Raw genomic sequence first — 118,801 nt, forward strand, 5'->3', positions numbered from 1 at the left:
CACAAAAATGCCTTTAAAAACTGTAAAAAGTAGCGTTATGCTGTTTCACTTCAAAATGTACTTAATTTCAAAATATTTTTTGAAACAAAGTTTTAAAATTGTGGAATTTTTAGCTTACATATGTTATTGCAGAATACCTAACCTTTCTTTCACAAGTTATTCATGTGATTATGTGCATCGGAACAGAAACTGTGGTATTTTTACCAAAACTGTAACATCGTTATGTTTTTTTATGTTTTATGACCAAAAGTACATATACCTTTAGTTTATATGTAGAAAAATGGATAAAATATTGTAATATTGAATTTAATTCCAACCTCAACATCCATGGCAAGCATTTTATACATCAAAATTTAAATAAAATTGCATATTGTATTGTTTTGTGAATAAATGAAAATGGAGATCGTTGTGGTCGGAATTTCTTGTAGCGTCCGTGACACACTCATATCTTAAGGACAACAGGAGTTATAAAAGATCTGATGTCACAGGCCTGAGTGTCAATAGGTGCCTACCTTAAATAAACAAATTATATAATTACTGTCCCTTGCGTTCACTATTAATATTCCTAAAATATGGAAATGTAGCATCCGTGACGGTGTAGCGTCCGTGACGGTGTTTACTACAAAGTCATAATTAATAACTATTTAAAACATTTTAAAGCAGTTAATCCACTGAAACATATAAATACTAGTGTGTATTGTGTGTACATACATGGAGTTGGGTTACAAAATGTCTCCAAGGCATAAAATTGTAAATTTGTACAAAATTGATTTTTTAAAAAGTAACAAAACACTCAAAAGTTATGTTGAGCCTCACTGTAACACTTAGATTGGTGTTTTTTAAGAATGCAGTAATTATATTGAATATGTTATTAGAATTATAGTAGTGAAAAGTACAATGAATTCTGTGCTGTATATGCATTTATTATTGTGTATTCCATTTCAATTCATTATGTCACGGATGCTACAATAAAATGCAAACATTGTTTTTCAGATAATAAGCCAATCTAAATGTGAAATAACCACCACATTTTATATAAAGGAAAATGAGGGCAACTTCACACATTGGCTCTACCAAGATTGTTTAATATTTCGATATGGTGAATAAAAGGATCATTCCATTTATTTTGTGTGGAATACATGGCGAGACACTGGTGAATCAATAGTGCTTTGACCCTAGTCATGTGATCTGGGTCTCTGGTAAACCGGTGTCTTGGAACCAAAAATGGGGTTCCTTCATCAGTCGCTCTCTTGTTTTGTATCCCCTCCGCTTAGTTGTGTGATGAAGTCATCTTCGTCCTCAAGGAGGAGAAGCCAGATTCGTTATTGAGAGAGTTAGCCACTATTGACTGACTCTATAGTGAGCGATCCGGTGTGTGGTGTCATATTATAATTAACATGACCCAGCATCGACCAGAGTTTCTGGGCGCTTATAAGGATTTTTGTTTTAGGGCATATTTTGAGCGTTGCTAGTGCTCGTTATGTTAACAGTAAATGTTGTACTAATCTGACAACGATTGCTTGTTTTAGGCATTTAAATTGATTAACCGAACTTTTGGTTTTGTGTCAATTTTTCATGGACTTTGTAATAGATTTCGGGTCGATATTGGTGCCTGCTTTACAGTGTTTGAAAAGCATGTTGTGAAAGGCTGTTTTGAGAAATAAATTTTATTTCTCTGTGTTTAGCCATTCTCAGGTTTCATGGTTTCGTTAACAATATTTGCTGTAAACGCCCTTTGAAATCTGTTTGGTCTGAGGAGAGTATTGGTTTATTTAATTCATGCCATCAACTTTGATTGCTTATATGGCAGCTCTTTCAGTTTTTTATTTTCTTTGCCAAATGATGTTTTCTGTATTGCTCAGCAATCTTTTCAGTTTGGTTGATTGTAGTACCAATTCGATGACAGATTGCATCTTGGTTTTATACGATAAGTTGTGGCATAAAATGGAGACAAATTAAAAAAAATTCATTTTCCCCGTTGTTGAAACCGCTATCGTGAAACCTTTTAACTGTTTGAGCGATATGGGCAAAGTGTGTTTGAATTAACTCACCGGACTTTTCGGTTGTCGTTCCAGATATCGATGGACTGCTTACTCCTTCACATGTTGGTCAAAGTTACATAACGAGCTATGATTTTGTAAGAAGGATTTGTTTTAGATGCTCGTTTTATAGACCATGAGTGTCGTTACAAAACGACTCGAGGGTTGATCCCAGAAGTAGCTCTGCTCTGCTGCAGTGATTTTTTACTCCAACTGATTTTTGCAGTAGTTGCTATAATAGCTTTCTTGTTCAATTTAAAGAAATTGTCAATGTTTGACACAATTTTCACAATTTAAATGTTTGATAGAGAAAGGTTTTGGAGAAAAGAGAAAGAAAAAACCAGATTGTTAATTGCTTTTTATATTTCAAATTGACCTAACTTTCAAGTTTGATTTTGGTAGCGTCCGTGACAAATTACATGTCATACTAAACAAAAATATTTCAGAAAGAAGTTCATTTTGATTAGACTGAATGGTATTAATATTGTTGCTATGGCATGATTAATTCATGACAATAAAACTTTTAAGTACAGCATAGCAGCAGAAGGACATAGAGAAGTTGAAAGTCCTATTAAAAAATATGATCAATATTGTTGTATTTCTCACTAAACTTGATGTTGTGTTTATGCATGGAAAAATTAAGTAAATCATAGCAAGTATAGCTTATTTTAATGCCAATATGCATCTTTTATATTGTAATAACATAAGAAAGCATTAACAAATCATTGTTTAAAATTTTATTATGACATTCGTGTTTCATGTACAACATTTCTGTAGCGTCCGTGACACTACGTCGACCATATAAAACAATGTGCATTGTGGTAATACTAATGACGTTTGCTTTACCAAATTTTAGGAAGATATGCCCCTTACCATAACCTTTCAACATATCATTAACTGGACAGTTATCATGAACTTGAAATTTTGACCTAAGTGACACACTCTAGCGCACCCTGAGTGTGACTGACCCGTAAACATTACTTGAAGGTTTAGGTCATCAGATCGCATTAATCCGTTCAGTGCAGTTGACGCATGTACACTGTACAGTAACCGGTTCAAGAACTAGTAATTCTATGACACGAATCTACAAGTTTCCCAGTTCCTCAAAAGATAGTAGGAAACGGTTTCGTGTAAAGTAGCATAAATTAAAATGTTTGTGAAATTTCAGTATCCTTGGGTATATATTGATTCGGGTAATTCAGCATTTGATGTTTGATAATGCAGGAATAATGAAAGCTATACTTACAGTAGCTCTTTTGATTTTTTGCTTTGATGTCTAGTTCCTTTGTTGTAACTTTTATTGAAAAGTTATCATAAATGTTAGATATTAACAATTCGTATTCTGATGACAAATGTTTTTCCAAAGTGATTTTCAAGATACATCTAAGAGAATCTTTTCATGTCAAGCAGCCACATTTCCACACATTTTGTGGGATATTGTTGGATGTTGGCCCATGCAGTATCCAGTATTGTCAAAAATCATTGTCTCTGAAATCGCTCTTCGTATTGCTCTGAAACTTGGTATGCATGTTCCCACAGGTAGTACTCACTGTGCCTGCCACATTGAATAAGCCAAGTGTCATTGACACTATGTTTCAACAGATGAAATATGAATCAGCTGAATGTGTTCTGGTTTTACTATGCATTATTTGTATCTACACTATATTAAGTCATACCTCAAGTTTCATTGTGACATCATAATTAGGTTACATTTATATATATTGATTCTGTATAAGTAGGTCATGTATCCAAGTGGGAATGTATGAAATACTTAAAACATTATGAGCGTAATTGTAACCATTACGCATTTGCATTTCTTACTTTGATTAACATTCAGAATGCACTGTACTAATATCATTGCACCTCCTTTTTTCTCTTCACAGATTTCCACTGGGAGGATAACTATTACATGAAGATAAATTCAAATCAAACAAGGCAGTATTGCTGAAGGCAATGAGTACTTGGGCCGAGATAGAGTAATTTTGAGGACTGTACTACTATTCAAATATGGTCTTGAATTTCCTCCTGTCAATTAGGCATTTGATTAACTGGTTATTAAACGAAGCAATGGCATGACAACGGCAAAATATGTCTAGCAACTTTTGTGGAGTTTGAGGCAGGGGTTCTTTATTTATTGCGGGAATTGCTTAAACTCCTTAAATATTCAAATTACAGCAAATTTCTTTTGTTCTCGATGGTAGATGTCTAATATTTAGATGGGCATATTTAGATTTCTACCCTATAGTTATCCCTATATACCAAAAATCGGACATCCAGCTCTATTGGCTTGCTCAGAATTAGATATGCGCATAATTAATGAGGTACAATATGTGGTGTCATAAGGTGTCCCATCATACCATTTATGAAGGGTGTAGCACTTGTGGTTACTGAGTTGTGGACAAATATATATATTTGAGGTCAAAGGTCATCGAGGTCACGTGACATTTTGTCAAAATAATTGTATTGCTAAGTTATTCCTATATACCAAAATCAGACCTCTAGCTCTATTGGCGCGCTCAAAATAAGATATGCGCATAATTAATGAGGTACAATATGTGGTGTCATAAGGTGTCGTATCATACCAAATATGAAGGATGTAGCACTTGTGGTTACTGAGTTGTGGACAAATATATATATTTGAGGTCAAAGGTCATTGAGGTCACGTCACATTTTGTCATAATAATTGTATTGCTAAGTTATTCCTGTATACCAAAAAATCAGACCTCTAGCTCTATTGGCTCGCTCAAAATAAGATATGCACATAATTAATGAGGTACAATATATGGTGTCATAAGGTGTCCTTTCATACCAAATATGAAGGGTGTAGCACTTGTGGTTACTGAGTTGTGGACAAATATGTATATTTGAGGTCAAAGGTCATTGAGGTCACGTGAAGTTTTGTCAAACAAATTATATTGTTAACTTATCCCTATATACCAGAAATCAGACCTCTTGCTCTATTGGCTCGCTCACAATTAGATATGCACATAATTAATGGCGTACAATATGTGGCACCATAAGGTGTCCCATCATACCAAATATGAAAGGTTTAGCACTTGTGGTTACTGAGTTATGGACAATAATGTATATTTGAGGTCAAAGGTCACCAAGGTCACATGATATTTTGTCAAAATGTCTGAGATATCTGCGTGAACCGATGGACTCACTGATGGACTCACGGACGGATATGAGCCAATCTATAAGCCCCCTGGACTTTATCCGTGGGGACAAAAAAACTGTGTCACTGCATCCTTTAGGCAATATGAATACGATGAGAAACTAATTTTTTATTTTTCTTGGCATCATACATGCGAGTCTATGGAGAACTGCCTTATACATGGGAGTCTATGGAGGTGTAAACTAAAAGTCCTCTAACACGGCCAAATTTGATAGCATTGTGAAACAAATCGACGTGCATCTGTATGGGGTTGGGTACTAGGCGTTAACGGACGGACGGACGCACGGACATGACCAAACCTATAAGTCCCCTCGGACTTCGTCCGTGGTGATTAAAAACAACGCAACAGTTATTACAGCTACACCGGCGGTAGGTTCATATCCAGAGCCCCGTACGGTCTGCCGCCGTCGCTTGAAAACAATCTCATGCTCCCGGCCATATGGGCAGCTGGCCGGATGCATGACTTCCCGGAGAAGGCGAGCTGTCACGTTCAAGCTCAGGATTATTTGTCGATCAAATTTCAGTAAATTTACCTATAGGCTGAAATTTCGCCGAAGTTTGACAAAATTACATCGATTTTTCAGGTTCATATGCGACATTTTTGAGTTTTGAGTGCAGACAGAAATAAGTTTTGAGGCAACATGGCTGCGACCCCATGTTGACCCCTAGCCCTGCGTACGATGCTATGTGCTACAGCTAACACACAGCATCGTACGCAGGGCCAGCGAGAGAGTTGCCGACATCGACGGTTATTTACGAGAAGTGAATAAAGACTGTCATTTTTGGAAGCGATCGAGTAGCTGAGGTAGGCTGGGATACGACTTGGGCCCAAGAACGCTGAATTTCGGCAGTAATTTGGCTTTTTACGTCAAGTCCCAAAATGGATTTGAAGTCACCGACCCAACGTACGGGTCTTTGCAGGGCTGTGGTGAGCGGGGCGGTTAGCTGTAGCGGAACACACAGCATCGTACGCAGGGCTAGTTGACCCCCAAGTGAAAATGTGATCGCGATCAAATCTTCCTATATTTTTTTTCAGAATTTTCAACAAAATCATTGCTTCTTACATCTTTTGTAAAATATAAAATACTAAAATAAAACTGCGATGTGCCATGTCTCCAGATTTCTAAAATATCGTTCGTTGACCGTTCGACGCAAACTTGTGACGCAGTTGAAATTCAACACTGACCGCCAAATAATCTTAATGAGACGAGATCAGTCTAGACATCCTCCAAATTATCCAACCATTCGCATTGGAGTTCAGCTCGCTTAGAGTATCATAACATTTTTCGGCCTTCTTTTAGATCGACCCTAATATCTCCCATTTAGGAAATAAATACACAAGCTACCTCGACAACACTTCGTGCACCATCCAAGACCAAACGCACTACAAATCTGTCTTGACGTCATCATCTCCTTACATGGTAATCGGCATACCGTATTTTTTAGCAAAGGGGACACAGAATACGTCGGAGTATTCAGTTTCAAACGTATTACATTGTGTGATGTTGTCAAAAAAAGTCATGTTACTGCAGTGGTATAAATTACAAAACACAAAAGTTCAAATCAGTTTATTTTGGACTGGCTTTACCCAACATTTCATATTGTTTCTTATGCCAGATTTGACCACGTGCTTACTGGCGACCCCTTTTCATGCAAATTTTGTATCAAATGATGTGTTCCCCTGGAAAAACAAACGTACGATTTATAAATGAAGGAGGCGAAATTTGCCCTCAAGACTCGAAACCACCCCTTTATGGGGTGTACCTAGCTATTTTTAACGAGCTTCTCGAATCTGCAGCTCTATTTCGAAATGATGGTCTGGTTTTCTCAGCTCAAGGATAAGTGTTCTCCATCGCTGTGGGATTACTATTCTCAACCGGGGGTACAGTTTCCAGTCGTAATATTTTTCATTGTGTCCGGGATATAAAACCTTTCCTTTTCAAACTTTCTCTTTGATTAACACTAATCCACATCTTGTCAGTGATTAAACATGTTTCAAGTTTAAATGTTAAATTCTGGTCTCGAGCCCTCCTGTTCGACCAAACCGAAATTACCCCTCCCACTTTGGCTCGTCCAGTGGGTGTAGCAAGGGTCGTGCCATCGCCTAGTAAACGGAGGGTGCATTAATTGTTGCATTTCGATGCACATTTTGATTATATTCAGAAGATTTTGTGGCAAAAACTCAGATAGAGAAGCATTAATATTCACATCTCACTTATTCAAGACTGGCTTAGAGCAGCACTTCCATTCAGTTAACATCATTACGCCATTTATTATGCCAAGAAAGATGAAGCCAAGACATTTTGCCCTCCCTGGTCTCAGCCAGGAATGGTTATACCTTACAGAGTTTTTTCCCACGGAATGAAAACAAATGTACTTGGGCTGAGGCCCAAGTACAATAACCCATTCACAAACACAAATAAAAGTGAAATAAAGTTATTGTATACAACTGAATCTCTGTTAATGCATTTACTTAAATAAAAACAGAGAGCATAATAATGACATACAACTTGAAACCATATACAAAAATATTTTACCATATTTAAGAAGTATTTCCGTAGTACTTCAGCAACAAAATACTTTCCTGGTGAATTTTGCTCAGACCTTTTAAGAAAACCAATGTTACATTTAATCTTGTGACACTATTCAACATATGTCACTTTTTATTCTTAACGCTTTTCATGAAAGTTTATCCTATACTCACACAAACCCTCTTTTCCATGAGAAGTTTTTCTAATGACACACTTTGTTATTGAAACCCATTCTCCCATTTCATGTTGCTTTTTTCAACTATTACCGCGTGGGCAACTTAAGTTTTACTTTGATTTTTTTTGTTTCTGTGTTTGGTGTCACAGTTTTGTGTAGATTTGTATTTTGCCATTGTGTTACGGTAGTTCTTTTTTTGGAGAATTTGCTGGCCTTCAAAATGCCGTTTGGTGTTGGTTTCAAAGACAGACCCGATTCTGTTCGTCCCTCTGGTCGTTTGTGTTTTGGGTTGTGTATATAGCCTTTCGTTTGGCCAATAGAATATATCGGCTCTGGAGGTGTCAGAGGTGTTTGTTTGTCTTTCGTGTTGTGGGATCTTGACAACTGTCAATCTCTGTTTGTTGTTCGGCGATAAACGTCTTCATTGTTTGGTTGTGCTGTGCTTGATGCAGTAAAAAGGCAATTGTCAGTGTACGTTGCTAATAGGAGGAAATATAATATATGAATGCTGTAATATCGGTGTTCATTTTGTGTTTTGACTAAGTGTTGATTCTGTACAAATAATGAATGTGTAATATTTGACCCAAAAGGAATCAATTAATAAGGACTGTTAAGAAAATAAGATTTTTTAAATATATTTACGTAGAGAACGAATGGATGTGTTCTGTGATATGAAATATGAGAATATCAGTGTTAATACCTATAAAAGGAATTTCAAGCTGTTTTGCAAAACTTGCTATGGAGAAAGAGCTACACTTGGCGTCGTCAGCCAATTGCATCAACGATCTGTAACATCGGAACAACATTTAAACACAATAATTATAATTATTATCAGGCTGTAACGAAGACTTTTTAAAATACCGATGACAACCTATGCAAATAATTATGCATCCAAAACAAATACATGTGCTCATCATTGTCAGCGTCAATGGTATTCAAAGTAGTTGCTACAATATCTTGAATACAAGAACTACTTGCTGTATGTCAACACTAACATAAGACGACGAAAGATATTTTATCATTTCGTTGATGAGGGCGCAACGCTACGTCAGTCAATGTGCAAAATTTCATTGCCGAAGACAATTTTGTCTGGTGCTAAAATGTGGTGGCGTTGTTTCAATAATATATAGCAATTCCTGTTTATTAGTACACACAAATGTATGCACAAAATTTAGTTGTCGGGGAAAATCTCTTCTATTTAGTCTCAATATAAGTAGTATTACGTAGGTCATCCTGCATGCTAATAAAAATCTGACCAGGTCTGATCAAAATGCGTTCTTTATTTTCCCAGTTATATCGTGAGGGCGCTATTAACCAGCTGACCATAATTCATTACAAAATAACCCATAACAGTTTGAATATCTCCTTGGTGATGAAAATAATGAAAGTCATCCCGGGAAATAAAAAAAAGATCGCGACAATATTTTTTGTAATCTGCAACAATAATTTTGATCAATCCACATCAAACCAAACGTGGGATAAATATATAATCCTATGGAATTAGTCTCTGTTTGACGAGTGTTTATAACGAGTGTTTTACGCAGACCCGATCAACTTCGAGCCCAAGGTGAGAAGTTGTACGACTCCGAGAAAACACTCGTACACGATGACGCCAAACAGAGAAAAATACCGAGAGATTATATGTAAATAGCGTCCCGTTGTTCTTTCATACCGTTCATGGTTTACAGATTTGAAGGAATTCATTGCTGCACTGAGTTTACACAAATCGCAAACGTATGCAAGTATGGTGGCGCCTTTCATTGCAAAGGATTACTAAAGTAAACTGTTGCACAAACCAACCTCTGGCTGAGCACCGTCACAAGGTATTTGAATTGTGAAAACCTCGCTATCGATCACATATATTTACCTACATATTGAAACAAAAGTAACTTACCTTTCCGACGGCAATACCTAATTCATTTTGACAAACCAACCATTGTGATGGATTCAACACTGATATTTTGAGACGACTTTAGTCAAAAAGGTGTGAGGATCAACTACTTTATGCGCCTTGTGACAAATTATGGGCTTTAATGATTAATTCCAGAGGGATATGCCATTGCGTATTACACCATTCATATTTCATCGCTTCAGCTAATGCGATATGAGATTGAAGTAAATGAAGTACGTGATTTCCAAGCGGCGCCTGCAACATTTAAGTAAAATTTGCTCAGGCTGAGGAGGCACTCAGACTTCATTGTATGGACATTTCTTGTTTGAAAATTACTAGTACCCGATTCATCAAATGTACACGATTGTGGCCCTTGAAGAATTTCTATTGTAAGACAACGTGGTATAGTTTTATAGAAATATTAAGATTTCCTCTAAACCACATTAACTTTCTTTCGGAAAGACGCAATAAATATTTTAAATTGATTCAGCTTGAAATATTGAAATGCAATGATGCGACTGTATATAGCTACGGCATTGGTTCCATAAGCTTACCAAGTAACCTTTACAGTTCCTATAAATATTTCAATAATCTGAAAGTATTATATATATTATTGCCTGAATACATGGGTTTATGTGCCCGAGAGCAGGTGCCAATTTGCCCGACGCTAGGAGGGCAAATTGTCTCCTGCTGCGAGGGCACATAAACCCATGTATTCAGGCAATAATATTTTTATTACATGCCTCTTCACAGTAAATGCTAATGACATTTAGTTACATGCAGAGCATTTTCAAACAATATTACTATTATCGACCAGTATTATACAGATCTAAACGAAAGTCAAAATAGCATTTGGCGTAAGGATATTTTACATCTAGCGTTAAGCGTCTACTTTTACTTCGAAAACGTCGAAGGGCTTTTTACTGGACCGGGTAACCATGGAACCGGTCAGTACATCGTTTACCCGGCCGCTAACTTCCCGGGTATTCTTATTCAAATCAGCGCACCGATTTGCACTCACATCGAGGCATGTAATAACAATTAATACTAAATTAAGAATTGGAAAGCACGGATCAATATAACGAGAATCTGAAAGCCTTAACGTTTCTAAATCCAACTTAAAAACGTACTTGTTTTACGTACAGCAAATAGATCTTCAGTATACAGTAAACGCTTGTTTTGTGCACAGCAAATCGCCCTTGGTGTTTTGCGAAGTACGTAATTTATTAGCTGATTTTTTACAGCGGTGTGAAATAAAAGCAGCGCAGATTGAATGGGAATGATAGCGTATATCGATAATGCTGATTTATCCGTTGCAGGCAATAGACCAGAGCCCTACTCTGGCAGAGATCAGGATTAAGGCGATTACATACATGACCACTAAAAAAAAACTCATTCGATCGATAAAAGTAATTACATCAATTTTGATTTTAGAGATCACGTTATACGATACACTATCAAAGCAAGTATAACTTCGCATGAATTGAGAGTAAACTGTCGTTTTTGCTTACGTCATACATACGGTAACCATCACGACCTAACGTGCGATACAAATCTAGAAAATTTCATTTAAAATCATGTCTAGAAGTATAATTATACCAATAACTTACTGAAGGAACTTATTTGAGACACATTGGAGAAAAACTAACGTGTATAAGGTTGCAATGCAAAATACATGTGTGAATGAAGTAAATGATTGCATGAGTGAATATATAAATGAATCGTTGAATGAAGGGTGATTTTCTTATTGAAGCTTAATATATGAGATACTCTGAGTTTATCACGAGCATACTGCTGCTGCCATATAGTAGACACGTCGAGAACATAAGCTCAGCGTATCACCCCCGACTGGCAACAGAGAGATGCACAGTGGTTACGCCCGAGACCGTTCTTACTCAGTACTGTCGAGACAATCTTGAAAAATACATCATGCAGACGTGACGTAAAATTGACGACGGTGTATTTACAAGGCAAACACAATTTTCTTCTGAATTGGAACGCTAGTAACATGAAGTCAGTGTGTTCAACAGTCCTTGGAACATAAAGCCCGTGCGAGAAAAGTCAGGGCATATGAAAGCCCCAATAGCTGCTAATTTTATGCATTATTTTCTTGATTTTATTTTCAAACCAAAGATGGTTCATTTAAATGTACTTGCTGAAGGACGTGTATTGAAGTATCACTGCACACTAATTTGGCCCATGCCTACATGTTTTAACAGGTTTAACAATAAACGGGTGCCATAAAATGGCGTCCCACGAGAAAATACAAAAAAACCCAACGTACTTTCCTGCACATATACACCGTGATCATAACAGAAACTAGCATGATGCCATTTACTTGAACGCAACACACGGTGGATAACATTTTGTTGTTGTAATCTTTATTTTCTCTGTAATATATCTAGTTTTTGAAAATGGCGGGAAATCTAAAATGACATTAAAACCTTTGAATTTACATGCCACACACGATACTCATGGCAGCGTTATACACTTTTTCAGTTTCTAATGGGTCTTATTCAAAGAAACCTCTTGGGAAACTAAGGATATTTTGAGATTGGTTTATTAATCATTTGCAGCTATTGGGGCTTTTAAGGTATACAGTCACCTGTAATCTAAATATGCCCTTATTTGGTCAAAGGGGCGTTCCTTTCAAAAATCTGCATTTAAATAAGGGCTACAGAGTGGTATAATGCACCTGTGTAGAAGGAAACTGTTTTAGTCTGATTGGTTAAATAAAATGGCTTTTCTTACTCTGTCGTATTGGCTATTGGCTAGGGAGAAGGCATTCAATCTGTAAATGCATGTGATTGCCTCGTGGATGCATCAGGCTTTCAATGCCATTTTGGTGTTTTTGACTGGTCAAGATGGATCTTGTCAACTTGTCTGATCTGATGACCCTGGAGACTTCCTAGAGGTCCATGGACGGCCATGTAAAAACAACCAAAGTGGATTTTACACGGGCAAACTGCCCTATAAGAGCAGCCGCTACTACTGTAACAGAGTTCATCCAATCCACAATGTGTAGTTCAACTTATAAAAAGAACTTGGGGATGATAATACCGGACGGGATTGTACTATCGATGACCCTTGCCAAGGGATAATCAAGTTTTCCTGCCAGAAAATATACGTTTTTATACAAAGCAAATGTGCAAGATGGCTTGCGCCAGACTGCCAGCACACTGGATATTCTGGCAAGGTATTTATTCTTTTACTAAAATATTTATACACAAAACGAACTCTGTAAAGTTATAAAATTAAATTCATTGACCAAAACAATTTGTTGTGTGTGCGGCAGTATCACAGAATTTATTTCGACTATTCCACAAACGTTACAAAAAGGCTGTACTTATTTCAATTATATTTGTCACATATGTCTTGTGTTTGATAATTTCAGGTGAATGCGGCAACATCTCTGTACCATCAGGGATTCGATGAGCAGCTTATCAAAGAACAAACAGGTCACAGATCAGATGACGGTTTACGCGCCTCAAATGTATGTCTACTGCACAACAAAAGCATGTGTCGAATATATTACTACCACCTCCATCTAGTGTTAAATCAGAGGAATCTGTAAGTAAACCAGTTTCTCAAGTTACGACAAAACAATGTAACAAAACAGACAAGATTGGTCCAACCAAAGAAGACGCCGAATCTAAAGATGGACAGTCTTCAAGAACAAATCGTGTTGCTTACATTGAGCATGGTCCAAAGAAAGTTAAAATAGAATTATAAAATGTGATGCTATAACATATCAGTTGAACGAATTGTCTTCATTTTGTTTTTGAATGTGTGTGAATGCTTTAGACATCTCGACTTTACCTATTGCTCTCTTGCAAATTAGTAATCAGTCATACTTTTTTTCATATTTAAATAAGTAATCACTACACTTTTATTGATATGATAATGATTTTCTTTCATTAAAGTGTGGTGATTACTTATTTACATATGACTGATTACTTATTTTGCATAAGAACAATAGGTGTCAGTCGTGTTTTCAGGGATAAATGGATGGCGAGAACAATAGGTCACATGGCCTGGAGTGGTATAAGCTCGATAATTGAAACACTGTTTGTGATGTCTCCGCTTGGTGACTAGGTCATCGTACATTGATAGTTTGACCAGAAATTACTAAATTCCTAACCCCTACCTGATAGCTCTGCTGGTGGACTGAATTGTCTCCTAAGGATTTATTTTACCCAGTTAAGTGATGTATTCATGATAAGGTTTGTGTGCGGTGTGTGATAGCGAGTATGTGTGTTGCAGTGTTGCAGCAACCTTATAGAGTGTGGAGAGATGGCAGTCAGCAAATGTTTTAACTACATAGCTCAGCTTTTGAACCACTCATTTTAGGGTTGGGATTGAACCGCCCTGTTTTGACTATGATGTCTTTGCTAGGTGACTGGGTGTCGTACGTTGTAAATTTGAATCCGATCGAGAATTTAAGAATTTTTTTACTCCGGCTTGACAGCTATGCTATGAACAGAATTGTCTTTTGCCCAGTTGATGGATGTATTCATTGTTTGTGAGCGATGTGTGATATCGAGTTTGCGTGTACGAGTGCTTAGTGAACTCTACAGTGTGCCTCTGTGTTGTAAAAGCAGCAGAGAAGGTTGAATAGTGATGGACGCCAACATATTGGTTGTATGATCAGGCTATCAATTATGCAATGCAAACTGAGAATATGAATATCAAACATATCCTACTGTAGTCTGCTTGTGTACTTTGCGTCAAAAAGACTTGAAAAGAATAACTCAGCAATGATGTCCTAGCAAGCCTTAAGGTAACAAAACAACGTTAACATTCCAGGGTACGTGTTACCAAATAGCTCCCAGAAGAATAGGCGTGATGTATACGGTATGGTGTGTGATCCAGGCATTGCTCAAATATATCTTGGGTTGATCGCCTTAGGGTTTACGGTTGCAAGCGACGTGTTTGGGAAATTCCCTAAATCTTTTGACAGCTCTGACAGTTATCTGAATGTGGACGAAGAGTTTAACGAGCGCATGGACGTGGGAAATATGTTGACTGCCACTCAAGTGGCTGGAGTGCCTTGACGAGAGCGCACTGTTCACAGCGATTAAGGTATACAGACAAACGTCTTGGATGAACGTTGGCGAAAACACTGAAGAAAGCCAATGCCTTAATGAGTACTTTCCTAAAAATAAAATGCCTGATTTAAAAGATAGATAGTCAAATATCACTTTGTTAGGTTACATTATATTAAACAGAATTTGTCCTTTATGTTTCAGTATGCTGTATGCTTTAGTATATCCAAACTGAATCAAATGATCTTAGTTAAATAAAAAAGTTGTAAGTCTCCCCGTGCGTGCAGGAAACGCAGCTGTGTACATTTTCAGACAGTTTTCAATAGAAAGAGATTTGTATACATTCATTGGTCTTCTGTTATGTTTTCGAATTCATAAACCCATGAATTCTCGCCAAAGTGACACCTTTATCATCGAAAATCGTTATAGCTGCCATATCGAACCATAATGTTCTGAAAACTCTCTCTTTTAGAATAATCAATGCAGTGTCTCTGACAATCCTGCGAATCATTTGATTGGATAATAACAGTATTAGAAAAGGGCACTAATGCCGCAATTTGTTCTCCCATTCGGATTTAAAATACATGTCTTTCTTACAATGTGGTGAATGACAAGCCTTTTTTCGCAAAAAGTCCCTTTTTTCAGTACAAAGGTGTCAGTAGAAGTCTACACACATATACATAGACGCTGAGTCCTCGACGATTGGCTTTTTGCGTTACTCTTTCACAAAATAATTAAGTCTTTGAACATTGGATATGTCGTTTTCTGTGAAACAAAATTAACATTGGATAAGGTGACCTGTCGGCAGGAAAATCATCAGGTGCATCGTATTCTTCCAGTTACAATTAATCATAGGCCGGAAATGCGGTGTATGAAAGAAGCAGAATTTTATTTCAATTCAAGAATTTTCTGCTGAAATTCCTGCATTACAACCAACTTAATCTAAATCAATTGTTCAATTGTTATGGAAAGCACATTTTTTGAAATCTCGTTTCATTGACTATTCGCACTTTGTCATAATGTATGAAGCACGGAACTTTGGATATAAATGCTTCAACAATTATGTAAAAAAATCGTGTTACCTAATGATAAAACTATGTGATAAATCATATTGTATTCTCTTTTTATGTTCCAGTTAGGCTAAATATAAACCAGACAGGTTTCTGTAGAATAAAAATAAATTAGATAAATAGATGCAAGTATTATTTTTAAGATACAGGAGATAGATGTCATAGGCATGTAGGTTGTGGAAGACGACCGATATGCTCATAGTTTTTTTTGCTCAGTCACAGCTTGAGATTGAAAGTAATGTTGACCACACTGTGGTACTGCCCCATGATGTGACAGTGGCAATGAAGAGTCTCAGATGAGGGACTTCTGGCATATGTGGCAGGTTGTTGTAGAGCAGTGGGCCTGCCAGTCCTTTGCGGACATCAGCAAGTCAGGAGGGCAGGGATGCCGTAATCTGGTGCTCCTATTCTTGGACAGCTCTGAGAAAATGCTTGCCGGGTTGGGCCATTGTACTCCACAGAGTAGTTTGTCTGACCATTGCGTGTGGACACCCCAACCAAATACCAATAGTTACATACATGGCTCGTATTGTTGAGTCGTCTGAGTTACTGTTCCTTCGGTCATGCTCAGGGACCTCAATCTTGGCATCAAAGTTGGTGTAGATCATGAAGTGGTATGGAGCTGCTTGTGATAGTTTTGGAAGGTGAGCTTGCTCTTTCCTCTTCCAGCATCTCAACCCTCAGGGTCATCTGCCAGATGCCCCGGCAGTAAGACTTATGAGCCTCTGGCAGGTCTTGCCTAGTGTAGCCATGAAAGCAGCATTTGCAGAAGCGTTTGCTGTGCCTGATCTTTGACTGGTCATTCAACAACTTGTTTAGGTCTTTCAGCAAGGTGTATTGGAATTTCCCAGTCACCTCGATCAACATGATATTGATCTGGGGCATTCCCGCGGGCTGCACGCTGACGTGGAGGACAACGATGCCTTCGTCCCAGCTACAGACATCTAAGGCCAGACTTCCCTATTTCTCAACTTTACTCAAGGCATCGACCCCACTGAAGGTTGGATACAGGTTGTTTTGGTGGCGGCAGATTGAGTGCCTTGAGGTTTGTGCTTTGTGGGGAAGAGGACCGAGCAAATAGTCCAGCAGAGCGGTTGTTGTCTGTGTTTGTGACGGTGATAACCGCCTTCTTATTTCGGAGAGCTGCTAGTAAAAGCATGTAGAAGCCACCTTTTTCAATGGCTGGAACCGAGTGATGTCCAACAAGAGAAAGCTGACCGTTGCATCCACCCCGCCTGAATCCCTATGCATCCATCTTTCTAGCTACTCTAAGACAGAGAGGATCACCCTGCCTGGAGTCCTGTTTATCCTTCCAGCCTGAGGGGTGCCTCTTGCCTGTGATGGCAGACGGACTATGAGTACTCTGGGACGCCATCTGGATTGTGTAGGCTAAGGTGGAACCTCAGCACCAACTTGAACTTCAGGCCCTCGGTCCAATACCTCTTCAGTGTGTCTCTGGCTGATCTGGGGTCGTACAACGTCAAAGAAAGCGCAGGAGTCTGCTCCAAGAGGGTGCCTTTCGGCAACATCCATCTGTCAACTCCATTGATAGATTTGAACCGCATGACGTATGGTAGTGAATGCAAGGCCATCTCCCTGAATCTCCTCTTCACAAGCACAGGCTGCTGGAGGGCCATCCTGATTAGTGGGTAATCCCTTTGCTGTCACTCACTAAATGTTTGTTCAATAACTGCTGGGAAGTTCTCTCTGGGAAGTATCCATTAGTCGCAGTTCTCTCTAAAGATTTCCTATTTACCACAATACCTCTCATGGCCAGGGGTAATCTTTTTTCAAATACCCCCTGCTTTCTTCTGAGAGCCCTCTACTCTTGGTGGCTTACTTTTGACACCTCATTTTTCTAAACACACCCCCACAGAATGAGAACTGGTTTGCCATCTCTTACCACACAAATAGGAAGGCTTCATTCACGATCATTTCGTTATTTTTTGTCTGTGAAATTTATAAATCTCTGTCATGCATCTTTAGCCACCAAGCTCAGTAGAATTCAAGTTCAGTCACTGGCAGGTGTTTTTCCTCTCCAAATTGGTGCACTTTGGGCAACCTATTACCGCAAGATGGTTAATAGAAATGAACAAGGAACCAGGCCCCCGGGTAGGATGGTCCTGCCATTCACTCCCTTACCCACCCTATCGAAAAGACCAAGGGCAAGGGTCTCAGGGGAGTGGCCCTGTCCCCTCCCTCTATTCCCCTACCCTTCCTTCCTTCCACCCAGATGAAAAAGTTCAAAGGATCGGGACACACAAGGTTGGTATGTAGGTGTTTAAAAAGTTAATCTAAAGTAATGAGAGTGGTTTCTATGTCAGAATCGGAAGGTCTAGAAACGTGCATAAATGATTCGGCCTAGAGGGCAAAAATACCTCCATAAACCTGCTCCCTCCAAAGGAGAAAAGGTCAAGGCATTGGAGCCCAGGGGAGTGGACTAGTCGCTTTCCACCATTCTCCCACCCTTGGTCCTTGTCATGGGCTGAGGAGGATAGCAGAAAGGGCGTAGAGAGGCCCCATTAGTACAAATGAAGATGTGAGAATGGTTTCTGTGGTAGCAATGACATTTCCTATTCTACAAATTGTATCATACATTGTGCCATTAGTGTACATCCAGGTACCGCTCGCAAAGAAACTGACATATTTATATTTTCTGCACAAGCTGTCTGTTGAATTAAAAAAATAAAATAAGTGGTGATGTGGTATATTTTTGTACCAGAAGAGCAAATCACCCGAAATTTGCATCCAAAACGGTCGTTACTCCTACCGTAGCTCCATAAGGAATTCAGTTTTCGATTTGGGGTCAAGTAATTGACTATGGCACAAATAAGACGGTGGAAACGTCAATTTCTCCACATATGTCAAGGTGAGTCCATTTAAGAAGCATACAAATAAATAAAGGCAAAATTTGAAGTTTCAAGTATCCATCGCCTATACGATTTCCACTTTATTTATAACAATACTGATAAGTGAAAATTACTTTCTCCTTTAAGTTATGAATGTGCGCCGATGCAGAGGTACGGACAGAGCCAATTGTCAAAGATCGACATATAACTTTGCTGGAGACTGTTAAAGACGTGACAGAGACCAGTTCTTTTCCTACTGATTACACCACATTTTCGACAGACGATGAGTACCCCTGTCGTACTTATTTAAAAGCACAGCATGAACTTTTTTACACGATAATTTTGTTACTATGGTTTTCATCATGCACTGTGCCATCTTAGTATTATATTCAGGTACATTCCGTTCAGAAACTGAAATGTTTAAACTTTACGAACGTTCTTTGAAAATAAAAGTAAAACTGAATGGTAAGATGGTACACTAGAAGAGCAAATGACCAGAATTTACATTCAAATCGGTCGTGGTTTTGTCTTAGCTCCATGAGAGAAATTAAAGTTTCGATTTTCGGATACAATAATGGCTATGAAGAAATAAAGATGGCGAAAACATCAATTTCTCCTCATGCTCCAAAGTGAGTCCATCTAAAAGCTTGCCAGCAAAATAAAATCGAAAATTTGAAGTTTAGAATATCAATCGCCGAGAAAAGTTGTACTTTATTTGTGATCATCATCATACAAACTTTCATCAATAAGTTATAATAATAATTGGTTTATTTACCCGATTTGAAAAAAAAGTTTACTACATGACACATGAACTTGAGAGGGAGAACATAACAAAGTAGAGGGTAAATGGGAGTCGGGAAATAGCTTACAGCTAGTCTAGCCCAAACCCCGTAATGGTAGCTTGTCTGAAAAAAGCAGTTAGCAAAGGGGGCTCATGATAACAATAACAAATAGTTATTTAAGTAAATAAAAGAAAAATGCTGAAATAATTACAATATCGTAGAAGATCACTAAACTACTACATGGCAAAAGTGAAATTTGATACTTATTGATCAAATATTGTCTAAAAGTGTGTTTGAAGTTATGTAGAGAGTTTGTGGACTTTATATGGAAAGGTATGTCATTCCAAACTCTTGCTCCAGAAAAAGAAACAGCAAACTGGCCTGAATTTGTCATAATGATTGCATGATATGGACGTAGGTTTTGAAGTTGACAATTTTTAGTATTATAGTCATGACAACTGACACTGAAGTAATCTGATAATGTATGTGGTGAATGCTTGTGAATTAAGCTGTGAACGAAGGTACCGCGAAGGAATTTATGGAGTTTAAAAACATCGAGAATATTAAGTTGAGTGAAACAAGGTGCTGAGTGGTCTGTAGTTGATTTGAACATCATCGTGCGAACAATCATTTTCTGGGCTGCTAAGATACAGTTTAAGCGTGTAGAGTACGTACTTCCCAAGACTTCTAGGCCGTAGCTGATGTGGGGAAGTATAAATGCATTGTACAAAGTAACAAAATGTGTAAAGATAAAATGGATCTGAGTCTGTACAAAATTCCACATTTCTTCCGAATAATCTTATTTATCTTATCAATATGTTCAGACCAAGAGAGATGCTTATCCAACAAAATACCCACAAAAGGGGCAACATCAACCTCTCTGATTTGCTCGTCATGGATGCATGAATGTGAACAGAACCCGAGACATTCAGTTTCTTACGTCGGCCTCTAAATATAATAAAATTTGTCTTACTCCTATTTATTGTCAGTTTGTTTGAATCACACCACAATTGTATATCGTTTAAGTAAGATAATACAGCAGTAAGGTCTAACCCTAGACCACATAGCTGTGATATCGCAGCGGTACTTGTGGCGTGTATCGAACGCGATCGGGTCATTGAGGTCATCGGACTGTGGCGATGACCTCAATGACCCGATCGCGTTCGATACACGCCACAAGTACCGATGCGATATCACAGCTATAGACCACACTGTCTTTCAAAATCTGTCAAAAAATGGTGTCACAGAATAAAGGTTTCATTTGAGGATTTCAACCTCAATCCATGTTGGTGTCTAACAAATCACCAACAAAAGAGTTGAAATTAGTAGAATTTAGTTTGAAATTTCTGTCACGGATTACTCCGTGTAACACATTTGTATACTTCTGAAACAAAAAAAGAACGTCAATTGATTGTAAAGTTTGCAAGGAGATAGATACCCTCGAACACAGATTTTTACTGTAGCAACTTTCTAAAGCTGCCTGGAACAGTATGGAATGTATCCTTAGTAAACTTTGAAAACGCCAATGTATAAAAAAGAAAAAGACATTGTACTTTACTGTTGTCTGAAGAATTTTTCTCAAGATGATGAAAATTTGTTAATTTTCTTATACTGATCGTAAATGGAATATCACAAATATCAGGCAAATGGGAGAAAAATTCAATCGGTGGTCTACTAAAATACGAGCTTACTTGCAGAACTAAATACAGATTTTACTCTGAAATGTACAATTATCCGACGAAATTTAACATTCCTATTATAAATATAATTGAGGTGGTATTTGGAAACTTAACTTGATCTTTAATGCAAATATTTGTTTTTGAAGTATGTATTTAAATGAAGATTAAAAAAGTCATGAATATGCCCCGATACAGATGAACGGACAGAGCCGGTGGTCAATTCTCTAACATCAAAAAAAATGTGTTCGAACTTTTCTTAAAGTCTCAAACAGGAAATAAAGTATTTTAATGTAAGGACGTACCATTTACCAGTACTACAAGAAATTGACATGAAGGCAAACTCTTACACAGTTTACAACTCTAACTTTTCCAATTACCGTTACCTAAAGCGCAGACACGTTTTGCATCTATGCACCAATCCTTATTTAAACTGCTTGGAAATACTCGTTTTAACACTATCCTATGTCTACAATGTTCAGAGACTTATTTGTATTAGCTTGACGCCGTCAGCGATAAATAAATACACAACCGTACATTCATCGTCTTTTGAGGGATATGGGCGTGAATTATTTGTAAGGCCACTCTGGTCCTGGAAACGCTACCCCTTATTTCGATGGCAACAGAAGTGAATATTTGACCCGCAATGCCTTTTATTTTATCAACAAGCTTTGCCTACTTTAGTCATGTGAAGCTCACGCGAAACTCTGAATCATACATATCAATGGCCCAGTGCAAGAGAGTCGTAACCAGTGTTTTGGTCTAAATTGAATTTGTTCAGTAATGTGAAATGCCTCTTTTGTGAAAATGTGAGTAAAAAGTCATTATAACTCATGTTGCCATAGGGACGTAACTTGAGTTACGCCCCTTTAGCACGAGAAAGTCAGTGTACTAAGGGCCTAACTACATACTTACGCCTATTTTGCACGGCTAAAATGCAGAAACATTAAAATGTAAAAATATCGTATAATCAGGATGCTATTCATGAATATTTCATCGAAAACAGAAAATTGATCTGTGTATAAAGGAAGTAAGATATGATAAGTTACGCCCTATAAAAGGCCGTAACTCATGACGTACTTCCTTCTTTGCTCAAAATGCTAGTCCAAGACAGGAGTAACTCCACACTTTTTTAATGAACATAAAAATAATTTCATAATGATATCATTTATTTATGAAATTTTATATATAACGTCACTCTTTACCAACAAAACCATTTAATTACAAACAAATTTAATTTTAGAGTTAGAGGCATTTTAAATCTTTGTTCCCCTCTAATTCGTGTTTTTCTTTTGAAAAAGTGAGTTACGCCCCTCTAGTACTGGGCTATCTATATGTCATATGAGGAGATATCATGAAATTTATGTTTTCAGGTAATATTGAGAAAGTCAATATCTGGAGCTTTTAGCTTGACAGATAACGTTCAAGTAGAAGTTCTTCGATACATTTGGCACTGAAATTGTGCTTATTCGGGGTCAAACGTGATGTCAGAGTCAAACGCATTGGTCAGGATCTACTTTTATCGACATTTTCCCTGTAAAAAAAACTTACTTTAGGCGAAAAAGGAGTTTGAAAAGCTCGACAATGTGTACAGCCTTGCCACGCTAGAGGACCCATCCCGACCTGTCTGATTGCACTGGATGCTGATTTTGCTCTTCAGCTGACGAAATTTTACAATATTCGCACTGCCGATGTTTGCAAGCTTAACCCAATGTTCAACCTATCCGTTACGTTACGCTCTGGTCGCAGAAGATATAAAAACTAACCAAGGACAATTATGAAATTCATTTGTGCCCCAGTTACACTGTACTCCATACAACTATATCCACATTTAAATTTTTAAATTCACACAATGTCACCCTGTTCTATCTTTCTTGCATTGCAAACTTCAGACTGTTGCTACCCGTTACAATTTTAGTGTTGCCGTAAGTGTTGATTATGCATTACATTCCAGTAAATAATGATGGCGTGTTGTGTACTTTGGTTATCTCAGAGATTCAAAAAAATACTCGCGAATGTCAAAATGTCGCGATTTGCATACAGCGCCTGGACGATCATGGAATTTGCTTCTCAACGGTTGCAAAAAGGGCAAAATTTGTATCGCATCGGTGACAATGCTTAATAAGTAAACATATTATGGCCTCGGAGCCTTATCTCCAACGCTTTACAAATCATGTTGCAATCATGTGAAGCGGCAAAATACGGAGAAGCTACACAATCCATCGATTGCACGGAGAAAATGCCAGCCTTCTTTTTGACAATAATTCGTTGATTGAAATCCAAATATAAATATCGGATCATTAAGCTATGGATATAGTCGTCGGAACTGCGCCTGTGCGAGTTTCTTGTTTACAAAAAATGCATTTCGTGTACGATATCAAGATGCACCTCATCATCATAGCTGCAACATTTAAATTATACGATGATAGATTATGACAGACATATTTTAACTGTCATCAATCACCATTGTGCCTTGGATACATTGTTGCCATGGGTCGTATGGGTCCCATACGACCTTTGAGCGCAGTTCCGACGACTATATCGCATTAAGCTATGGCAATTATATAGGCAGTATACATAGAAACTTGTAAAAATATCATGCCTGATTTTGCTAACAACCTGCGAAATGCACTTGTCGACGCATCTTTATCCGTGTACATTATTTAATTCAAATGCCTTGTGAAGTACAATGGTGGAAGAAGTGCCAACTGCGTTTTGGCAATATATTCATGTATTATTTCTTGCATTTGTACACCGAGTAGCCCTTCACGGTGACTTTGTGCTTCTCAACAATGTCCTTTTCATCTCCCTGGTGCAACCTCCCTAGCAGATTCCTCTCGGCGTCGATCGGGTGGTTTTTCTCTCTCAGCGTGATCCCCTCAGGGCAGTCCTTGTAGTAGTAGCAGTAGCTTTCGTCCTTCCTTGACACAAACCCGTAGACGTCGACTGTCTCACATATACTCATCATCAGAAAGATGCCTTCAAAGAGAAAATACTCTGTTAAAATTAACGTTGAAGGGGAGACTGTGTTGAAAACTGTTACTTGCAGCAATGCATTTAGGTTCGCAGTCGCCGTATCAGGAATTCTATAAGCATTTAATATTCTTTCCAGTGTTTGTAAAATAAGTGACATGGTATCTGTCTGCCTGTCTCTGTCTGCCTGTCTCTGTCTTTCCCCTCCCTCCCCCTCCCCCAGGCTCCCTCAACACATTACTTTGTATTTCATATGACCACCGTATCGATACACGAATACTAATATCGTCGTTTTAAAAAGTCTTCCGTACATGTATATATGCTAAATATGTCAATAATAGAGTTCTCACGTTCTGTTCTCATCAACGCATGTCAGAAAGGTAGCAAGACTGTCTGGTTGTGATGTAAAAGGGTTGAAGTCGATAGCAGGGGCGAGGCGGTGTTTACTGTACAAATATTATATCTCTGTCCACCTAGTTAAGTACCAGTATGTCTAGGCTTGTATATCTGTCTGTCGGAGTTTCTCGCTGTCAGCACGTACCTACAGAACCAGATGACAGGGGAATTGCGTTCAATTCTTCAGTTGTGAATTCTTGCACAACATCCCACAGTTTCCATATGGTTTCAAGTCGCAGCATGTGAATCGGCAAGAAAGGATACTTGTAGTACCACTTGACGTATTGACAAAAGACCGATTTTCCGTCTCTGTACCACTGACATTAGAACACAAGAGGTATAGATAGATGTCATGAAGGGAGATTAACCATGCATAGACTTCTTGTCGGCGTTTAACCAAACCTAACCCCAACCTGATTATAACTGATCAATATGAAATAGTTGTATGAAGAATAGGTTCAAAAATGGCAGTTACAGCCTACTATCTTAACTGTGCAAATGTATAACATGGCTGCAATGCAAAACACGACTATTACAAAAGGTCAAAAGAGAATATGTAATAATGAGAGGGACAGAAAGACAGGCAGAGGGACAAGAGGCGAAGACAGAGGGACAGAGAGGATTCATGTACCGAAACCATCCTGCCTTCTGGAAGTCTTAATAGACGAATATTTTCGGAAAGCTCTTTTATTAAGCTATAGGAATCAGTTTGTCTGCAATCATGTTAAATATTTGTGGTCATTGTCATGGAAACCATGGTGTTATTTCGAGGTAAAGGGTCATATTATAGCATTCAATAATATGTATTGAGTATTTTAATTTGATTCGCGGTATTTTTGTACATTTCACTGATGTAATATTAAGCACAAACTCCACCAATTGTAATAACTATTACCATATACGTCATGCCTGTATTGCCATACCCCATTCTTTAGAGAGTAGTGATATAAACCCGCATTTTAACATGTTGAAATACGAATCACATTTTCACTGTGACCGTAACTACTTACAGCCAGGCGTACGCATTGCGTTTTTGTTTTTACATAGCTTAGAGAACGTCAGTTATACTTCAGCACTAGTCAAAATATCGTTGGTTGCTTTCATTTTGGCCATTGCCGTTAAGAGCAAGCACAATTTAACAACAACAAAACTTGTGTGTATTGCGACCGATACGTGTTATCGTTCGCGAACATTGTTTTTATTTCGTCCCCTCTACTGAAGAGAACAGTGGCGATCTACAGTACATCTCAACAGAACCACTGTACAACGATTTTCATGATAGCGAGTTTTGATATCCGTATATTGAATTACAGCTGCCGATGATCAGCAACAAAATTCAAACCGCACCTTTTAAAATACCCTTTTTAAAATACACTACAGAAAATTGCAAATTTCCTCTATTCCCGATTATTACAGTAACTCATCAGTCGTTACGGTAGTGATAATGGTGTTCCGTTTAGGTTCAGTGTTACAGAATCCCAAATTTCAAACATCATAGTTTTGAATGTTATCTTCACATTTGACCGATATTTTTGGTAGCATGCTCTTACCCTTAAAGTCTATCGGTACTTGAATTTTACCTTTACCTTTGCCCTAAAATAACGCCATACTTTGTCATAACAACAGCTCCTCACGATCACGCTTACCATTAGTATCATGGCTAGCAGCTAGATTCCAATAGCTATAAAGAAAAACTATTCAAAAAATACTCATCTGTAAATTTCCTGAGAAGGCTGGAGGATTTTGGTACCTGGCACGTTTGACTGTAATCAACGAAATTTGGTTTGAGTGATAAGCGTAGCCTGGCGTGTCAACAGGGTTTGCATCATCTAATGTCCTCACTGTTACCTTGTACATGTTCGCATTGTAAGGCCCCTCTCTCCACGAAACTAAAGGCAAGTACTCTCCAGTGATGCTCATCTCTTCCACGAATTTCGATTCAAAGACCACCCTATTGTTGACGACTCGAAGTGTTGTCTTGTTTCCGACATCCTTCTCGTACCCTTTTGTCGGTGCGTAGTTGAAACGAAGAACCGCTTCGTGTGCATCTACATTTGCGTTAAACAGGAAAAAAGTTTTGTGTGGACGTGTAAACATACAATGTGGAACTTTGAGAGGCCGTTTTTTACTCACAGTGATTGCATACAACTAGAGCTTTTTCAGTGTGATTTTCGCCGTTGGTATACATCGAATTTGGCAACAGGGTGTTTTCTTAATTTCATTGTTTAACGGTTGCGGTAAAGCTCTTAAGCCAGGGTTTTTTATCGTTAGACAGGGACATGATGCAATCGACTGAGAGTCATCCCTGAGCACTGAATTCCAACTAAAGTATATTTTTGTTGCTTGTTAGAATATTTGACGGGAGAAGAAGGGTGAGATTTTTCTTTCGCAAACCGATGAAAGAGTACCGCCAATAAATAATTAAACAGAACTACTAGGGATACAGAAAAAAACCAGAGGGTTCACATGTCTCGTTCTGTAATGTTAGAGCGTCAGGTCGAGGCCATTTTGAACTTAGCGACGGTTACTGGGTGGTTCGTGTGTACATGGGTACTGGTATATATAATTTTGTGGTGCCAGATCAATTGACCCTCCAAGGATAACGAAACTGACAAATCCATAATTGAAGTTGAACGCTAATTCTGTTCCATAAATTTGTCAGGCATTTGACAAATATAGAAAATTGGTACATGTTATGATGTTAACACATTAAATGAAGCTGTTATAATCGAGGCAACCATTTTAATTTCCTCTGTCAATCACATTGAACTTTTCAACTGAACTAAATTTGATGACTATTATCAATTTACGTCTGTTTTTCATCGTTCATGAACTTGATTCTTCTTCATGCAAACGTCAAATACAATTACAGTGATATTTTGTGCACTAATCATCAGGGCAGTGGAATGTCTGTTTTTCAATTTCTAATTTTCTACCCAATACTTGGTAAGGAATTTTGAAAAAAAGTCGAATTGATGTGGAATAATGAAATTTGCATTAAATGTGAGAAATGTATCGGCCAATGTAAAGTTATACAATCTAAAATTTGAATAAGCATATTTTTTGATTGATTGATTGATTGATTTATTTAGCACGTAAAAAATAACCATACAGTACAACAAGAAAAAAGACAAAGACAGAAGTGCTGGGATAATACAGAAAAGTTAAAAGCTTCAACTTAAGCATAGATGTACAACTGGCCATTTTAATTGGTAAAATGTCGCATGTGAGCTTCTAATATTAACGTTTGGGTCTGTCCTAAAAAAGAAACTGTCTAGGTGCTGTTAAAGTTTAGCTTCTTTCACTCGGCAGTAAATGCATTGAAATATGTATTCTTACGAATATGCCAAACAGCGGAATAAATAACATCATACAAAGCCCATTGTTATCTCTCACACACGCGCAGTTTACATAACAACATCATCAACAACATGAATGCCATGACAGTTAGCTTGATATCTTTTCTTCGATGTTCATCACGAGTAAGAACCTCTGAAGTTAGTTGAAAACTACAATTTAATACTACTGGACAAAAAAATAAAATACCGATTTCATTGCCGAGCCTACTTCTCTTCAGAGTTGCACTTGTCATTACGACAGCACAGGTCTTATATTTGGACTTTGTAGAATTCCATGGAAAAAGCGGTGATTCAGGGAATATCCTACCGATTCCAAGTTCATGGAACGGAGAATCATTCGGTCCAACAAATGATATCGGTACTTTTTCTTTGAATCTGCAAATAATTTCCTCGGCTGAGGCATCAACCTTTCCCCGAGGGCGATGTTTGTAACGCGGTGGTTCTTCTTTCGATTTGTCGAACCGCTTGTTGTAATCCTGCAATGTAATACTAAGCTGCTCATCTTCCATGTGAAACAGGCCTACGTGTCTTTTATTGGAGAAGGCTTCGTCAGAGTTAGAATAAAGTCTATTCTGTTGGGTTTTATATCTTCGAAGTCTGCCACCGGCAATGTGATGTATTTGGCAGACTTGCTTCGTGGGTACCATAGTAGAGTTGACCGGTTCCAAATGATTACCTCAATCGCACAGCATTCCACTGCAACGGACCAATGCCGGACTAGTACTGTTGATACGCTCAACAACGCTACACAGCCTATGAAAACATATTTTCGGCAGTAGCGACTGGAAAATCTATTTGTGGACATAATTGTCGAAACTGACAATTTCCTAGGAAGACTGAAGCCCGCGTCTTTTCCTGCAGGGTAGTTCACACTCACAATGTAGGGTGAGTGCGCTTTAAGCACATCTGAAGTTCAGTCATGCATGACCTTTTGACCGAATGGTTTTGTTACCATGGCGTTTTGTCTTAAAGTATGTCATCAAGGTACTACTCGCCCAGAACCATAAACTTCCAACTTTTGTGCTGACGTTTCCTTCAGGCAACTTCAACCAATATTCACTGAAAATCCAAAGTTAAAATGAATGGACATCTCCCTAACTGTGGTACTAGAGAAACAAATAATGTGAAGTTTACCTATATTTGAATATTTCAGTAAATGATCAATTGCTCACTGTTAGGAGGGTGTCAGTATTAACAAATGCCACGGGACTTTGGAGATTTATGTACCAAAAGTCATGTAAAATATTTATCTTATTATTTAATAATGCAACAAAGGTGTGAACTCCATATGTGGTCCATTTACTAACAGGCTAAATAGAAACGAGACTGGTTGCTGTTAAGCTGAAATGAAGATAGGTCAGGTACGTGTAAGCTTTATCTTTCACTTTAATTAACCGTTAATGACAGGGATATGAAACAAACAGTGAAGCAAACTGTGACCATGTAATATGTATATTTATGAAATCATACTATGAAAATGAAAATAAATGAATTTATCTACAGTTTGTGTAATGCTGTAGAACTGTTTCTGATTACTCAGGAACAGAGCCCAGGCTATATGAAGTGAATATTCCAGTAGTTAAACTCACAAGGGAGCAATTTACGCTAAACCACTCGACAAAATAGCCGAAGCTTGGACCTTTCGTTAAAGTTGATAATATCATCCCTTGAGTGTGAATTCCACTGCAAAATAAGATGAGATTTAGTGTTCATTCTGGTCTTGCATATACACCAATGTACAATAAGACTGAGAGAATTGTAACACGTTAACTACTAGGCTATCTAACACAGGCCTGTTTGAATAAACATTTCAATTGGTATCGTGGAATGTGACCTTATAATACCTTCTTACAAGGTTATGGGAAACTAAACAAGCGCATGGAAAAATACACATATTGTACTGTACTTAAACCACCAGCTTGCTCTGTCAAAGTGTTGGCGCAAAAATATTTATTGGAGCATAATTTATTCACAATGACAGTTTTATGGATTTGAATACCTTCATAGTGTCAACATAGAAACAACATAAACATGCACTATGAATTTTACCTGTCAAAAAGAGGCGGAAAACGTCAACAATCGCTAATGTCTACCTTTAGAATTGCACTTTATTTATTCTTGAAACAACCTATGGAATTGTAAATCGTTTGTTGATCTTTGAATATTTGGGGAAAAAGTAGACAGCCAGAGAGGTTATTTTCATATGTTATCCATTGATAACAAGTCATCGTGGATTACACAGTCCCCACTTGTTATTAATGGTTACTTTGACTACAAGTCCTCAAAGAGGACAGTGTGCTAATTAATCACAATACAGATGGGGCTTAATGGTCGGAAATGGGTTAGTAGTACAGTCATGGTTCACCTGTTGAATTGAACAAGTGATATCTGAAGACAGTATTGATGGCAAATAGCAATAGTAATGCCAGTGACAGCCATACAAAACTAAATACCTCGGTGGCATTGGATGATTCAATCTGCCACATGCAATCTTGTATGAAATTCGTTTTCAAAATTATGACCATAGTACAAGCAGCGTACGATAACTTACTGTCAATATACAAAGAAAATATTGCCATCTATAAGCTCGGCGTCGCCGACAGCGTAGCTAAACAAAAAGTAGCAATGCATTTGTGGGACAATAAATTTGCATTGAGTTTTTGCAAGGTACCAAATATCAGGCAATCTGGCTTGAGGTTTTAGTTGGAACATTTTGACAGAGTTGGCTTTTTTATCTCATTTGAATGTTTTGATACAAACATGTTTGTTTGAACAAGTTCACATGTCCAGTCTGTGACGCATCAACACATCAAATATTGAGATGGTAGCAAGCTAATGTGGGCTAACTCTCAGTGAAAATATGTGCATCTTCAATGGTGATTGGTGGCCATAGTGCATCATAATAATGAAACAAATAATTCAGCACATGTATGACATGGATTAGTGTTCTTGTACCAACTTTAAATGAAATCGATTGAGACATGTCTGAGTTACGTCCCGGGTATGAAAATCATTTCAAAACGGCCTCAAGGCAGCCGTATTGGATGGTATAACGAAACAAATTCATGTGCATATGTATGATATAGGTCGATGTCCTTGTACCAACATTGACTAAAATCGGTTGAGATATATCTGAGTTAGGGCTCTGGACATGAATGAAATAGCGACAATGTCGCTGAAGCATAACTGACTATGATTGAAGGTGCATTTAAGTGTAACGATTTACAACAAAGTGATCTGACGTAATGTGAGAGCCAGCCCAATCCAAAGCCTATCATGCCTATTGTCCAAGCACAACCCAAATTCCAACACCTAAGTACCCAGGTCCTGTATACTTCCTAGTATCAATTACTTTGCATGTGAAAATTCTTATTTTTAAACACAAAGTCTCCGGATATAAAAACCACACGAACATCTCTCGTCTAAATGTAAATTTGATTACGCAGCGGTACTGTGGCTTATCGATCATGCTCGGGTCAAGGGTCAGCGCCATAGAACCGTTGCCACCCCATAGACAGACAGACAGACAGACAGACAGACAGACAGACAGACAGACAGACAGACAGACAGACAGATAGACAGATAGATAGATAGATAGATAGATAGATAGATAGATAGATAGATAGATAGATAGATAGATAGATAGATAGATAGATAGATAGATAGATAGATAGATAGATAGATAGATAGATGAATGGATGGATGGATGGATGGATGGATGGATGGATGGATGGATGGATGGACGGGCGGGCGGGCGGACGGACGAACAGACAGACAGACAGACAGACAGACAGACAGACAGATAGATAGATAGGTATTTATCTACCTATCTATCCACACTAGTCTACAAACGCATCTGATGCCTATAGCACCACTGACTAAATCAGTTATGCTAAAAAAATCCTTACAAAATGGCTGCCAGGCTACCATATTTGATGGTATCGTGACACAAATCAACTTGTATGACATCGGCCAATGTTCTTGTACAAATCTTTGAATAATATTGGTTGAAATATGTATGAGTTATGGCTCCGGACATGACAAAATCCTAACAAAATGTCCGCCAAGCGGCCAAATTTGATCGTATCGTGAAACAAATCAACTTGCATATTTATGAAATAGGTATCTAGTCTTGTACCAACTTTGAAAGAAATCGGTTCGCACATGTCTAAAAAATGCCTGATGACGGACACACGGACGGAAGTGCGGACATGACCAAAACCACTAGTCCCCCGGACGATGTCTGTCTTGCCGCGAGAGAACTGTACCTCAACTAAATGGTTTGGGGACTTTGTCTCTCCGTTCCGTGTTGACATCAACATATCTTGTAATTCCTCAGACTTGTTTTTAATTCATCGCTATCGAATCTGCAGTAAATTTTACTTTATTCAGCGTAACGTAAGCTCGTGCTATCAAGAGGGGGGTGGAAAGGGGGGGGAGGGCGGCAAAGACTCACACCGAAACTAACAATGTTCAAAGCACAGCACAGCAAGCAGTATAAATCTTCGGCGTTTTATTTCAGCTTCTTTCATTTTTTTTTCAGTTTGAGAAGGTTGTTAGTTTTACCACATTTCACCGGAACGAAGCCTGTTCAATTAATACGCATAAAAAAGAGATTTAAGAAAACCGGTCAACTATTCAACGGTAATTCAAGCTGTCGACAAGTAGATTTAGATGTCTCTTTTGTCCTTTGACCTCATTGATCGTCTCTGCTGACCGCGTCGTCACAAGAGAGATACAAATGATTTATTCCGTTTGACAATGTCTGTCTGCGCTTGTCGTACTTATAAAAGTGCATAGCATGACCTTTATACATGCAGATATTGTTACTATGGATTTTATCAATGTGCCATCACGCTATTTCCAGGTACCTTGCACTATATCCAGGTACCTCGCTAAGAGACTGACATATTTAACTTTAATTTTTTTCGCAAACCGTTCTCTGAAAATCAAAAGTAAGAATTAATGGTGTCATGGCACATCTTTTACAGGGAGAACAAATGAACAGAATTTACATTAAAACCAGCCTTGATTCCTATCCTATCTACACGTGGTAATTAAACTTCTGAAAAAAAAACAATTGACCGCGCCAAAACCAAGAGGATGAAACATCAGTATACATGCTTGAAAAGTCCACCCAAGAAGCATACCAGTAGAATAAAGAGTGAAATTTTAAAGTTTTTGAATGTCCATTGCCGAGACGAATTTCACTTTATTTATGATCATACTTATAATGTGTAAATAAACGCTATGAGTTATGAATATGCACCGATACAGAGGTGTTAGCCAAGCGGAAGGTCAATAATGAACATCAACATAACTGTGTCAGAACGAGTCTTACGGCCTCGAAACGGAAAACGAACGATTTCGCTGTATCGATCTGTCATTTAAGACAGTAATGTTACGTGACAGCCAAACCCTTACACATTTTACACATCCAAATTTTCCAATTTTTGCATCCATGTAAGCATCATTATGTAAACTGCTGCGAAATACCAGCAGCTTAACATCCAAGAGCATAAACGTACGAGAAAAGACTCATTTGTACTATCTTGACGCCTTCGACGATATAGAAATACACAAAAACCTGCCCTTATGGTCTTGGACAGACAAGGGAGTGGAACACTTTGAAGGTCACTGAAGGGCCCAAGGAACGAAATATTTGGTCTGCAATATCTTGTCTTTGCGTAAATCAAGCTTTGCCAACTTTAGTCACGTAAAGCAAATGTGAAATGCTGAATCACACAGGCATAAACTTATTAAAAAGTGGACTCCTTCGTATTTAAAAAAAATAGTACATGACAACGGCTCCTCTAGTACTTCTTTCACAACATCATCATGTCACAAAAAGTAAGCGTTGGGTTTTCCAGTGAAGGGAAATCAATATCGTGACAAGTTTAAGGTGACCTAATGGCCTTCAGAGTCTCCGAAGGTCATGGTGTCCTTCAGCGAAACAATTAAGCATGATCACAAAAGGCTGGAAACTCTATGTGAGCATGGAAGAACCTAAACGTTAAGTCAGTTGATGTGAACTCGATGGAAAGTCAACTTCAGAATCTCTTTTCATGTATACTCGAACTGTTTAAGTCGGATCTTTGATAGACAAAATGATATCATCGTTTGACTTGAACACACATAGGCTAGATAGCTCTAGAGAATCAAAGTAGAAATATCAACAAAATTTATCAGTTACGCTGACGTGCATGCCGCTAAATTCAATGAATGAACGCTTTGTTCCCGCAGCAGAAATAAATTCATCCACAATTGATCAACGGTAGTGAAGAGCTCACAAAATATGACGAAAAGTGCTGTGGCGGTGCAATGGTCAAAATGGTAGCATGCAAGTGTAGATTTACTTGAGTGAGTTAATAAGAATGAAAGACATTGGGGCTGGCTCACCTTAGTCTGACAGTGGTTGTACAGCTGCCGTTCAATATTTCAAGCAGAAAATGAGTCACAGATTACCCACTCAATGCCAGTTTGCTGGTTCATCGGTGGGTCATCAGTCTGAATATAGGGCAAGGACCTTTGGAAAGAGAAGTGTAGCGTCGTCAAATTATGTAAATATACATGTTATCTCCACAGTCAGATAGGTGCAATATGAGGTGTGAAATTCACAAGTAGTCAATTTAGACAAAATAGTAAATACATTCCCTGTTAACTAAAAAGAGCACGTTGGTGTGATCTTTTTTGCTCTTTGAATTTGCATAAGATAGTGACAAGTCTATGAAACAGACAGTGTGTGCGAAATGTGACCTCATACGTAATCTGAGAAATCATGAATGAAAACGAAAATGAGGAAATATACTACAGTTTTAAAAAGTTAAGTTTACGAGGCTAAAGGGGCTCATATACAATATATAGAGGTATATATTCCTACCCCACCACACACAAACATGCACTTTCACACATTCACACACATTATGTAAAACATCAATAACTACAATCTTAATCGCAAACACACCACAGAGGGCGCTGAACTGCATTCAAAATATGGGACAGTACATGACTGGCACAGAAAAATATCAAACCGAAGATTACGTGCCACGGCAATATAAAAAGAAGAATATGTCGATAATTTCTGATGATCGTTATATGAATATTGTCACTCTCCTCGGTTGTTGACATATATTTAATCTAGTTCTATATAAAAACGTCGGCTGCATGGTGTGTAGACTTGGCTAGAATACACCTTGCGTACGTTATAACGATTACGGTAGCTTGAAACCCGATAAATTATTTCAACAGCTGATATGACCCTGGTAAGGTCATCTACTTGTAAGGTCGTTTGTACGCCTCCTACATAACAACAGTAAATCGATGCATTCCAGGGGTTTCATTGAGAGCCGGCAGCCGGCGAAATTGACTGGTTACTCTCACGATTTCGCCCGCTACTTTTTTGGAAAATTTGGACTCTTTCATCGCTAAAATGGTTCAAACAAGTATCACAAGCTGCGTAATCAAACTATTCAACCGGTTTCATGTGAAACGAAGTTCAGTAGACGAGCGACTACGATTGCCGTATGGCATGTCGGAATTGCAACGGCCGATTCTACCTCTGCTACTGCAATTGCTGACTCCTATGTGGTGACCTTTATATCCGCCAATGAAAACATGCGTACTACACATCTGTCGGCCCTAATAAGCTCAATTCAAAATGACCGATCAAGGGAAGAAATGAGCGCAACGTCAAGTTTCGCTGTACGATCTTGGGTTTTTAAAGCGCACTAAGGAACAAGAGAAGGATAATTACGTGGATTTAAACTGTTTTTGGAGGCATTGGCCTAATGTTTTTACACGAAAAAAAACTTAAAGAACTAAAAATTTATTAGTTCGAATTTTAGTAGGCCGACGTGCCTTGCAGTGCCCAATGCATGGAGCACTGCCATAGGCGTCAATGTGTACGTCTATATAACCAACCGGAGGTATTATACGCATTGCTTTTCGGTCTATTCATGTCAACAGAGGGGAATCCTCCATCCCCCTGGCTCGATAAAACACTGAATAATATCGTCTACAATACCAAATTTATATAATTAATAATTAATTGAATTATTATAGTTTTCTCCTAAAAGCATAGAGGATCTGAACAAACCGATTTTCATATCGTACTGTTACATTAAGGTTCTTACTTTGCTGAGCAATATTGTCAAATTATTTCTAGATTTTACTTTTCTTTGTTCAAAATATAGTCAAAATTACCACATTTTATCATTTTAATATGAATTGTCATATGTAATCTACGAAGAAAATTCCTTATATGATATATGAACACAAATTGTCCTTGAACACGGCTGACAATACTCCTGAAAATACTAGAATTTCAAGTGACTTTGAGCTGTAAAAGTAAATTTTTTAGCTTATTTTCCAGGGTTTCCGGCCTTCGGCCGGGAGGGGGGAACCCCCTTCAGGACCCTACCCCCCCCCCCCCCCGGACGCCCGCCTCGCGGTCGTGGCAGCTGCAAGATACTTACTTTGTTAATTTGGCCCCCTACTTCATAACTTAGTGAAACCCCTGAATTTGTTAGTGGAATAAGAACCCGCATTTCATAGACTTGGCATGATTGAAATACCGGACAATAAACGGGCCACCCAATGAGAGGGGCATAATTATGACCATATCTACATACGTTAATCCCCTTAATGGTTGAAGTAGGTGAACATTGACTTTAAAACATGGTAACCATGTGAATATATTATGGATATCTTTAAATAGCATATTTAAACGTGACTTCTCCATCTAAACCGATCATCACCAGCACACGGCCGTATTCCATCGCTCTAAATTTTGGTATGTTATTGATACAAAAAACAGACTGCTGTGTGCGGCTACTAACTTTTTGCGATTTCTGTTCACATGTGGAGTACACGCCCTACTTGTACTTCCATGCTAGTAGCCTATTTCAAAGGAAACATTGTATCGCACAACATAATTATTTTAATTGAATTCTATATAGGATGATTAACAATATGGATTGGGGTTTATTGAATTGACAAAACATTCTATCGGCACTCTTGTCTGCCACATTTTCAGCTACTAATTGGAAGTTACGTCACTATAAGAATCTCCAGTGTTTGCCATCTCTGGCAAGGCCTATATTGTATATGTCAGCACAAACCAGGACACCGCTTCGAATACTCCTCGGATTTTAAAGAACCAGGCCAGTAGCTGTACTTTTCGATGATTTTTAACTACTTTTGTTTTTAATACCAAGTACAACTTCATGTTCTGCTCCTAAAAGAAAGGTTGAAATACACAGTATTCAGCTTTCAGTCTGCACATGCGTAAACTGCATCATTATTGTTGACAAGTTAATTCATTATGTATAATGCATTACGTATGATGCATGAATCATGCATAAATTCAATTATTTTGAATTGTACTTTTGTGCATGATCTTTTACTTTAAAACAAGTGATGCCATTTTTATTTACCATTGTGTCAGTACAAAGCAATCATATTAAAAATTTCAAACAATAAATCAATAACTTCTTTGCATGTTGGATTTTCGTTGATAGCAATACAAATTTCATTTATGCTAAATGGCGACATCCGGATAACCAATTATATTGATACTTTGGGGTCAATATCGTGTTTCATTCCATAACCTTTGCAAAAACGCATGTTTCGTAAAACTATCGGTATTTTGTATTAATCCACAGTTACTGCTTAAATCAACATGTATAAAGTACCGACCGAGTCCTGGTCTATAATATGTAATGTATAAGCACAGTCTCTTGTGGATATAGGTTAACGGCGAAGGTCCCTTTAACAGCCATTTTCATTACAGGGTCCTCGCCGTGTACAAATCCACAAACGACTGTGTGTCTGTAGGAGCATGGGACATGGCAACCTCAGAACAATTAGCTTTGAAGAACGAAGTACGGTTTGCAGAGCAATGTACCATCTAAGACTACATTGTTCTGGTGTTTTAATATCGCATTTTTTCTGAATTTTCAACAGGACCACCACTTTCCCCTCAGAGGATGTCGTCACTAGGCTGCTTTTTATTAAACACAAGATCTTGGTACACTAAGGCGGCTCATATCTGACCCTACTCGCCAGCACAGAGGTACCGGGTAGAAAACGATAATGGGCCGTTGACATTTCAAGCAGCATAACAATAACGGGTTATATTTAGGCTTGCAAAGATTTAAAATAGAATATAGATATGTGAAAGGTATTATCCGTATTGTATCTCATGACGTTTTGCTACGAGAAAAGGCTCCAACAACACAACAAAACATCCCGTGTAGATTTGAGCGCATGTGTTGGGATACTAGTATTGTTATCCAAAAATGTCCAGTTTGAATCTATCTAGAATGAAGAAGAGTGTCAACACTGTAGCCGTCAAATTGTGCGGTAGCGCCACACATACTGGGGGCCGAATGTAAAAAAAGTAAAAAAATATAATTTACACATTCACGCATAGTTTAGAGTTAGAACAGATGGAAAACATATACACAAATATACATATATGAGGGCCCTGAGGAAGATAAGCATCTTTACTGAAGCTTACCAGGCTACCCTCGTTAAACAAGGTTTAATAAAGGTTTAATAAAATAAAAAAAAAAAAAATAAAATAAAAAAAAAAAAAAAATATATATATATATATATATATTATAAATAAAATAAAATATATATATATATATATATATATATATATATATATATATATATATATATATATATATATATATCATACATGCTATGCCTGTATTGCCATTCTTCTATTGTTCAGACGGTATTGATATGAGCCCATATTTTAACTAGTGAAAATACGAATTATATTTTCACTGTAACCGAACTACTTACAGCGACGCGTACGCGTGACCTTCGCTGTATGCATAAAACAGCTGAGCGAGTAAGGCAAATGACAATCCGAAATGTCATTATGATATGGTCACAATTCTGTTGTTTGCAGTCATTTCATGGGCATTGAACTTAGGCACAAGTACAGTTGTACCAAAAACATACAAACAAACGTATTGAAAATTTGTATAATTTGCCGACGCCTGTCAATTCACGGCCGGTCCCGTGGCGGTGCACGGTAAGTGTTTTCGTGTCGTCTACGCTGCTGAAGATTACACCATGGATGTATGATTATACGTAAAGATATCTGTTAACAGAGCATCATGATAGAACCGCTTTACGACAAGTTTCCTGTTGATGAACTTAAAGTATCTGGGTGGTGAATTACATCGTTTACAGCCGTAAATGAGCCACGAAAATCCAACCGCACTGAAAATACTCGTGATAGGCAAGGTTGAAGGTGCACATTATATTCCCGATTTGTACCTGTCAGTGTACAGGTCATGATCGTGTCTGGTGGCACCGATGCGGTGCGGGTTTCAGATACAATGCAAGATCTAGGGAAAGTCAAACTTTCGCTTACTAGGTTAGTTTAGTTCTATTTAGGCAAGCCAGGAACGAAAATATACGAGCAGACGACGGAAATACCTTTGAAATGTTTTATTCGTACAGCAACAAAATCACGAACGAGTTACGACACATCAGCTTACAGTGTACTCACTTCATGTTTTCCCTAATCCGCTTACTGAGATGGTAAATTCGGCATATTGACATCTGGGGACATGTATAATTCTTCAAAATAAACTTACTGGTACTGGTATATCCACTGTATGTGTATTCATAGATGTCGCAGAGCTGCTTGCTCTGTGCTCTCAGCTGTTCATTCTCGATAAAGTTTGAGCGTGGCGCGAGTATTTTGACCCGATTTTGGCGGCCTCATAACTTTCACGCAGGGATGGGGTTATGTATCAAAACACGAAAACACACCCATTTTACAATTCCCGCCTATGTTTTACATCCACCGTCATTTCAAACTAAAGATAAATCTTCTTCAAATTGTGAAAACATGTGTCGACATCGTAATATTTAAATTGTTCGCTTTAAAAGTGCTCATAAACCCTTCTTTGAAGTGGAATGGCCCAATAGCGGAATAATATCAAGAAGTGATACGGTTGTCATCACTCCTTAGCAACCAACTTTTTATAAGTACAGCCTGAAGGAAGCAAGGTCGATTTCAAGTTGATTTCGTCGCTAATTTCGGAGCGTCTGTAGGAAAACAGTCATAACCAAAGCATGCATGTATGATAAAGGGGTTATTACACGAAGTTAGGGCGATACCGCGTCGTATTCTCGTGATGTGTCCGTATTTTGACTCGTTGCTGCGCAACTCGTCAAAATACGGACACATCACTCGAATACGACGCGGTATCGCCCAAACTTCGTGTAATAACCCCTAAATATCGAGCATTTGTCTTTACATACATTTTCTATATTTTTGAAATAAGCATGAATGTGTAAATTAATTTCTTACCTTCGGCCCCTCGTGCACACTGTCGCTTTAAATATGATGCATGGCGAAGGCCCCTGTTAGCATAGATAGGGGGCCCCTTCTCTTTACCTAAAATACAGAGACTTTCGCCGTGTATCAGACTACCATGAAGGGACTAGTACTGTTTATAGCACAATTGGAGCGAAGAAGTCATCGATGAAGAGTATTGACATTGCGTGCCAACAAAACCAGAAGCGTATACTTGTGCACATTGGCGTCTGTCTCAGATTATGTTACATAACGTTATTTGTTCATTTTCATTATCGGTATTTGTTTTGGGGCAGGATAGAAAGCGACTGTCTGTGCGGTACTTTGTTTAGTCACGGGAGCCAGGAGAGACAGGGGATGGATTTCGATACAATTCTAGCCTCTTTTGGAGACTTCGGACCGTATCAGAGGAAACTGTTCGTGTTTAATGCGGCTTTTTTGGTGACAGTCCCGTTCATAGTATTTGCGCAAGTCTTCATAAGCGACGATGTCGACTTCGTGTGCCTGGCTGGGATTCAAATTGGTCGTCCCTTAAGGCGACGTCCTTCAGAGCAACTCGGATCGCAGAAACGAAAGGCGGGTGTGGTATTCTTGAGAACTCAATCACCGGAAACTGGTCTACGATATACTCGAGTACTGACCACTTATTCGGACAGGCAGATAACAGCACCTCGTCCTACAGCACGGACATTGAAGGGCAAATATGCGCAAAATGGGGTTACGACTCAACGCAGCATCAATCCACCACAGTCACTGAGGTAATGTTTGTGATACACTACTGCGCATTTCTTCTTTTCGGTCTGAACTATAGACTGAAATTTTAAAAATTGCGTTTATTGTAACATGTCTCTGGTAGATTATATGGTCTATGGAGACTTGTCCTGTTTTTTACTCTCTGTTAAGAGGCAGAATTGGGCAAATTTATCATTTTTTAAAATGCGCAAAATAGTTCTAAAGTGTGCAATAGGCATTGTTGCGAAATGTTTGCTGATGTTGGCTGTGGATCTTGCATTCATATTTTAGGATCATGCATGAATATGCGTGAAGATAAGGTATTTTACGGAGGGGAGGACCATTTGATTTCGGAGGTAGCTGGGGAAAACGGATGTGACTGTAACAACTATTTTATCACCCATCCTGGCAGCAATTTTTTTTTACGAAAGTTACCTTGAAATCATTTTTTGTCCAGTAGCTAGATTAAAAGTAATTTTTAACAAAACCACAAACATTCAAACATGTTGGCTGCAAAATACAGTGTCCTTATAGTGACAGTAGTTGTAACTATTGTTGATTTTTTTATTATTTAAATCTTCAGTGTATCAGGTAATATTTCTTATTCTCCTCTCCAGTTCGGACTAAGTGCTAAATAACAATGCATTGTATACATATATAATGGCTAAAATTCTTGGTATATCACCATGGAGAGTAAAGCAACAAACTGAAGTAAAACCGAACAAAATTCTGAAAAAATAGGAAATGTTACAGGTTCCTTGCCCTTAACATTTTATTATGTAATTATGTTAAAATATGTATACCTTTGCACATGCACATCAGTGACTTTATTTCAAAGCTACACAACCTTCAGAGATGAATGCAGAGATACATTTAGTTAAGTCAATATCCCTGCTTGATGTACAGCACATGGCTTTCAAAATATGCATGAAGGGATGACTGGTCTTTACAATGCTGCAAGCCATTGCCTTCTCTTGTATTTTCCTTAAGTCCACCATTGCATACTATGGTAAAGCGACGCTAAATTTGGCAATACCAGGACTGGTGTTTAGTTTGTGGCTGCAGCATGCAGGCCTTCCCAAAACTTACATTTCATAATTATTTGATATTTAACATACACAAATCATGGAGAATGTAACTTCTATCTATCTGCAATGTCCTATAATTTTGTCTTTATTTTAATTGGTGGTCATAAAATCTTCCCAGAAACTGTTTATGTAGTTCTTTTGAAAATCACTTCGCTTGTAGCAACAAATGTTTACATTAACATACTTAAACTTGTACGTTGTGACAAAATTAGCTCTGTTAAGCCTTTCAGAATATTAAACACATATTCTTCAGAATATGCTTTTCTTATTGCTTGAAGTTTGAACTTTGGTTTTCGGATACCAAGCATTCCCAGAAAATTGGCGTTTTATAAAACGTTATAGAAAATTGTTAACGGACGTTTTTAAAGGGGCAAAGTCCTCCTTGTTTTACCTTATCGTGGAGTAATGTATATGCAAACAACTTGTAAATAAACAGAATACTAGTATACATCCATGTAAACTTAGGTGTTTGCTTTTTCATGGCATATACTCTGTGCAGCAGATTAATTAGTATATTAGTTATAAACCAATCTATGAAAGCTTGGCCATAAATAGCCGCCGTAGGCGGCAGCTTTGGAGACTACTGAAGACACAGTCTACTGTTTGAGGGTACATTGAAACAGTTTTCTACAGCCTTTTCCCATGCTTACTAGGCAGAATTTTTTTCCTAATAAATGGCCAGCATTGATTTTCATTTCGGAAATCCTCCAGCCCTCTCCCACAATCAAATGATTCACCCCGCATGTCAGTGATCGATTCAAGGCTACGTGCTATGATTTCGACAACGAAACATGTCTACTTTCGAAAGATAAACAATGCAGCGGTGACACGTCAGTTAACGTGTTGCACTAGGGCTACTGTCATACCGATGTCTGTCTCTCTGTTTGTCTTTCTGTGTGAAATTAATATCTCAAAAAGCTGTCGGGAATGACCAGAAAGACCATTCTCAAAAATGGCTGCACCGAAGTTGATTAAATTTATCAGTGACATTGACAATATCAAGACCAGAGCATACTGAAAGCGTCTTGAACTATATGTCACCTAGTTACCAACTGCAAAGTCATTGGCATCGCAATCTTAAGGTTTGTTAGCTTGTCATTCATTCCAAAGGGACTGCTCTGCAGTCTATCTGATCTGCAGACAAAACCAGCGTCACCAGAGGGATTAATAAATACGCAAGTATACAGTACATACTCATTGATACTGTTTTCTTTGCAGTGGAACCTAGTATGTGAAAGAAAATGGTTGAGGGAACTCGCCCAGTCTGCAGTCTACGCTGGAATGACGGTCGGATCGGGCATCTTCGGAACAATTTGGGATAGGTGACTACGATCCACCATTGTTAGAAGCGTGGCCTTTCTAGGAAATTGTCTGATATTTATCGATGACAACGAATCGGCCTCCTGAGCCTTGTATTTATAGTTTCGCAGCACTAGGATTGTTGTTGGTTGTCTATTTTTATTGATGACAGTTTCACGTGGTGACCCACAATCCATCATAACAATCTCACATGACTGCCTCTTTAAAGTCGTTTTGGAGGCTGTCTGTTCAGTTATGATAGATTAATATGATCGCCTATGTTCATAGATGAAAATTTTCTCGTCATGTAGTTACGTATGCTAAATACTACCCAGACTTTATTTATAGCAATTAAACAACTGTTCATTCATAGAAGCAGGTTAAATAAACAGTAACTCCTATTCATTTCTGATCGTCGTACATAGGAAACCCTATTCATCGGTGGTAGTTCCTTTAATAGCTAATGTTCATTTGAATCAGTGGTAACACTGTACATGATATATATTGACGGTGGTTGCACGTGCTGATTTTTTGTTCATATACATTTATATCAGAAACGTTCCTTTCTTGAGAGATTTTATTCGCGTTTTCATTAAACCTCAGCATCTCTCAATTTTAGATAACACAAAATGTTCCCAAATGCTCTATGATTCATTCTACTTTCTAGGTATGGGAGATTGCGGTCGATTTCCTCGGCTTTGCTTATACAAAGTATCTTTTGCTTCCTGTCTGCGGCATCGCCACATCTCGCCATGTTCATTTTCTGCCGGTTCATCGTTGGGTGCACATACCCAGGTGTACTGGTGGCATCGTTTACATACGGTATGTTGAGTATAGAATCTGAACACAGCCCCGTATTTTTATTGCAAAGTAACAATATAGCGCTTTTTGTAGCAAATCTACGCCTGTATATTTGTGTGCTATGATATTCTGTTTACTATTTACATTTGTTGCAGTTTCCAAATAATTCCAGTATTCGGTACAAATGCGTCACCTTTTCATGCGTTTTTGTAATTTTTAGTAATATCTTCGACAAATTATGTCCGTGACCTAGCTATAATTGTTTCCAATTTATTAATCGACCAGCAAACCGATGGATGAAAGATACTTATCATATACCCATGACCGTATCGGTGTCTCCTCTGACGCGTCGTGACGTGGAACGTAAAACATCAGTCTGATACGGCACGTTATACGTCATCAATTGTTGTTTATTTCCGGGGACTTTTTTTTTTCCAAAATTGCGACCTCTGTATGTGACAACAAAGCTTTGCCTACGATGTTCTGTGCGAGCCCGAAAAGTGGGAGGGCTTTGAAGCAGAGGGAAATGTGGGGTTACACTATTAAATCACATGTGCTGATATGCAATTTTTATCGCTGCTACAAGCATGTGGGCATTCATACACGAGCGATCAATAGTTTGTTCAGAGCTGCTGGACGGTCGGTCAGCGGGCAGTAACGTCTGCGGCGCACAGGCGGGACTTCTCGCGTCAGCACTATCTGCGTCTGGTACACTGCAGACGATCGCCGACGCTGGAACATTTTCCTCCCCAAAAAAGAGATCTTTAGCTAATAAACTGTTTAAAATTATAGTTACCATTAAAAAAGATTCGTTGTAAATGTTGATCTGAATGGAAAATATTTATTTTTCGATGCAACTTTCTAGAAAATAACAAAATTTGTGTCGAAAACTATCCCGCAAAAAATGTTTCCCTGGCAACGCAAAGCTGCTTTCCATCATGTCTGCCGACGAAAATCTGCAAGAGCTGTTCCTCCTCTCTCAACTGCTATCTGACGAAGAAATATTTCAGAATTTGCCTCCCGAGCCAAGTCTACCACTGCAGCAACCTGACCAGCAACGGTATGTTGATTATTCTGCCCTTGACCAAGCCGAGTTCATTGACACAAAAAGAAACAAAATACCGTTCGAAATACCAACACAGCGGTGAAGCAGTTCGAGCAATGGTTGAAAGCAATGCGACCCACTGAAAACCGCCCAATCTCTGATATTCCGCCAGTCGAACTTGATGAGTACTTGGCATCCTACTTTCTCGGAGCAAGGCAAAAAGATAAGAGTGAATATGAACCCGACACTCTGACTAACTACCAGCGAGGTATCGACCGCTTTCTGCAAGACAGTGGATACGGACATTCGATCATCCATGACAAAGAATTTGAAAAATCGTGTAAATGTCTTGCAGCCAAACGAGTTTCTCTGAAAAAGCAGGGAAAGGAAATAAACCAAATGCTGCCAAAAGGCTGACAGATGAAGAAATAAAAAATACTGACGGATCAAGGTGTCATCGGAAGATCAACCCCCGAGTCTCTGTTAAATGGTGTGTGGACAAATAACACAAAGATGCTTGGATTTCGTGGCGGACAAGAAAACAGACAGTTGGAGTGGGAAGATATTGTGCTCAAAACAACTGCAGGAGGGCTGGAATATCTTGAATTTAATGAGAGAGAAACTAAAACACGATGGGGTCAGGCAGGTGGTCCAACAAGACCTTTCAATCCAAAGATATTTGCGACTCCCGACAACAAAGATTCGTGTCCCATCGAAACGTACCGCCAGTTCGCCAGTCGCCGACCAACGGAAATGAGCACACCAGAAAGTCCGTTTTACCTCGCCATCAACTACGTTCCCGTAAACGACATCTGGTACAAAAAACTTCCGATGGGGCAGAATAGACTTGCCAGTGTTGTAAGATCAATGACCAGTAAAGCAGGCATTGCTGGCAAGAAAACAAATCACAGTATGAGGAAAACGGCCATCACTAACCTCCTTCACGCCGGTGTTCCACCAACGCGAGTCCAGCAGCTCTCCGGTCACAGCAATGTACAGAGCGTCAACAATTACGCAATACCATCGCTTGAACAACAACAAGAAATGTCGAATGTGCTCTGCAACTCAAATACCTCTCAACTATCACACTACACACCAGGCCCTCGTCTCACCACCCCGCCTCACGTCGTAACAACATCGTCAGCGGAAAATACTTTCCAAACGCAGGCTGCGGCAACAGCTGGCATTTTCAGTGGCGCGGTCATCTACGGCGGCTCTTTCACGATCAACGTATCGACTGGTAATTGTCAGCCAAAGTCTCCACCAAGAAAACGTCGTAGGGCAGTCATTTATGACACGTCTAGCTCGGACAATTCCCAGGAGTAGAACTTATACATGCTATGTGTTCAGCAACATTCAAGATTGACAATTTCTGATGATTTGTTTGGAATGATTTTGGTCATGATTGAATTTGATGTTATGATGTTCATCTTGCATTTAACAAATCCATCTTTTTCACTCTGTTCACTTCAATCAAAATTTACCGATATAAAACGAAACATATTACTAGTACATATGAATTAACGTTCCTTTATTTCAGATCTAAGAGAGTTACAGGACAGGTTGTTGTAGAAAATATATGTGATAAATTTGATGTTTACAATTTGTTGTATTTCGCGCTACTTCGTCGTTCCTGTTCATGTCAGCCATGTTTCAGCAAGAGTTATTAAAGTGAATTCAAACTTACAATATTGTCTATGGTGTCCAATCCATGCCAAAATTACTACTTTGATTTTACAACTTGACATGCAACTCCGTTTTCTATTTCACTACTCAACATGCTATTCCACTACTCCGTATCCTATTCCACAACTGTGTATGCTATTCCATTTTCTATTTCACAATTCAACATGCTCTTTCGAATTTCATTTCACAACACAACATGCCATTGCAAATCCTATTTCACTACTCAACATGCTATTCCACTACTCCGTATCCTATTCCACAACTGCGTATGCTATTCCATTTTCTATTTCACAATTCAACATGCTCTTTCGAATTTCATTTCACAACACAACATGCCATTGCAAATCCTATTTCACAACTCAACATGCTCTTCCGAATTTCATTTGACAACACAACATGCCATTGCAAATCCTATTTCACTACTCAACATGCTATTCCACTACTCCGTATCCTATTCCACAACTGTGTATGCTATTCCATTTTCTATTTCACAACTCAACATGCTTTTTCGAATTTCATTTGACAACACAACATGCCATTGCAAATCCTATTTCACTACTCAACATGCTATTCCACTACTCCGTATCCTATTCCACAACTGTGTATGCTATTCCATTTTCTATTTCACAATTCAACATGCTCTTTCGAATTTCATTTCACAACACAACATGCCATTGCAAATCCTATTTCACTACTCAACATGCTATTCCACTACTCCGTATCCTATTCCACAACTGCGTATGCTATTCCATTTTCTATTTCACAATTCAACATGCTCTTTCGAATTTCATTTCACAACACAACATGCCATTGCAAATCCTATTTCACAACTCAACATGCTCTTCCGAATTTCATTTGACAACACAACATGCCATTGCAAATCCTATTTCACTACTCAACATGCTATTCCACTACTCCGTATCCTATTCCACAACTGTGTATGCTGTTCCATTTTCTATTTCACAACTCAACATGCTCTTTCGAATTTCATTTCACAACACAACATGCCATTGCAAATCCTATTTCACTACTCAACATGCTATTCCACTACTCCGTATCCTATTCCACAACTGTGTATGCTATTCCATTTTCTATTTCACAATTCAACATGCTCTTTCGAATTTCATTTCACAACACAACATGCCATTGCAAATCCTATTTCACTACTCAACATGCTATTCCACTACTCCGTATCCTATTCCACAACTGCGTATGCTATTCCATTTTCTATTTCACAATTCAACATGCTCTTTCGAATTTCATTTCACAACACAACATGCCATTGCAAATCCTATTTCACAACTCAACATGCTCTTTCGAATTTCATTTCACAACACAACATGCCATTGCAAATCCTATTTCACTACTCAACATGCTATTCCACTACTCCGTATCCTATTCCACAACTGTGTATGCTATTCCATTTTCTATTTCACAACTCAACATGCTCTTCCGAATTTCATTTGACAACACATCATGCCGTTCCAAATCCTATTTCACAACTCAACATGCTCTTTCGAATTTCATTTGACAACACAACATGCCATTCCAAATCCTATTTCACAACTCAACATGCTCTTTCGAATTTCATTTGACAACACATCATGCCATTGCAAATCCTATTTCACAATCCCATTCTAAACCTAGCTCTGCGGAGCAGGGCATTGTTACTGGCTATCGAACAAGATTCAAAATGGCGGACGCGAAATGGTCCCCTCGCACAGAGAGAGAAATGCGAACTTTGCACAAGTCTAAAAACGCAGCTTAACAAATTGTGTATGTAAACAAGATGAGCGTGCTCGAAAACTAGGATCGATCACGATTTTAAATTAAAAATTGGCTGTTTTTGGAAAGGAAACTGCGCGCTGCAATCAGCAGTTTTGTCTATGGTGCACCGTGCGTGGGAGGCTTATCGTGAAAGACCGAGATTTACTATATGGCGTCTGATACGGATATGGTCCCATCGCAGAGATGAAAGTGGGCTTTGTGTAAGTTCAAAAGCACAGCTTAGCTCATCGTGCATCTAGACAAGTTGAGCGTGCTCAAAATAGGAGATCGATCACGATTTTGGGTGAAAAAAACCGATTGTTTTCGGTGGAGAAACTGCGCGTTGCAACTAGTGGTTGGTTTTGCCTATGCGGTCAGCAGGGCTGTGGTGGGAGGCCTTTAGCCGGCAAGGGGTGGACCATTGGGGAGTGGACAATTTTCGAAAAAAAAATTCCCCACAAATTTCAATAAAAAAAATAAGCCAAAGAAACTTGAGAAAAATTGATGACGCACTTAGGTAAAAGGAAAAAAAATCCGTCAAAAGTTACTTTCTGAAACACATTTTTATTTTAGTCTGCATCAGATATACTATGATTCTTTGGCCAAGAGGGGGGGGGGGGAGGGGAGATCTGAAGGGTATAATCGTGGCCAGTAAATGAAGTAACTTTTTTATTTTATAACTTTTTGTTCTGTTTATCATATTTTTTCTTTCACTGAAGTTTGGCATCGTAAAGTAATTCGAGATATAAGATAATATAAAAATAATATCTGTGATATCGATTGTTAACAACTGTATTGTGGGTCTTTACACTATGATTAATTAACAAGAATTCAACAATTTAGGCAGCTTGCATCGGTACATAAAATGGGAAATATTCACCAACCATATGACAAACAATCAGTTTCCCACCACAGCCCTGCTGACCGCCATAGGCAAAACCAACCACTGGTTGCAACGCGCAGTTTCTCCACCGAAAACAATCGGGTTTTTTTTCACCCAAAATCGTGATCGATCTCCTATTTTGAGCACGCTTGTCTAGATGCACGATGAGCTAAGCTGTGCTTTTGAACTTACACAAAGCCCACTTTCATCTCTCTATGCGATGGGACCATATCCGTATCAGACGCCATATAGTAAGGGGAGAACCATTTGATTTCTAGGGGGGATATGGAGGATTTTGAGAAAAAAAAATTGTCACCAGGTGAGAGAGAAGAAAAAAATTGATCCTGTCATGGCCTGAGAAAAAAAAAATTGTCATAACAGACAGAAGAGAAAAAAAATTGTCACAATGCACCAGAAATAAGCAAAATTTGGAAACCTTATTCTCATGTATTCTTTGCCGGCGCGCCGCCATAGGCGGCGCAAATGTTTACCACCACAAGCAATTCTTATGTTTCTTTTCCCAGCACTTATGAATAAAGCATGCACTACATAGGTCTACTTTACACCTCATGACACTCAATGTTTTCCTTCCCTTTTCTAACCCAAGAAATCATATTTCAGGATTTCTGTTGCAATATCTCAATGGCATTGGCACTATAAGGGGACTATTTGACTTCTGTAAATTGTGAAAATTTAAAACACAAGACAGGAGTCAATAAACTAAGTGTTAAAACCAATATATTATTTTCTCAATATAAATTTGTCAGAAAGATGTACCTTGACAATAAAAAATTGAGGAACAACAAATATAATGAAATACAATGTGTGAGCCTTGTTTTTCTGACCACAAACACCGGATCGCAAACATACCATATTCAGGTTTTCATTAGAAGCTGGCAGCTGGAGAAATGACACAAGGAGATCACAGATTTTCTGTTCCTGTATATTCATTTGTCTTCAGTCTCTGGCAAACAGAACTGTTTTTCACAAATTGTATTGTCATTGTTTGGTTGTTGAATATTGTGACTCAAAAACTGATCATGCATAAAATGTAAAAGAATATTGCAGTGTTCAATGTCATTTTCAAACAGTTTTACTGAGTGCAAAATAAACGAGTGCAAAATAAACTGAAACTCCTCTCAGATTGCACTATTAACACATCAATTTCTCAAAATTTCCAATACGAGAGGGGAAACCCCCTCTCGTGCTCTGCCCCTTTGGGTATTCTAACAGTTTCACTTAGTAAAAAAATAAAAAACACCTCTCAGATTGCACCAGACTGCACCATTGCACACATCAATATCTTAAAAATTTCCATGCAAGATAGGGGAAAGCCCCTGTGACACTTTCCCCGGGGCCCCCTAAGCCTCTTTCATGTTCTCCCCGTGTACGGTACTTTCAAATTCTGCCCGGTCAGATATCCTAGTGAAAACCCTGTCATAATATCCATCCAAATTAAACAATATACTATATGATTAGATACTGCGTGATCTTTTATATCTTTATTTTATTGTGACTTTGAATTTCATTTTGATGTGTTCACCTTTTTTGAACCATCATGAGTGTTGATGATAGTCTAGCAGGGTACATCAGGATTTGAAAGGTCTTTAAAAAAAGACTTTACTGTTGCTGTATTTTGTAAATTTTACAATTTCGTGTATTGGTATTTAACTTTTCTAAGTGGGGGATCAGTCAAAATTTCAGAGATAGAGAGGGAGGTTACTCAAATTCATCATGGTTGGCGAGGGGGGGTCACTCGAAATTTCGGAGTTTCAGGCCGTAAATAATGACAGCTCCCTTATATACAATGCATTACAAACTTGATGACCAATAAAAAAAAATTGCACTGCTTCTCCATTTGAAAAAAAAATGATGCAGGTCTGACAGTAGAAAAAAGAAATTGCTGTCACTCTGACAGGAAAAAAAAATTGCTCCCATACCCACTTCCTCCATACCCCCCCCCCGAAATCAAATGGTTCTCCCCTAAATCTCGGTCTTTCACGATAAGCCTCCCACGCACGGTGCACCATAGACAAAACTGCTGATTGCAGCGCGCAGTTTCCTTTCCAAAAACAGCCAATTTTTAATTTAAAATCGTGATCAATCCTAGTTTTCGAGCACGCTCATCTTGTTTAGATACACAATTTGTTAAGCTGCGTTTTTAGACTTGCGCAAAGTTCGCATTTCTCTCTCTGTGCGAGGGGACCATTTCGCGTCCGCCATTTTGAATCTTGTTCGATAGCCAGTAGCAATGCCCTGCTCCGCAGAGCTAGGTTTAGAATGGGATTGTGAAATAGGATTTGGAATGGCATGATGTGTTGTCAAATGAAATTCGAAAGAGCATGTTGAGTTGTGAAATAGGATTTGGAATGCCATGATGTGTTGTCAAATGAAATTCGAAAGAGCATGTTGAGTTGTGAAATAGGATTTGGAATGCCATGATGTGTTGTCAAATGAAATTCGAAAGAGCATGTTGAGTTGTGAAATAGGATTTGGAATGCCATGATGTGTTGTCAAATGAAATTCGAAAGAGCATGTTGAGTAGTGAAATAGGATTTGCAATGGCATGTTGTGTTGTGAAATGAAATTCGAAAGAGCATGTTGAATTGTGAAATAGAAAATGGAATAGCATACACAGTTGTGGAATAGGATACGGAGTAGTGGAATAGCATGTTGAGTAGTGAAATAGGATTTGCAATGGCATGTTGTGTTGTGAAATGAAATTCGAAAGAGCATGTTGAATTGTGAAATAGAAAATGGAATAGCATACACAGTTGTGGAATAGGATACGGAGTAGTGGAATAGCATGTTGAGTAGTGAAATAGGATTTGCAATGGCATGTTGTGTTGTGAAATGAAATTCGAAAGAGCATGTTGAGTTGTGAAATAGGATTTGCAATGGCATGTTGTGTTGTGAAATGAAATTCGAAAGAGCATGTTGAATTGTGAAATAGAAAATGGAATAGCATACACAGTTGTGGAATAGGATACGGAGTAGTGGAATAGCATGTTGAGTAGTGAAATAGGATTTGCAATGGCATGTTGTGTTGTGAAATGAAATTCGAAAGAGCATGTTGAATTGTGAAATAGAAAATGGAATAGCATACACAGTTGTGGAATAGGATACGGAGTAGTGGAATAGCATGTTGAGTAGTGAAATAGAAAACGGAGTTGCATGTCAAGTTGTAAAATCAAAGTAGTAATTTTGGCATGGATTGGACACCATATATTGTCAGTGTAATAATTATCCACCAGAACACCGGGATAGTGACCAGAATAAGTAAATTGGCTCCATTCCTTTTATGAACTGCGGTAAATTGCGCTGAAATAATCCTGTTTAGACTGTATACACTCGACACGATGCGATCGACGACTTGATCAGCTGTTGTAAACAAACATGTATCAATGCGCTCAGACCAGCGGCAGAATATAAAAACATAGTCCCTTCGAAAGACTGACAAAAACTAATAAAATTTCTTTATTTTAATTACCTTTTACATAAATATACGGTCATGGGCATATGATAAATCGGTTATCCCACGATATCAGCGCTTGGTTGGGACGTATTGCCACTCGTGAGGGTGCGCGCCGCATCACACTCGTCTTCGACTCGTGTGATGCGGCTCGCACCCTCACTCGTGGCAATACGTCCCAACCAAGCGCTGATATCGTGGGATAACCTCATATTATCATGGAAAGGCAAAATATTATACTTCATATCAATTCATTAACTTTTCCTCAGGAATGATCGGAGGAGCGGATTTTATGGCTGAGCTTTAAAATGTTGAACGATTTGGGCCAACGCATGTTACCTAATGATGAAAAGTCATAATTATTGCATCTACAAATTAAATTGGAGCTCATTAAAGGTAATGTTCAAATTCAGATGATGTTCATTGGACGTAATATACTGTGCATAAACGAACTTACTTTAGGAACTTATTAACCACTTGATGAAGTGTTGCATAAGTTTAAAGTATATGGAAGAATTAGCATTAATACATTTAATCATAGAATGTTAAAGATGAGATGCAATGCAAGCAAGCCATATATAAAGCATGGATTTAATATATTTTTTTAGAAATTGTACTTTTTGATTCCGACCCTCTCACAATTAACACACAGTTATCGAATGGACCGGACCTTCAAAGCGAGCTATCATCGGAAATATGCTGGCGTTGATGTTTCCAGCGGGTCACATGATCTTTGCTGTCCTTTCTTATTTCCTGCGGCACTGGAGGCTTCTACAAATTGTTGTGGAATACCTCAGTTGGCGCTGCTGTTCGTCTTCTTATTCAGGTGCGAGTGTCTCGAACGGTTACTTTTCAGAGGGGACCTTAGCCGTCCGCTGTCTTCATACCACAATCCAACTGTACTCTCGCTACCTTAAATAACTTTTGCCTTGCGAGGGGGAGGGGTTAAACTACATGATATCGAAATGATGTGTGTAAAATGTCGGTTTCTCACGACAGCAAGAGTCTTGGAGAGGGATAAAAACTTTATTTACACAAATGCAATCGCTACCACGGTAATAAGTTCTATTTGATCGTGAAACTAGCTAAACTCATTCATCTTTCCATCTCTTTAGGCGTTTCTGGCATCAAATTCATGTATAACCTAAACTTGCACTTTGCTTCTGCAATCTTATATGTTTTACCATACCGGTAGAAATCGGCCATATTGACAATATGGTCGACTGCCTGAGATTTTCATGACTCACTTAGGTGGCAAAAGCGTACTTAAGGTAGCGAGTATTATATGGTATGGTTGTGCACAAATGGTGAAATCATTTGAACCTCGCCATCTGTATGAGCCCATGACCCCGGGTGACCTTGCTTCCGCCCAATGCCTTTAAAGTTAGAAGTAATGCGACTTTTCAACCATTAATGGATGCAAACTTATCTCTCAATTCAGTGAACACTTTTAATCGTACGATTTGCGATGAAGGTCAATGACTCAACAATTTCAAAAAGCATCAGAATGTAAAGCCTAAACTCAGGTGACGAATAAAAGTAAAAGTGCCCCGTTCTACTCATAATGATGACGCCACAAGTTTTTGATCAGATGAAGTTTTAACAAGCGCTCTTAACAGGACACAACTCGTGCCAAATACAAGTGACTATGTGAAATATAGATTAAAATTGCAATATTTTCGTATTTTTTTTATATCGAAGACTTATTCCAGAATCGCCAAGATGGCTGCTTTCACTCGGGAACGTGAACGAGGCTGATATTATCATACGGGAAGCGGTGCGGACCAATCAAAAGACACTGCCAAGTTCCTATTTTACGTATACTAGAGTATCATCACACGTAAGAAAATAAGAGCAAAATATTTGTGTTTTTTTTCTTTTTATAACTTTCACCACCGGATATGAAATAAGTGTGTTAACTTATTACAGGCTGAGAGGGCTAAGTGCAAGCGTATTTATCAAAAACTCGCGAGGTTATATTAGGGTGCTGTGTTCGAGATCCGTATCCCATGTGGTTAAGTTGCTGGTGGAATGTTTGTGTACAAGTATTAATTTTTCATAAATACCAGAATATCCGTCGCATGAGTGCCCTCCCTACCTAGCGTCCTCTTTCTGCCCTGCTTCGAGCGACCGATTTTCCAATCTGGTAACCTTGTGTGTTTTTGACGATTTCCGAGATATGACATCGAGTATATAGACCCATCATCAGCGGGCTGGACTTTTCTTTATCAGGTATCTCGCGCGCTTTTTTATAAATTAAATCAACGAGAGAGAGAGAGAGAGAGAGAGAGAGAGAGAGAGAGAGAGAGAAGAGAGAGAGAGAGAGGGGAAACAAACTAATAAACACCAGTTTGTAAATGTACACTGTCCCTCCATCATGTGATCAAGGGATTCTTGTCTGCATATAATTGCATCTGCAGACTGAACTTTCTAATGAAATCGTAGAAGTGACATAAGTATGCATGCGTCATCCAAAAAGTCGTCGCGGTCAGACGTCACTTCTGAACAGCACTGAATACTTGTTGGGTTTTCATTTATCTATCAACTTAGGGTCCAAATAAGGTAAAGACGTACAAGCAGGAGACAAGTTCGAAGTCAACTACAAGGACAACGAAATCCTACAACTTCACAGATCTGTTCAAAACTCCGAAACTTCGACAAACCACACTAATCATTTTGTGCAACTGGTGAGTTATTAATATTCACCTATTTCGTGACTATTTAAATTCATAACGGCATGCATATCAGCAATAATTATTCTCGAATATTGGCCATTTTTAAAGTCATTGAATGTCTGTACATCCAATCGGAAACTGTCCGGAGAGGCGGAACGAGGCTATGACACATTGAATATTTTTACAAATGTACATAATCCTTGGATGCCCCGCTCTTTCATAAAGCTATGGAAGGCCTTCTCGGAAAGTCCCATTTTTTAAAATTGAATATTGGGCCCTAGATGCGCCGAATGCCCCAAATACATAAATACAAGAGAGAAAGAACCAATACAAGAGAAACTACTGTGTAAAAGGCGTAGGATGGCTTCCATAAAATATTAAACGCAGGGGTCATCCAGTCTGCGACTGCGCGACTTTCTCCTTGAAAACTGTCTCTTCCTAGAAATTGACGATGAATGTCGAGCAACTGAGAAGCAAATTTAGAATTTGATGCCTGATACGTTAATAGTTCACGACTTTCTTAGCTTTCAAGTCACCGCACGACTTTTGCCAAACAAATTTTCTTTGATGCGTCCCTTCGTCTGCATGAAGCTGCTTCGGCCGCGGTCACCTGTGAGGGTACAGCCGCCACTTTAAAATTTTGGATATGCAGAAAGATCATGTTGAGATATGTTGTGCGTGACAACATACCCGTCTTATGGGTCCATACGCACAGCCGTAGATAGGGCGACCACCTTCCCTTTAAATGCACATCGATAGAAAATTTTGAATTAAATCTCAGACTGCCTACCTACACCTGTTCGGGAAATCCCCTTCAACCCGCGCTCTGCACACGGAACATCTATATGCCGCATAATTAGTACAATCATTATATTGCCATCTTCTTCCCTTGAACTTGAAAGCCAGGTCGTTGGTATGTTCCATTCACACAACTTACAGATTTATTTCTATCCGTTTATGTCGTAAGCCAACATATGTTAAGACATATTGCTCTGACGACTGGTGGCATTCGAACTTTTTGGGCCATTGCGTCGGTTCTTTTTCAGGCCACAGTTTTGCATATGCCTTTTTACAAAAGTGGGCCGGCTTTGTATATTTTTTCATGGATGTAGCATTCTTGTTTATCATATACCCATGACCGTATCCGTGTCTCCTCTGACGCGTCGTGACGTGGAACGTGAAACATCAGTCTGATACGGCACGTTATACGTCATCAATTTTTGTTTATTTCCGGGGACTTTTTTTTTCCAAAATTGCGACGTCTGTATGACAACAAAGCTTTGCCTACGATGTTCTGTCCGAGCCCGAAAAGTGGGAGGGCTTTGAAGCAGAGGAAATGTGGGGTTACATTTTTAAATCACATGTGCTCATATGCAATTTTTATCGCTGCTACAAGCATGTGGGCATTCATACACGAGCGATGTTCAATAGTTTGTTCAGAGCTGCTGGACGGTCAGTCAGCGGGCAGTAACGTCTGCGGCGAACAGGCGGGACTTCTCGCGTCAGCAATCTGCGTCCGGTACATCGCAGACGATCGCCGACGCTGGAACATTTTCCTCCCCAAAAAAGAGATCTTTAACTAATAAACTGTTTAAAATTATAGTTACCATTAAAACAGATTCGTTGTAAATGTTGATCTGAATGGAAAATATTTATTTTTCGATGCAACTTTCTAGAAAACAACAAAATTTGTGTCGAAAACTATCCCGCAAAAATGTTTCCCTGGCAACGCAATGCTGCTTTTCATCATGTCTGCCGACGAAAATCTGCAAGAGCTGTTCCTCCTCTCTCAACTGCTATCTGACGAAGAAATATTTCAGAATTTGCCTCCCGAGCCAAGTCTACCACTGCAGCAACCTGACCAGCAACGGTATGTTGATTATTCTGCTGCCCTTGACCAAGCCGAGTTCATTGAACAACAAAAGAAACGAAATACCGTTCGAAATACCAACACAGCAATGAAACAGTTCGAGCAATGGTTGAAAGCAATGCGACCCACTGAAAACCGCCCAATCTCTGATATTCCGCCAGTCGAACTTGATGAGTACTTGGCATCCTACTTTCTCGGAGCAAGGCAAAAAGATAAGAGTGAATATGAACCCGACACTCTGACTAACTACCAGCGAGGTATCGACCGCTTTCTGCAAGACAGTGGATACGGACATTCGATCATCCGTGACAAGGCATTGAAAAATCGCGTAAATGTCTTGCAGCCAAACGCGTTTCTCTGAAAAAGCAGGGAAAAGGTAATAAACCAAATGCTGCCGAACGGCTGACCGACGAAGAAATAAAAATACTTACTGAGCAAGGTATCATCGGAAGATCAACCCCCGAGTCTCTGTTCAATGCCGTGTGGACAAACAACACGAAGATGCTTGGGTTTCGCGGCGGACAAGAAAACAGACAGTTGAAGTGGGGAGATATTGTGCTCAAAACAACTGCAGGAGGGCTGGAATATCTTGAATTTAATGAGAGAGAAACTAAAACACGATGGGGTCAGGCAGGTGGTCCAACAAGACCTTTCAATCCAAAGATATTTGCGACTCCCGACAACAAAGATTCGTGTCCCATCGAAACGTACCGCCAGTTCGCCAGTCGCCGACCAACGGAAATGAGCACACCAGAAAGTCCGTTTTACCTCGCCATCAACTACGTTCCCGTAAACGACATCTGGTACAAAAAACTTCCGATGGGGCAGAATAGACTTGCCAGTGTTGTAAGATCAATGACCAGTAAAGCAGGCATTGCTGGCAAGAAAACAATCACAGTATGAGGAAAACGGCCATCACTAACCTCCTTCACGCCGGTGTTCCACCAACGCGAGTCCAGCAGCTCTCCGGTCACAGCAATGTACAGAGCGTCAACAATTACGCAATACCATCGCTTGAACAACAACAAGAAATGTCGAATGTGCTCTGCAACTCAAATACCTCTCAACTATCACACTACACACCAGGCCGTCGTCTCACCACCCCGCCTCCCGTCGTAACAACATCGTCCGCGGAAAATACTTTCCAAACGCAGGTTGCGGCAACAGCTGGCATTTTCAGTGGCGCGGTCATCTACGGCGGCTCTTTCACGATCAACGTAGCGACTGGTAATTGTCAGCCAAAGTCTCCACCAAGAAAACGTCGTAGGGCAGTCATTTATGACACGTCTAGCTCGGACAATTCCCAGGAGTAGAACTCATACATGCTATGTGTTCAGCAACATTCAAGATTGACAATTTCTGATGATTTGTTTGGAATGATTTTTGGTCATGATTGAATTTGATGTTATGATGTTCATCTTGCATTTAACGATCAAATCCATCTTTTTCACTTCAATCAAAATTTACCAATATGAAACGAAACATATTACTAGTACATATGAATTTAACGTTCCTTTATTTCAGATCTAAAGAGAGTTACAGGACAGGTTGTTGTAGAAAATTAAAAGTTGATGTTTACAATCTGTTGTATTTCGCGCTACTTCCTCGTTCCTGTTCACGTCAGCCATGTTTCAGCAAGAGTTATTAAAGTGAATTCAAACTTACAATATTGTCCGTGTAATAATTATCCACCAGAACACCGGGACGGTGACCAGAATAAGTAAATTGGCTCCATTCCTTTTCTGAACTGCGGTAAATTGCGCTGAAATAATCCTGTTTAGACTGTATACACTCGACACGATGCGATCGACGACTCGATCAGCTGTTGTAAACAAACATGTATCAATGCGCTCAGACCAGCGGCAGAATATAAAAACATAGTCCCTTCGAAAGACTGACAAAACTAATAAAATTTCTTTATTTTAATTACCTTTTACATAAATATACGGTCATGGGCATATGATAAATCGGTTATCCCACGATATCAGCGCTTGGTTGGGACGTATTGCCACTCGTGAGGGTGCGCGCCGCATCACACTCGTCTTCGACTCGTGTGATGCGGCTCGCACCCTCACTCGTGGCAATACGTCCCAACCAAGCGCTGATATCGTGGGATAACCTCATAATGTATACTCTTTATAATTATCATGATAACTATTTGTATGATCATCAATTGCATATTCTCCTAGTTAAACAACATCTTAAACAATTGAAGAAAATATCGTATGTAACATAAATATTCATGAAAGCAAAATATTGCAACATATGCGATACTATGAGGTTATCCCTCGATATTACATCTTGGTTGGGTCGTATTGCTGCGAGTGCGGTTGTGGGCCGCATCACACGAGTCGAAGACGAGTGTGATGCGGCCCACAACCGCACGAGCAGCAATACGACCCCACCAAGAGGTGATATCGAGGGATAACCTCTTTATCATATACCTATGCCCACGTTATTGAATGAATAAATCTCGTATATTAAAATGTGATACGTTTCACTGTGGTTTTTCTTGATGGACCACGGGCATTCTGTTGTTCTTAAATGATGGTGTATAAGCGTGTAAACATGATTTGTATTTTAGTTTCCGTTTGCCGCTGGAGAACTTACATCGTGATTTAAAAACAAATAAAAGCCTAAAAAAATGAGGTATTATTAATACAAAAGAAACAGTCGCATTCTGCTTGTTCACCTAACTGATTATTCTTTCTCACGCCCGGTCTCTCTGCACCGCGGCATGCACGGCAGAGTTCTTACCAGCGCGTATTTACCGCAATTATGAAGCGCGTAGAATGACGATGGTACGTTGCTATGACTGCCGTGTACATGAGCGCGGTGGCTGGAATGGAACGTGCACGCGACGACAGCTACGCACGCGAGCGCCTCTGAACTGTCGTCTGCTGTCCCGGCCTCAGAGATGTGTATATACTAGCCTCTCCAGAGGGCGCCGTGTATGACCTTCGGGCCACAAGTGGACGCGTTCAACACGTCTCTCAAAATCCACCTTGAACGCTTTATCTGATTGGCTGTTCTCATGGCTAAAGCTGATTGGTTGATTACGCCCGGTAGAAAATAAACACGGAAGTAGCTCGGAGCAGACGACAACTTCGGACAAGAGAAATTTAGAAAGTTTTGCTTGTCTAATATTTTTTTCATTATGTCATACTTGGCCAGAGTCTGTGTGGCTTGCAACACCACAGTTAAGTTGACGAGAAACACTATGTTTCTGTGTTTGGGCGGTGCTCTACTGAAATCGACATCGTTGGTCGCCTTCGAGAATGGGGTGCTGTCGTTTTGTCAGGCAATCAGGGGCAGGTTATCTGTCAAAGGTGCTATCGAAGAATTTTAATTATTGAAGAAAAGATAGCAGAATTTGCATGCATTTGTCATGCTGAAGGTAAGTTACTGTATCATCGATGCCACATGCTGATGCACGTAAACCGTCACTACACAAAGCCTGTACCGGGAAGTACAGGCTGACTACGCGTAGCGACGATATCAATCATTCAATGCCATGAAACTTTCAAAATGTACAAGTGAACAATTGATGATGCGTTAGGCCGGCAGATCGATGTATTGCGCAAAATACAGGGTCTGATACGTATACCATAAATTGTCTCAAACTGTCATACGGATTCTCCATACTTAGGGCCCGGCTCGGATAGAATTAACAGGGAGGCCTGAGGGGAGGGCTGGTGCATGGCTCGGTCCTACCTCCATGGCTGGTGTCACCATTTTTCATGCAAGTGTTTAGGCGAGGTCACTAAATTTTGTGAAAGCGTTTGAGGGAGGACCAGTATTTTTCATACAAGGAAATTTTTATACAATATGACCAAATATGTAAATGACCTAGACAAAATTTCAACACAAGGACTAAACATAACTAAAAAGTGATAAAATTATATCTTACGGCCACATAGAATTAAAAAATACTGATTTTCTGAAACCATCATTGTGCAAATCTAAAACCCTGTCAAGATTTTGACTTACTTGCATGTCTTTATGAAATAGAGTGTTACTAGAGACACAAACTTCACTCTTGGCTCTTTGTCTAATTGCACAAACATAGAAATATATTAAAAAGACAAATCATTTTTGGCATTATTAATTTCACACAAAAATGCAAAGTGTACGTTCTCTCAGCCAAGGACAATAATTCTATTGTTATGCTGTCAAAGTTTGTACATCAAATTTTTTCAAGGGACAGTTCAGGTTGTTAAAACATTTCTGACTTATAAAAATATAATTTAAATCATAATAGTGTTACAAAAATCATGCCATTTCAAAATATTCTACTTCAGACATGAGAATTCACCTCCCAAGCTGCTTACATCATGTTGGCACCATTTTCATCAAAGCTCTCCAAAAGATTTTAAATAATAAAAGTGCTACTAAATCACACTATTTCATTTATTCTTTAAAAATCCTCAGCATATGAAGGAGCGGAATCTCCTCTAATAATAATAATAATAACCATCTTGCAGTGTACCCATTTTCATAAAAGCACCCCCACCCTAATTCTGTCCACACCCTCAAAATGCATATTGTTTTATCATTCTCAACTCTATGGCATCACAAAAGGGAGCAATATTTGTAAAGTTATATTTGCTGATTGTCTGGTATGTATATTACAGTGAATGTGTCCATAGTTGCCAGACTGAGTCCCGGGCTCAGTATTATTGCATGATAATCTTTCAGTTGTAAGTCCAATCTTCTCACACAATTTTTACAAATTTTCATTTTATATTTCAGAGTCATCTGTTACAGGGGTAGAGAATGTAGGATCTAAGTCTGAAAGAGATGCCTATCAGCTCATCAAACCGAAACCAGTTTACAACTGCAATAACAATAACAGTACCAGTAATATCAGTCTAATGATGCATCAGTGTTAGATACATCAGGATTACAGAATCCAGAGATGGCAGACTCAAAGTTGTCAATACCATTGAAACAAGTATGTCAAACAATGATTAATGATTTTGTGTAGAAATCTCGAGTTTCCTATTTTTACTGATTTTTTGATGTTCTACATTTTTGGTAAAAATTCATCTTCTCTGTAACTATTTGATGATTGCCGTCAATTGGGTTAGACGCATGCAACGGTGTCTTATCTTTCAACTTTGTTCAAATTATAACACAATTAGGCCAGAAGAAAAAAATTATTGTTCATCGGATTGTTTGGACCAAGGTTCAGGAGCGGCGAGCGAAAATTTTTATTTTTATTTTTTATTTTTAATCCAAGGGTAACGATGTACTAAACTTGACAAGACGGAGAAATTTCTGCCAAAAACCAATCAAGTTTGTGTTATGCTTTGCAAAATTCAGATGTTGCAACAACGTATTGACAGTCAACTCAGGGAAGACACGTCAGAAGTCGAATTCAAAATCCCATGCCCATGAAAACCCGACAAAGTGTAGGGCGCCACTAGTGGCAGTACTAAAATATTTGCAATGCAGAAGTATGAATTTCCCAAAAACCAAAAAAATTTCCAAATCGGCCGAAGTAGAAGCGGCGATTCCAATGAACAATTCATTTTTTCTTTCTGGCCTTAGCAGTATTTGACTTTGGGGACAATTTGTGGATATTGGTCAAAAAATTCTTTCTCAAAAACTACTGATCAAAATGCTGTGAAATTTAATTCTTATGATCTAATAGATATCCTCATTGCAACATACCCATATTATGTAAAAATCATTTTTTTAGCTTGATTTGATAATTGTATTGGAGCAACAATGACACTGACAGACATTGTTACTATTTTATTAGTCCCCGCGGACGAAGTCCGGCGGGAAACTTATAGATTGGGTCCCGTCTGTCCGTCCGTCCGTCCGTCCGTCCGTCCGTCATCAACAGTTTCTCAGACACTGCTGAACCAATTTCGTTCAAACTTGGCACAAAGGCATAGCACTATGACCTACAGATGCACGTCGATTTATTTTGTGATACGATCGAATTTGGCCGCGAGGCGGCCATTTTGTTGCGATTTTTCATGTCTTTGGACCATAACTCAGACATCCTTGAACAGATTCTGTTCAAACTTGGCACAAAGGCATAACACTATGGCCTACATGTGCATGTCAAATTAGTTTGCGATACGATCCAATATGGCCGCGAGGCGGCCATTTTGTTTGCGATTTTTCGTTTCTTTGAACCATAACTCAAACATCCTCAAACTGATTCTGTTCAAACTTGGCACAAAGGCATAACACTATGGCCTACACATGCATGTCAAATTATATTGCGATACGATCCAATATGGGCGTGAGGCGGCCATTTTGTTGCGATTTTTCATGTCTTTGGACCATAACTCAGACATCCTTGAACCGATTCTGTTCAAATTTGGCACAAAAGCAAAACAGTATGCCCTTCATATGAACACCAATTTATTTCGTGAAATGATCCAATATGGCTGACAGGTGGCCATTTTTTTGCGATTTTTTCATGTCTTTGAACCGTAACTCAAACATCCTTGAACCGATTTTGTTCAAACTTGGCACAAAGGCAAAGCACGTACTATGGCATGCATATGCATGTATCAATTAACCTTGCGATAGGATCCAATATGGCTGCAGAACTGCCATTTTGTTGGTATTTTGCATGTCTTTGAAGCATAATTCAAAGGTCTTTACACCCATTTTGTCCAAACTTGGCACAAAGATCAAGCACTATGGCATACATGTCAATTTACTTCGTGACATGTTCCAATATGGCTGCCTGATTGTATTTTTTTTTTCCAATATCGCTGCCCGATGGTCAATTTTTTATTTTTTCATGTCTTTGAGGCTTAATCATATGCAAATATTCCTTAACCAATGTTGTTTAGACTTGGTACAAAGATAAAGTACTATGGCATACATATGCATGTCTACTAATTTTGTGCTATGATTCATGTGGTTAATAGACAGCCATTTGATTTCAATTTTGGTGTGATTTTTTTATGTCTTTGAAACATAAACATAGGTCACTGTCCCTCGATGGACTGATTTGTTCAAACGTGATACGAAGATAAAATACTATGGCTGCATTCTTGTGCACATTAATTTGTTTCATTATATGATTCGAAATGGCTGATGGCTGATTACAACAACATACCCAATCCCATAGCATTTCGAAAATTCCAACATACCATGTGTATAATGTGTGCCGTCATGACACAAGAGGCAGTGAGGGCATCGTTATGTGTGATGTAATCAAAAGTTCCTTCAGTGGTCATTACCGGCAGAGATGAGTCATTTATTGAACGTTCCTCAGATTACTTTATTATGCAAGTCACAGGCCTGATGCACTTGTTGCATCAATGTCATTCCACAGCGACCTAGACCACAACTACCTAGACACCAAAGATTATAACAAATGGACAAGCGGGGACTGTGTCATCAACGATGACTTGTTTCAGTAATTTTGAGTGCTGTGTAATAGAATTAGCGTGGAATTTGATTTTGAAGATTAAATGTTTCGCTCCTGGCCTTTCTTATGGCTATGAAAGAAAAATTCAAGGAGTAATATTTTTTTTTTCATCCTGGCCTTTACTATATCTGAATACATGTATGCTAAAATCAACCTTTGTGTACTTGCAACAAAATACCACTGACTTGTTTGAAACTTTATGATGTGCAGCATTATATAGTCAGACATGTGAAATCTACCTAACCAGTTTAAGAGGTTTTTCCTTTCCTTTTTTAACAGAATGAAACAAAGGATCTTCACTTGGCTGTTCAGACGGGTTTACCACAGTTGATTGCTTCTAAAGTTTTAAAAATCAGATCACTGAATTTTGCAATCAAAAAGAACCTGTTGATTCAGCTGAACAGTGACTGTGAAAGGCTGTCCAAGAAAGATGCCAGTGAAAGTTCAATTTTGAGGTAAAATTCCTTTCAACATAATGTGAATTTTCATGTGATTTCCTTTGAAACAGTAAAAGGTCATTGTTATTTAAGGTTGGTCGTGGTATTCAAGTAAATACTCACAAATTGGTAAAACAAAAACAATTGTTATTAATTTGATGTATCACACTTTTCAAATAAAGTTAATGTGGTGAGAGGCATAAGTTTTTGCTATTTTTGTTGTTATTCACGCACACAAGCTTTGGTAGTGGAAATTCCAAGTCAAACTCCTACACCTTTTCAACAATGGAGCTGCACTATCCTGCATAGAATACCCACAACCTACCTTAATTTTTTAATTTTAATAACTGATGTAAAGTTCCAAGTCAAACGCCTACACCTTTTCAACAATGGAGCTGCACTATCCTGCATGGAATACCAACGACCTACCTTAATGTTTTAATTTTAATAACTGATGTAAATGTTATAAGGGAACACTCATAAATAGCTATTTCTAAAGGTACAAAGTTGCTCATTTCTGACATTATTATACACCTACTGCCGTAACCTATGGGAGTTTGACCGTCCAATAACTTTCCGTATTTTGTATAGTACGCGGAGTCCCGAATACGGGAGACGCGCGACGCGCCTGTTTGACCTTTGACCTAGCGATTATCGGATGTAAACAAACTATTTAACTGTGAGTTGTAGACATAATAACAACTTCTACCAAAATGTATTCATAGTATTAGGTTTAAAACACAAAAACTAATTCTAAATGCAATTGATTTTTATTTTCAAAGACTAATTAAATTGAAAACATTCAGCGAAGTTTGCTTGTACTGCACTGGAAATTAATTGGCTTCGTGCCAACGCAACAATCGCGCGCGTTCCACTCATATCGCGCGTGTGTGCCGCATCCCTCAAAATGTACCATAGAATTAGTTTATGCGGACGACTAATGGAGGGAGGTGTATAATAATAGGGTTATACACAAAATACGGCCCTGTATGGACGAGGGCTCAGTGAGTGACGTATTGGACTCGCCTTCGGCTCGTCCAATACGTTACTCACTGAGCCCTCGTCCATACAGGGCCGTATTTTGTGAATAACCCTATATTATTTCAATTATTTAAGTTTCTTTTGAATTATTATTATTTTTGTTCTCCTCACTTAAATATACTCAATCACCAGTTGTTAAAGTTCAACTCTCACGTTTTGCATGGTTATAATGTGTGAATTCTGTTATAAAACAGTTTTTGGTAAATACCAAAAATTAAATGGTGGAAGTAACCATTCATTATGCCCATGTAAAGCGTGCGAGTTGAGCTGTGACAACCAGAGATTGAGCCCATTTCAATTAGCACAACAATACAAATGATATTTCACAATAAACTTAAACAACTGAAATAATGTCAAAATTGAGCGACTTTGTCCCTTTAATGATTATCTGCAAATCAACTGTCCTGTAACTAGTATCACTCCTTATCTCAAGTTGACAACAGGGAACTCCTTTTTAAGAGTTTGTTTCGATGCTTGTAGTACATAATAAAACATCATAGAGCCATGTTTCAGTACTGTTTGCTATTACTAGTATGTAAATTAAATGTGAATCAAATGTTATTATATCTTTTGCACACAATAAAAAGTCAGATAAAGCAAGCCCATACATATTTTGAAAAAACATAAAGACCATTTGTATACTGTGCCAAAACAAATTATCAACGGTTTTCTCAGGAGGGGCACCTTATTCTGGAAATTCTGAGGGAGAAGTAATTGCTTAAAGGTATAGTATGGCTAAGAGGGTGTATCTAAGTTGTTGAATGACCATTTGGTAGCACATATTCATTTACGTGGCCACCTTGCAAAAATGTTTGATTGGCTAGATCTCAACTTTCCATGGTAACAGTGGCTGAATTTTCATATATCTGTTTACTTTAGACAGGATTACTGACCAGAATCCTACACATTTTTCTTGTCACACAGAAGCAAGACACCTTCTGATATGAAGGAATTTAAATGGCATGGCATCCTGAGAGAAATGAAGGATGAAGTCCCATACTTGTTGGATATTTTGGTTGGTGTTGCAGTCCCTGTGCATAGAGAGGCTACTAACTCAAGCCGGTGTGGAGATGCGCGAATGTACCCGATCAGTACAGTCTATGGTATTCTAATGCAGCAAAGACATCGAGAACTGAGTTTACTTCAGAGGATTAACACCGTGATTTTGAGTGCTGGTAAAGCAGATTCCAAGGTGTATGTTTACTTGACTCAAGAAAATTACAGATGTAATCTTTGGTTGTGTATCAGTGATCCACTTCATTTTTGCTATAAATTGGGAATGCTTATGACAAATCTTTTTATTTCAAGAAGTTCACTTAATTGTTAAAGGGGAAGGTCTATGAAATCTATGAAAAACTGGTGTAAAATCCATCTTTGTTACTAACTTTCACTTACTGATAGCGCCATGGCGCCCATTTGAAAGCCTTTTGTTATCTGTGGATGTGATGTAACAGCCTAGTACTGCACTGACACTTATAGGGTTACCCAAGCTGTAGACTATGGGGAAGCCCTCTAAGTGTCAGTGCAGTGCTAGGCTTTTATGTCACTTCTACCTATAACCAATAGTTTTTAAAAGGGTGTCATCGCACTATCACTTTGTGAAAGTGAATGAATAATTCAGTTTAATTTTTAGTTCATGAACACACAGTCACTGAGTAATCTTCCCCTTTAATATAGAACAGAATCTGAAAGTAATCTTACATAGTGATTCTAGTTCTCTACACGTGAATCTTGCATCATTCATCTGAATACCAAAGAATTATTAAAATTAGAAAAACTCTAACCACTGTCAGACCACAGATGAAATTTTTATACACAAACTTTATTACATTCAGATAAAATTTCCATTCATAATGCAAATGTTATCTCAGGCGTCTTTTTGTCTCATGGTCTGACTCAGACTGGTTACTGACTGTAACAGGGCCATGATGATTTTATTCAGTTCTTACTAACTCTACAAGTTGGCACTGTTTCTCAGGTCAAACATCAACATTCAAGTTGGTCATTTTATGGCACAAAGGGTTTTAATCAAGAGTTCTAATTGTAAAAACGACTTATCTGTCTCTTCATGTATGTAAGAAATTTATCTGATATACTACTATGACAAAAGGAGGATCAGTCTTTCTCTTTTTTCTCTGATTAGCATACCCATCTTTCTATATACTGTATTGTAAGAAACAAGTCGTCAATAGGTGACACAGTCCCTGCCAGTTCAATGTTGTGTAAATCTGATTGTACAATGTTTTGTCATTGAGGCTGCACTTGACTTCTTCAACATGGCCAATGTTACCAGTGAGCCAACCAGGTACATCCCACCATCTCCATCTTCAACTCAACCTGTCAAGAAAGATTATACTTTTGTTATAATTTTCTATTTGCTCAAGTCATTAGCAAATGGATAATGAAAGAGGATGAACTGTATGCGTATACATATAATTTCTGTTTCATATGATTTCAGACTTATGATCGTTTCAACCGGCTTGGTGTCTGTCTGAGTCATCAGCAGGAAATGAATATTCTTGAGTACATAGGAGGAAGATATCAAGATGAAATCATCACAAAGGTGACACAGGGCAGGAAATTTCAAATCACAGGTGACAACCTAGACTTGAAGGAAAATGTTCGGCAACTGTTGGTGAACAACAAAAACAAGGATCATCACTGGTTTACTTTAATATTAGTTTTTGACAGAATTGATTTTTCATCTTTTCCAAATGAAACCCCCAAAGCTAATCTACATGACATGCCGCCGTCATCTTTCATACTATCAAAAGAAGAAAAGCAAATTTTCAGATCAAATCTAATCGTTCTTGTTGCACGCATCATTGTAACACATCTCACAAAATTCCAACATCTTGCTTCTGTTGTACCAGACCACATAGCACACAGATATTCTCAACAAATGGAGCAAAAATCAAGTGTGTATAACCTTCCAATACAATTTAAGGATGAAAAGAAATATAGTGATATGGTAGACATCCAAGTTTCTGTTGAAGATTTTCTTACATCACTGTATGGCAAAGCTAATCAAGAAATCCACATGTACCATTTGGAGGGGATGAGTTAACATGAATTCGTGCACATAAGGCTAAATATATAAGGAGTGGGGCACATACACCAACAGATAGACTAGAGCATGTTTGCCCTATCGTAATTGAAAACTGGCATGCTAAACGTGCTTTCCTGTCAGTTTTGTGGAGTGAATTGTACAGACAGGATTCTTCTAGGGATTCTGGGACTTTAAAATATTATAGGGAACTATTACAAAGAAACAACTTACCTTCTGATGTCACCAAAAATTATGATGCTGCTAAACAATTTCTCCTCTTGATTGTACGCTGTTTTGTCATTGAGGCTGCACTTGACTTCTTTAATATGGCGCATGTTACCAGTAAGCCAACCAGGTACATCCCACCATCTCCATCTTCAACTCAATCTGTCAGAAAGATTATATCAATATGGTTATTGGAAAGTTTGTTGATAATTGTGTGATCCCTGATGTAATAAATGAATCCCAAGCACAATTTGGTGGCCATGATGCTCAGGTCATGGGTGCAAACCAGCAGGATATTGCCCAAGATCATTTATATTCAGTTGTGCATCATCACTCCCATGTTGATTCCGCTGCTGAACATCAAGAATTTCAGCAAGTCTAGGACCACAACTATACATGTGAACATCCCTTGGAAGTATTGGTAGACAACTCCATGGTGATGGGATGGATAGAGTTCGCCTTTACAGTTAACAGGTCCTGGAACTTGGTCTGATGTTCATGCAGCTGGATGACATACACAAAGAAGGTGATGGTGACAGAGACATCATAAATTGGAAATATTTGTTGATGTACTTTAGATCAAAGAAAGCACACCATTCAAATTATGCAATTGAGGCCGTCAATAAGATTGCTTAAGTACAAGCCGTGTTGTCTGAGCAAATGGCACAACGTGTATTATGGGGACGATCTATAAATCAGAAAGGGGGTGCAGGCAATATTTTCCAACAGATTTAGGGAATGAGCTTCACAATAATTTCTTCAAGTCAATGGTCAAAGCGATGGGAGCTCAGAAGACTGAAAAGGCAATCTTGAGAGCTTCAAAAGCAGCCACTGGTCTCTATGACATTACCCGTAATTTTGATAATGTCACAAACATTAAACCAGAAAAAACAGACCACCCAATGAAAACTGAAACGGCAGATATGAATCTTGTGTTGGATGATTTGCGACAGCTAAAACCTTTTCTAGTAACTCCTGATAGGAGGCACGCACACTTTCCAGATACCGGACTAAGCCCTCTGGAGAGACTGAATATTCCAGAGTTATATTCATGGATACAAAGAAAGAAAACTGAGATATTTGATGAAGTTGGCATTCCATATACTGATGACAATAGTGATCATGAGTATGAGTATTAAATGCCCATAATCTGTTGACATGGTTATTTCAGTGAAAGAAAATAGCACAATCACTGATTTTTGAATGGACTTTTATAAAATCAATGAGACTGGATAGCCAATGTTATATAATGCTTAGACCACACGGGGCTTGTAATGAGATCTTAGAGTGTGGATTCCTTTCATGTACAGTGTAGATTGGATAATGACTGTCATGCACACTGCTGTGGCAGTGTTTATTTGTCAAAGGAAACATACTTTGGCATTGAGTAGTTCATTTCATCTTGATGTCACACACAAAACCCCTATTTTTCAAAAGCAAAGGGGTAATTTCAGGCAGTTTTCAGGTTCTGTACTGACTTTTTACTGCACATTGAGTGATTTTATGCAAGCATTATTGATATCACAAAAGGTCAAAAATAGAGACTTTGTCCCTTTAAGCATTTCACTTCGGGGTATATACATTTGTACCTTTAAGGATGTACGAGCGGTAAAATTGAAAATATTGTCATTTCTCTAAATTCTTAATTTATTTTTCTTTGCAAATATTATCAAACTGTATAATGAAAAAAAGGGGTTCACCACATTCATTTGTGAGATACAAGACTGTGAATTAAAATGCTGAGTCAGCATTATTTCATCAATGCATTTTAATGGATGAGATAATTCAATGCTATTTATCTCAAAATTAAGCACGGTGACCATACAATGTTATGTGATCACTATTATTTATTGCTTTGATTAAGCTTTGTGCAAATTTTCATGAAAATGACAATAGCAGAAGTTGCTTTTCCAGCAATGCTCAATGTAATCCTACTGGAAGGGACAAATTCCATGCTTGTGTAACGCTCTTACATCCTTGACGTATTGTAGTGCAATTTGCTTGTTTCATCATTCAATGTAACTCTGGCCACTACTCTCAAATGGGCTGTCATGGTAACAAACTCTTGACTTTTGATTGGTCTTTGTGCAAATTTCCATGTCACAGACGGGGTATCCTTGATACACCCCCTGGTTGAGTATCTTTGCGTCATTTTCTACAGGGTGTTTAGTCTTTACAAGAAAGTAGTTTAACTGACTGTCTTATTGTGTACCTGTGGGATTTTCTTATATTTAAAATCTAAAAGCTCCCAACTCCAATTTCATGCCTCCTGAAGACCTAACAACTTTGTGCTTCATTGGCATAGGTTGTCAAGCATTTGGGGACAAGAAACAGATAAATTGTTATTTGAAAGTCTCTTTTGTAATTAACTACATAATTTATTGACTAAAGCTGCTATTATAGTTTTTGTAGGGTTTTTTAGTTAACCTGATTGATTGAATCTTACCAATGAAAGTTTTAAATTGTAAGGTCATGTAACATGTAAGGGTCATGAAAATTGCCTATTCCATGCTGATGGAGTGAATCTTACCAATGAAAGTGGAAAAATGTAAGGTCATGTAAGGGTCATGAAAATGGCCCATTCCATGCCAATACCTTGACTTATAGCTTTGATTTAAACCTTTCACCCCATTTCCCTGTTTAGAGGTCCAGCTTCACCATAGAAGACAATGGACCAAACTATGGTGGTGAAAGGGTTAAAGGGACAAAGTTGCTCATTTTTTTACATTTTTTCTACTACTTCAGTTTCTTTTGGAATATTATAGGGTTATTCACAAAATACGACCCTGTATGGACGAGGGCTCAGTGAGTGACGTATCGGACGAGCCCAAGGCGAGTCCAATACGTCACTCACTGAGCCCGAGTCCATACAGGGCCGTATTTTGAGTATAACCCTATTATTATACACCCTCCATTAACCGTCCGTATAAACTAATTCTATGGTAAATTTTGAGGGATGCGGCACGCGCGATATGAGTGGAACGCGCGCGATTGTTGAAATTAAAATTGCTACAAACCCTACGGGAGACGCGCGACGCGTCTCCCGTATTCGGGACTCCGCGTTCTATACAAAATACGGAAAGTTATTGGACGGTCAAACTCCCATAGGTTACAGCAGTAGGTGTATAATAATATTATTATGGTCTTTTCACTGAAATGGGCTCAATCTCTATTTGTCACAGCTCATCTCACACCCTGTTCATGGACACAATACATGATTACTGCCATCACTGAATTTATGGTATGTGCTAAAAATTGTATTAATAATTCAAGTGGTATGACTATGTGCTGAATGAAAATTGAATTGTAATATATTTCAGTTAGTTTAACAACATAACTGATTTTTTGAGAAATTAAAATTATTGTAATAGGGTCAAAAACGAGCTACTTTGTCCCTTTAGGAATCATATGTTCCTTGAAAAATGTATCTAGAATAGGTTGTTTTTATTGTGTCTTTTTGAATAATAATTCCAGCTGTCTCATATGTATTTGCTTGAAACATTTAAAGTGCACAGTATTGTTGGGCTAAATGAGAGGGATACCAAACGTTCAAGTAGAGATGAAAATATTTGTCAACAGTATGGGCAATTTTGTAATAAATAAGTCATCATTGATGACACAGTCCCCGCTTCTCTATTTGATAAATCTTGGTGTCTAGGTAGCTGTGGAATGACATTGATGCAACTTGCATCAGCTCTATGACTTGCAAAATCATCTGAGCAACATTCAATAAATGACCTATCTCTGCCAGTTATAAGTTTTGATGACAAAGAAATGAAAAAATCACAACAAAATGGCTGCCTGGGGCATAAATTGGATCGTACTGCAAAATAAATTAATATTCATATGTACTGGTACGACATAGTGCTTTGCTTTTGTGCCAAGTTTAAACAAAATCAATTCAAGGACGTTTGAGTTATTGCCGAAAAGACATGAAAAATCGCAACAAAATGGCCGCCTGGCAGCCATATTGGATTGTATCGCGAAAATAAATAGACGTGTATCTGTATGCCATAGTGCTTTGCCTTTGTGCTAAGTTTGAACAAAATCGGTTCAGCAGTGTCTGAGAACCGGCTCCGGACGGACAGACAGGACCCAATCTATAATTCCCGCCAGACTTCATCTGCGGGGACTAAATATGGCCACCATTGAGCATCTTTTCAACCCATTTTTGAGTACTGTATCCAATAACAAGTGGATTTTAAAATGGTTTCAGTTGTAATTTCATCATGTAAATCTTTGTAAACAAGGGAATTATTATCTTAACAAATACTTGATGTCCATAAATTTGAAATGATAGCGGCCAACTTTTATGACATCCAAGTGAACTTACACCCTGGTGTTTTGTTGGTACAATATCATTCAGCTATATATACCAGTACGATATCATACCTTTTGAAACAGCAACAAAAATGTAAGAATGCACGAGACCTGAGTAGTGAACATTACAACAATGTAAAATAACAATTGTATGGTGCACTTTATTATATTGCTGGTTTGTTTACACTATAAAAATGATTTTGAGGTAATAGATACAATGATATGAGACCAAACTATCAAAAACAACGTTAAATTTATGCAGTACACACTACGGTGACAATATGAATACTGGCCATTTCAACAATACAGATCTAGAATGCTCAGTGTGTTTATATGAAATTGTCACAGATGTATCTATTGGTTGCCACTTTTTTACTAAATCTTTAAAAAGGTTTTGTCAAGTATATAATTTTGTCAAGGCAATGTAGTATTTAAACTTGTGATGTATGATGAGTTTTGCTGGTGTCCAAATAAGAAATTTCATTTATTTCAAGATCAAGGATAGGGTTTTTTTATTTCAGGGTTAAATTATTTACATAAGGATCAGTGACACATGAAGTATTTATTATATAGACAATATTTACATGGTTGTGAACATATTTTAAATTGTAGAAAAAGACATAAAAAAACAAAATCAATGACACACTATTCACACACATTTGATCTATGAGTAAATACTAAATCTGCAAGTTGAAAACTTCTCGTAAATATTCAGTCTGGATACCCTTTAAAAGATGTACTGTTCAGTATTCATAAGATATGCTAAATTTTGTTTGGCTTTAAGTTTCTTGTGAAATATTATTGTATTGTTCTACTCATTGAAAGGAGCTCAATCACTGGTTACAACATTAACAGCTCAACTCAAACCCTGTACATGAGCATAATGCATGATTACTTCCATCATTTAATTTTTGACATGTACCAAAAATTGTTTAATAGAAGAACTTGCGTGTTAAAACCATGCACAGAGTAAGAATTGAACTGTAACAACTGGTGATTAAGTATAATTCTGTGAAGAGAACAACATCAATATTCAAAAGAAACGTGTGATATTGTTTGGGGCGTATACGGAAACTTAATCTACTATGACCCGGTGACGTCAGTTTTGTTTCTATACATTTATTACTACAACTACTTAAACTATTGCTACAGTAAAGAAGGTCACCAGTGAGTGAAAGTGGAGAGATTTGTAGAGAGATGAGCGGTGGCTCTGAATCAATCTCAAGGCTAGTAGGGTGCATGAACGCCAGTCAAGTTGAAGTTGAAGTGGCAGTGGCTGAATCAAAGTCTATGTAACATATGATAAGTTTACAAGATATAGCTTATACTTTGGCGGGAAATGAGAGACTTTGTCCCTCTAACCCTTTCACTACCATGATTTGTCCCAAATCCATTGTTTTCTAAGGTAAATCCTGTACACAGGAAGTGCGGGTGAAAGGGTTAGACCACTTCCATTTCAATATCTTCACCTGGGGAACATGATATGCATGTACATGAAATTTTACATACTGAAGAACATAAATGTTTAGGTGAATCATCTAAAGGCTTTGCAAAATCAAAATGGTTTAAGAGAATTTCCCGCAAACATTCAACTGAACTTAGGCAATATTTACGCATTGATGTAGATACATTTCTGATTAAAGCTATGTCTGATTTATTGTAATATAAGATTGCCCTAGCTAAACTACCATCCCTCCCTGCCCTACCTGTTTCTTGAAAGTAAAACTCAATGGTCTTTGGTACCCCAATATGGATCACTTGCCTCACCCGCTGACAATCAAGACCCATCCCAAGAGCTACAGTGGCAAAAACGACTCGCAGAGAAGAAGAAGAATTCATGAGAGAAGAAAGAATTTCTGATTTCATTGCTGCTGTTTGTGGGGCGTGATATTGGTTGAATAGTCTGTATTTAGGAAGACATGGAGCATTGGCAGGCTGAAACTGATCATTGCCAAGAATGTGTTCAAACAAGATATATGCATATCCGCACCATTCTAATGGGAGATAGATAAATGTCAACGGAAAATCTAACTTTCTCTTCTTCAAATCTTCAGCTAGGGGTTCTAAAATTGTACTATAACTTTCTTTTCCGCTTTGGCTTGGTAGACGCAGGTACTTTTCGTAGATGATATTGGGGCGGTTTGGGTTTTCCCTTATCCTCACAGGATTTTGAAGACACAAGGATGACACTATGGCCTCTTCATACTTTTTTGTTGCAGTAGCTGTCAGTGCCAGGTGGGGAATATTTGGAAACAAAGACGCAAGAACACAGAGGCGAGAGTAATCTGGGCGAAAGTCATATCCCCTGTAATAAAAAATTAAAGAGAAAAGTTATGAATTAATAGTGCAAATAAACCTGCAGCAATTATCTACTGGTACACAATTCATGACTCAGCATAAATCTGAAATTTATTCAATGTATTAACCCAAAATTAAGAACCACATCAAAAATGATATGATTTTGAGTTGGTTGAGAATTCTTTAAATTGCATATTTTTTTTCCATTTGCAGAAAAAATCGATCCAGACCTGAAATAAACTCAGAAATAAACAGAAATAAATGTGTTTTTATTGAAATATTGTTGATACATTATATATCGATATCTTACAAGTGTGATAGTGTTGTAGTTTTCTATCTTGGTTGTGTTTTAGGTATGAATGGAGTTGTCACAGTAAGGAAATAATGGGAAGCGCTGATCAATATTCAACAATTAAGTTTCATGGGAGGGGGGGAAACTTAAAGATTTGTTTTTTTTTTATCAGACATTGAAGTATTGACACTGTCCCTTGAGACATGTTCATGTGACAATATAAAAATTGTTGCTTTGCTTTTCTCTGTTCTGTTCTTCAAGCTGAGTGGTCAGGTTCAATTTATTTACTTATTTATTTATTTATTTATTTATTATTAGATGGACAAATGAGATAAACTATGTGCTATAGTACACTTTTTATCTTTGTTGTTTGTCATTTATATTTTCCTACATTTGTGTGGAGAGACTGTTGTGACTATACAAAGCAACAGCAGATAAAAGTGTTCCTGTTCAACGAGGATAAAGGAAAAATAGTAAAACTGGCTCCCTGTGTGTATGCTGACAGTCTCCCACAGAAAGTGCTACAACAGCTAAATGAAAATGACAGGCAAGTGACGTATACCTTGAAATAATGTCTAACTGGATGTTAGTCTGTAATGTATAGTTTATATGGATCTCACGCATTAAAGAAATCATGAGACATGACCATAAACACACATAGACATGCATGTACAGCTGTATTTTAATTTATGCTCACATATTTGAGCTACTCTCCATTTTGTACTCTTGGTATCACCACTTGGTTGTCATGAATTACATATAAACAGTTATATAATCCTGAATCTTCTAATTTTTTCTAGGCTGAACTTGCTGTCATGGCACAGAGGAAAGATCCCTGAAGATGAAATATGGGTCAAACTCGGTGGGGATAAGGGTGGTGGAAGTTTCAAAGCTATGTTTCAGCTTGGAAATGTACCCCATCCTAATGCCAAACAGAACACAGTGGTGTTTTGTCTTTTTGAAAGCGGGGATAGCTTCCAAAATCTGAGTACTGCTTTGGATCGATTCAGGGAACAGTTACATGAACTGAAAGCTTTGACTTGGAAGTAAGTTCATCCAGAAATCTTTTATGGCACCATTTACAAGTGGTATAGCCACACACTGATGACGTCAAGTCGCCGTACACAAACACAGTGTCGTAATTACTAGGCACCTGTGTTTTGTTTACTGCGATTTGACCTAATCTGTTTGTGGCTATACCACTTGTAAATTGGTGCCTCTTTGATCTGCATGGTCTTTACAGGATTTAATTTTATTCAATTTTAGAAGCATGTATCTGATGGCGTAGACACAACAGCGGACATGAAAAATAAAGTACATGGACATCTCATTGCATAAGTGATGAAAATTCTCTACATAAAATATTTATACTATAATATTTATACTATTTATTTCATTGTATCCACTCTCCTTTTTGTCATTATTCTTTCAGAGAGAAACTTTCCGTCTATTTGGCTTTGGTGATTATGAATACCTTTGTAAGATATACGGACTCAGTGGTGCTGGTGGAAGACACTTTTGTTTGTGGTGCCATGTTACTCAAGAAGAGTCACAAATTCCCAGACACTTACGGACCTCCCAGCCCAGATCCATTGACAGCCTAATCAGAGATCATGCCGACTTTTTAGCAGAAGGGCAGGGCAAACTGAAAAATGCAAAGGAGTACAACAATGCCATCAACAATATCATTTTTGAGATCCCCATATCACAGGTAAACTATGAACATACTGAACATTGTTTTAAAAATCCATCAAAAGTTAAAGCTTCTGTCACATTGGTAAAAGTGAATGATATAATTCCTTGTCTGTAGTATATGAATACAGTTTCAGAATTTATTGGTATTTTCAGACACCACTTCATCAGTATAAGCATTTAGAATCAGTAGCTGTGATTGATATTACATATCCTCTTTAATTTTCACATATAAGTATGTGTGCCAAGCTTACATCTTGATCTGGGGATATTCTTGCGGTTTACAACATGTTTGAGGATGACATTGCAAAGTTACAGAAGAAAATAGATCCAAGTGGTACACTCAATCTGGTACAAAGCCTTGACAAAACCCTACAACGGATGAATGTCAAAAGGCAGGCCTACCATGGAAAATCGTTTGTGGGAAACCATGTCCATAAATGCTTGCAGGTGAGTGGCAATCTCCCGCAATCACATTCACGTCTAATATCATGTCAGTGAGCATGTGTGCTAAAGCAACAAAACAACTTACCTTGTCTGATATACTGCATTCTGCATCTTTACCTTGACCGTCTGCATGCCTTGTTTCACCCTTAGTTCCTTCATTTCAACAAATTTTACTCACTGTGTGAAAGATTGTTCAAAATGAATTTATGAAGGTACCATTGTGTGCACAAGGAATTTAGACTGCCAAGGTTTCTTCAATATTTCTTATCTCTGATTGTCTTCATTCATGCAGGATGGCAACATTGACATGTTAACCAATGCTGTAATAGAAGAAGTGAAAGCTGTTAGTCCAGAGTATCAAGATGAGGCCACTACAATATGTACAAAATTCAATAAGCTGTTGAAGATGTTTGCAAAGTGCCATGCCGGCTACAGCAAATGTGATTATATGGAAGCTGAAGAGATAAAAGAGTTGGGTACGTGATTTTCCGATAAAAGCACCATTTTAATACAGTAACATTATTATTTCAGGAATTCTTAGTTACAAAATGATTTTGAGTTATGAGTACACTGACTGATCATCTGGGACTTCCAAAGTTTTATCAGAATGAATTAGGAAATAAGCATGCATTCTTTTTTGTGATGATAGTGCAAAATACTTAGTATGCATGTGTGGATTATCACATGAAAAAACTAAATGTAGAGACAAATAGTGTTCATGAAGATGAGTAAATAGCTAATACTACACTTTGATGGGCATTGATAATTTCCTCTCCTAACAGATAGCTTTGTTTTTATTTCAGAAACTAACATAGATTGTCTTATGGCATTCTACAGAGAGCAATTTCCAAATGCCAAAGTGTCTCCTAAAATGCACATACTGAAGGATCACACAGTTCCCTGGATACAGAAATGGGGTTTTGGCTGTGGGTTCCATGGGGAACAGGGGGGAGAACATGTGCATGCTGATCTAAATAACATTAGATACAACGTTAGGGGACTGAAAGATGACCTAGAAATCACCAAGTGTGTCATGAAAGAACATTGGACACAAGTGTCTCCAACAACTCAGAAGTTTAAGCCTGAAGCTGTAAAGAAAAGATGCAAAACAAGCATGTAGAGTTTTGTACACTTAACTGGAGAGACAGAGGCTGGAGTTGAAATATAGAAATAGTGTTGTTTTTATGGTCATTTGTTTCTATGGTTTTTGACCATAAGAAAGAGCTGATGAACCAATCAAATTTTGCTGATGATGTAAAGAACAAATTTCTTTTTAGGATACAAAACCAAATATTTGTTTCATTACTGTGGAGCTTGGTATGAATTATAATTGATAACTGTGAATGCGATGGTGTTCTGAATAAATACTAATATTCAACTTACCTGTTACAATTGGGAACTTTTCATACATGTACATGTATGATCAATATAACTTACCTTTTATAATAAGCTGGGACTTGGAATTATAATTGATAACTGTGAATGTGATTGTGTTATGAATAAATACTACAATACAACTTACCTGTTTAATGATTCTGCTACGTGAATTACCGGTATGTCATCAACGTCATATATCCAGCACAATTACTTCAAGAGTTCAGAGCAACATGCGATACTTCAGCAACAGTTTCAATAGCTGCAAAATTGTAGCTCTACCGTGAGGCGGTCGGTGAGTTTTTGGTGTTTTCGACCTCGCCCACCAGTACCTACAATGCTGAAGGCCCTGCAGTGTTCAAAATAAGTGTGTCGCACATGACACGGCATATTGATGTGAAATCTCACATATTTACTGCATTTGGTCGCACCAATTTATCACTACTGAAGACTAAACACTATACTACACTATCTTCATCGTATATTGGGTTTGGTATTTGTTCAATCCAATTCCAAAAACATTTCTGGGAGCTGCCATAACCAACTTCCGGTAATGGCCTAGCGGCTGCCAGACTAGAAACATGCTCAATGTTTTTGGAACGCGATCGACATGTTTGAACAAATACCAATAAACGACAAGGTTAAGTGTAGTATAGTGTTCAGTCTTCAGTAGTGATAAATCCGTACGACCAAATGCAGTAAATATGTGGGATTTCACATCAAAATGCTGCATCAAGTGCGACATGCTTATTTTGAACGCTACAGGGCCTTCAGCATTGTAGCACTACTGGTGGGTGAGGTCACAATAACCAAAACCCACCGGCCACCTCACCATAGAGCTACAATTTTGCAGCTAGGGCTATAGACTATTGCCATATATCACAAAAATTCCTCTATACACTTGAAATGATTGTACCAAATAAGAAATGGAAGTCTGGTATAATCTGCCAAAATCTTGTTACCTGGAAAAAAATTACAAATTTACTCTTGTGTAATGAAATTTACATGTTTGGACTTAGAGAAGTCTTTGTTTATACTCATGGCTATCCAGCTGTGATCGGTGAACTTCCTATCTGAACGCTAAATTGTTGTTCAACAAGCTGAGCCAAGGTGCCCTGTGCAATTTTGAGTGGAGGGACTTTACCCCATAGTTAACGACCTCAAACTTTAAGGTTATAAAAATACAAGAAACACCAGTAACGCAATGTGCATGTATCCTCGTTGACAAGGTAGAGAGTTACTTACACTTTGGATATCATGGAGGTTGTAGAAATGGCGGGTAAGAGTCGAGTACAAGTTCACTGCTAACAGAGTCGCCATATTTACGTAGATCTACAGTCTGAACGTAGCTCAATCACCGGGCGACTGCTGTACCGATGTACTATCGTCTCGAATTTCGAGCGCTAATCGAACAAAAAAGATAGAAAATTACTAATTTTGGATTCTCAGATGCTGTCAAGAATGGGAAATAGCAGCACACAGACTTCATGAAAGGCAGCTTTTGACAAAACACGTCATTGAAACACAAGTCTTCCATGTTGTTGACAATGGAAAAATCACTTCCGGTTTTCCTGTCGATCTATGTCGTGACCCCAAGGCCAAAGTTTGTTGACGTCGTCGATGGAGGCTTAGGTCAGATGATACATGAGATCAAACAACATTTTTGTTCGAAAATTGATGGGTAGTATCTTTTGAATGACAAAAATGTATTCTAGCTTGTTTAAATGACGGGAAAACGTTCCGATTAGACCACAACTGATCAGCTTACCTCCAATTTCCACCAACTTCGACGAGTTGGAACGGCGAACACAAAAATTAGCCGGGCATGTGGCCGGTCGCTGCTGTAATACTGGCGCACATATTTTCAATGTCACTATGTCTCCATCTCCCAAAAACTCAAGAACACAAAATTATTTAACAAGGTTTTCGTGAAATTTCAAGAAATTCAAAAAATTGACCGTTATGCTAGTTTCGCTGGGTAAAATCGAAACGAAATGCGATTTTCACGCCGTTTTTTCGGGACAGACAGTGGACATGTGTGGCAATACGATTATGTATTCTAATAACCTTTGACACGTTTGAATATGTCCATTTGATTGGATAAAAGTAGGGGAGGAGACCTGTTGCTATCGACGGTTGCTATGCTATTTGCATATGATGGAAGCCTCGAAACGCGCAACGATCCGCGCATGCGCAAAACTCAATGCACGCACAAAACATACGTGGGAACCTGACGATGTGCGTTACAAAAAAGGGGGACAGGGGGACAGATACTATTACCTTCTAAAACGTCCGCAAAAGGTAAACAATTTTTTTATTTTTAAAATGTAACTCACTGACGATAGAAAGTAAAATACAGAATGAAAACAAAGAAAAAAATGTGAAAATGTAACCCTTGACCTGCCAGGCTTGTTCACGTTCCGTACGACCAAAACACAGGCGCTCCTTAGTTGGGTAGTCTGCTAAGTAGATCGATTTTCGGATCGATCTATTGATCCCGTAGTCGATATGCCCGCCACTGCAACCTAAATACTCACAAGGTGTGCAACACAGTCAATCAAAAAAACACACACACCGATTTGTAAACTGGCCGTGCGCTCGCACAAAACATTCAGAACTACACTCCCATATACCTAGTTGGATCACGAATTTCACCATCTCCTCAAAAATCACGCCAATGAATGTGTTACTCGCGTCATCTTGAAGAAATCGGCCGTGTTTTGTGACCAAGCGCGGTGAAATGCGGCCTGCGAACGATTCTACCATATGACGTCATTTTTTCCACCGCTGATTGGTTCAACTATACTACACCAGTGACGTTTGCCATGACCTTTGTTTTGACCGTTGATTAGCCAATCAGTAGTGGAATAAATTACATCATATGGTAGAATCGTTCTGCAGGCACATTTCACTGCGCTTGGTCTCAAAACACGGCCGATTTCTTCAAGATGATACGAGCAACACATTCATCGGCGTGATTTTCGACGAGATGGTTAAATTTGTGATCCAACTAGGTATATGGGAGTGTAGTTCTGAATGTTTTGTGCGAGCGCACGGCCAGTTTACAAATCGGGTGGTGTGTTTTTGATTGACTGTGTTGCACACCTTGTGAGTATTTAGGTTGCAGTGGCGGGCATATCGACTACGGGATCAATAGATCGATCCGAAAATCGATCTACTTAGCAGACTACCCAACTAAGGAGCGCCTGTGGACCAAAAACAGACTGAGTAAAAAGAAATGCACATTTGAAATAATCTTTCGGGTTCTATCGAAAGGCTTTCACTAAAACTGAAAAAAAATTAAATGTTCTTCTTTGGAATATTATATGGAAGGTTTTTACTACGAAGAGAAATAAAAAATATGTCCTTCCTTCTGCGCATGACGAAACCACAGAACGGCATTTGCTATATTAGCGTATTTTGCGACGTTCGTTGTTGTCGCGACGGAATTCGACTCACTTCATCGGTAAATAATGTCGTCCAGAAATGATTTGCATACCCTTGTGTATATATATATCATTATGTGAAACGACACAGTGCAGGTCGCGCGCGTACCTATAGTACGCGTATATATGCGTGCGTCGTTCCGCCGCGCCGCGACGTTTAGCATCGAAAGAATATGGTCGATGTGGTCGCTTGTGACGTTCCGTAGACACGTCCGACCTTGATCTGGTTTTGTAGCTAAGTAGGCATTTCAATCTGAACGGCATTCTGTTATAAATTTCTTACACAGTTATCATCAAAGTTCGTATTTACATATAAGCAGCTTAGTTTATTCAGACTATCAATTCAGAACAACAGAGTGCCCGTGGATGGACTACATTTGTTTGCGTCATCTTGCTAAGGCGGATTGATATACTAGCGTCTGACGTAATCTATCAGCTGGCTCATTGACAATTATTTTACGGTTGAGCAGAGAAATGCTTGAACCCTGTCATCAAACATGTAGGATATCTACCGAATCCGTACGGTACATGCAAGTGTTGTGTTTGGTATTATTTTCCAGAACGCATTTACCATGAATACATGATATTTTTGAAAGTTGTGCTTTTGAATTTGCCGGTCCTCCGACATGTCCGATAGCACTTTTGCTTGTCGTCTGCGCGTCTGTGCTTATGCACGCGCACGGACGGAACAGCTGGTCTGTCATCGATCTGTCAGTGCCCGTACGGTGTGATGCTCTGCTCTTTAATTTGTTCAAATTGGTAGCACTACTAGCAGGTTAATCCGATATCGACACATGTGTTTTATTTAGTTACCCCGCATTTCCCTATGCTTCAAAACCCTGCCACTTTTGGAGATCGGACATGATATCGTAGTCAAAGTCAAAATCATAGACGGGCACCATGGTTTGTTTGATTAGGGCGCCGCCATGTAAGTGGTCCGGTATGCAAATCAACAGGCCGTATCAGGCTTTGTTATGTAAATCAACAGGTCGTATCACTTTTTCATATGCAAATATTCAATTGAATGAAAGAAAGGCGCGCTGATCATTCCTTTCATATGCAAATCAACAAGGCGTATCACTTTATTGACATGCAAATCAACATGATAAATCATGTCACTGAACTCAGTACAGACACAATACAGGGCATAGGTATATGATAAGTTTTTATATTCATTCAGGTTTTCAGTTGTTTTGCCATATTTTGGATTATCGATGTTTTCGACGTCACTTGCCGGCAACAGATATGTCAATTTCTTCCTGTCTGGGTTTGTAGAAGTAATCGCTATATTCCTTTCGTCGTTCACAATAAACCGCTGGGGGCGCCCTAGGCCAATCGCAGTGTTTTGTCTCATCGGTGGTGTGTTCTGTTTCCTCAGTCCGTTTCCAAAGAACGGTGAGTGCAGCTCAATTTGGCTTTGAATGTTGATCAATTATTTAGCATCACTATCAGCCAGTGACAAAGAGTTAAATTTGTAAAGAATACAATTAACAACAAATACAAATGACCACACCAGAAAAAGAAATGTGACAAATTGTCACATTACCGGAGCAAGTCTCCTTTTTTCAATAGACAAATTTTGCTCAGTGCGAAATCTTGAAATATCCCTCACCGTGTGGAAAAGCGTTCAACTCACTATCGACGATTTATTTTTTAATTGACTAGATTTCGTATGATATGGCAATAAAAATTACGGGTCCAAAATTTATGGCACAAACTCAATTTCCTCCTTAAATTGGTCCTCCTTAAAGTGGCATGGGAAGTTGAGTGTTCTTTCGCTTCTACGTAGTTTCCAGTTTCGATGGTCAATTGAAGTGCTTCTCCCTGTAATCAACTCAGGTAAAAACACTCGACAGTTTAACCTATGTAGGAATTTCTAGTGACAATTTGAAAATTCTAATGAATTTTGTATTTCACAGGTTTTCAATACCTTAGCATTGCCTTCGCACTTATAGCCAAAGTCGGGGCTGCGGCTGCCTTCTGGTCTGGTTTCGTATACGTGGCCGAACTCTACCCCACAGTGGTCGGGTAAGTGTCTTTGCTTATGTGCCGAAACACAACACACATGTGGGCATCGACGCTGCATGTCGCTTCTTTTCTCAAATAAAATAAGCCAGGTATATACGTTTCAAGGATTCATTGGTACTTTCAAGTACGTATACCTGTACAGTCTGAGTAAATTGTAAGTGTTGATTTCTACAGTTTATTGGTTCCTAATATGTCTCTGCAACACGGACATTACTGGGCATTTTCACGTAACGAGTTCAGCACCAAGCGTTTCGACATGCTATTAGCAGAACGACGAAGACATTGTTTTTTCACAAACCAGGGCTATTAAGATATTTGTCATACGTTACGACTAACACAGCTTCAAACATAAGCTTACGTGATTCGAATATTTCTCGGCCAAGATTCAAAGGAAGAACTAACAAAAAAGTGTAATACCTGTAATACGCAGATTTCATCGCATCTGGCTCAGACTGATAAAATGTCTATCTCTTATTACTTGTGTTTCAGGAACAGTGGTTTTAGCCTTTGTATACTGGCAAGCCGTATATCCACGATCATTATGCCCTTCATGCGATTGCTGTCCGATGTATGGCAGCCTCTTCCGTACGTCATCATGGGATCCATGACGGCGTCATCGGGAACGTTGGTGTTATCGGCACCGGAAACGAAAAACCGTCCTGTACCAGCGACGATTGAAGAATTTGAAATGCTACACAAGTGAGTGTGTTTTAGCTTTAATATCGTTTGCTTTTATCCTTAATTTTGTTCAGTCAATGAGTTGACGTGTTTGTAGTTTCGTAATGGTGACACTGTTTTTTGCTTTGTACTGACGACAGTGTATCGGTCTATGGCATGGAGGTAAAACTCTGTACAGCACTGTGAAATCAATCACATTTGTATAAAGGGTATAATCATTGTTCTTGTCTGGAATGAATTTCCGAGATGTTACGGCAAGTAAATGTAGAAGCATGTTTGACACTCTTAGCAAAAATACTGATAAATTGTACATAGGCATGAAAACATAAGCCATAATGATATTGTCATACGTTTCGACTAGCTTTTTCAGTGGTGTAATTTTGTCGCACGTGTCGATTTAAATACATATGTAGCATACGTTTTTGTCATTTGTGTCAACAGTAAACGAAGAAGGCGAAGGGAAAGGGCGACAATGCCGTGGTATCCGGCAAGACAGACCACACGTTCTGTGAATCTGGAATGAGCTGTGATGTGTGATATCTTGTCTCTGATTCTCGAATCAATAAGCTGACTTGCTAATGGTCATTTCAGTTCAGAGGAGATCGGAAAAAATCTCCTGATTTTCGCAAAATGCAATGTTTTGATGAAAGGGAAAAAACTATTGACAAATTGCAATCTCCATCTCAATCTCCAACGTTTTGGGACTCAATACTTCCATGTCTTTGAGCTTGTATGGTATTTTCCTGCTGCCATTAAGATAACGTTATCGAAAGCGGCCTATATTGTCTAGGAACCGAGTTTAATATACCTATCTGGACCAGGAAAGGTTTGGCTAACGTTTTCTCCAGGAAGAGAAATGAATATGTAGGACACGTTATTATAAGCGTTCATAGTGGAATACATTGAAAATGTCGTATTTTCTAAGAAGTACGAATGTTTTTCTTTGTTTTTTCTTGTCTTCCTTTTATGTCGAAAGGATGATTTGTGAAAATTATGTGAGCGAAAAAGGGGAAAAGGTTGGAAAGTATTAATGATCAGAAGAACGATTTACTATCAAGACTGTTTTAAAAAAAAAACCGGAAAGATTTGCCTTATGCAAAGCCCCTCCGGTACAAACAAAGCAATCTTGATTTCAGATTATAGAAAAGCAAAATACAATTTTAAGTTAAAGTTAAACAGTTTAAATGCACAGGGTCAGTATTGCGACTGACAATTCAGGAACTATATTTCGTTGACAGTGAATAGTAAGACTATGTGTAATGCATGGAACGAGTTTGATGACCTTGGAAATGATATTTATTGAATCCAGTAGAAATTATCTCAAGTAAACAAGGTCAATGAAACTGGAATGTGTTGACGTATTTCGAACGTTGTCTATTCGATTCAACTCAATTCAGATACTTGATTGTCTGTCCATAAAACACAAAATTATCTTTCGGCTTATCAAATTTAAATTAATAATGTGGAACAGCAACATAAACGACACCAAAAAGACAAATAGTTCATACGCCGCAATCCTATAATAGGATACAGTTACGTCGGGAAAGAGGGTAGGGTTATATTGAAAGCGGGAAAGTTACAATTCAAACTTTGAAGACCTTTGAGTGTAAATATTTACTTATCAATAAAATCAGGTATGAAATTAAAATTTAATGTGTACCTCTGTCTTATTTGGATTAGTTAAAGAATGCTTGCTTAACGCAGCTCAAGATGATTGGTATACATAGAGGCAAAAATTTAATTGAGCGAAACTTAATTGAATACTAATAACCGCAAAAACACTTGTACGAAGAAAATGAAATCAGTGAAATGGACAGATAGATAGAGATTTGCATAAATAGAATATCAATTATGTACATAACATTAATAATCTTACACCAATTGGTGTGTTGATTTTTAGAATTATTAATGGAATATTGTAATTACGATATCTAAATATGAAATTGGTATGGTATGGTAACATCTGCAAAGAAAACACATGACCTTAGGGTTGGCTGAGTGATATGACTCGTAAAACAGAGCAAGATTTTGCTCAAAAAGGTAACGAAAGCATTCATTTCCCGTTCGCAACCATCTGAAAAACGTACAGATTATTTTTACCACAATACCCATACTGCCATTGTTTTAAAGAATAACTACTGATTTCTTCACCCACATAAATTCATATGTATGTTGTACGCCAGGGGAAAACAAATTAATGGTAGCTCAGTTCGTCACATTATCATTCGTACTGCCCATGACGTCATGCAGATATCAGGATGGTGACCCAGGAACATTTGCCACACCGATGTCTCCTATTCATCGATTTATGCAAGGGTTAGGGAACTGTCATAATTTACGGCATGGGGATCGAAGGAATTTCATCGGAAACTCCGAAATTTCGAGTGAAACCCCCCCCCCCCCGCCAACCATGATGGATTTGAGTAACCCCCTATCTATCACAGAAAATTTTACTGACCCCCCACTTATAAAAGTTAAATATCAATATAATTGTAACATTTACAAAAAATACACAAAAGTAAAGACCTTTCAAATCCTGGTGAGGGCCTACCCTGCTACATTATTATCGATTATCTCACGATAGTTGAAAAAGGTGAAACCAACAAAATAACAACAAAAGTATAGATTTTAAAGCAAACGTTATAAGCAATATCCGACCATATAGTATTGTTTAATTTTGATCGGTATCATGATAGAGTTTTCAGTAGGATATTTGACTGCGCAGAATTTGAACGTACAGGGAGGAGAAAACGCGAGAGGCTGAGGGGAAAGTGAGGGGTCAGAGGGGTGTCCCCTATCTTGCGTGGAAAATTTCAGAAATTAATATGGGCAATGGTATAGCCTGGTGAAATCTAAGAGTTGTTTTTAATTCGTTTTTTTTAGTAAGTAAAACTGTTACAACATCCCAAAGGGGAAGAGCATAAAAGGGAGTACCCCCTCTCGCGTCGAACATTTTGAAAAATTGATGTGTGTAATGGTGCATTCTGAGAGGTATTTCAATTTATTTTACACTCAGTAAAACTGTTTGAAATAACATTGAACACTGATATTTTTATTACATTTTTGCATACTCAGTGTTTGAGCCACAATATTCAATAACCAAACAACGACCATAGATTTTGAAGATCAAAGAATATGCAGGAATGGAAAATCTGCAACCTTCTTTTGTCATTTGCAAAATCTTACATTTCTGTAAATAGTTTTGATCCATTCATCACTTCTTTGCAAGCTCGAGCTCGCAAGTCATGCAATGTCTCCAGCTGCCAGCTTCTATTGGAAAGCCTGAATACGGTATCAATGGTGAAATGTCGAAATGGTTATTGAACTGAAGTCAATTAAAATATGTTTCCGTGATAATAGGCCTAAAGGATTAATTCACCACAGTTCAGTTTTGCCCTAGATCCTGTGAAATTTAGAGAAATTGTGCAGTTGTGCAGTCTGGTCCTATCTGAGAGGTATCTTCAATTTGTTGTTTTACCAGTAAAACTATTAGATCACCCTAAGGGGGAGAGCACGAGAAAGGATATCCCCATCTCGCATCGAAAATTTTGATAAATTGATGTGTGGAAAGGTGCAATCTGAGAGGTGTTTCAATTTGTTTCGCACCAAACATTAAATAACCCCACATTCTGTAGCCACATTTTGAGCACCCCCCCCCCCCCAGTAGCTTTCAATTTTTTTAGTGAACCCCCATCCTATTCTTCCGAATTTTTATTATTTTCTCCACGATTATTGATTCGAATTTATCTTTGATAACAAGAGTTCAATTTATACATATAGTTTGACACACACCAGCCAATATCGAACGCTCCGACCATATACAGCAGCAAAAAATTTACAGACGTTAAATAACTTTACGAATTGCACCCCTTTATCCCCGAACATTAATCCACCAACAGACTGGATGTAATATCAACATAATACATGGCGGCGAACACACAGTATATGAGACTTATAATTGTCAATTGGAATGTAAGCCATTGAATTTTTTTTAAATTGTTGAGCCCTTTCAGCGCCATGGTTGAATGGAACAATTATGATTTTTCAAAGTTTCCTCGGAAGTGATTTCCAAAGATTACCAAATTGTCCTTGAATTGAAGTTCCCAATGTTCGGCTCTGCATAAGAGGGTGCTTTAGAGGGTACTAATGTGAACATACTAAATACTATTTATAGTCTGATCCGTGGATGGGAAAGAAAAAAATTCTCGTCATGGGTTTGTCCCGTGACAGCCTGATTACTGGTCTATATTTTTACTTACATGTGATCATAACTTTCAAACCAATAATTTGCCAAGACTCGGAAGCAAATTCGGCTCCCTTAACTGAGTAAAAATAACCCTTATGTCAAATATTGGGTCAGGGACCCCAAAGCCATGTAGAAACGAGGATGAGCTTATACCTAAAGTTTGGCCTAAGGTTAGATGCATACGCTTGGAACAAGATTTGGAAGTGTAAGCTTTTATAAACGTTAGTTTGCCCAAGTTTCAACAAAGGATAAGCTTCAGCGAATCTTGGGTGTACCAGTCTAAAATTAAGATCGGCACGCTCACCATTGGAACCCTAGAATCCCCTTCGAGAGGGGGCCACATCCTCCCTCTCCAGCTCTCCCCCCTTGCCGATGGCCTTGGGTCATCGGCCGCAGCGGCCTTAACTAGCCACCTGATAAATGTTTACAGCCTGTTGATAACAAACTTAATGAAAGCCCAGCCGGGATTAGATGAATCATACATCCTAGGTTGACATGGTCTCTGGATTTTTCGTGTGTGCCTTTGTACATACGGCTTTGTTTTTTGTCCGACTGAAAGCGTTTGTGAGATTCTGTGTTAGACTGAAAGATCTGTCGCTCGAGGGCACTCTCTACGCTCCAACCCTCTCAGGAGCATTGTAATTTTAATGCATTCACAGTTATGTAGATTTTTTTTTTATTTGTTACTATGTGGAAATAATTTTAAAAAAGGAGTGTAGAGAGCGCCCTCGGGCGAGGGATTTTCTGCGTATATGTGTGTGGTCAAATAAAGAGAATTAACTGCAGCTACAACTTGTTAAACTTGCCTGTTTTCTATTACGGTAGACGACTGCCCAGGCGTAAGTTTTGTCCTGTCTGTGCTTGAGATAAATATTAACTACACAATGTTTTAGGTACTTTTTATGAAGGTTTTGCTCAGCGGCAAAACATTCACGTTATTGGAAAAGATACTAGTTAAGCTGTCAATCGGTGTGCAACATTTGCATTATGACACACTTATAGACGCTCCCACCTGTCTGACGAAATCTAAGCTTACGGGTCGATCTTCGTGTACTCGTTGATTGACCAATGATGGACAAGCTTCTATTTAGTTCAATAATATCATTCTTTTCAATTTACGTATCCGAAAATCCATGTCACACACAAATAAATAGTTTAAGCACTGTTCTTTATCAAATTATAATTTGCTTTTTCTAACTTTATTTGGCTATAGTTTTACATTTAAGAAAATAGCATAGGCACTTATATATTCGTTACCACGACAACACGTGTAAGGTGCCCTGTATATTATGTTTGATGTGAACTTGCGAAGAATATTATTGATGTCTCTTGCTTCGAATTACCTTAGTAACGTAACAAAAATACAATACTTTCTATCAAATTGAACTGAATGTTATTATAAAAATATTGGACTTGGTGCAATTTATGTATTATACCATACAATATCAACGTTAACTATATAAAGTCCGAAAATACTTACACAGAAAGTTAAAGATGCATTTCATATATTTTCATATTAAATCCCGTCCTAGATATTTACAAATACTAAAAAATAAATTGAATGTCGTTGTCAGATTAAGAAAATGTTGCATATCACAGAACAGCATGACGCACATAAGGTCTGGAATTGCTGTACATGACAAAACGTGGATAGCGTACATGGAAGAGAGGGATAATGTAGATGGAAAGAGAGACTTACAACAGATAGAAGCTGCATTACGCAGGTGTTATTAGATAGTTATATGAGAGAGAGAGAGAGAGAGAGAGAGAGAGAGAGAGAGAGAGAGAGAGAGGATTATTTATTGCACCGAAACTTCTTATTTTGCTTTTCTTTACTGACTACAACACATTCATATTTTATTGAGTTAAATTTCTAATGTAAAATTGTTCACAGTGTAAATCGTTATTTGTCTTCTCGTCGGCTACAGTGAACAGAAAACTTTACGACTGACTTGTCACTTGTTGAATTCAATCGTAGTAGCCGTAGTTACAGCCGTTAGTCAGTAAGTACTGAGATGAAGGGAAATACGGATGAAGAATAAAACATGACATGAAACAATGCGGCTTATACACAGCAAGAAAAGTACAGTTAGATTTCAGTACATGCCTGTAACAGGGTCTGACCAGTACCTGTAACAATCCTTAAGAAATAACCTCTGTTACATGACCTGTAAAATTGCTCAGATATCAGCGGTGTATGAACAGGTGTGTATCAGGCCTGGTATTAAAGTAATGTATACAGTGATGCCATTTCTGAGTGTATCCAGTGCTGTGACCTCATGACTGAAATACTGTGTAGAAACAGTGGTGTGTCAGTATTGAATCTACAGGGCCTGTTACAGGGTCTGAAAATTGGTCAGATTTCAAGGGTGTACATTTTCAGAAAAATGGGCAAATTTTGATGACAGAAATGAATACAGGCATAATTGTGTGCACATTAAAAAAAATTACTTTATTGTTATAGTTTTATAGTTTTTTAAATGAAATTTCTAATTCGATGTTGTGGGTGCTTGCCTGTCCGCTTTGAACGTGTAATATAATGCTAAATAAATTGCTGATGAATTGGTCTCCATTTTAATATGCAAGCTAAGGAGGCGTGACTGCAAGAGATATTTGGGACACTATTTACATTATATTTTACACTAATTACATTCATTTTAATTGTTGGTGTGGCAGCTGAAAGTAAAAGTTAAAACACACACACTAATAATGCCAGAAGAACACATAATTATTGTTTTCGTTTCTGTAACCACTCTACCATAATATTGCAAGTTCAATTATAGGTTTACTGTGACAGAGTATTAATATTTTGTTCAGTAATTAGTGTATGTTTAAATTATGTTTTATATTTTTATCAAATTTTAAATTCTACACTGCACTTTTGTTATTGACAAATCAACAAATCTCATTTTTGTCTCTGTAGCTTTGTGGTCACATTTGAGTGACGTTTTCATCAATAGATGATATCTCCAACAGAGGGCGCTAAGCATAGAATCATCATAAGGACACTCGTGACTTTGTACTAGGGGAAAATTGAGACTTCAAAGATTGATATGATTTTCCAAAGAGCGATGTTGGGAAAATTACTTTTGTATGGCGGGTGTATTCAATACTTTCACTTTAAAGTGCGATATTTAAATGATCAAAATACAAACAATTTTGTCCGCGGCGGTTAAAAAGAAATTGTTTGACGAGTAAACCAGTAATTGGTAAATTGGCTGAATGATCGAGCACTGTGATATCTGTTAATGGAAAACTGACCCATGCTTGTAAAATCACGCAATGACAGAGATATTTGAAAAGGAAAATCTTTTGACAGTTTTCCACTTCCTCTCTAGTCGATTTTTGTACGTGGGCGCCCAAGACACCTTGCAGAGATATTAGTACCGTTTCGAATGTCAAGTCATGTTCGAATCTCCGAGGAAAAGGATTTCGCAAGCGTTGCACCTGAAATACGAAGATTTCTTGAGAGAAGACACGCTAAACATATATTCCACGCGGAGTAACCAAGCCCATGGAAATGTTGATCTATCGAGAAAAGTAATGCCCTCCGTCAGCGTTTTCTTGACTGTTCTGAATGCCTTCTGTAGCGACATTAAAGTAATGTGAAGTGCTAGATAACATATATAGTTTCATATATATATAATTTTTATTTTGGGGTAAATTTTTACCATTTTTGGTCAAAAAATTTGTATCTTAAAAATTACCTGTCTGATAGCTTTGGTATTTGCTACACATGTTTTTGGGATGATCTCAATTTGATATGTCCAAATCATGGTGAAATCTTCAATTGTGTATTTTTTGCAGCTTTTTCCCATTTTTGGTGAGGCCATCCCGAGCTGTCAGAGATCCTTTACATAACACTGCGAGCTCTTTCGACGTCTAAGTCGCTTGTTGTATTGCTATATTGGTGTTGAAATGGGTAACATTTAGGTTCTTGCCATTGGTTTTAGACTGCAGTTTCCTTTCACAAGTGAATTTAAGTAAGGACTTAAATTTCCAGGTTCAACAGCAAATGCTTATTGACATACAGAACAAAACGTATGAAACGAAGTCAAAATTAGTTAATGTGTTTTTAATTTCTGAGAAGTAGAGTTTTGAAATGTCACTGATTTATTTCAGAGTTTATTTAAAGGTATTACAAACCATCAAATCTTTTCGTTCATGAAGGACTTTGTTGGACAAGGAAAGCGGTTTTACACCTCCAAGGACCCCTTTACCCACTTTCTGCATGTTATGTCTTACTGTGACACTTTGTGACAACTTGACATGTTGTGCATTATGTTATGTTTACTTTAGTGTGGACAACTATGTACCATGTGCGTCAGAGAAGCCTTGACTAACCTTTTTCCAAGTTTGCAATTGTCTTTACAAGAGGAAATGTCTCAAACTATCTTACTAAAACGGAGTAAACATTTCATACGAATACTGTTTTCAACGCGATAAGTAAGACAAATTTTGAGCTTTTTCAAAATAGATATTTTGTACGTTTTTACAAGTGTGAACATATAATGTAATCCACAATATTGAAGTTAAAGCTGTTTTATCATTACTTTGTTCATATATTTTGAAAACGATCGGCAGTGTTTATAAAGATTTTCTTTTGTTTATGTTTTGATAGGAAGGTGTTTACATCGTTGGTGTTTTCCTCTGACAAACTTTACAAAGTGGCCATGTTTATTTTCCCATTTTACACTAAATAATTGTATTTTACTCAACTAATTTTTGTTTCTTTAGAATAAAATAATTTTACTGAATATTAGTGGTCCGTTATGTTATTTCCAGGCTTGAACACCCCCTGAACGCCAAAAGTTAATGTGTTCAACAAGTGCATATCATGTGTTCAATCCTTTAACACACTTATCGTTGAACGGCGTCCATGCGTTCAAAAAGTTTTACAGCCCTTTGAACGCGTAAATGCGTTCAATTTTGTGAACACATTTCATGTGCGACGTGTGTTCAGATATGGAACACCATGTGTTCAATATAATGTCTGATGAACACATAGTGTTCAAAATCTGCACACGTGTGTTCAAAAATTGAACGCTGGTTGAACACGTAGTGTTAAATTTCTGAACGTCTGGACGCGTTCAAAAAGTGTTACAAAAAAGGCGTTTAAATGGTGTTCTATCCTTGAACACTTAACTTTACAGTGCACCCGTCTAATAATCCACCCGTATCATTTTTATTCAGAATAAACGCTGTAACATTGAAATAGTGTTCTCTTTACGTTTGTTCAAAGAAAAATTCTGACCCTGAAGACATTAAAAGACAATAAATGTATCCACAGATTTCATAAAAAGTTATATCCATGTTACTTTACACGGACAGAGGTCTACTTGAGAAAACCGTTTCATGTCTCTCGCATTATAAGCTGTACATGGAGAGTAATCGGTTACAAATAGTACGACCATCGCTCGTGCAGAGAGACAGACCTTATTTTAATCGCTACTTCAAGCTATGTTTATTCGAGGTGTCTGTTGTCTTATTAAAGTATTTTGTCACATTCACAGTCCCTCCACCAATTACAAACTCTGAGTTCATTGACCTCCGTGGTTTTCGTCACCAATTATCATGTCTACCGTTAATTGCACAGAACGTTGTACCGATGCTCTAGAAATAAATTTAGCTTTTACAAAAACGGGACACATAGTTATGAATAGGTTTTAAGGTTTGATCATAGACCGCCGAGAAAACAAGTTTATTTCGTCTATTTTTTAAATGATAAGTGACGATAGTCACGACTCATAAATATGAAAAGGTCGGACACGGACTCCATGTTTTTTCTGAGATGGCGAGAGCGAAACCGACACAGGAAGGGGGATACAAATATTTACATGGTAAATAACACCAAAATGGGCATTGTATCGATATCAAAAGAATGACAAGCCGTTGACTTTTTGATAAAATTTCTTCATTCGGAGGACCACTCTCTACTCCCGGTTTTCTGAAAGTGCTGTCTGCCAATATTACCGCCCTCAACGGTCACTTCTTCAAATGGGCCATACCAAAGACACCACTGACACACAGCGTCTGGTTAATTGTATTCAAGAGGGACTGTAGAACAATGATATGTAACGATTGACTTCGCGCATTTGGAGCCGTAATTTTGTTTTCTACAGATCTACCTACACGTGCCTTATTTGGAAACGCGAACCACGGGAAACACCTTGAGGTCGTGTCGATCGACACGGTTACGATATAATGCACGGTTGTCTGCAGTTGAAGCTACTGTATATGCACCACTACAGGTGGTACACATCAGAATATCCTAAACATAAAAGGGAAACACTGCAGTTTTGCCGGAGGGTGGGACCAAGCAGGACATGAAGAAAAAGGCCGATGCAATTGTCATACAAATCAGGATGCATGCATATTTAATCTCATGTCACAATATTTTCATTTTCGAGGGAGGTTGAAGCGCACTCGTCATTTGATTATTGTTTGTTGGAAAATTAGGTGATAAGCGCCAAAGTCAACATCCGGGCGTGTCTGCAATTAATTAAATACGCTCAGCTTGGGTTGATAGAGGAATGAAAAGCATAAAGAAAGTTTTACAAAACCAATAAACTTCGTATTTTCCCTATGCTGTTGATTGTATTCTATAGGACTTAATTTTCATCAAACTGCTTGTGTGTGATAAAATCATATTGATATGCTTAGCCGACTGTAGGCATAGGAAAATTCTATGAGAAGAATATTTGCCTTTTGGCACGTGATAAACACCCTGAGGCACGGAGCTTCCTGCGTATCAATTTGTATTTACTCGGTGAAATCAGAAAGACACCGATGGCATAATATTTTCTCCGTTGTTTTTACCAATGTTGGAAACACAGATACCACTGCTTGTAAAACGGTAGACCCTGGCGTTGCGGGGTCTGTGTAGAGCCAATAGTTTTGTGAAGAACAAAACGTTTTCAATTTAAGTAACAATAGCGCAAAAAACACGAACAACACCATTAAACAGACACATCCAAGGGGAAATGGAAACATTAGGAGAGAACCAACCAAATAAAGCAGAACAAAAACGAGCAAACTTTCGAATTTTTTTGATCAGAAATGTCGCGGATGTCAAAAGTAAGTTTGTAAGTTTGTCAAACTGTATTCATTTATTGAAAACAAAGGAAATATAACATATGTACTCGTCACTTACACCTGCCGAGATGTCGACATAGACTCTAAGAAGTTAATATCTCCTTATCAAAGATACCCTTAAATAAAATGTACTTGTCTAGAAATTAATTTACTTTTGAAATATGATCAAAGAAATTTGAGTAAAATCAGTAAAGATATGCCATTCAACTCTCTTGGATCTGCTTTCTGTCACAAACGATATGTATATCGAAATTTGACACTCATAGAATCGTTTTAACGAGGCGTCAATGTTGTGTTTGACACGACCTTTCAAAATTATATTGAAAGAGTGGGTGCTAAGCGATTCTACGTTTTCAATCCTTGGTTCTCGGAATAGTGTCTCACTCATGACAACTTGTCTCTTTCATTTCAATTTTCTAATTAACAATGAATTTTAATTAATCTAGTACTTATTGTAACAAGGGCGATCGTGATTTTTACCGATAGCGAAGTTCAACACGTAAAACAATATGTCTAACATCGATGTAAATAGTTATTTTGAAAATAAAGGTGTTAGGCCAGAGAAAAAAAAAATCTTGTTCATCGGATTTCTTGGACCAAGTCCCAGGAGCGGCGAGCGAAATTTTTTTTTTTTATTTTTTTTTAGGCCGAAGGTAAACGCGGTGGCATTTTTGCACAGATGCAGACAAGGCAAGATAATTGTTTCCCTTTTTACCTGAAATATCTCAGACAAGAAACACTGATACTGGTAACTGAATTCAATACTATATCACTCGACTCTGTGTGAGAAGAGCCTCAGGCTCAACAGTTTATCGAGTTTAAATAAAGTCTAATAATAATAAGAATATATTTCCCAACAATAACATAGGCCATTACATTCACAGTTAGTGTTTGCACAACATATTCTGAGCAGTTCAACATTCTCTCAGAATAAAACTGAAATGTACAGCAAATCACTGAAATTCAACAATTCAGTATTGTCCTATAATATTGTCCTGGTGGGACCTAGCATCTGAGTTTTTTCATTTTACTTTGGCCCCATGTTTTGGCCTCTTTACCACTGTCTACATATACACATTTATATATATATATATACACATAATGGTCTAACAACACTGTACTGTGATCGGAGTGAAGTTATATAGTCATCATTCAGATCGTACTTTAACATCGACGCAACCATGTGTTTTGTCATTGCCGTAAATTTTATACTTTCGATGCAATTTTCATTCAATCGGATGCACCGTCCATCTGCTGTCACGATCTTGTTGAACAAATCGCCGAACGTAATATCAGGACAAACACTGCACTGAATAGCGTCTCTGGAACTAACTGTTGGCCATCACGTCGAATGTTGGCGATCAAATTAATACTCATGTGACATGTACTAACCTTTACAAAACGAGCAAATTTCTGGCCAAATCGACCCACTTTGCGTCGTGATTCGCCAAATTCAGACGTAACAACAACGTGTTGGCGGTCAACTAAGTCCGAACACGAATGAAGTCTCATTCAGAATCCCGTGCCCGCGAAAACCCGACACAGTGTAGGGCGCCACCAGCGGCAGTACTAAAAATATTTGTAATGCGGAAGTAAGAATTTGCCGCGATCAAAAAAAAAAAAATCCAAATATGCCAAAGTAGAAGCGGCGATTCCGATGAACAATTTATTTTTTCTTCCTGGCCTTATTATTATTGGTTGGCATCAGCAGATGGTCTTTGTGGAATATAGTTTATCTTGGAAACGAATGTTCCGATCAGCAGAATAAAAAAAATCACTTCAAAAAGGTGTCATTTTGCTAGCCTATTCATAGAGGTAGACTCTTCCTACCTCCATGGTTAAACCGATACAACAGTTTGACGGCGTTCCGCTGGTATCCTTTTTGTAACGCGAGTATGTCGGTATTTTGTAAGGAATTAGCGCCCACAGCGGCAGGTCTTACAGCTAGAGTCTGATGATACTGACAAAAGATTTTTTGGTTTGCACATAGACAGTGGAGGTAGTTCCCCTCTACTGACCATGGTTTGCGCTTCTACATGTACAGATTACGAGTTCATCACGGCAGTCCAGGGTCCATGTTTATCGGATTAGTTTCTGATCCGCCTAATCAAACACGCGTCAGTATCAGTGTTACATTGCGTCCTCGCTGAATTGAATACTTTTACTATTATAAGAATTTAAATTGCATTAAACGTCAGCGTGCGCCATTGTTTCAAGTCGGTATATAGATAGGGCAGGAGACAACATATGAATCGGCCACAAAAGGCGGTCATTGACCCCAGAAAAAGAAAGGCATTTTTGTTGATTTACCGCAGCGACACCACACAGTGCCGTTGTAACCCGGCGTTGTAACAAGCACTTGCCGGACTCTACGGAAATGTTTATTGGTAACCAGGTGTAATCGTATAATAATTCAAGGTCAACACGCGATTATCGCCACAAAGTAGATTAGTAAACTTGTCCAAGTGATTATGGTCCAAAGACGTAATCGGCTTTCCGTGTCACATTTTGACGAGCAATTGCTAAAACGGGTTACTCAACGTGGTTAGCTGTTTCCGAATTGGTAGCATTTCGAAATGCCAAAATTTTTACTTCGCTTTTTCAAAAGAATGAAACCCCGGTTAACAGATTTAGTTTTTCCTGATGCAAGGATATCACAAAAGCTGTTTCTATAAAACCACGCGTATTATACAATACCAAAATGCGTCGCGAATGGCTGCACTTTGCCAACAAGTGATTAACCTTCGCAAGTCGACGCCCGACATTTCAACAATATGTAGTTACCAAAATTATCGATATTTGGCCATTCCCTTTTAGACAAATAATGTCTTTTAATCCCGTTCAGTTTTGATTGTATCGCGTGCACGTCAATCAGTTCTATACTTCGCGTATGGCACACACCGCGAAAACTCGCAGTCGTTATATTCCCCTGAGACCGTTTGGAAATTAACGTATTCAAGTGCAAATTTCAGTTTTACACTTGTTTTGTGAAAGTTATTACAAAAGTGGGTGCAAAGTCTTTTCAATTTTCACCTTTTGGATTGACTTGTATTGTTACCCGGCCCTCAATACACTGTACTAACTCCGTAGAATAAGCAGAAGCAAAGAAATCATCCATGTTTTACTGTCCATGGTTTTAATACATCAGCATGTTATTATAATTAGCCTTTCAAGTTCATTCATTGGTACCCACGACCATATCTACGGCAATGTAGGTTCGTTCGTGTTGGATGTAAAAAGAGACATTCATGCTGTATGAAAGCATGGCGGTGTGATGTATGTAGGGGGATTTTCTCATGAACTAGCTCTTCGCCTTCGGTTTCCACCCAGAAAATTAAATGGTTGTATTAACTGCAATGCACAAGCTTGAGTAAACCTTGAATTGCAAGTTCACGTAATCTTTTCGCTACAACGCGTATGTAATGAACAAGTAAAGATAATTGTAATTGCTGAATTGTCACCGTATCAAATCTTGTCAAGGCTCCGTGTCATTTAGTTTCATTTTCGGATTAGCAACAAAGGAAAGAATGCACACAATTACATGACTGTTTGTTACACAAACCACTCGTCTGACTTTTGATGAATGCCCTTTTTGTTTTCGTTTTGATTTCTGCGTGAGAGAGCGACGCTTTGGAAACTATGGTGGCAAGTCTGGTTTTTGTTTGTTTGTTCTTTTGACCGGTGTTTGGTTGTAAGGTTGCCGACTTTCTCAGACTCACCGCAATCGAAGACAGTAAAACTTGGCATACCGGGTTGAGAAACAATGTGTGTCAGCAAGCAATTGAACAAACGATAAAAACACTGCAAATGGTGTGTAAAATCGTTTCGCAATTTTTTAAGCTTTGAACAAAAATGAACGCCTATCGCCACTTTACGTGTGAATGCGTCGTTTAGATGTATCTTTCCACAATGCACATTAGAAATGGTCTGCTTCAGGTTCACAATTTGAACAATGCCATACATTTACAACTTCAGTTCTGGTTAAACTGAAGGCCACGAAGCTATCCGTTAAAGACATGGTTTCTCAAAGATATAATCATATCGAGTATAAAGGTTCAACAACGAGAATACAAATATGGCGTAGTTAAATAATTATCGAAGTAAACTGTTACAACGGATCTCTCAGAAAGTAAATATCGGAAGCGATTTCAACTCTAAAAGTAAGGTACGGGACTCCTCGTCGCTTCGCAGGCGACCCAATAGGTTCTGAGTTTTTCACACTGTTTTCTCTATCATTTTCTCTTCTTTCTTCATACTCTGAATGATCGGAATAAATAAAATAAGTGGTTTATATACCTAACCTAACCTGTGACTCTTCATTTATTTTACACTCCATTACAAGGACGTATATCTCTCATACACACATGCTGTAATTAATTAGTCAACACAACTAATTATGCTAATCCGTGGACTTATCAGGGATTTTACGGGTTGGTCAACATCGCGAAAGATAGGAATGGTTACTACTATCTTTCCGATGTTGACCAACCTCTGATAAGTCCACGGATTAGCATAATTAGTTGTGTTGACTAATTAACTACAGCATGTGTGTATGAGAGATATACGTCCTTGTAATGGAGTGTAAAATAAATAAAGAGTCACAGGTTAGGTTAGGTTATATAAACCATTTATTTTATTTATTCCGATCATTCAGAGCATGAAGAAAGAAGAGAAAATGATAGAGAAAACAGTGTGAAAAACTCAGAACCTATTGGGTCGCCTGTGGTCGCTTCGTAGGGACGGCTAAATCAAAGGACGTCTTTCACCTATAGTCTCGGTGAGAACAGCAGGGTGCAGCAGATCTACAATGCAAACTTGGCATAAGTCTTCAAAAATGCATAAATACCCTTGCTGTTTGCTATCGAGATGTGATTTTGATTATTGAAATCGAAGGTCGGTATATGTCGGCCGAGTTTATGTGTGTTTCGGGGTTTTTTGAAGATTCATTCTACTGTTTACGAAACTAACGATGCCTGCCATTGTCATGGAAGCTATTGTTCGGGTTTTCCTTAGTGATGCCGACGATCAGCGATGTTTCTATGGAAATAGTCACATGATGAGATATGGGCGAAGAAGGTGGGGTTTTTAAAATATGTCTAGGAACGCCCTTGATGTGATGAAATGGTAAAGTTAGAAAGATAACATTGCCATACATATATTGATGTCCTTGGACAAGAATGAGAAATAGCGACGAGGTAAATTCCTTCCACAACAGAACAAGAGGAAGCACCTTTCCAAATTTTAGTTAAAAACATGATATCCAATGATCACACTATTTCCGCTTTGTACAATTTGAAAGATTGTTAAAACACCATCATGCACTTCTTGATTCCTGTCTTTGTTCGACAGGAAGTGCACCACTCTGAACAGTGTTTGCTGTGAATGCATAGAGCATTCAAGTATAATCCGTCAAGACCATACACCATAGCTTTGTTTTCAAGCACCTCTGCAACTTTCTGCAAAGGTCGGCGCACAGGAGGGACTGTGTTTGAAATTGAGGTTGCAGGAAAGTTGTCTCAGCTTCCATGGAAAGAGTAAACTGCGTTTTATTCACAGAGGGTGACGGTCAGAAGTGATCACGTGACACCGAAGGTACCCGTGCGAATGAGACAAAATGTAGACTCATCAATCCCATTCATGAAAAGAAATCAAGTTTGTGGCTTCCATTCAATGTTAAGGTGTATTTTGAAGATACGAAATTAAGGGAAGAGTTTGTTTTCTGTCCGTTTCATCCAGTGGTAATCATCACACATGCATTCAGTTGACATGAAGTAAGCACTGCTGAGAGCGGCTTCATTTTTTGTCGAGCTACGTTTAGCTCGACAAAAAATGTTTGTCGAGCTACGTTTAGCTCGACAAAAAATGAAGCCGCTCTCAGCAGTGCTTACTTCATGTCAAAATAATGACAATATTTCGTATTTCAAATGACCATCTTTGCCTTCGATATCCCAAAGTTCATTATTTCCCCTTCAGACAGCCCTCCGAGACACGCCGCTTGACGCCCCGTATCGGATCAAGCTACACAAAGCTGTTAGGCTGTTTCCATCCACTTCTGGACGAAGCCAGCAGGGTGCAACACAAACTGTCGCATTGTTCTAATCTGTGCGTGAGTCATACACCCTCACAAAATAAACTATCACCTGATTGAAGAGCACCTTTATGATTCCGACGATTATGGTTTTGGAATAACACGACTTCCACAAAGAACATCCGCCCGGAATCAATGAACTGTCGAAGCAGACACGCGTGATTTTCATCGTAACAGAATTTCTCTCTGTACAGATAATTTTTTTCTGATTTTGGAAGCAGATATCTCTTCCTACCTCCATGCTGTTATAAAACAAATTAGACCGAGCAGTGGATTGAATATCTACATGAATTTAGGAGATGTGGATTATAATACATTTTCACTTTGCTAATTCCCTCTAAGTATCTTAGCAGAATTATTTTTTATGGTGTAATAACATGAAATAAAATATCAAGAGTTTTACCATGCAGGTTTTCTGGCAAGTTAAGAAGAGTTATCAACGCGAACGTCTCTGGTTCTACCTCCATGATCTCAAGGAGAACGCCTCGGGTAGGGTACGGAAACGCAGTATTGTCTGCAAAATTCAGCAATGGATTCTGAAACTGGTATGCGCTGGAAGGAAGAGGGACATATTTACAGATAGAATGATCATGACATTAAAACGAACCCTTTCATTTGTTTTTTTGGTGACATTTTCAACGGTTCTGTGGAGGAATAACCTACCATATGAGGTGCTGATGGCAGCAATTTAACTCGACACGACATTTGTGAAGACGGTGTGTGAAGACGGTGACAACGATGAGATGGCAACAAAGCCTTCAGAATTATGCCACTAATGGCTAAATTCATTCATAATATGTTCGCATATTAAACTGTTTAAAATGGGTAGGACCTGAGAAATACCTTTTCACCTCCATTTTAACATTGCATTCAGAAAGTAGGTGATAAACGAGCCGATTTATCAGGTAGAATAACCATTGTCAGCATAGTTCGTTTTATATAACTTTGAATTTCTAGCAGACACTGTGTGTAAATACTGTTGAAGAAGTCTGTCCGTCTTTTTCAAACAACAATTTTCCCCATATTAGTGAATGAAAGAGACAAAATTAAGATTTTCAGTATTCCGGTATTTTTTCATTTTGTACTTCAGATCACAGGCCTTTCAGTTCCAGAGTATATTACCAAACAATAGCAAAATAGACGGACGCCAGCGGTGTGCACACTGTATATCGACTATAGTCACATAGAATTCTGTCGCGGCAAACTTCTATAAATTATTACTTTGAAAGGCAAACGCCGGTTAGGTTATGCCCTTGGCTAAAAACACGGCTTTCTGACCAATTTGAACTCTGCAATATCTATGCAAAACAATAGCACTACATGGAAATTGAGGTACTTTGATATAATGAATGTGTGGTGCAAAATAATTGATTGCTTCTCGGAAATTTGAAATCCAGGTTGGCTATTAAACATGCGTGTGAGCTTTCTTTGCAGTCTATAAGTATCTATCACAGCATAGACCCTCGAGAAAAACGATGGTCTATGATCACAGACAGTCCTTGACTGTGAGTGTATGTAGCTTTGGACGGCCTATCATTCGAGACCTCCCGCCCAGACAAGCTACTTGACGCCTCATGTGTGATGCACCATCACAAAACTGTTGGGCTATTTTCCCGATCACGCCTGGACGAAGTCAGCGGGGTGCAACACAAACTATTGTCCCATACAGATTCATGCACCCTAACAAAGTAAACTAAAACCTGCATGGGGTGTGCCTTTATGGTTCCGACAATTCCACGATCGACTTGATAATATACAACACACAGAGAACATACCGCGACATTTGCACTTTAGACATTATGTGATAATGTTGTCTAAGTTCTCCAAGTTTGAGTCTAATATTAGAAGGTTTGGGGAGTGGATGATGCCCGATATGTTGTTTATCGGAAATTATCGGATAAAATCGATAATAACATCAAAGTAAGAGTCTAATGTTAGAAGAGTTACGCAGTAGCCGATGGCCGACATGCTGTTTTACCGGGTTATATAGGATAAACTCGATACTATCGTCTACCTTCTATGTTAAAAATCTAATATTAGAAGTGTGTCAGTGGAAATGCCAAAACACTCTTTTATCGGATAATATCGATATATTATTCATGTTAGAGCACTCTGGTCTCATGCTGCTGGAACTCTCTAACTTGGACATGTTCGACGATATTATCTGCAAAATGTAATGGATGAGTGCATAGCATTATACAGGCAAATGGCATTATTCCCCCTTTCCTACCTATATCATAAATTTGGCATTACTGTTGCTACCAAGATTTTAAAAGCCGTTTATAGGGAGCTCATTGGCAAATCATAACTCTACAAATATTTGGACATTTTAAGAAGATGTCATTATTGGATTGTTCAATCCTATGGACCTCGGCCAGTATACTCGTGACAGAAAATGTTGATTTGAGGGACTGTAGGCCTAGAGGGACTGTGTTTTGATACTATTCTAGCGTTAGCCCGTCAGTCTCAGGGCGCTTTTCAAGGAATAGGATTTTGTGTTACCGGGGAATTGTACGCAGATTTATCAATTGATGATATTTCCGCTAGAGGGCGCCATCGCTTTGCGTTCAGAGATAGGCAACCCACGGTGGCGGGCAGCTTCAAACTTCAATTTCCGTGCAATTAGTTTTCGAGTAACCGGGCTTTTATGTCAAACGATATTTGAAACATAGTTTGCGCTAAAATACGACTAGCTTTGGCAAATATTGTTAATTTTGTCAGACTAGCGGTAGCCACTTACAGCGCATTTCTTGTTACGGTAAAGACGAGTTATCGAAACTCAGGGAATGACAAATAAGGCCGCAAACTAACGTAAAACAAATAACGAAAGAGAAAATATTCATTGGATAATACTAAATTCCTCACGACTGTCACGGATTAACATTTTCAACCCTGACTTATCACACGTGAAATCGACTTATCAACGAAATCCATTGAATTTTCAGCCAGCGCAGAAAATAGCGCCCTCGGCTATTTTTTGACGTTTCGTTCGTTTTTGTCAGCTTTTCACATAGATGCATCGCATCGAAGTACACATGTAGTTTCAGATATTTTTATTGAATGTGAACCAACGTTAGATTGTCATGCCATGATCACATCTGAGATTACAAGCTTAGCATTTTTTGAAATTTATGCTACTGGATTATATAAAATATACGAATCTTCATACTAAAATGTTTTCATCAGAAAATTCTTGCTCTGCTAATTTCGTTTATAATTTGTCGTGTCCTAGAAACCTATCAAAACCATGACTTAAAGCCACCTTGTTAGTTGCTTTTAATCAAAGTAGTTTTTTTGAATCGGGACTCGGATCATGTCAATAATTTTGTGAATTACATCAAAGGTAATCCCGTTGAATTGAAATTAGCCACTTTTTGTTCTTAGACTTCGAATCTCATAGTTTCTTAAATGAAATTTGTAAGTCCCTGTCAAATGGTTGCAGTTCTGGGCGCTTGTCTGTGGGATTTGAACGTTTAATATAATGCTAAATTGATCTCTGATAAATTTGTCTCCATTTTAAAATGCAAGCTAAGGAGGCAAGAGCAATTGGAGACGCTATTTATATTTATTTCAATTGTTGGTGTTGCAGCTGAAAGTAAAAGTGAAAACAAACCTAAAACACATATACTCACAAAGCCAGAACAACAGACTAATTGTTTTCGTTTCTTTAACCATTCTGCCATGATAATAAAAGTTTAATTATTGGCTTATTGTGGCAGAGTATGAATATTTTGTTCAGTAATTCAGTGTATTTTAAATTATTAACTCCACTTTTGTAAGGTTTTTGTCATATTTCATGAAAACTATAGAAGATATTGTATATTACAATATATAATTTTAAAGCCAAATAAATTGTCTTTCCAATGGCAGCCCATAAGCTAGATTATGGTAAAAGTAAGCTCAGCAGATGACTTACAAGACGACACATTTAACAAAAACATATGCGAGTCTGTAATACTCTGACTTCACAGTACCCTTCAAAACATGCAAGTAACGGCCATTCAATACCAATATTTTGTCTATTAAAAGTCTAACTCATATTTTTGACATGTCCCTGTACCAAATAAAATACACTTTATACAAATCATTGCCTTTTGTAAAGTGTCAAAGAAAATAATTGGTAGAATTTGACATTAGTTTTGACTGTAACCAAAAAATTACCTTTCTAATGATACCCCATAAGCCACGTCATGTTAAACAGTAAGCTCAGCAGATGACGTACGAAGACAGGTTTGACAAAAATCCATGTGGGTCACAAAATCGTGATTTTGCGGTACCCTTCAAAAATGACCGTAACAGCTATTGAGTCCCTATATTTTGTCTGTTAAAATCCTATTTCTTATTCTAGGGATCCCAAGGCTTCTAAAAAATACAGGTTTGTTATCCTGTGCGGTGGGGGGGGGGGAGGTGCACGTTGACGCCCCCTCTAGCCTCGGTCTAATAGATTGTTAGTAATGCTTGCTGTATAAGTAAGACAAGGAGGCATAGACAATTTTCCAAATACGTCTTATCAAAATCATTTTATAAAAAAAATATTTAAAAGGTAAATTATAAAAATAGACAGTCATCAACAATCTATTTACTTTAAGGAGAAAATGGCAATATGACTATGTGTGTGCGTTTTAAAGTCTTCTTTTTAAGGCTTTGCGTTAGTTCATTGCATAACAATAAAATGCCCATTCACGATATACCAATGTAGCAAAACTTGCAATTTTAGTGAGTAGAGACAATAATGCATTGTAAATACCCAATTTTGACATTTATTTTCTTCTTCAGCACATTGCAATTAGTAAATAACATCCATAAATCTGTTCGATTTGCTTCATTGGGAGGAAACAATAGTAATCGTATTTTCTTCCGGTGAAAAATGCTGAATTACCAGAAAAAAATCGATTTAAAGTTATCCAATTCTATGACGTCATATTTTTTTCTAAAAGCTTACGCATTTTAGAAAGACCAGTATCTAAGCTTTCTACAAATATAAGGTATATGGCATTTCAAGCCAGTTTATTTCATCCAGGAAAGAATGTTGTACCCCTACCCCCAGCTTTTGCACACCCCATACAGATACACGTAATTCAAAATTGACTCTACAGAAGTAGTGTATAGTTAAATATCTGATGTTAACACTTGTTTTCTTGTTTAATATGTCGGAATAAATAATTTAAACACAAAAGGTTGTGAAAAGTTTGCTTAATAAAAAGTAAATCACAATTGTTACATGGTATTTTGGGTAAAAAATTTCAAAATTGTCAAAAAAAATCATTTTAAAGTCGTCCTATTCTATGTACACAAATTAATTTTGCAAAAGTTGGTGTTCCTCAGAAAGAGCAGTATCTGAGATTTCCAAAAATGTAAGGTTTGTGCTATTTCATGCTAGCGCTAGTTTACTCAATTTAGGGGAGGATATAGTACCCCCTGCCCCTACCCATTTATCGCCATTTTTGCGGTACACACAAATCAAAAACCAGTGCAGACAGGAAGTGCATCCCAAAATATCCAATGCTAACATCTTTTTTCTAGTTCAGCAGATCCCAAAGAACAAAAAATACCCATGGAGTAGGTTTATGGGGGGGGGGGGTGCACGGTGGGCCCCTCCAGCCCACGGACTATTGTTGATAATAAACTGCCAACGAAAAAGACAGACAAAGGCACCTCAGACAGATCAACAGAAAAATTTTATCTCAGGGACAAGCAAAGACAGACAACCTTGGCTAATATACTATCTGTAGAAAGTGTTAGTTTGCACACTGTCCTGGGTTAACGTTAGCCCGCTTGTCTGTTGGCGCTTGTTCAAACCTTAGTTAAGATCATGAACTTGAAAGGAAAAGGATATATTGTGTGGTCGGGGATTGCACGCAGAGGGAAGTCGGTTTATCGATTGATGATATTTCAGCAAATGGGCAATATCGTTTTCTGTTCAAAGACAGGTAGCTCGCTGGCGCGGGTAACCTAAAACTTCAATTTTCGTGCATGACTTTTATACATACGATACTTGAAACGTTGTGTGCACGAAAATCCGACTAACTTTGGAAGGTCATCGTAAATTTTGTCAGACCAGTCACTTTTACCTCGTTTGTTATTGCTTGTTTGATAGAAATATTTATTTGATACTAAATTCCTCGCGACTATCCCAAGTTCTGACATGTCTCACTTGAAATCGATTTATTGAGGAAATCCATAAAAAGTTTCAACCGGCAAGGAAATAGCGCCCTCAGTATTTTTTGTGATGTAACTTTCGTTTTTCTAAATTTTTCATAAAGATGAATCGCATGGGGTTTTACATATAGTTTTTGTTGAATTTCAACCGACGTTAGATAATATCACAAGTGTGATAAAAAGCTTTAAACAAGTTTTTTAAGTCAGGCTACGAGATGATTATTGCAAAAACAAATCTCCAAAGTCAAACGTTTTCGTCAGAAACTTTTTGCTGTGCGACGGGCGTGATCATGCAATCGATTGTGCGTAGGAAGCCTGGTAAAACCATGTATCCAAGGCACATTGACTGTCGTTAGAAATCAATAGCTATTATTTTAAAATAGGGACTAGGATCGTGACAATAGTACTCGTGTGAGTAAATCATCAATGGCAATACCGTTGACTAAGGTGATTACGTGGTTGAAAGTAAGGGAAGGGAACTTTTGGCCCCGGGGGTAACTCCCATAGAAGGTGAACCGGTATGTGCCGCCCGAATGGATCACTTTTACACGTAAAAATCCCTAAAATTGGGCCGATTTTCATCCAAAGTAAAAACGCCTTAACATTGGTTGATAACAAAGCAAATTTTCTACGCTTCAGATATACCTTCACTTGCAACAGAATAAAGTTAAGCATTCCCCAAATTTGTCAAGCCAATCCCTAACGATGGGTCGTATTATTGGAATATATACATAGGTAGATGTTTTCGACGTGGGCGGCGAAAAGATTAGGAATACCCCTTTCGTGTTTTTGGCAGCCCGTGCCAACATGTATAGGGCCTGACCACAATGATATTTGTATTCTGCATGTTTTCAACGGCATGAACGTAGTAGCGATAATGCAAGGGCTTTATACATACACTTTATTTACTGATTACACTCGAAGACAGATGTGTAAAGAGTTAACTACTTTTCCAAATTAGACTTATAAAATTTATAGTTTTTTAGATGAAATTTGAAAGTCTCAGCTAAATATTTTCAGCTCTGGGTGTTTGTCCATGCGATTTGATTGTTTCATATGTCGCTAAAGAGATCGTGGATGAATTGGTTTCCAAGCGAAGAAGGCTGGACTACGAGAGTCTGTTGAAGACACTATTTACATTCACTTTAAATGGGGGAAAATTGTAGGCATTGCGGCTGAAAGTTAAACTGAAAACAAACCAAACAAACACACACACACACACACACACACACACACACACACACACACACACACACACACACACACTCACTCATGGAAACATACATACATGTACTCTCAGGCAAAGCAAGAACAACAGATTAATTGTTTTCGCTTCAGTAACCATTCTGTCATAATAATAATGACCCAAGTATTAGCTTATGTTGGGGAGTATGAATATTTTGTTCATTAATATAGTATATTTAAAAATTATTCACTCCACTTTTGTTAATGACAAACCAACAAATCCCACTTTGCCTGTGTTGCTTTGCGGTCACGTTTGAGGGATTCTCGACTATCGATGACGTCTTTGACAGAGGGCGCTATGCATAGAGTCATCATAAGGATAGATGGGGCTGACTTTATTGAAATATCTAACTCAGAAAATTTACCAACATTAAGAAACTTGACAAACAGGTCTTTGCTCTGTAAAAAAGGTGGTAGGGCAGAATGAAACAATGGGAGACCAATAAGTCTCCTCAATGTGGACTATAAGAGTTGACAAAAGTAATTGCTAATAGGGTACGGAAGGTAATTGGCCAAAATATGCAACCCAGATAAGCGTGGTTACATCCCCGGACAGGAGATAGATAACAGTATTGTCGTCACCAGAGATATTACTGAATATGCCAAAATTACCAATAAACCTCTTATTGTCAAAATCTAGACCAAACAAAAGCTTTTCATAGGCTGAATAGAGATTTTCATTTCAAGTCCTTGGCAAATTTAAAATATTGGCATTGACTTCATACTGTAACAGTGCATAAAAGTTATTTACAACAATACTACATGTAAATTAAAATAAAGTGCAATGGCTTTCTTTCTCGCAGTATTCAACTTCATAAGGGTGTGAGACAAGGGTGCCCCTTATCACCATTACTGTATATTATGGCAGCGAAGCGCTAGCCGAAAATATTCGTAAAGATGACAACATAGCAAGTTTCATTCCAACAGACACCCATAAAGAAAAAATTAAGAGTTATGAAGATGCTGCAACTTTATATTGATAAACGTAGAAAGCATTACACAGTCTTTGAAAATGTTCAACTGATATTAAAAAGCAACAGGTGTGAAGCTGAACAAGACGAAATCTAAAGGTTAGGGCAGGGAGTTTTAAAAACCGCACTGATTCACTGGAAGAATAGATTTTTCAGACAAAGTTTTGCAGATCTTTGGGGTTGTTTGGAAACACTAACACATCTAGACAAAACTGGAAAACAGTGATGGAAAAATTTACGAACTGCTTTAAGATCTGAAAAACTGGAAATATGTTCTTTAAAGACAGGGCAATAGTAGCTAATATGCTGACGGCATCGATTTGTGGTACCTGGCATTATTGGCACGTACCTATAGAAGTGACTGACGAAGGAAATAGGAAATTGCGGAATATTATTTGGAGTGGCAAACAAGAAGTTATAAAAGGGGCATTTTCATTCATTGATGTGACGATTGCGGCAAAAAAGTTGTCGAAACATTAATGAAACTATTTGAGGAGAATCCTGAAAAGGAGACCCCTAAATATGCCAAAATTATCAAAGTATTATCACTATCTCCATCCCAATTTCAAAGTTGAACCGAATCCCAACGGTGTGTTTGGATATGTTCGCTCCGTTGGAAGTAAATTATCAACATTGTCTTTACTTCGTTTAGATTTCTGTCCTACCACGAATTATATACATATAATCATAGTACCCGCCAGATTAAATTCGGTGAACTCACGCAAATCTAAATATAGAGACAAATATACGTGTTGGCCAAATGCACATATAAACATATAAAATCATCATAGGGACATTAAAGACAGACTAGCAAAGGCAGACAGAGCGAAATACTTAACCTGCACATAACATGCACCACATTGGCAAAGAATGATGTCTAAGAAACACAGTTGAGATTAAATGTTTAGGTACATATCACCATTATTGCTTGGGTTTTGCAAAATACCGTCTAATTTTCAGTACATGCTTCGCTTCGTTCGGTCACGGAGAGCTTTTATATGAAAGACTTCGTTGGTTGCTCGCTCACCGCTGGTGGTGCACTTTGTGGGCTCGGCGAAATAAAAAAATACCTTGCAATAAAATTGTTAAGCAATCGGGGAGGGGGAACGATCAAATTACCGACAATTACAACACTTTATTATTCAGTCGTCTTGACTCAAAAAGAATTGCAAGCATCAATGTTAATGGCGTAAATTGGAAGACACTCCAAAGAAGTTTAATCAAAACTAGAAACAAAATAGAAAAGCATGGTCGCAACCTTTAACTTGCCAAATGGGAAATCCCGCGTTCGTGCCCGAAATGTAATCCTTGAGTGCGCAAATGAAAAAGAAATTTAGAAAAAAATTGTATCTCTTACTCTGTCAGACAGACAAGAAATTCAAAACAACAAAACCGACATCAAAATCGTAGTAGCGTGTGTCGACAATAACAAGTGCAACATCAAATTATTACTAACTATATTACGTCTTGAATAAAATGCACCCTTCCTAATACAAGGTCAGTTAATAAAAACTAGGCCACCCTTCAATTTCAAGTCAACTAAAATGCTACTTGTCTCCATGGTTGAATACTGTGTTATTTATATTGAGGGAGAAGAGAAAAGCTGATGATTTTGTTGCTTAAAGTTCAAACTCGGTGAATCGTAACACCTCTGAGAGATCAAAGCAGATACAGCAATTAAGGATAAAAAGGCGACATCTATACAGTTCGTGTTCACTCTTAATTTAGAGATGTATTTGGAGCACTGCGCATGCGCAGATTTACATTTGCATAAGCGACCCGTTCGACACGAACATGGTTTTTCTCAGGGCACTCGTCCCGCACCGGGTGCTTTCGGCTCTTGTGTAAAGGCGATGGAGACACATATTCGGGTCAAACTTGGAAGCAGAAACAGTTTGGACTTTCAGTTAACGTCATGGCAACCAGCGAGGGTGGAAAGTTCGGATTTCCGGTAGATTTTATGCAATACTTTCAGCGGTCCTCTCAGAGTTTCCGCCATGTTGTTTCTGTCAGAATATCCATGATTTCATTCAGCTATATTCAAATCCATCGTACAGTGTCTTTTTTGGCCGATTTTTTCATCCCACGTGAACAACACTGTCGATGAACAATTGGTGGACACAAAGGCCAGCATTTTATGGCCGTTGCGCCATGGGGGACATCGGGGGACACTCGACATTTTCTTACATGCATCGCGGCCTACTTCAATTTTGGGAAATTCCGACGATTTAGCTTTGTAGACGTACCAAGAATATGACGATCTTATGCATGGCGACTTATAGAACAGCCCGCGAAGGAATTCTTTTAGTGAAAAAAATACAGCCTTCAACTGTCCACAGTTTCATCCCAGTGTTCAGCTGCGTCAAGTGGTAGCCTGCGTACAATGGTGTGTGTTCCCGGCGCTACACGGCCTCCAAACCGTGTAACGCCAGGAACATACAGCGTTATACGCAGGGCCGGCTACGTCAAGTGGCAGTATACGAATTGAATCAAGTCAGTGGGTACGTACCGCACTTTAGATGGGTTCAAATGTAAAGTGATAAGAGGGGAAATATACACCATTATAAATATTTAGGATTTTGATCCCATTTTAAAATAAATGTTGCATTATCAGATATTGTAGAGTACAATAACAAATTGTGTTCTCAAGAGTAAAAAATTTTGATCTTAGGGTTGCCAAGCATTTATAATAAGTTTTTGTTTTTGAGATGATATATGTATGGGGTCATATGGGTAAGTAACCTGGCCCTGTGATTAGTCAATTTGGTGATGGATCGTAAAGGTCTGCAGTTTGGGTATTTCTACAAGAGATACCTTGAATTTAGTCAGTATTGTTATTGCAGTAATTCTGTGTTGCTTTTCATGACTGAGGATCTGAATTAAAAAAGACACTAAAAAGACACTAGTACTAAGTCATATTGCAGTATCTTTATTATATTTCACAACACCATGAACATGTATAACAATATAAGTATTATAATTTTCAAATAAATACTCTTGCAGTAAATAAATGTTTCTCTGTCTTGTTTTTGTAGTACTTTATAGAGCTGCATGGACAGTCCTGTTGAGTAACTAACTATGAGTGATATGCTGCTGACATGTGTCTTTCATATTAACCTAAGAACAAATGCTTTCATTGCACTGTGCAAAAAATATAATGATGATAAAAAAATAAGAACAAAACCGAAAGAAAACCCTCAAACTAGGTTTTTGGAGGAAATAGTTTTCCCAAAAACAAGAGCAAAATCAAAACACCGTGAAAATCAGCCTATAAGCTTGACTAGACAAACGTTATAATGCACATGAAGCAAATTTTACTTAGGCAAATTTTATCATCCTGGTGTCGTACGTCTGACTAAAATTCCTCTCCAATTGGTTTCCTTCCGTTAGTCCGGATCCTCCCAACCTCATTATGGCGAGACTCCTTTGGCGTCGTTGGCGTGTAGCAAAAGACAGAGGGAAGGGAAATTAAATATAGTTTTAGAAACCTACGTTAGTTATGGAAGCCTAGCCCCCGAGGGTCATTGCGGAAGCTTAGGTTTTTGACGATCGCCTTTGACGTACCTCTGCAGACAAGAGTGCAGTCGTCCATCGGAGCATCAACGTGCGTTCACCGTGGCGATGGCGGAAGAAGTTTCTACCTCCATGCAGCATCATATTTATAATTATAAGCCCTACACAGCCCCATTGCAATACAGGGTTCTCAAAAATTTTTGAAGTAGGCGGAAAATTCAGAAAAGTAGGCGGTTAGCTTCTGTGTGCAACCAGAATCCCTGGGCGGGCGGGGGAGACAGTTCTGAGCAATTTCATGCATTCTTATACAGTGTATAAAAGGCTATTCCAACATACACACAGGGGGAGGGTTTCCTGTGTGCGAGAAATTTTTAAAATTTGAAGGCATTTTGGAGTAATTTCATGCATTATTGTACTGTACGGAAAGACCATTTCAGCATGAGAGTGTTAAGGATTATTTTTAAATTTGAAGACATTTCTGAGCAATTTCATGCATTCTTATACAAGTGTATAAAAGGCTATTTCAACATACACAAAGGGGAGAGGGTTTCAGGGACGGGGTCCCCGTCCCTGTGTGTGGGCAAGAAATTTTTAAATTTTGAAGACATTTTGGAGTAATTTTATGCATTCTTGTACAGTATTTAAGACCATTTCAGCATACAGAATAATCATTATCATTGCCAATTACAACATGTTTTCAAGGGATAAAATTTAAAAAAGTCAGAAAAATTAAGTTGATGTCACTCGGGCCTGTCAACTGCATTCAGTTGACATGGATAATAGCAAAAATTACCAGACTGTTGTGTAGAATTATGTTTAGCTCATGACTTGAACAAACATTTTGAAATACATCATAGAATAGGGGTTTTCACAACCCAGAAAACGATCCGCTAGAATCCTGACCAGCCTGGCTGCACAAAGTGTTTTACTGATTTAAATAAACTTGATTGAAGATACAGTAAAATCAAAGAGTTTATTCAATTCAATGAATTATAGGAACACAATTTCAGTGATTTTAATTCACTGTACTAATTTCACAATAAAACGAATCCGCGAGCTGATTATTGATTTTTTGCTGATGTTGAATATAATTGAAAATGAAAGCTAAATTTCAGTGTTCATGTTTGATAAAACCTCAAACTAACGACACTGAACGCCAGCCTGTACTACACCGTGTGTGTACAAAGCACCGGTAGTCAGTACACACAACGCGATATCGGTCGACCTGAAATTTGACACTGTGATCGACGTAGCTTTTCAAAAGTACGAAAAGTGAGACCAAGTAATTTTTTGTTTATTTAGATTTGATCTAAACCTCCCAAACCAACAGACAAAGTCAGAAAATCAAAGTTTTCGAGCGTCGACTTTCTCTTCCGCGATGCACACAACCACGGCCCCTCCACAAAACGCGATGTCGATCGACTTGAGTTGACATCGTGATCGACCATGGATAGATTGACGTGGCGTTTCGAAAGTATGAAAAATGAGACTCAGTAACTTGTGGTCGCTTTAGATTTGATCAAAAACCTACCAAACCCATCAGACTAGGCCCTACTCTTACGCAGAAAACCAAAGCTCTCGAGCGTCGACTTTCTCTTCTGCGTTTGAGCGAAAGAAAAGTCGGCTTCATTCGGAAATGGTCGGCTATTCGCTGGCATAACGTAATTGTATGTTAGTCCAATTTTCGGCTATACCCGATGTGAACGTCGGAATAATTCGGGCTGTGATCGGGCGAGCGAGGTTGACCTCGAGAGCGATTCCTAGTCACGGTGTACAGTACAACACGTTCGCTGATTGCCGTACTACAGTGATAGCAACAAGTTCACCGCGTAAATTGCTAGACTACATATAGCCACATCGGCACTTCTGAAATATTATCTGCGGCTTGCAAGACCACCAAAAAATCTAATTATTGTTATCAAAACCAGAATTTCCGGGCCAGAGAGCGAAACAGTGTTGAAAAGTAGCCGGCCAAAATACGAAAGTAGCCGGTCAATTTGGCCGGCATCCGGCTAAAATGAACACGCTGTCAATATATTCGAAATGATCAACAACGACAGGCAGGGAGGGACAAACAGTCGACGGTACAATGGCGAAGTTTAACACCCAAAGAAATACAACTGCCGTGCATGCAAACATGAAATACAAGTCCGGGCAGCTGGCTCTGCGTCGCAGGGTACCGGCGTTATGTGGTCTCAACGCCGGTAACACACACAGCCCTGCCACGCAGGCCTTGCATCGTGCTCCCAGGAAAGTTAAAAATGAAGCGCTGGTTCCACAAATTTATCATGGATCACTGTAAAGAGGTATATTTACTGTTGATTGCTAATCTATTGTAACTGTGGACCTGATTCGGCAAGTTTACCGTATACAGCAGAAGCTTCCGAAGGAGTACACACGGTGTAGACAGTCAGCAGAAAACTTAGCGCGATCCGCGCGATCGGAGCTAGCTCTGACCTCTGACATTTCGGTATGATCAACTTTCTGCTCTACGCACGCGCAACAAAGGGTCAACGGGTCAAAACGTTACTGCGAGTGCGCATAATACATCTCTAAATTAAGAGTGAACACGAACTGCTATAAGGAGTGTAAAACACTTTCTGATACATACAAAGAAGTCGAGGTTTGATTTTAGGAAAACATCAACCGATCAACAGATAGATTGTTTACTTCTGTGTTTTTGTTTACAGTAGACTTCAACGATTGGCTCTCAAAAATTTTCTGTGAAGAAATTGTCGATGTGCCAACAACAAAATCCTGTAAATATTATATTGTTTTTATCGTGAAAAATGATATATCATTGTGCTACTGACTTTGAGAATTCCTGATACAAAACTTAACGGTAAAACAAATCATTTTGGTGTGAGGGTTGTGAAAAGTGAGGCAGTCAGAGCCACAATATTATGACGAATAATGAGACCTCTATGATCTATGTTGCGAACCGGGAAATGCGCTAGATCACAGAGTTCGTCAAGTGTAAGAGCGGGATAGAGAGATTTAGAAATCATCGATTCTGAACCGATATTTGAAAGTGAGTGTTTGAGATCCTACATTATTCTCCTACACTGAGTAATATTCCAAGTCGAGGCCCAAAAGTGTTCCCTTATTGCTATGACGC

General features: G+C 38.3%; 3 protein-coding genes and 3 long non-coding RNA genes across 6 annotated transcripts; 5 read left to right on the forward strand and 1 right to left on the reverse strand.

The window, feature by feature from the left end:
- Positions 1–22,444: 22,444 nt before the first annotated feature.
- LOC139136128 (uncharacterized) lies at positions 22,445–34,500 on the reverse strand. Its single transcript, XR_011553116.1, has 3 exons — positions 34,364–34,500; positions 24,751–24,922; positions 22,445–24,215 (listed from the first exon to the last, which is right to left on the reverse strand). It is a non-coding gene; the product is annotated as an uncharacterized lncRNA (long non-coding RNA).
- A 6,096-nt stretch (positions 34,501–40,596) lies between these two features.
- Positions 40,597–53,872, forward strand: LOC139136129 (uncharacterized). Its single transcript, XR_011553117.1, has 4 exons — positions 40,597–41,071; positions 43,352–43,455; positions 44,100–44,254; positions 53,739–53,872. It is a non-coding gene; the product is annotated as an uncharacterized lncRNA (long non-coding RNA).
- Positions 53,873–55,483: 1,611 nt separating this feature from the next.
- Positions 55,484–87,371, forward strand: LOC139136831 (organic cation transporter protein-like). The gene is made up of 5 exons (XM_070704669.1): positions 55,484–55,773; positions 84,841–85,055; positions 85,580–85,688; positions 86,178–86,387; positions 86,808–87,371. Exons 2-5 carry the CDS (start codon positions 84,875–84,877, stop codon positions 86,887–86,889), a joined length of 582 nt encoding a protein of 193 aa, XP_070560770.1. The 5' UTR covers positions 55,484–55,773; positions 84,841–84,874; the 3' UTR covers positions 86,890–87,371.
- LOC139136269 (uncharacterized) lies at positions 62,514–69,584 on the forward strand. The gene is made up of 4 exons (XM_070703997.1): positions 62,514–62,585; positions 65,319–65,494; positions 67,442–67,709; positions 68,976–69,584. The coding sequence occupies exons 1-4, from the start codon at positions 62,550–62,552 to the stop codon at positions 69,582–69,584; spliced, it is 1,089 nt and encodes a 362-aa protein (XP_070560098.1). The 5' UTR covers positions 62,514–62,549.
- On the forward strand, positions 78,680–80,108 carry LOC139136815 (uncharacterized). Its single transcript, XM_070704652.1, has 3 exons — positions 78,680–78,843; positions 79,133–79,316; positions 79,644–80,108. Exons 1-3 carry the CDS (start codon positions 78,682–78,684, stop codon positions 79,958–79,960), a joined length of 663 nt encoding a protein of 220 aa, XP_070560753.1. The 5' UTR covers positions 78,680–78,681; the 3' UTR covers positions 79,961–80,108.
- Positions 87,372–102,459: 15,088 nt separating the features above from the next.
- On the forward strand, positions 102,460–104,198 carry LOC139136816 (uncharacterized). Its single transcript, XR_011553255.1, has 3 exons — positions 102,460–102,902; positions 103,057–103,299; positions 103,681–104,198. It is a non-coding gene; the product is annotated as an uncharacterized lncRNA (long non-coding RNA).
- The last annotated feature ends 14,603 nt before the right edge of the window (positions 104,199–118,801 follow it).

Source organism: Ptychodera flava, chromosome 7, assembly GCF_041260155.1.
Source record: "Ptychodera flava strain L36383 chromosome 7, AS_Pfla_20210202, whole genome shotgun sequence".
Classification (NCBI taxonomy): domain Eukaryota; kingdom Metazoa; phylum Hemichordata; class Enteropneusta; family Ptychoderidae; genus Ptychodera; species Ptychodera flava.

Excerpts from the sequence above, each read along its gene's own strand:
- LOC139136831 (XM_070704669.1), top strand. The coding sequence starts at position 84,875 with ATGTTTTCGACGTCACTTGCCGGCAACAGATATGTCAATTTCTTCCTG. Across the intron at positions 85,056-85,579 it reads CAGTCCGTTTCCAAAGAACG|GTTTTCAATACCTTAGCATT; the intron begins GTGAGTGCAGCT and ends TGTATTTCACAG. Across the intron at positions 86,388-86,807 it reads GAATTTGAAATGCTACACAA|TAAACGAAGAAGGCGAAGGG; the intron begins GTGAGTGTGTTT and ends TTGTGTCAACAG.
- LOC139136815 (XM_070704652.1), top strand. The coding sequence starts at position 78,682 with ATGTTTGAGGATGACATTGCAAAGTTACAGAAGAAAATAGATCCAAGT. Across the intron at positions 78,844-79,132 it reads ATGTCCATAAATGCTTGCAG|GATGGCAACATTGACATGTT; the intron begins GTGAGTGGCAAT and ends TCATTCATGCAG. Across the intron at positions 79,317-79,643 it reads TGAAGAGATAAAAGAGTTGG|AAACTAACATAGATTGTCTT; the intron begins GTACGTGATTTT and ends TTTTTATTTCAG.
- LOC139136269 (XM_070703997.1), top strand. The coding sequence starts at position 62,550 with ATGGCAGACTCAAAGTTGTCAATACCATTGAAACAA. Across the intron at positions 65,495-67,441 it reads AGTGAAAGTTCAATTTTGAG|AAGCAAGACACCTTCTGATA; the intron begins GTAAAATTCCTT and ends CTTGTCACACAG. Across the intron at positions 67,710-68,975 it reads CTGGTAAAGCAGATTCCAAG|ACTTATGATCGTTTCAACCG; the intron begins GTGTATGTTTAC and ends ATATGATTTCAG.